General features: G+C 47.4%; 1 protein-coding gene across 4 annotated transcripts; it reads left to right on the forward strand.

The window, feature by feature from the left end:
* Positions 1-15,293: 15,293 nt before the first annotated feature.
* On the forward strand, positions 15,294-103,356 carry TP63 (tumor protein p63). Of its 4 annotated transcripts, none has more exons than XM_063338144.1 (13): positions 15,294-15,390; positions 16,110-16,242; positions 50,236-50,490; positions 80,162-80,348; positions 82,071-82,186; positions 82,515-82,624; positions 82,900-83,036; positions 84,079-84,161; positions 85,103-85,239; positions 96,796-96,953; positions 97,901-98,045; positions 98,938-99,031; positions 100,297-103,356. In XM_063338144.1, exons 1-13 carry the CDS (start codon positions 15,317-15,319, stop codon positions 100,591-100,593), a joined length of 1,926 nt encoding a protein of 641 aa, XP_063194214.1. In that variant the 5' UTR covers positions 15,294-15,316; the 3' UTR covers positions 100,594-103,356. The 4 variants fall into 4 exon arrangements, with proteins under 4 accessions (XP_063194214.1, XP_063194215.1, XP_063194213.1 ...); XM_063338145.1 differs by having other exon boundaries at positions 82,900-83,024; XM_063338143.1 differs by lacking the exon at positions 98,938-99,031 and having other exon boundaries at positions 15,316-15,390; positions 100,297-100,387.
* The last annotated feature ends 14,297 nt before the right edge of the window (positions 103,357-117,653 follow it).

A 117,653-nucleotide genomic window follows, 5' to 3' on the forward strand; every position in this document is an offset into this window, starting at 1 on the left:
GCTGTGCCGTCACCCCTGGTAGAGAGCCCAGGGGCAAGGTCCCTATCTGAGTCTGGTGAGGAGGGGAGGGTATTTATCTCGTCTTTGAGGTCTCTTCTTTGCTTGCTCTCCTGCTTTTATACTGCAGTCCCATCAGAAGATGGGATTAGAAGATAGGATCTTCGCAAAACACCGCTCAGGAGCAGCACATTAAACCCTCTTCTCTTCTTTCTTCCTGGCAGAGCCCCTCCAGTCTGCTCGTCCCAGCTGGATCTCTTTGCTCTTTGGCAGAGAGATGTCCTTGTGCTGAGGATGTCGCAACCCCTTCGGAGTCATTACCAAAGACACCACTTTTCCTCTTTAAAACAGTATAGGCCACTCAAGAGTGTTATAAGAAAATATTTGTCTACTTGGAGGTCCTTTTGGTACTGCTTAAAGGATTAAAAAGGAACCAAATCCACCGTTTTCTCTTTTTTCCCAGATCTCAAAGGACTGTAAGGAGAACGTGTGAAGTCTTTCATGTGGTCCTTTTTCACTATGAGGAGAGAATACCTAATTTGTAGGATTTTGCTCAACTTCCAAAAATACTGAGGAAGTTAAAAAGGCGAGTTTTCAATGGCTCATCATTTCAGAGAAGTTTAGGGTCTTCATGGTACATGTCTTAAGTTATAAACCCCTGCTGATTTGTGTGGTACTTTTTGCTACAGGCGAACTTGCAATGGCTCCTCTCAACAAACATAAGGATGTCTGGCCTGAAACAGAGCAGAAGGGCTCAGCTTCAATTTTGGGAAAAATAAAACCCTCTGATGTCCAACAAGAATCCAGAGGAGTATTGAACCCTTATAAAAAAATGTCCATAAGTGTCACAAGGCATTGCAGAGGAAGGATGAGGAAGAAATCAAGGAAGCTTGGCTCTTAATTTGGTGCCTCCCTTTAAGCTAGTTTTGGACATACATGACAACCTTCAGGGGAACTTGGGCATTGTGGTGGGAGCTGATGGCTACACAGCCCTACAAATTTTGATTTCTGTTTAGTTTAAAATTTTGTAGCCCTTGATCAAAACAAATAATCAGAAGGAAAATGTTTCACTATAGCAGATTTCTGAGGTCTGACTGGCTCTGCTGACAATACATAGATAACCTCCGTCCATCTGCTTAGCTAGCTTCATGAAAACATCTGTATCTGTTCCCAGCGCTTGCTTAGGAGTTTTTGGTGCCTGTTTGTAATCGCTTACTCTTGCGTAGCAGACCATCTCCCCACAGGATTTTGCTGCTGAGTCATCTCCAGTCAGGTGTTTGAACGCCAGAGGCGGCCTGATGGGATAAATACTGATGCATGTAAGCAAGGGGAATTCAGCTAGTGCATGGAGCTATAAAGAGAGCAGCCACCTCCAAGAGTGAGAAGGGGGAAACCCTGCAGTAAGTGGTCGCGGGTTCAGTAGGCTCTTTGCAACATAAAAATAAGTCTGCTTCCCAAACCTTGCCCTGGGAGGGTCAATGCCGCTCTAGTTTGGTAACAATGATATGCACCTAAGTCAGTGCATGCTGAAAAAACGCATGGAAAGAAGCTTGCAGTGTGCTGGTGAGCTGGACGCTGCAAGCGGCAGCTGCTCAGCTGTGTATTGCCAGAACAGTCTGCCTCCAAACTCAGAAGCAGGAGCCAGAAGTGGTGGTCCAAAACGGTGGGATTGCTGGGATTGCTGTCAATGAGGCGGCTGTGACAGCTGTGAAATCGTAGTTCAGCTGGCTCTGAGAGTTAACGTGGGCATTAGGTGGTCAAATATCGCAGGATTAAAAATCTTAAAGTGAAACAGCAGAATTCCTTTACGCTGTCTTCCAAGTTTGTTTGTTCGTTCATACCTATGGATTTTCCTCTTGAAATATACAGGCTAGAAACATCATTCCTGCTTTTGACAGAATGGGAGACACTGATGTATTCATAGCACTCCAGGAGCTGCTGCTTTAAGATAATCACAAGCAAAAATCATAAATCCCATTAGGTGTGGCAATGTATTGATAAAATTATAGGGAGCCAACCCTGTAATTTCTTAACACCAGGCACAGTTGCAAAAGCGAAGATCCTGTGAACGCTCCAGGTAGCATTCCCTTACACACCAGCACCGTTTCTGATAAACAGTTCACTTGTTCCTGTCTTCCAGGACTATAATCTGCTCTTAATTCTTTGTCCTTCATCTGCCCTGTCTTGCAGCTGCTTTGTGACACAGAGAAAGGTTTTTGCAAGTGCTCTTATTTGTGAGAGGAGGATTCTCTGCCCTTGGGCTTAGCATTAGCTGACTTGCCAGAGGGTTGCTACATGCTGGAAAATGCAGCCAGCGTGGTATTTAGCAGTAGATTTTTTTTTCCCATAGGAGTATCACTGGTGGGGAATGGAAGTTATTGTTTATCGTCCAAAACACATTGGATTTAGCAGGTTGGCTGTGAGGGCAAGAAGTGTGAGTCTCAACCGAATTCATATTACAGGACTCTGCACCTAACATCTGCTTTGCTGGCGTTTCTGTTTTGCATTTTAATTATTTACTGAAACACAGGATGCTGCTGTTTACAGTTTCCTGCTTCTAAAGAGTTCTGGGGACTTTCTGCATTATCGTGATGATTTTTGTTACGTTTTTGTAAAATTCAACCGCCTCGAGAGAGTTTGGCAGAGAGACTTTGTAAGTCCACCGAGCAGTTCACAGAGAAAAGGATTTGGAACTAAAGACTGAAGCAGCTTTCGTAAGGGTAGGTGCCTTAGGGAGCCAAGAGTCTTACCTGGCTCAACTCAAAATGTCACGACTCTTTTGCAGTAGACAGTCTGAGACCTTCCTGTCCTAAAAAAGCATCACACATTTCATGTTCTCTGTCTGGGGAAGCTGTCCCTCTCCTCTCTGACTATATTTACATCACCAAATGCCCTGCCATGCATAGTATCGGGGGGCTGAAAATCAGCGTGGGCTGCATGATTTCTCTTGCTTTGCTTCCTTGTGGTGGGGGGCTGCGTTGAGACCCCTGTGGGATATCCCCTCACCAGCCTCTCCCTATTGCCTCCTTGCAGTGGCCAAATCTGGGGAACGCCTGTCCTGTGTGAGCCAGGGCAGAAGGAACTCAATACCTACTGCTTGGCGTGCAGGGGTGCCCAGCGCCTTCCCTGGGGTTGTAGCTGCAGCACCCTGAGCGCTTGGGCAAAGAAACCCCACAAGCTGCTGGGAAGACCCTGGCAGAGAGAGAGGATCCAATTCCTTCACACATGAAAAAGGCTCAAATCTTAGCACGTTTAAAAGAAACGCTGTTTTTGGCAGAGCGCGTATAAGTGTCCTGAGGAATGTGCCTTTAATGCTACTGATAGTGATATGGCACAAGCAGGGAAAAGGCTGCTTGCAAGGAAACCTGTGCCGGGCTTTAAGCAGAGCTCAGGGCGTGCAGCAGGGCTGCAAGCCCAGCATGAGCAATTGGGGATGCAAGCACAGCCAGAAAACCCCATGCTATGTGTGCCTCTGCCGTGCTGCGGAGCCTGGGTCTTCCCATTGGTTTGGTCCAGCAAAAGGCACTCAGTTCGGTGGATGCAGTTGTAGTGGAAATGGGAGGGAGCTGAATCCTGCATCTCTCATTTTGTTTGTCTCTGAAGGGTTTTGGATGGTCTCAGTGCTTGGGAAAGCTTTGAAGGGGATTGAAACTTCCTTACCAGGGAGAAGAGAGGCAGGAGCCCCGTACTTTCTCTCCTGCTGGCTGGAAACACCCCAGAAATGATGTTTGGTGCAGGAGGGTGAGGACAGGTGCTCAGTTTAGCCCATTGTCAAGACCAGATGTGAGAGCACACACGGTCCTAATCCACAACTCTACACCCAGCAACTCCACCCCGGGCACATGGACAGCAGTCAGACACCTGGAGTTTTGAGCTGGGCTTACCTGGTTTTCCCAAGTCCATGGTCACATGCTGCAAAAGTCTCCTCTTTCTCTGCTGAGGCTCCCAGCAGCAGGCTGGATGAGACACGCGAGTTTTGTGGTCAGGAGTGGCCACGTGCTGCACCAAGCTTTCGCAGCTTCTGTAGGGCTGCCTTGCAACGGACTCCACTTAAATGCATCCTATGTAATAGCAGAGTCACTCTGACAGTTCCCATACGCTGCAGTTCTATGTGCATCTGCCACTAAATAGAGAATACTGTGCTTGAAATGACCTATTATCTGCTCAGCTGGGTGCTATCTGTATACCATGGTCTGGAAAGCAGCAGTGTGAGAGTTTCTCAGATGGTGCTTCGTCCCTGTGCTCCCTGGGAGAAGCACTGAGCCTGATTTCATCTCTGCTGGAATGAGCATTGCATGTGAGATGTTGCTGGGTTCTCACTGTGGCTTTTAAAAGAGGTACAAACAAATGTGGTGGGGTTTTTTTCTGATTTGACCCTATTACTCTTTGGGAGAAATACTGCTCTGGCTTTGCTCCTTAGACCGTAACAGTTGCTCTTTGTTGGCATCTCTTGAAAATGACCTCACCCGCTTTCATTTCTGGGGCTGTTGCTTTCTTTTCTTTTAATATACCCTGATACTGCAGGGATGTGGATAACTGGAAAGGATGTAGTTAGATGTTTTTGGCTGTTTTGGGCATTTAACATATTCTCATTTTTATTGTGCTAACAAGCAAGCCAATCAGGAATACAAAGAGGTCTCTGTGGCAGCTACCCAGCACGGTGCACGTCCTTTGGTTTGGGGGACTGGCCGTGCTTGTGGTGAACCCTTCATCTGGGGGGTTCTCTCAGGTTTCCTTGGCAATGTGCTGCTTGTGGCTGGCACTTGCTCTGACGGCACACAGTCCTTAGGAAGAGGTGACCTCAGGACATTTGGTGGTGGACTAGACTGTAGGAAGCTCAGCCTAGACCATACCTAACTTGTCCGTGCTACGTAAAACACGAGGTTTGGCTCAACAGTGCTCACAGTCATTTCCTCTCCAGACAGCTCAGGCCAGGGCCATGTCTGAAAAACCTGCTTGCATGTAGATAAGGGATAATACACAAACCAGACCTTCAACCTGGGCCGGAGCAGTGGTGTGGATGTAGCCGAGGTCATTCCTTGCTGCTATACATTGGCTGCAAGTGGAACTTTTCTGTTGTGTTTGTTGTTTTTTTTCCCCTAGCTCTGGCCTCTTTCAAAGCCTTGTAGTATCTAATGAGAGCCTGACAGCCTAACCGCCTTTCTGAAGCTCTGATGCACTTGGCTGAATTATTTCACCATCTGTAATAAATAAAGTAATTTCTCATTCTGCGTTGTGGTCTCTGTGTTGGTGTGATGGAGGTAGACCAGTGAAACTTGAGAGATGCTGCTTGCACTCAACACTGCAGAATTTCAGCAGACAATAGTTGAAAGAGCCCCATTTCCTGTGGGAAATACTGAAAGCAAGTTCCTTGTAAAAAATAGACAGCGATGAACTGCTGCAGATATTGTTATGGGGTAAATGCTGTGCTCACAGGAAAAATACTGATGAGCAAAGCTCAACAGGGGGAATTTGATTCAGCAAGCCTCAGGAAGGTCAGAGTTCTGGCCATCACCTCTTCAGAACTTCTCAATTTTCCTTATTATGTGCCTGAAATCACTACAGAACAGTAGTGATGAAGGCCTGTAATAGCTGTATTTTGTCATGACTGTCATCTCTTGAAAATGACCTCACCCGCTTTCGTTTCTGGGGCTGTTGCTTTCTTTTCTTCTAATATACCCTGATGCTGCAGGGATGTGGATAACTGGAAAGGATGTGGTTAGATGTTTTGGGCTGTTTTGGGCATTTAACACCTGCCTTTTCCCCCCTCCTCCTTCAGAAAAGATGAGGGGTCTCCCCATTCTGTGCAGCTGAATGCAACAGCAGAGATCTCCGAGTCTCCTCCTTCCCTGGCAACTTGTGGACGTGCCCCAAGGCACTTGCTGCAAACCATTACTGATGGTGGATGAGTGGGTCATGGGGTGATTTGGGGTTAGGCAGTCCCCCCAGAGGCAGAAACGATGATCCCTGTTGTCTTTAATTGTAGCTGCAGCTGGGCAGCCGAGGTTGGCATGTGGCAGCAGAGCTGGAGGCAGCGCCCACCCAGCAGGAGACCTCTCGGCAGAGATCTGCGCTCATCCTCGCCTGCACTGAGGGGAGGTGGCATCACTCCATTTGCCCTGATGTAAAACTATCAGGGATCACTGACTGGCTGCAAAAAGTCTTTTGTAAACTTTGAAAGATAGACCCCAATGCATGTTCTCAGCTGGGTATCTAAAACGGAGCAAATGATGTCCGTTATGTAGACCAAAGAGATTTTATTTATTTTTTAAATGGAACTTGAAAGTGTTCCGTGGCTTCTGACCAGTTTGCCTGTAAAGTTTATCTTACAATACTTATTTTTGGACTTGGCTCAAAAATACCTCAGAATTTTGAGGGCTGAGTCTGGATTTTCCACTCGTGTCGCTTTTGAGAAGACTTTCTCACTCACTGCAGTAAAAGCTCTCACCTCTGCACGGCAGCTCTGACTCCTCCCTCTCCAGATGGGCACTGCTTTTACCCGTTGCTGTAAATAGATTTGGGGAAGGGATTGACTGGAAAAGCGAGTTGCAAAATAATACAATCATAACTGCTTTTTAGTTGTTTTGGGGTTTATCGCTCTTTAAAAATGGATGGAGATTTAAATTTTCTTTTATTACTTAAACTCGGAAAGTCTCAGGACCGTGTTTCCCTGGAGATGTACTGATGGTCAGCAGGTCTCTGTGTGCTTTACAGAGTTGGTGGCACCAATATACCTCAGGAACGGAAGAGCAAAGGTGGACAGGTCACCCAGGGGCCAGGGGTTGAGCTGGGTCTCCTGAGTTCCAGGCTTGCGTTCTAACTCTGGGCTTCCACACGCAGGTTGCTCAGGCTCCTGGGAGGTCTTCTGGAGGTTACGAGAGCTCTGTACCCCAGGTTAGAATGCTTCAATTGCAGTGGGCGGGTGAGAGGAATTGCTGTGGCAGTGCTTTCACCTTCGCCAGAGCTCCATCTCTCTCGGCGCCTGCTGAGAAAGGGAGTGGGTGTGAGCAGAAGGGGAGGGGATGTCCACAGCTGAGTGGGGAGGTAGTTTCCAAGGATGGGTGAGAAGGGGGTCTCCAAGTTTGAGTGGGAGATAAGGGAGGTCTGGCAAAGTTCACAAGATGCTGAAGGAATCCTTGGAGGAAAAAAAAAAATTAGGGGTGACTTTGCTCCAACAATTAGGGGATGGTGCCTCTAGTGCTGGTGGCGTAATTAGCTGCCTGAAGCCCTGAGGACAAAGAAATGCCTCTATTATGTAGAAGTGGTCACTGTTGTAGCAGCTGGTAACGATGACATGTAGATAGCAGATGGCATGAGATGTAGATAGTAGATGCAGTGGGTTCCTGAGATGCAGGGGTTGCTGATAGCAACCCATTCTGCTTCCAGATGCCGTTCCCCAGCGCTGGAGCGGGGTGCTGGCATCGGGCCCAGGGCTGCAGTGATAGAATGTGCTTTGAGGGGCCGCTGCAAATGTTGCATCCACTGTGAGCATAGTCTTACTCAAGATGACTCTAACCGAAAGAAGATTATGAACGGAAAAAATGTGCTTTTCAGCATAGTGAATTAGGAGGATCATTCTGTGCAGCCAGTTTCGGTTTCTTTGGTATAGGTCAGTCTTGCCTGTACACTGAAGGCTCGAGTAAAGAGCAACCAGAAAGCCAAACCCTCCCTTCCTACCCCTTTCCATTCTGCTCACAAACATATGCTTCCAAAAGAGAGAATTTAAATCCCAGGGAGATTGGGAGGCACTGCTACAGTAGACTCTAGCAGAACACAGAGTTTTTATAAGCCATGCAACCAACTTTCCTCTGAGACAGAATTGCTTTAATTCCTCTAAATATCATATATCTCTCAGTTGAAACAGGGTGTGCACAATGCAAGTGTCATTTGCCTGGAGAATAGGAAGAAATTAATGGTCCTCCCTAGGTTGACCTCAATGGATGCTGTAGGACACCGGCAGTGTCTCGGACCCCTTTGCCACTGTCACTCCCAGTTCCTTCTTGTGTTATCTTGGTTTGTGGCTACTTCTGAGATCGGGGTTCACACTTCAGGCAGTCAGCTCCTTTCATTTTCTAATGCATGTCTCTGTGCAACAGGACCACTTTTCTCGTGGCTGCCCCTCCTCGTAACCCATACTGCTGTCCATGTTTTCCAGTGAGATTGTAGCACAGCTCTGCGAAATATCAGAAAAATCCAGGATCTGGGAAAAAAGAATGGACATTTGAACCATGGGTGAAAAGTATATTCTGTCTCAAAAAAAATTCCTGTGTGTCAGTGTTACATTTGCCCTTTCAAACCCATGCATCCATCACTCTTCTTCCGGAGGTGTTTTATAGGACTAACACATAGGAGTAATGTTATATAGGAGGAAAATCTGAAGGATTTAAAGAAGTTACTGGAAGTCTAGATTTTAAAAAGCTAAATCTGAAAGCGGGGCTGAAAATCTAAAGGAGAATAAATCCTTGTGAGTGCAGTTCAGCAGAACCTGCCTCTGCTGGGATGGGAGTCAGTCTTTCTTGGGCTATCGTGACCTTGGAATATGAGTCAGAGAAAGAAGTGGGAAAATGTGTAGTAGAGAGCAGTTCATGCTGGGAAGGGGGGCTGCTTGTTGATAAAGTAAGCACAGAAAGAGGCATGGAGATAGAAGTGCAATACTGATCCCCAAAATTCAACAGCAATCTCCTCTTTGAGGGGGGGGAGAGCCCGCCTGTCTGCCCGTGGGCTTTCATCTTGCCCCCCACCCCCGCCGTTTATGGCAGTGAACCTGTTTGGTCACCAAAGGTCCCTAATGGGTGCTTCCAGGGTGTGCTTTGCCAGCTGAGGGGGGCTGATGCGGCCGTGGGGAACAAGCGTGCTCCACACTTCGGGGAATTCCAGATAACACTGACAGCCAGGGGCACGCTTGTCCCGTGCTGCCAGACCCCGCTTCCTTCTCCTCTTGAACAGCTGTGAGCTTCATTAGGTAGCGATGTCTACAAATCACTGCAGTGTTAAAATGCAGAGCGGGGGGAATTCCAGCAGGACGAGGGCTGCCAAGTTCCTCGAGTTTTAACAGCGCGGTCCGAAAAGGAGCCCCCTCCCCACTCAAGAACTAAAAATACAACTAACACCAAGATTCAGGCAATTAAGCGTAATGCTCATGAACTTTAAATCATTTGTTTACCGTGGCTTTGATGCCCTTCAAGGTGTAACCAGAGAAGGCAGGGACCAGCAGATGGATTGGGATTGCTGGAGCTGAGGCTGCTGACTTCTCTGCTCTGTGACTTCTCTATCTGGTCCACACCCCATGACAGTTGAGGGCTAATGTATTAATCTGTGTGTGAATTAAGGGCTGTTAAGTGGTTAACTGCTGTAAGCACTCAGGAAGAAAGATTAGTTTTTAGTCTGGGCATCTGTGTCTGAATTCTACTTCCACCCTGAACTCTGAGCATGATTTACAGCCGGTCACACCATTTCTGCAGCCTTGATTTTCATTCCTGGGCATCACCATTTTTGTGCCTGAAAATAAATGTTGAGTTTGGGGGTTTCTTGCTCTAGGAAGTGCAGCTCATACTCTACCTGAAGAAAGTAGGGTCGTTTTGAATTTCTCTCTCTAGACACTCAAAATCAGTAGTTCCTTTTTGAGAAGCACCAGACTGGAACTCAGGTGACTAAGGCTGTATTTCTGGCTGCACAACTGTCTTGCTGAGTAACGATGAGTAATCCTATGACCTTCTGGTGCCTCAGTTTTCCCACAGGTAAAATGGGAGTAATTAGACGGTCTTCCTTTGTAAAGCACTTTGAGAGCTATGAATAAAATGAGACATATTAGATATCATTATATAGACGTTATTAATTATTCTTAGGGTTCATTTGTATAATGGGGAAGTGCTTTCTTCATAAGAGTTAGACGTTCTTCTCTTTGCGTCAAGGTTTCCCAAGTACTTCACTAGCAGTTCCTTTAGTGGAATATATCTTGTGAAAAAACAGCAAAATCTGTAGCTTACAAAGTAAGACTTCTCTGTCTCCACCTCCTTGTCCACTGACTGTGGACTACAGACCCAGTGACAGAAAACTGTACACCATTGACAGACATTTAGTGGGGAGAAGCAGAAAGCAACATCTTGTCAGTTAGTAAACGAGCAGAAAAAAAGCTCCAAATAATTTTGCTTGTCCCTCCTGTGAAAGATTTCTACTCACAAGTTTTTACACTGTGGCTTGACATCAATATCAAGCAATGAAGTCCAGCAACTGTAAACCACACTTATTGTTTCTGAGTTTTCACACCATGCAGGACAAACACAAACCACCCCAGAGCTCCAGCTTCTGAGGGAAGCTAAGGAGAACTGGAGGTGCTTGGATCTCTTGAAACCCAACCCAGAAGCTCCTCTGAGATACTTTATTCGTTTCTGGTTTCCCCATAAACTCTACTATTAACCAGGGGGCAGTTCAGAGTGTTGAAGCTCCAATCTTATTTTGGATGAAAAACCAAAGAAAACCATGCTATCTCTCAGTTGCGACAGTCTTTTGTATTCTTGGAAGCAGGTTGCTGGACTCACACATACACCACAAAGCTGCACTGTGGTGTCAGAGGGTAAGATCTGACCCTCTATCAGTGAAAGCAGGTGGCATCTGCCTTTAAGGTTAGGGCTACAGAGGAGGGGCTGTGCACACTTCGTATCAAACCTAGGTCTTGCTTTCCTCAGGAGCTCCTGTCTTTTCCTCAAGGGTAAGTCAGACTTTGTGTTTCGGGTTTAGCCCTTTCTGAGAAAGCTTGTTTGCAGTGAAAGGTTGCTGTTCGGGCCATAAGTGTTGCTGCATTGCAATAGTTGAGTTTAATAGTTTTCTGTCATTGTTTTCTGGTGTGGAAAGTGGTTTGGGGGTTTTGGTTTTGGTTTTTTGTTTTGTTTTTTTTTCTTTGTTGTTTTGTTGCTTTTCTATAATGCCTTTGATGTGAAAGTAGGAAGGGGGAAAATGTAGCTTAGAGTGAGATAGCGGGAGCCAAAATGTCTTGCTTTCTCTCTGGTTTGCTACCACTTTTTGTTGTTCTGGGCCAAGCAGTCAGGTCTTTGTCTCTATCTGTACTGGGACCTTTGGCTCCAGGGAAAGGCAATAGCAGGGCAGATGGGCTAAGGGCTCTTAAAAGCAAATGCTGTGCTTGCTAGGGATTTTTGGTTGTTGGGTTTTGGTGGGGTGGGGTTTGGGTTTTTTTGGGTCGAGTTTAACATTCCCAGCCTTCTGGGAGACTCTGAAATCGAATGCTGCGGGGACACAGCTACAAGGGGCGTGTTGCTCTCACTGCCATAATTTGCAGAGGTCTCCTTCACCAGCATGATGGCAAACGGAATCAGCTGGGAGTCGGTCCCACTCTGGTGGGCTGCAACACAGCACTGCTGGGGAAATGACGAGCAGGCAGCAACACAATCGGCTTGGACGAGGCTTCATCCTGAATCTGGAAAGTGCTTGCACCTGGGTTCTGGGCTGTTCTTGCTTCTGCAAAATAAATAGGATGGAGCTGAGCTAGACCTCAGTGGGAGTGTGTTGCTGGCTGAAGCCTGTCCTGGGGTTCAGTGGTGTAGGAGCAGTGTCCTAGCACTGTGCCAGGAAACCTCGTAGCTCTTGGTGAGGTGCTGCTTCTCAGAGAAGGTTTAACTTGCTATTTCTGTTGATTAATAATCTGCTGGTGGTTTTTAAAGGAGGGGACTTGTAGGTGTAATGTCCTATTAGGCTTATGGTGTGATGGGGGCTATGAATCCTCCTGTAGTTCTAACCTCGTGCATTTGGTGCTCTCTGATGCTTGTGGCAAGCTGCCTGCCAAATATTTCAGCAGTTAATTCAGGGAATTAAGCATATAGCTTGTAGACTTAAGGCAGAGGGCAAGCTAGACAAGAAATACTCTCATGCTTTGTCCTATCACAGTCAGTGGTTTGGTATAACAGGCTGTGTTTGGTAGTGTTATCCCCTATGATGCACTTTGGGATGAGTGGTTGTGGGTAAATAGATGGCTTTTAAATGTCTGTTAGTTGTTTTTTCTTTTTTTTTTTTTTAAAAAGGCAGCTAGTAGGAGTAATTTGATGCAATTTGATCAACACAAACTCCTGCTATTTTGTGATTAACTTTAGGCACTTGGCCATTATTTTACTGAAGCTAGAGTGTTTGCTGATGTGGGAAAAGACACTTAACTAGAGTAGTGAAATTTATGCGTAGATCTTGCTTAGGCTTTAGCTGTTATTTTCTTGTGGAAGAGCAAATTTGGACACTTAGGTATGCTGTTTAGTACACAGAGGGTGCTCCTCTACGTTGAAGGCTTTTTGTTAATGAAAATGGCACTAGGTTTAGATTTTTATTAAGATCACAGGGAAGGAGATGGTTTAGCTTGCATGTAGCTTTGTGCTGAACTGAACCTGGTTTTCTTGCGGCTTGACAGCTCTTTCCCAGCTGAGAGCAGGATGCACCAAACTGAGTAAAGACCTGTGCTCACTACGTCTGTAATGCTGTAGCCTTCATGCAGCAACCTTGAGAAGGTTGGCCACCTAACCCTGCAGCCTCCTTTGGAAAGAGAGTAGCAAACGTGTTGTAAAGAGTCTTGAAGGAGTCTCTCAAATTTTGCTTCTGTGAAAGTATTAATGAGAGAACATGCCTTTTTGGCCATCAGGTAAAATCTGATAACGCTTTTCTTTGAAACTCTAAGCCAGCAGCTTGAATGAGTACAGGGACAGAGATGACACAGGTGGAAAATGCCTCCCTCTGGGGAAATTTGGACTTGAGTGTTTAGTGCAGCACTGGCTGTGTCCTTACCTGGTGTGACTCTTTCCAACAGCTCTGTTAGCTTTAGAGGCATAGAATAACCAACCTGGCTTTATCAGTCCATGCAGCCAATACCTCCTCCCTCTCCTGCACTGCAGGCTGTAGGCTCTGTGAAGAGCGCTTGGTTGGGATAGGTTCATGAGAAACAGCTTCAGCTTTGCTGCTGAATGGGACCACAAGGGCCAGAGCAGGCAGAGCTGAATGGTTGCTTTGCCTTCTTGAGATCTAGGACTTCATGCAGCTGTGAACCAGAGCTGGGGCATGTCATGGCATGCAGGAACATCATTGCACTGAGACTTTTTTGAAAGGAAGAAGGTTTCTGAGAAAGGTCTGTTTTGTAATAACTCTTTTTGGTGAAGTTGGTTCCTGTGTACATAATAATGAGCTGGTGTGGATGGCTGTCACTAAATTTCCTAAAAAGTGGGTGTTAGTGTTAAAGTCAAGGGGAGTTGTGATAAGTGGCAAATAACTGTTAGAAGCGAGCACTTCAGTGGTTTGAGAGAACCCGTTGTGAGGTTTCTCTGCCCATTCCTGGGAGGTCAGGACTGGGTGCAGGGTATTGAGCTGTGCCTGAGGTCTGTGGGTTTAGTGGCAGAGTGGGCTGGGGAACATGCACTTGCCATTGCCCTCTTCCAAAGCTCGTGGTAGCACTGGTTCCCAGCTTATATAGCAGACTTTAGGCCAGATCTGTTCTGGGTTTTGGTATGGCACTTCTGAAAGCGCCTTACGAGACTGAAAGCTTGAAAGGAGCAATTTCTGGTATTTTGTGGGATAACTGCTGTTCTCGGAGGACTTGTGATTATTTATTCGCATGTAGTGTGGGTATGTGCCCACATCTGTGAGACAGAGCTATTAGCTATGACACTTCTGAATTTTATTTTTGTCTCTGTCTGTTCACGAACTTGAAAGGGTGTTGGGTTTTCTGTGAATCACAAAAAGGATGAGTAGCTGAAGTGATACTTTCACCTATTTTGAGGCATGCTCAGATATGGCTCTGGGGACCAAAATGGCTTTGATTTTTTTTAGCTTAGGAAAATTGTTTGCTCTTTTCAGAGAGTATGCAGTTCTGCGGTCAGCGGAGGCGAGGAAAGCCCTGCTCTTTGCAGACCAGAGTCATCCTCAATATTTAAGAGGCCATACAACTTCAGTAGAGAGAGCTAGATCCCTCTCTGACAGCAGCCAGAAATAGATGCTTCAGGAAAAAGTAGAGGAAAAGAACAACTGTGGTGTGATCCTCTCTCTGAAACGCTCTTTCTCTATTTTGGCAGCTTAATAAATTAGGGTCTTCCATGCAATTTGTTTAGACCATTGTGTTAAAAAGCACCAAAATGTGCCAAACCAAAAGTTAGTACAATTCTCTTTGGAATCCGTTGATAGCCCTGGCTTCTGCCACAGCCATTCCCTTGGCAGGGAGCACGGCTGTTCACTTGCGTTGTGCCGGAACAACTCTTTATATGAAAATTTTGCAGGGTGCCCCTGTCCTTGTAGCAGGAAAGGCGGTCACCTGCCTGATGCTCTACGTTGAACCGAGGGTTTTTGTCAACAGCAAATATACTAGAGACATTCCTCCCACTCCCCCTTGCATCCCTGCAGCCGTTGGGTATTTTGACACGGGCGTAAAAGCTGCTGCATTTGAATTTAGAAATTGGCCAGTGGGATGAGAATGTGCAGCTGTGGAAGGCGCGAGTGCTCCGGCTTCGTCACTGCTCCTCTTGGGCCCACCTATTTCTGTGAGGCTTGTGGGAGCTTAAGGGGATAAAAATGGCCAAGGTAATTAGCAGATCCAGTGGAAGTCAACCGGTTGGGCTCAGAAATAATTGGAGGGGAGAAGGCAGTAGACAAGCAGATACAATCTGATGTGGTGGAATTCATTTCCACAGAAAATCAAGCAAAAATAAGACTTATTATTATTATTAATTTTTAAAAAAAAAAATACTTATTGCAGTCGAAGACCCCGGCTGCAGTGGCTGGGTGTAGGAGAAGTCACCTAAATCATCCAAGGCCATGCAATCTAGAGAGTCAAACAGCCAGGGAGAATGGATCGCACACCGCTTAGTCTTTGCAGCAGGTGAAGCACCTACCTGCTTTATATGGAAAGATGATTATTTGAGGGTAAAATGGAAGGTGGTGGTTTTGGTTTGGTGGTTGGGTTTTTTTTGGCTGTGTTTTTTTGTTTTTCCTCTGGAATTCTTATGACACAGCATCTGAGAAGACTCTGAGGGGTATTTAACTTATCGGGAAGGGTGGCCAAATTCTCTCCTGTCTAAATACAGCATCTGCAGCAGCGTGGAATGTGTGTTGTACAGCTGTGAATGTTCCAGGCATTCAGCGTGTCTCCTTTTTCACACAATAGGTTCTATTTATGGGTTTTCATCGAGTTGGCCTCATGCATTCAACATATCTTTCTCTGTGTGTGTTCTTTCCTTTTTTTTTTTTCCTTCTTTTCTTTTTTTTTTTTTTTTGCTTTTGTTTTTTAAGGTTTGTAGAAACTCCGAGCCACTTCTCCTGGAAGGAGAGTTACTACCGATCGGCCATGTCCCAGAGCTCGCAGCCCAGGGAATTCCTCAGCCCAGAGGTGCTCCAGCATATCTGGGACTTCCTGGAACAGTAAGTAGTCATTACGCGGAGCCTGTGGAAGAAGGTGTTTTGGGACACGATGCCTCTGCAATTAGGTTGCTCAAAGAACTGATGTTGAAGCTTTTGGAGTCTTCCATACCTGTTGATTGGAAGATGTGGGTACAAGTCTGTGATGACTGACAACTCTTGAGCTCTCAGGATGTTCTTCATCCAAGCCACGGGGAACAGATGCAGAGATGACCAGTGACACTGACTCTCTTCAAGACCTCTGGTTGCTGAGCTGACTGCTTTCCAGCACATGGTCTGTTAAGGTGGATGGCTGATGTTTTCCCCTAAGGAAATGGGGTCGTTACTCTATGTTCAGGCTGCATGTTTTCCTCCTTTACTGATGCCAGGGAGGGAGAGGAGGTGTAGATGGTACAGAGTTCACTCTGTCAGGGCTGTTGAAGGAAAAAAAACTGGTTCTGTTCCCATGACTGATGTTGAGATGGTTGCTGCTGTAAATCCTCCATGAGTTCTGTCTCTGTGATTTAACCTTTTTTTTTTTTTTTTTTTTTGTCAGGCAAGTCCTTCCAGGCCCTGTCCTGTTCAGGGGCTGCTGTTAGCATAGCCGGTGATGACGTCATTGTTCATTAGTAATTACTTTGTCCTGAGACTGATTTGTGGTCCTGGGTGACATCCTAGCACGTGGGGTGGGGAGGAAAACATAATTTGGCCAATTCTAATTGCATTGCTTTGTTCTTTTTCAGGCCAATATGCTCAGTTCAGCCGATCGATCTGAACTTCATCGATGGCCCATCTGAAAATGGCTCTACAAACAAAATAGAGATTAGCATGGACTGTGTTCGGGTGCAGGATACAGAGCTGAATGACCCAATGTGGGTGAGTAGTGAGAAGAACTTCCTTAACCTTTGGGGACAGATGAGGAGTTTTTGCAGGAGGTGTCCTTGCTGCGTTGCCCTGGGGCCATCTTCCTCTTCTTGGTGATGTGGCCGATGCCTCTGACCGAGGAAGCCCCTTCTTGCCTTGCCTGTTGTGTCCCACCTCAGAAGCTGGTTGGGAGCATGGCTTTGCCAAGTGACTGTGGTGGTGATAAACACCAGTGTCTGTACTTGTGGCTAAACTGGACGGTGTATGACCTGTGGAAAGGCATCACTCCTCTGTGCCTCCCCGAGGCTACAAGGGCGAGCAGGCTGGGTCCTTACCTCCTCTCTTTCGGCAGCAATGGCAGGAGAGAGGGATGAGGCAGCTGAATAAGCAGAACTGCTGAGGAGTCTCTTGCACTCACCTGGCTGCTCAACCGTCCCTGCTTAGAGCTGGTTTATGTGGCCTCAGGGTTAAAATAACTGGTATTCTGGGCACAGTTGCAACTTTGCTGACCAAGGGCAGGGGTTCTTCGCTGGTTTTTCTTCTCTTGTAGGTCAGATATGGATGAAAACTTGGTTTCAGAAAATGGTTGGGTGTTTTTTCCTCCTGGGTCTCCAGATAGGCAAAGCTAGAGAGTGTTTGTAACAAGTTTTGGCTGCGAGTGTCTCACCAGTATGGCTTCAGACTGGAATGCAGATGAGGCACGCTGGTGGTTGCTGGTTCATTGCCTTTGGCGCAAACTGACTGGCTTTTTCTTAGCAATAGCTCTGGTGAAGAAGCCAGCTGCTGTTCTCACAGGCTGGAGCAGGAGGTATTTCAGGAGTTCAGGCTGTTCATGTCCTGTTTCTCTTCTTCCTGGGGTTTCTATACTTCAGACTAAAAATCACATGTGGCTTGAAATTTGTGTCGGTGTCTGTAAATCTTGTTCCTCTGTGTTTCCATCCTGAGAAATTGTGTCAGTTAACTCCCCGGCTAATCAATGCCCATTTTTAATGTGCCTAACCATGGCGTGCTGGTGGTCTGCACCCTGGCAGTGTTTGTAACCTGGGGGATCATATCGGCAAGGAAAGAACTCCCAGGTCACACTGATTGCAGTCCCTGGTGCCAGAAGGTTTGACCTGTTATTGCCTCTCTGGTCTGACTGCTCTCCTCTCTCTCCTTGTGAGATTACGAAGGGTAAAAAGGCCACTTTGAGGTTGGGTACGGGCTCGGCTGATGTGATGAAGCTCCGAGTGCACAAGAAGAGGTGACTGATGTCATGTCTGCTTCTCTTTTGATTCTGTATTCAGGTTGGGTGCAGGGGGGTGATGTGCAAGCCTTCAATCAGCATCTGGACCTGAAAGGGCATTTCTTAGCTTTTTCCAACACTGTAGCACAGCTCGGTGTCTCTTCAATACCTAGTGCAAAAGATTCTCCGTGTTTAGAGGGGCTCCTACTTTTCAAAATAGGTGGTAATGTTCTGTTTGAACTAACTATGTCCTCTTAAAATACAATCAGCAGCAGTTTAGAGGTCGTCAGCAGAAAATTTATTTCTTCCACACGCAAACTTCGATTTTGCTGCATTGAGTGCTAGCAAAGCCTCCCCATCTTCCAGCTCCTCTGAGCTGTCAGCAGAGCACTGTGGTAGCTGACAGGCTCACTCCAAGCCCTTGTTCACAGTCTCCCTCTCCCGTCTGTGGTGCAGTGAAACATGAATGGAAAATCGCTTCCTCTCGTCCTCCCTGAGCACCACTGAAGCGAGTGCTGGGGACAGGAGAGGAGTGCAGGCACCTTTTGCCATGCATCTACCTCTTGCTTATGATGGGTCTGATCCCAGCCTTTCAGGAGGCATTTCTGGAGAGGCCAAGCTGCACAGCGACTTTTTTAAGAGGTATTTTTTTGCTGACATGACAAGCCAAAGAGGGAGAGGGGAAATTCCATCCCATCCTCACCCTTACTGTAAGGCAGCGACTCAGAGTACGTTAATGCGTGTACATTAATAAACGTTCCAGTCTGTCTTCAGTGGAAGACAGCACCTTTGCTCAGTTGAATGCTGGACAAAAGCCTTTACAAAGCAAAATATGCATTGCAAACCTGTGCAAACAGCCTGTCTTTTAAGATGAGGAAGGCTCTTTTTTACTCCCCTTACCACCACCACCTCCCTATAAATTTGCAAACATCCCTGACAGGTGACAACTCCCCCTTGCAGAGAAGTCCGTGTTTGCTTTGCTGTTTCTGGGGCTCGCAGCCGCTGCAGCTTGCATTGGCAGAGAATGTGTAGCCTGGGGCAAGGTGTTTTCTGTTTGTCGGCTTTAATCTGAAATACCTTACAACCCTCTTCCCCTCCAGCTTCTCTTTTCCTTTGGATAGCTCGGGGGCAAGAGCTCCCCTTGCACCTGTCTCTCCTGTAACCTCAGCCATGTCACTTCTAGACACGAGGTGCCACACGCAGCTGATTGCCGCACAGAGTTGAAGAGGGCAGATAAACACAAAGGAATGCGGCAGAAAGAGAGGGGCCCTGGGAGAAGAACAGTGAGATCAAGGCAGAGTGCTTTTTATTATTAGATTTGTCTTAGGAGAAGAGCAAGGCCAGCTTTTCTCCAAAATGTACCGCCATGTGAGATTTAAATGGGTGCAAAGCAATTAATACTGGTTTATTTGAAGCAATTGTCCTTACGTGGACTTTAAGGCAATCCTAATCAGCCTTTAAAATGAGCTCAGCATCTTCTTGCAACTTATGGCTGAGGAATGAAGCTTTCAGCCTTAAAAGATGTCCGTCCTTGATCCCAGGAGTTGTGTTGGTGAGAGCTATGCCTTTTTTATTAATTAATCTGTTGGCAGTTGCTTGGAACAGTTTGGAACTGTTGAGTTCCAACAGGGGGTTGTTTGGGACAGTTGCTTGCTGACAGTGGGGAAGGAGCTACTGTGTTCAGAGCAGTGCCTGAAGAAGGTGTCCCACTGGTGGGCTGTAAAATGAGCATGAGTCCTGCCCTGCTAAACGCCCATCCGTGGTGTTTGTTGCGTTGAAGATGCAGCTATCTGGGGAGGGAGCTGAAGAAGGTTGGGTGACAAAGAAACCCCTCTAGTCTGAGCTACAGCTCTGTGTCTTGCTGAGCTGAGACCTTGCAGTTCTCACACTCCTGTTTTTAAGGAAGAAATATTCTTCCTGTGTCCCATATAGGAAAGGGGTAAGAGAAACTGGTGCTCAGCAGTACCTTGGGATGAAAAGACCTGGAGGGGACAGGAAGAAGGTTTGTGGGTCTGGTGTAACATTAGACAGTCAGCAGCCTTCCCTGACCATGTGCCTTGTGACCGGCTCTTTCTCAATGTCCTGGGTGACCAGCCTGTGAGGCTGCTGGCTGTGCCTCTTTGTCTCCCATGGCATTAACCACAGACAAGCTGGGAAATCCCAGCAGAGATCTGCCTTTTTGCATAGCCAGAGTGAGGGGCTGGTGGTCCCTGTGGGTGTGGAGAACATTTAGTCTCTGACATGGCCCTGGTGCGGGAAGGAGCTGTGGATGGCCAGGAAGGTAAGTTGAATGTGTGTCTTTTGTGGGCCACCTGCCATTTGTTAGGCTTCACCAAAGAAGGTGGTCCCCAGCTTCTTCCCTTTCCAAGGATGTAGCCCGCAATCGTGGGGTCAGTGGTGGCCACTGCACTCAAGAGGAACCCTGGTCTCAAAGGCTGCATCCTGCAGTGCTAGAAACTAGGTGATATGATATGATTTTTTTTTTTTTTTCTTCTGACTGATTAAATACCCTGGAGCTGTGGGGAGGAGGGATTTGGGGACCTCTCTCTAGGAAGAAGTGTGTGGCAGTGACCCCTCCATTACCCTGGAGCCCTTGCTGCACGCTGTCAGCCTGCCATACCAGGTGCAAAATTTCTCTCCTTCGCCATTCCTCAGAAGTCTTTTAAACTGCTCGCCAATGCTAAGAGATGCTAGTCTGGACCCAAATGAAGCTGTTTTGGTCTAAGGACTTCAGCAGGCAGCGTCCGGATAAAGGTGTTGTTTGGGAGCTTGCAGGGTCAAGAATTCTCCTGCCACCAGCCCAGCAGCGTGTCCGGTGGGAGCAGGAGTGCTGTCCGGAGTGATGGAGCAGCTCATCCCCCTCCCCCTGTACATACCTTCCTTTCATGCCCCTGAGGGAGCCGTCCTCCCGCAGCCCCTTGCCTAACCAGTTCAGTGGAATGCCTTTCCCCAGACAGTCGCTGTGGTCAGAGTTTTCTTAACCTGGATCCATCCCTCCCTACAAAAGGGAGAAAGAATTCCTTGCCTCTTTTTTTTTTTTTTTCTTTCTTTTTCTTATTTGTCCTTTTCCATCTTCTGAAAATCATCGTGGGGATTTGCTGTGTGTGGCTTGGTTAGGCACGACTGGGCTCTCCGTGAGGTGGATTTCTCCCTGGAGACAGTGGTGTGGGTGCTTCAGACAGGGCTGTGCCCATTTGTGTCCTCAGCTTCACAGGCTGTGGGTGTCCCAAGTGTGGTGGCTATAGAGATTTTGGGGGTGCAACATGTGTTTCGTGGTTTTAAGTGACAGCTTCAGCTCTGTAACTTTGCTGTCTACCTTTATACATGGAGTGGAGGTAAAAACGGGCTGTAGGAAAGACTAGATGTGGCAGATGTAGAACGTGGAGGTGTCGAGGCTCTCTGCCTCAGCCGTTGCACCAATGACATGTCTCAGAGTTGGTATTTGATGCTTTCTCGTGGGAACAAGTAACTTTTACCAGGTTTAACCCGGTGTAGGCTCATGCAGGAGCCACCCCAGCCACCTTGCACAGGGTACCTTCCCACGCTGCAGCCCAGCAAGCTGGAGAAGAGTGGGGCTGAGGCCCCTGCAGAGCCACCCTGGCCCAAGGTGGTCAGGGTAGCTGGTAGATCTCTTTTGCATGCTCTCAGTCTTAGCACTATGTAAATCAGTTCAGTAATTCATTTTTGGTGGCCATGCACTGAATTTCTGGGTCTTTAGGAGCCCATTACCTGTACAAGCTGGGGGTTGTGGTCAGGATCAGGTGTGCAAGAATATGATGGATGGATATTTAAAAAAAAAAAAAAATGCTGTCCAGAAGGACACCTGGTGTATCCTATCCAATGCTGTAATATCGAAGAGCAGGCTCTGATTTCAGTTAACTTTAATTGCTTGCTTAAGTGTTTTGCTGGGTCAGGAGAAGAGAATTCCACTTGCTGCGAGGTAATGGCTGAGGAATCAGGTTAAAGCTGGTGATGGGACTGCAGGACAGGGAGGACATCCCTGTGTACCAACAGCAGGGCAGGGAGCTGGCGTGGCGTGCACAGCGTGGCTGAGCGGCGCATGAAGAGTGTCTTGGCGCAGGAGCTGACTAATGTGTGATGTGTGTTTCCCAGGGCTCTGGCAGGTGCTGCAGCCCTGCTTTTTGTTGGGAAATGGGTTTGCACCTGGAGGATAAGGCCGACTTGATAAGTAGATGCAGCAAAGTGGGTTGTGTGGCCGTCTGTTTCCATGCCTAAGTATTCCTAGACTGACCATAGAAAGGAAGGAAGGACTTTGTACAGCACAGGGATATGATCAAAGCTTTTATTACTGTCTGGTTTGTGCTTGAGAGAGTTTGAGGCTTGCCAAGTTTCTCTTCTTTGTGGGTATTTCTTCGTTCCATAGCTGTGCAAAGAAAGTTGAGATTATGCAAAGGCATTTCCATAATGAGCAAATGCATTATTCTGTTGGAAGTTTCCCTCCAGCACCTCTCTTGTTTGCAGCTGAACTCATAAGCTCATTTAGGCTTGGCTTTGTAATCCTGCTGAATGTTTAATCTTCTGCAGTGTAGGTCCCTCCAAATGATTTAATAGCATTTGAGACTGCAGACCCAATCCAGAAATGGTCGATCCTTTCAGATAAAGGATGGACATAGGGAATGCATTTGTACGTTCAGTTTGGCCGAAGCTTGAAGACTTCTCTCACTCTGTCTGTACTATGGCTCTAAAGACATGTTTATGTTTCTTTAAAATATTTTTTCACTAGCTTCCTTTCCTGTGCTGTTTTGTCCTGGTTCTGGCTGCAGACCAGGGCTGGCTGTCTTTCATTTTGTAGGAATGTAGCCAGTTGATGAGTATCGTTACACCAAGTGTTTTATTTTTAGTGCCGCTTCCCTGAACTCTCAATGATATTGAAGAAAAGCAATGGGTGATCTGTCTGCTGTAGATCATTTTGGAAGAGCATTTAAAATTCCTTTAAGTATTTCTGCCCTCTTAGTATTTTGCTTTACGTTCATCTTGAGAGGGAATAAACTGATTTTAAGCTGAAAAGCACAAACCTATCGGGAAAAGAGCCATGTGCGATGGGGTGTTTTGTGTTCGTTCTGGCCTGGCTCTTATGGAGGGCTGGCTTTAAATCCCCAGCTCTTATCGCTACGAGCACTTGAGGTGGAAGTGTGTCACAACTTCGAGTCCTGTCATCTGCCTACATGCAAATACCTCTGAACAAAAGAAGCAGCCGCTTTAGAAAACACCTTTCCCAAGCAGCTAGGCCTGCCTCCAAAGGTTTCCATGGTGCTGCACGTGCTTCTTGCTTAAGTATGGAGCAATAATGCGTTAGTGCTTATTTTACATCTTTGAAAGGTCTGCACAAGCACTTAATTAAAAGGGATCTTGATCTTGGAGCAACAGGCTGCAGGCACTTTTGCCTCCAGAGCAAGTTTAAGGTTTCTTCTGTCTTTCTGGGAACTTCACTGTATGTTTCTATCTAGTCGATAGGATTCTCTTCTTTCCTTAAACTATAAACATACTTCCCATATTATTTGTTGGGAACACTTTGGGCTAAAGCCTGTTAAGTGGTAAACCCCTTGGACAGCTGGCATTTCATCAAGCCATGAAGCACACTTTGAACACCACCAGAGGTGGAACGGCCATTCCCAAAGTTCACATTCTTCTGGACTTTTTTATTTTTTAAACCAAATTGATGGCGGGAGGAAAATGAGGCCTTTCTCTTGTTAGCTGGAAGTAAGGTGATGCATCAAGCTGTCTCTTTCCAGCTGAACTGAAACTTTGCTGAGCTTTGTGGTACCCCTCCCCTTTGTGGGGCGAGATGGATGGAGGATGGAGAGCGCCTCACAACCAGGTTGCGAGCTGCAGTGCTGACAGTGCCTGGGGAGAGGTGGCCAGGCTCACGGGATGCTCCTTTCAGAGAGACAGCCCTGGGAGTGTCCTGCTCCCCTTCCTCGTCCGACACGGCCAAAAAGTCTGTGTTGCAGTGAGCTGTGGGGTGTAGCTTTTGTTTTCAAAAGTCCTCTCTTTCATTAATTGGGATTCTTGCTTTGAAGAAAGCCTTATGCATCCAGAGTCTCACTATATATGTTGCTTTGTGGTTCTGCAGATCCTGCCCGCAGCCCTGTTAATAACTATTGTTTTTTCCCTCCGATATTTCATGAGGAGACTTCTGGACTAGGTAATGGTTTCCTCTGGATCTCTCTACCATCTGCTTTCCACCTCACTGTCGCCGATTCGATAGCATTGAAATTAACGAGGGAGTGAATTGCCAGGCAGCCGCAGAAAATTAAATCAATCTCTGTGAAGCATAGATTAGGGAGTGCTTTGTGGCCTGGGTTCATGTGTTCGCTGCTGAACGAATCCTTTTCTACCCCGCAAATTCACATGCTGATACTAATGAAAGATCAGAGGAGTTTTTGTTACAGTCAGCTCTAAAAGCATGGATTTTTTTTTTTTTATCTCCAGCCTCCTTAAACACAAGGAAAAGGTACCCTGCGGCACCCTTCTTTCTCTTTGAGGACATGGATGGGGATGGTGAACCACATGGTGATGTCCGATTAGACAAATCGGAAACGAAAATGATCAATCTTCTGGGGAGGGTCCCCAGCCAAATAACTGAACTCTGTGGCTGTTCACCCTCTGGCTGTTGCCGTGCTGGTGTTAGACGTGGCAAGTGAGACCAGGCAGAGGACAAGGGGACAAAGACCAGCACTGAGAAATTCAACATTTCTGCATAGGAAACAAGGAATAAACAGGCTCCCTGGCTGCCTCAGGGTGTATGTTGTGGCACAACACACCAGGGCAATATAGGATAACGGCAGTGTGTTCACATGAGAAGCATGAATGGCCATCGGTTGCAGGGAGTCAGGGTTTAACCAGAGGTTTGGCAGACTGTTCTCAAATTATTGCAAGCCGATAACTTTTTAAAATATGGGATTATTGTAGAAGGGCTTGGATGTGAGGGAGCTGGCAGCGTCGCGGAGGCTGGCTGGAAAGAGCTGCTGTGATTGTGCATTTATGAACAGTTGTGTGTTTCCCGAGAGCAATCTGTAGTTTATACAAGATAAGGGAAGAACAACACTTTCCCCTCAGCTGCTTGTGCAAGAACAACCCTGGTCTGTCAACAGTTGCTCCTCTCTTGTAATTAAAAAACAAAGACTCTCTAATCTGTCGCTATCTCCTGCTCTTCCCTTTCTCTGGCCGGAGCACCCTGTCTTGTGCGGGGATGCAGGTTTGTGCCATGCCCATCTCTCACCTCCAGCTGGACGGATGGGGCTGTTCACGCTGCTCAGGAGCAATTCATGTGATTTTTTTTTTTTTTTTTGTGTAATTTTCTTACTCTTGCAAAATATCTTACAAATGTGTTGGGGGCAATATGTGTGTATGCTGTCAAAGGTGCTGTGTTGAGCGTCCAAAGGTCTTCATCGGGCAAAAATGCAGTTTGAACGTTGTTACTCTGACAAAAGTGCTGCTGATGGCTTGAACCCCCAAATTCCCCTGGTCATGTCTCCACGCGTGAGTGTCTGCTGACCTGTGGTTTTTCACTCATCAGTGCAAAAGTGTCAGCTCAAGTGTCTGCTGGCCAGTGGTTTTGCAGGCTGATCAGCTGCCCTGCAAAAAAAATGTGTCCAGATAGTTGGTGTGCTGTTTTTTTTTATCTCTAAGCATTTTTAGTGAAAGCGACTGGTCTTTAAAAAGAGTCACCTAGGGTACAGAAAATGGAAAAAAATAGATGAAAGCAGCACCAGGAATAAACAGACGACACTTTTTTGACAATAAATGACTTGTGTGCTTAGTTGGCATCCTGCATTGTACCCCAACTGTGGGAAGTGATTTCCTGCTGGCGCTTTGGTGAGAATGACCTCCCTTGATGGGGCTGGAGAGGTTTTCGTTGTGCAGACGGTAGGGAAGGTGTGGGGACCTTGCGTCATCATGGCTGGAGAGCTGAATATCTCCAGAGAAGTGTCTTGCTCTCTTATTAAATGGAGCTCGGCAGCCAGAGGGCAGAGTCCCCGGGGGCTGCGTACGCCCTTCCTAAACCAATATTGCACAGCGGTTGTGAAGGGAACTGGTTTTGTTTCACAACTCCTTTCCACCTTCCCTCTCCTTGCTCCCCCCATGTAGCGTTATCTCCTGACATGATGCCATTACCTCTCTAATTAGCCCTAGGGGTGTTCTGGGCGAGATAACAAGGCTATAGGAGCTCAAATAAGCCGCGTGCGCAGATGTTTACCCAGGGTCGGAGGGCAGGGCTGTTGTGACAGGCGATTGCCTTGGGGAGGGCACGCTCCTTGGGGGAAGGAGAAGGCGACCTGCGCTGTGGGCAGAGCCGGGAGCTGGGCTCTCCTCCCGCCCTTGGCGAGTCTGTCTCTTCACCCTGCACTTTTAAAATAGGGGCGGGGGGGGGAAAGGGCAATGTGAAGTCCTTGGAAGAAGGGATTGGTCCTCAGTACTAAGCACTTTCAGCCAGGCTGTGTTTCTAGTTTGAAGGTTCATGTGCTTGAGTGCTTTCTAAAGGAAGTTCTGGGCATCAGACCCATCCCTGGCTCAGTGTTGGGGAAGCCAGGAGGGCAGGGAATTTTTGCTCACGGGTATAGAAGAGTGGTTAACTCTGCAAGAGCCAGGGGTGCCCATCCTTCTCCTGCCTACGGTTGAACTGCATCTCCCATGCAGTGCTCCGGAGCAGCTTCCCGGGATGTGCACGAGGCTGTACGCAGTCAGTAGCAGGCAGGATGCTGCCTTTCAGCATCACCTCTGTTGTGTTTTTTTTTTTTTTCTTTTTGTTTTGTCTTACCATAGATGATTTTTTTTTTCTTTTTCTTTTGAAGGGGAAAGCCCCTGTTTATGTGCTGGGTTCTTTTTCCCCTCTTCCTTGTGGTTTGAGCAATAAAGATGAGCTCTGTGTAAGTTTTTAGGAATCAAGGGTGACTTATATGGGGCTTTTTTGAAAGTATTTTCTCTTTGCCCTTTAACCGGGCTGTCTGCTATTGCAGTCTATCGTGTCCGTCTCTGTAAAGTCTTCACTGGAAAGACTCACAAAGCCAATTGGTAGAGGCTTGGGTTTTTTGAGGATTCAGCAGTTATTCAGATGTAACAAACAAAACAAAACAAAAAAAACAACCCATGTTCTATTTTTTCCCTCCTCCTCCTGTTATCTCAGTCCTAATTTATAAACAGTTCTGAGCTGAGTGAATGTCGCAGTCCGTGGTGACGCGGTTGATCCAGGTGCTATTTTTATAACAGAGCGGAGAGGTCTGAGCAGATTTTTTTAATTTTTTTTTTTCTTTGATCTGCAGGAAATTCTGCATGAACCACCTAATGCGCAGGCAGGTGTGCGCGCACACACACACACCCCCTTCCACAAAAAAATTACACAATCTCCAGTTAACACTACAACTGTGGCAATGACATTTTTAGTTGTCGTGGTATAGCGTGCTTACTTTGTGTCCTGGAAGGGTTACTGGAAAGTTGGAGTGGTACTGGTGAGAGCGGCTAGGGCAAGCTGCGTAACAGCACCGGGAAAACGCAGTCAAACAAAGAACCTGAATCAGCAGTTTGACTCGGCTGATACCTCCTTTTGGAAACTTAAGGGTCTTGTTTACTTGTTAGTTTGTTTTTCAACGTGCCAGCAGGAGCCACAAAGCATTGCCAGAAGCTTTCTAGAATATCTGAGTCAGACCTGGGAGGGTTGCACCTGAAATTTTAAAATCTAACTAGCGTTTATTATTTTTAGTTTCCTACAGCATTGGAGATAGCTCACTTTAAAGAGATTTCCTTTCTAAAGGCTGAGCTGCTTTGCTTTTTTTTTTTTTTTTTTTAAGTTCAATCCAACTGAGTGTTCAAAGTGTGTAGTGCCAGGCTTTGCATAATTCCTGATGGTTTGGGTTGATTTCTTTATTTTCTAGTTTGTTCTTTTCCGGTTTGGAGGGGGAGGAGCTTGTTTGACTAGAAGAATAAAGTTAAATCTTGTTCATCAGGCCTCAAAATGAAGTAATTGGGGTTTTTATATTATTTTTTTTTTTAACATGTGGAAGGAAAGCCCTTACCTGGATGTTTGCTTTTTCTGACTAGGCTAATTGGTATTATCTCTAACAACAAAGATTGGCTTGCCGTAACTTTCGACCGTCACATTTGCAGCAGGACTGATGTTGGGGTTTCCCTTGGAGACCTGTCCAGAAGGCTCAGATAAATGATAGCTATCACTGCCCCATTGCTGAGGGGTGAGTGTGCAGTTTGAGGAGGGGGGGGGTGTCCCTGGGGTGTCCCTTTGGTTTTATGACTCAGCCATTTAAGCATACGCTATTTCAGGGAGTCAAGTTTCCCCTGGGAGTCTCTAAGAGCTGCTGCTTTGCTGCTATTACGTTGTTGGAAACTCATCTATGTGAAACTTTCACATCTACAAATGCGGAGTATCAAAGGAGACTCCAGGAGCTTTTCTTTCTCATGGTAAGGTAGAAGGGTCAGTGATCAAGCCCTCGCTCTTCCCTTGTGCCATCAGTGCCCATATGAATATTCAAGGCACGACACCAGCCCATGGGACAGGGGGAAGTGTCTTGTGAAGGGGGTGCATCCAGGTCTGAAGCCAGTGGAACAAAATTTGGAGCCCTGGGATGATGAGAGGGGTACACGTGTGCTTGGGCTGCAGCAGGGTTGGCGGACACGGTGTCTTCTGTGTGCTCTGTTACCTCCTGCCACCCCTGTCAGGGTGGTGGCGGCCTCCTTTGTGTCACTTGTGGATGACTGATTTGCAAAAAGCCACTTGTCCAGCATCCACTTCAGGGTGACCGCACAGGCGAATGCCTCTGAAACACTGAGCCAGGCTGGGGCTGTGTGTACAGAGGGCAGGGATTTGTGCTGACACGTCAATTTATTCATGCTATATACACTTCTCCTCGTGTTTGACATGCAGATCTCTTTGGATAAACTTCCACACATCTCTGTGTAATGCATCTGGGTGTTGCTTCACCCACAACCACCTCCAGCCACCTGTGGGATGGAAGATAGCAGATACCCAACACAACAGTGCTGCATTAATGACTTGGAAAAGGAGGATCTTATGAGTTTCATAGCACAGCTAGTAAAAGAAGGTTTTGCAATGACTTGGTGAGGTTGGGGGATCTCTCTATCTACCACCTTCTCCTCTTTCTTTACCCTCCATAGCTTTTGAACTCATGGGCCAGGATCAAAAACTTGACAGTATTCAGGGGTCAAAATTTTTCCTCCTTATTAGACAGCAGAAAATCCACGGAAGACTTCTAGCTTGATGTCCAGCTCCATGCAAGCTCTGCAGTGGTGCTGCAAAGGGACCCATTTGGCTAACGGTGCTGTGGCTGCTCCCTGCAGACCTTGCCTGTATCTCCAGATTAGCGCTTGTGTGGCTTTTTGACTCGTGCCCATCTTGGGTGAGATCAGGTGAGCACCAGGCGTAGCCCCTGGTGTTAGGTGGTGCCAGGGAAGATGGAGAGGAGGGGAAGGGGCTGCGGCAGTTGTCTATTGAGTTGTTCCTGTGACATAGGAACCCTGCTGCGTGCTCAGCAGGCTCCTGCTGATAGTTCACGAGTGCTGGGGGTGCGCGTGGCCGCAGCCTGAGGTGGGATGTTGCTGGTGGTGGTAAGTAGGTTGGGGAGGGCTCTGCGCTCCTCCCTGCAGCCCGTTCCTGGAAGCACCTCCTCATGTTGTGCTCAGCAAGGAGGAGTCAGGAGGGTGCACTGGAAATGCTTCCAACCTTCTGCTCTTGTGCCCAGCAGTCCTCCATCGAGCTGCACTCACAGGGTGAGAGCTAAATAAGACACCTACCCTGCTTCTCATGGCAAGGAGTTGTTGCAGGGTAGGGAGGGCCCTGTGATCCTCTGCTCTGTTTGCTCTGGTCTTGGTTCTTGCATAAGGATGTGTTTTGCACCATTTTATTGGTGGCAGTTTTGTGAACGCTCTGCCTGTCTCCAGCCGTGAGAGAGGCTGGTGTGAACTCGCAGTGTCCAGATTGTCCAATTAGCAGGTGGGCAGGAAGTCAGTGGTGGCTCCTTCTGCTGCCGTGTGCTGGAGAAGGCAGCCTAGAGAGCCGTTAGCAGCCTGAGCAGCACAGCCCGCTTACTGTCATCTCCCTGTGAACCTGGAGTCCCCTCCCCGTGTGCTCAGAGAAGTTGGGGTTAAATGATGCCCAAAGGCGAGGGAGTCGCATGGCGGGGAGCAGCAGCAGCAGCAGCTCCTGGGCAGAGGCTGGGCTGCACAGAGGGGCTGGGGCTGTGGGTGGGTTTCAGCCCTGTGGGGGACCCCTCTCCCCCTTGCAAAGTGCCTGTGGGTCGGTCTCTTACCCCCCGCAGAGGGAGGTCCGAGGGCTCACAGTTCATGCAGGTACTCTGCAATTAGGCATCAGTCTGCATCACCGCAGGTCCTCAAATAAAAGTCTGAAGCGCTGTCATTGGGCTGGGAGGGCAGGCGGCCGTCCTGCCATCGGGATGTTTGGTTTCCTCTCTTCCCCCCTCTCCCCACCCCTTTAAAAAGGTGTTTTGTTTCCCTGTGCTCAATGGCGCTCACCCCGCTCTTTGGGAGCAGGAAAAATGAGCCAGCTTTTGTTCTGGCCGCGCATCCCACTCGCTCAGTGAGGCGGCGGCAACGGAGATCCCCTTCCAGCGGGGTGTTCCGGAGCCCGGGGTGACCCAGCTCCGTTCCCGGGGGTTGCTGGTGCCTGGACCTCACACCACCAGAACTCTACGCTCTGGACACCGGGGCAGGACGAGGGATTTTGTCTGCTCATTCAGAGTCAAATTGCAGTGGGGCTGTTGGTGATCCGCCTGTCTGCTCGCTCTGTTCTCCCAGATCGAGTCCGGGTGGGCTGAGGAGTCAGTGCTTTTCCTAGCTGTCTTTTCAAAAATCTTTCATTTGCTATGGGCATGGTGTCCAGGTGGCTTTTACTGAATGGTACCTAACAGCTTCTCCCATATATTAATTTAAAGTCATGAGTCCCTTTGGATGAGTTTGGGGGTTTTTTATTATTTTTGTAACATTTCATGTTTTAAGTGAGATCATGTTAAGGTTTGTTACCGTGGCATGAGTTAGAAGCCATTTCCAAGGAGGGGAACAAAATGTAGCTGGAAAGATGTCCTGCAAACAGAGGACCTGTTGGCTGTGAGCGTGGGGTGAGAGCGCACAGATGACGGGGAAACACAGCAGGATTACAGCGCGTGAAATGGTGATTGCTTCTCAGAAAGCTCCTTGCGGGTTTTGTCCCAAGCCTGCATGCTGCAGCAGCCAGAGGCTCGGCTGCGTTACTGTACCGCGTTGCATCCCAATACCTTCCCAAACTTTCTGGGCTTTGGTAGCAGCAAAGCATCTGCCTGAAAAACAAAAAAACCCAACACCTGGAGTCTTCTCAGAAAATAAATAAATAGGAGAAGTTTCTCAGAGCGGCTCCTTTGGAGTAACTCCGCAGCTGTCTTTTGAGTTCCCAAACTTGTAGAAAAGTGACAGGGGAAAGTTAGCTTCCTTTTTTTTCTCTCTCTTCCCCCCCCCCCGCCCCCCCCTTTTTTTTTTTTGGTCATTTCCCCCCCCCCCCCCTTCCCTTCCCTTCCCTTCCCTTCCCTTCCCTTTGCTTTTTAGAGATTGGTGATAAGGAATTCTAACTACTTAATGAGCTGGGAGAGGCCTCTCTCCATTGGAGTGGAGGACTCCAGGTGGCACTTTGACAGATTGGACAGGTAAGGCAGGAGAGCCCCACCTCCTCCTCCTTGCCTATAGTTAGGTATATAAGGGAAACTTCAATTATGCAGAGAGGCACACTCCGAGTCCTGTTATCTTCCAAGTAGCATCATACATTTTTAGGGTCTTCTAGGGGGTGGGAGGTGTTTGTCAAAATCCTGGAGCCAGAAGAAAGAACAGCAGCATTGATCAATTTGACTGCTAACATGTTGTACCTGGAAAACAATGCCCAGTCCCAGTATAGCGAGGTAAGGATTCTAGGTTTGAGCTATGATATCTTTAATATGTTTTTATTTTTAGTGAACGCGTGCGATTTCTTCATCCCTGCAGTCCTGAAGTTAAGTGTGGAATATACACTAGCTTTTTGAAACTTTTGCACTTTTACAATGGGAAGCGGAGTTTACTGGGCGAAATATCTGAATGGGAGTGAACTTTGAGTCTTGACATTTGGGACAACGAATTTGTTTGGGACCCTTGATCCGCCAAACACAATTTTTGTTTCATTGGAGAAGGAAAGCAAAGCAGTCGCTTACTGTGGGCAATGCATACAGATTGCGTTCCTGTAGCAGTCCGAACACCGTCTGTGTTGACTGCGTTATAACTCATTTACTAGTCTTTTATTGCCAAAATTGCTGCGCGTTGTTAAAAGTGGATGGTGCCTGGGAAAGAACCAAAAATGCATTATAAACCCCTTCTGAGGTTACCTTTTCAAGTAAAATAATATGCAAACAAAGGTTCTCTGCTGTAAACGTTGCGTTAGTGTCCACGCCACTGACTCTTTTACTCAGTGCTGTTAATACCTTGCCTTGTGACTTGCAGCAGCAGCAAGATATTTTATACAGGGTGATTGTCTAAAGATATCATATGCGGATGAATGTGTGTACAATGGATGCATTTTGCTTTCTATAGCCCTCTGCGCCGCATGGGTGCGAGCGGAACGCAAACTTCAGATGCAGCTTTGATTATTAATTTTTTTTTTACTTAATTGCTTTTAACTAGCTGGGTCAATGCTTTGTAAGGTGGTGGCAGAGAGAATTGCTCCACGCTGTGCAAATCTCTGAGGAAGTTACCTGGGGTTGAGGGAGATCTAACGACAATATTGGTTTACATTCCAGCAGAGACAGCAGCTGTGTTGACACTCGTCGGAATGGCAATACAGCAAAAGCTCCTCTGTGTGAGTGTGTGTATGTGCGTATTCCTGGTGAAAATGCTTCAAGTGGAGGGCACGGGGTGTAAGACCCAAAGCAGATAGAAGCTCAGCCACTTGGAAAAGAAAACAAAATAGGAGTTACAAGGCCAAGAGCGCAGCTAGGAGATGCGATAGCTGGCGAGGAAAAGCCTGTTTAAAAAAAATACGCTTGGGGCTTGCACGCCTGGGACGGCGGGTTAGTGACTCGGGGAGAGCGAGGGGTAAGCTGAAACCGGTGTGCTTTCCCCGTCCCCCCCTTCTGCAGGGAGTGCAAACACCCGGCCCGCATGTGGTTCCTCGTGCTGCTGCCGTGCAGAAGACCCCAATTGGTGATTTTTATTTTTTTTTTTTTTAACTAGGTTAATTATAAACTCTTAAATGTGGAGAGAGCACTTCTCGGAGTGTTTGCTTGGCGTTATTTGTCTGCTGCTATCTGATCAACTTTCGCTGAATAGCAGCGGTGGGGCTGTGGAGTCCCTATGGTTGACTTGCTGGGCTCATCTGTCAGAAGCGATGCGCTCAGGAGCGTTCCCGTTCCGCTTAAACGACTCTCATCACTGTTGCTGTCGGGAGGTGGGGGGGGGTTAAAAGGCTTCAGCTCTGATATTATTTATTTTTTTTTCCCTTCTTGGCCTTGAACATGGTGCACTGACTTCATTCATCCAGCGAAGCATTGTACGCTGGGGAAGGAAAACACGATTAGCATTGACTTGGCTTGGTTTCTGAAAAGAGCAGACTTTCTAACGACTTGTCTCAAGAGACGGAGACTTGTTAATGCTCTATTAAAATATATTGGTGATGATCAACCTCGCCTTTCCTAAGCCTGAAAACAAGATGTGGGGTTTGGCATGGTTTACTTAAAAAAAGGAAGGCGTCAAAAAAGAAAAAAAGCTCTCATTGTGGAAATAGAAGTAGCGATCTGTTGCAACTGGTGCTTGCTGCAGGTCAGATTTTAGAACTGTTACTGGGTGCAGCAGAAGGTGGCCTTACCAACTCATGAAAAACTTGGCATAGATTACAGTTTGGGTTTAAAAACAGATAAAAGAGAGGGTGAATTCAATTCAATTACTTATTTATTCCCCGCCCCCCCCGCGGCATTGAAATACAATTTTAAAATGGAGAGCAGGGAGTCCTCTCCCACTCAAAGCCCATTTCTCGGGGTGCTTTTCCCAGCCACCCTAGGATGCTCGCTGCCTGCTTGTGGATGCCGAGCTCTGCCCTCTGCACCCGCCGGCGGTGCGGCGCGTTCCACTCCACAGCCTGGGAACCAGCCCTTGCGCAAGCCCCAGCGCGGGCTGCGTGGTCAAGGCGGTGAGCTCGCACCATCGCCCACGGACCTACGGCACCCATGCCTGCAAGCGTGGTGCCAAGTGCTGTGGTGAGATGAGGAGCTTCTCTCAAACAAGCGAAATCTGGTTGAGGAAAGCTGAGAGAGGGGAGAAGGGTGTTGAAGTGAATCACAGCCCTGAAAGGCTGGAGGTGGAACCTGCCCCAACCACTTTTCCAGCTTAGTCTAACCCAGCATTTGATCTGGGTTGACTATAAGAACGATTAAGCTCTTTGTTGGCAGAGAACTGGACTTGATGACCCTGGAGATCCGTTCCTGTGTGTTTATGAGTAGGAGATGTGAAAAGGAGAGAGACGTTGGGGCGGTTATAATGGAGTGATGAGGTGTTGGTGAACAGGAACCCTTTGGATCTCACTGTGTCTTCCTACCTCACCTCCACATCTGGAATTTTAGGTGTTGTGCCCAAATATTTGCGGGGGAGCATGGACAAAATTGGGTGTGAAGATGATATCTGCAAGTTTGTCCAGTCTTGTCCAAGTTTCCTGGGTGCTGGGAGGGGTGGACGAGAGCCAGAGATATTCCGTCTGAGGACTCTGGATTCTGCAGTTTGGCTGAGACGGTGATGCAGAGTTTGGAGTGTTTGCTAAAATCAAATTAAAGCATTGCCAAAAGAATAAACGCATCTTGTTCAAACACTGATAAGAAATATGTGCCGTGACTTCTGATTATATCCTTCAGCCTTCTCAAAGATCTTCCTGCTCTTTATGGGAGAAAGACAAATTAAAAAATCTCTTTCCGTTAAGATTTTTATCATAGTTATGGGAGGGGAGTGGGGAAAACTACTTTTATACTAAAGCATCTTGTGCTCTCCCTCATGGCTTTTTGGCAGCATTCCTTCACACTGGAAATCAAGAAAAACTGCATGCAGATTGCTGCACGTACCTTTGAGGGTTAGGATAGCCTGTTCAGAAGGGTGCATTTTTGGGTTTGTTTTTCTTTTCCCTCTTAGCTTTTTAAATAATAATTCAGGTGCATGTGTCTGAGCTGTAGTGCCCTGGATGCAAGTCCTTCCTCTTTGCAGGAGCAGACATGTAGGTCTCTGGGGTGGCCTGGAAGGATGTCCTGAGTGATCTGGACCTCCTTGGTGAGAGGAACGTTTCTTTCACCTATCTGGGATGTTGGTTCAGCAAACATTAGTTTAAGGTTAAGGAATCTGGGAATTGAGCTGTAGCTCACTTCTGAGCATCAGCCTCATCAGTGTGCACTAAAAGCGTGACTGGGGTCTGTTATCCTTGCTGTTAGCTTGGATTTGGCTGCGAACCACCAAAAAGCACAAAGCCACAGCCCCTCTGGTGCTGCTTTCCTTGGCTGGTTTTGTCTCATAGCAGTGGTCACCCTGACTGCGTTTGGCAAAGGCTCTTCCCCTTCTCTGTGGCCCTCAGCCATACCCTGGGTGAAGGAAGTAGTCTCTGGGGGATCCTGCATGGTGACTGCCCAGGAGAGCAGCCCACCTCCAGTCTGGAGGTACCAAGGAGAAATCCTCATCTGTGCAGTGCCCTCTGCACCCCATTTCTTATCCTACCCCAAGATAAAAGCACTTGGATAGATGCTATGTGAAGCCTAAAGAATTTCTCAAAGGAAGGTTTTGGCTAAACCCGACCCTCTCTCCTGGTCCTCCTTCCTCCTATTTGTGACGGTGTCTTGGGGTTCTGTTGGCTTCGAGTAAGCAAACAACTCCTGATTCCCGGGGGGAAACCTCTCTGAGCTGTGGAGGGTTTCAGGTACAAGTGCGGTGCCTTTCAGTGGCCTCTCTCTGTTGAAATGGTACCAACACCCTACACTTCTGGGTGCAGTCTCTCATTAGGAGCAAGAAATATGGAGATGCATTGATGGTTGTGTTCCTTGACGGTGTCCAACTGCTATTCCAGCTGCACTTCTTGTGTATCGTGCTTCGTTTGTGCTCTAATTGCACTTAAGCGTCTAAAGTTTTTTGTCACCTGACATCTTCTGTGCAGGCTTGTGAGGCACAGGTCCTTGGGCTTCTAAGGTCCTCTGCAAGGATATATAGGCTCTGTATAACCAAGTATCTTTTCCTGTGGGAAGCTTTAAAACTGCATTCTAACTGCAAAGGTTTAACCTGAGATAGAAAAACCTAAAGTTAGATACGCATGTATCTTTTTTGTTTGGAGAGACTAAGAGGATGCTACTATCCTGTTTGGGTCCACCGATGAAGAGACTGAAGTAGCCTAGAGAGATGGGCAGCGGGAAGCTGAGACCTGCCTCTTGCTGTGTACTCCCTTCTCCCTCCCAGCTGAAGTAAGAGGACCTCTCTGGGGGAGAAACGCAGGGAAGGGGAAGAGTTGAGCGCGTTTCAAACAAGAGTTCAACCACTTGTTATTGGAGTGAGTTTTTCCATGCCATGGGTGGTCTTCTGTTGTTTCATAATAAGGTGCTGAAAAACCTTGATGCCATCAGTCTGATGGTAGAGGTAACGTGACCCCATGTTGAGCAGTGAATTGGAGATGTTACCTGGAGAAATGCTCTCCTTGCTTTAGATGGAAGGACCGGACCTCACCAGTCTAAGGCTGTGGGTGTAGCCCAGAAGTAAGTGATTGTAACCTGCATGTGGGTGGAAAGAATGAATGAGTGTATCCTTTAATAGACAAAAATGAAACCCAATGACATTCTGTTTGTCTGCACAGCTTTAACTTCTCAGTGTGTGGTATGTGACGCTTCTGCAGAAATCAGGATAGTTTGGCTGTGTGTACTGTCCTCAGTAACTCGGATGTCTTGCGGTTTGCACAGTAATGCAAGGACACTGGACATCAGACTGGAAAGTGCATCTCCATTCTCCCATTTTCTGTGCTGAAAACAAGGGTTAATAAGAAGTATGCAATTAGGGACAGGGGATCTTCTCAGTTGCTGGCAAATCGTTAGCTTGCTTCATTTGCCAAGAAACTAATACCGGATGTTTTCTAGAATGAAAAGGTTTTCACCGTGAGAGATAGGGAAGAGCCGCAATTCCAGCGCAGTGAGGGCATTTTACATCTTGAACCAGTGATTATAACTGATGGTCCGTTTTTGTTTGCTGTAAATTGGCTTCAGTTGGGACGGGACAAAATTATCCATATATTTTCAGTTCAGGAATACTCCTTAGGGAATACAAGAACAGCTGTTCTGACTGGTTATTTTTACCAGTATGGTGGCTTGAATCTTCCACAGTGTCACCAACACCTGAATTCTTTGATTTCCTCTGACACAAGCCCCATTGTGTTATTGCCTAGCTCCCTCAGGAGCTATTTTTCTTTTCTTTTTACTTTGTCGTTTTTAATAATGAAGTAACGGGTTTAAGTCAAGTGAAATTGTTTTTCTTCTCTCCCCTGTCCCTTGAGCATCGAGATACAACAAAAGGAAGTTTTGTCTGCTTTGCGTATGTGTTTCAGCCCATCTGGTGGCAACCTTTTGGGTTGCGTCTGCCAAGACATGCCTAGCAGAAGGGTTTATTTCCAATCGCGGCGCTCTTTTCTGTGAGACAGAAGCTTCACTACTTCCATGAGGAAGATGTGGCATCTGCAACAGGAAAGCTGTGGATGTGGGATGTGAGAGGGTGTAAACCGTGTGCTTTGCGCTTGCTTTCCTCTGGAAGACCTTAGCTATAACTAGTGGAGAAACTACTCGTTTCATTATCGTGAAGGGATGAATAAAAGCGGGTGTTGCCTGGCTCAAGGCAAATTTTAAATTCTATTTACAAAATGTTCCCACTGAAAAAAAAAATACAAATCTGGAAACGCTTCAGAAAGGAGCTCTTGCACCGATGGATTTGCGCTAGACACTGTTAAGCCCTGTTATTTTTCTGGCACTGCCTCCAACGCCTCTTGAGAATGTGCAGAGTAGGCAATAAAATGAATGCAACTCTTTTAAAGCAAGGTTGCATAAATCATCAGAAAGGAGAGGAGCTTCTCATATACCAACACTCCTCTCCAGCCTCTCCAGCAGAGAAGTGAGCTCAAGCTTTCTGTTTGTGCCACTTGGCCTGGATTAGTGTCAAGTCACTTTTGGTATCAAGTGGAATTAAGAGGAAAATATTTTCTTTCCGAGGGTGTTGAAGTTCAATTTTTTTTCACTTGAAAGCATTTCCAGATTCTCTGCTGTCTCAGTGCCATGCTCACTCTGCAGTCCTTTGACAACTAACCGAGGCCACGATCTTAGAGTGATACGTGAGCTCAGCCATGGTTAGGCATGTGGGTGGGTCTCTCCAAGTGAATAAACTTGCTGTTCTTCAAAATCTTCCTGTTTTGTTTTGGTTTCTTCAGTTACAGTATTAAATGATTTCTGAGAAATCTTCCGGTCTTTGGTCTTCCAAATGGAGATGGAGATTTTGGTCTCCCAAAAAGATGCTGTAATTGTCAAAAGGTTTAGAGAGCTGTTTTCCAATAGGTGCAAACCATGGGGTAAAACCTTAGTAGAGCAGCCTAGGGCAGAGTTTGCAGGTTGTGATTTGGCTGTGAGCTACTGAGAAGGAAGTGCAGTGAAACACAGGGTGAACCTATTTTTTATGAACCGACCGGCTCCTGGGGGAGAGTCCCAACTCTCTTCTAAAGAAGAGCCCGTGAGAGGCTTTCTAGGTTTAGCTTACCTGCTTGTAGCTCCTTCAGCAATGAGCAAATAAAGTAGGATGAGAATTAAGGCAGTTGGGATTTTATTGCTGAAGGGCTTCTAATGTATGGAGCAAAATCGGTAAGAAATGACTGTTCAGGAAGTCTCAGATAAGACACGTGAAAGCTTTAGTTCCTTGGTGTTGGCAAAATAAACTTGAATCTTCTTTGGGAACTTGAATCTGAACTTGAAGATTTTGATTGAAATTGCTGACCGTTGTTATGAGCTCCATGTACAAGCAAGCAACAAAAACATGGGATATGGGGGGGGGTTGTGTTTTGTTTGGGGGTTTTTTGTGGGGGGTTTTTTTGGTTGTGTTTTGTTTTGTTTTTTTTTTAATTTGTACTAAGTTTGAGTGATTTGGGAGTTGATCCAAGAGCACTCAAATGATATCTTGTATTTCTGCAAATCCCCTGCCGCTGCTGTTTCACCTGGAGTCTTACTGGCACAACTGAAGGAGCAGTGTTTTAACCAGGATGTGTGTTTTAGTATCTAGAATAGATGGCTCGAGGTGTGATGTATTTCTGGGCTTGTGCTCAGTCGTCCGCTCTGTTTGGAAGTGGACCCAAGCGGCAAGGCTGAGCATGCTTGAAAATTAATGCATTGATTGGAGCCCAGCAGCCTCTTGGGATTGATTCCAGGGTTTGGATCCGGATTAAACTTTCCCCCAAGGACTTTGGGAAGTGGTAGACAAGGGGACCTGGTGAAATTTGAGATGAGTCCAACTTCCTCAAGATGGCAAGAAGATGAATGTTTTTACCAAGGGCAAGACAGCGGGAGGAAACGCCCAGTTTAGGGAGGGAAGGGGAAATATTTTATGGTGGGGTAGTGTCTGGGAATGAAAGGGATGGATTGTGTCTCGGCAGATATGAATCTTTCAGTTTTAATCCACATCTAGGAAGTAAATACAAAGAATCTTGCCGACTTCTGGGAACAGGGAGAGGGGAGGAGGTGCAGCGCTGGGCTGTGCTGCTGAGGCAGAAATCCCTGCTCTGCAGAGCCGCAGTCCAGCTGCGTAAGGGATCTGATGCACAGGGCTGGTACGCGATGCCTCAGGAGCAGAGGTGAACAGAACAATAGGAATAGGTGGATGCTTTCAGCCTGTAGCTTTATAGGACTTAAGCATGCTGCCAACAAAAGTGTGGAGTCAGCAAGTGAATCTCTCTGCTGCATGGGAAATGACAAAGTATTTCATCATTTTGCTCGTTTGTTTTTTTGGTTTTTTTTTTTGTTTTAGGTAACATCGTGATGTCTTGGTTGTGCATCACAAAATACCTTTGGGGGGTGTGATTGCTCAAGGGAAAGCATAGAATTCTGACTGCTCTGTAAAACTTGGATCCTGCAAATTTTTAAGTTGTGTGTCCGAGATCCTCAATTGCCTTTGCAAGCCTTTACTGTCATTTCTCCCTGCTGCAGTTTGTTTACTCTGCATTACTTAGCCGAAGAATTAGCTCCCTGAGGAGGGCTGGTGGTGATTGACTGGAGCTAAGTAGATGAGTGAAATTACCTCCACCCTCTTTCACCAGCAGATAAGCGTACAAGACGTTCTTAAAAAGGAAACTAGAACATACACTGGCTAGGTATGCTCAAATATTTTGCACACGGGAAACTACTACTTGAATATTAAGGTGGGAAAATAGTTGAGATGAGCTTTTGTCAGTCCACTGTGCTGCATGTTTGAAAGGAACTGTGAATGTTCAAGTTGGAGGGGTAGGGAGTTAAATATGGTATTCGATGGAAATTAGCAGGTATGCTGTTACTCGAAAAATCTGGAAGAACCCCTTTCTGTATTTGGCTACAGAAAACACATGCAGTCAGCGTAACTTTGGGGGCAAATGACTAGAAATGCCTTGCAGTTACCTTGGCTAACGTGCTTATTGCAAGAAGCAACCACTAAAATTATAAAAGCTCCACTTGAGCAGAAAACGTTCCTGTCTTTCTGTTAATGTGAGCTCTTCCATATTGAAGAATGAATCTATCAACTTTTCAGTTTAGATAGCGAAAGGTCTGTCCAGTGGAGAGCCTCAAGCGTAGATCTCCAAAGCTGCGCCTTGTATTAAATGAAAATGGCACTGTGCGTCTTAACGTTTGCTGAAGTCAGCAGTATTGGGCAGGGAGGGAAGTACTGAAAAGTGGGTTTCGTTGTGGTGTTAGACATTGAAGGGTCCATACCAGAGAGCCCCATGGAAGCCCTTGGTGTGCAGAATATGGGATAATGTGATTTAAATGGTTGGGGGAGAATGTTCTTGATGGTTGTAAGGCTGGTGAAGTCACTTGTGGAAGAAGCGCTGCCATTGCGTGCACGTTGTCTCCGTATATACCCACATGCACACACCCCCTCAAAGGCCAGTTTTGGGGTTTAGAGTGTGCACAGCCTGGTGTCTGTAAAAAGGCATATCAAACTGCTGCCCATCTCCAGAGCGGGTTGCAGCAGTGGTGTGAAGCTGTGCTTTTGCCATGTACAGCAGAGGGAGGGTGGTTAGGGTGGTCTCCCAGCCTTGTGCATGTCACTCTACTGAACCCAAACAGATCCTAGGGTGCAGGCAACACCAGCGTGGTGCAGGCCAGGAGCTGCTTTAATATACAAAATAAAGCGTTGGAGGGCAAAGCCCTGCCTCCTTTTGTTCTCTGCAGTTGGGGAATAATCAGAATTTGGCAGCCAGTCCCCTTGAAGCCCCACTCAATCTTGAAAGCTTCTCAGTCGATGGTGCTGCTTGGGTCTACTCTTTGGTGTCTTGGGCTTTTGAGAACGTCATCCAGGAGTTTTCTCACCTGATTCGGACAGACAAAATGGCCAAATACAATAGAAAATCTAATAGACTTTCTTTTTAATCTGTAGGGACTCTCGTGCTGCAGTGTAACTCTTTTCCTTTGCTTGCTCTAACTTGTTTTAATTTGCCCTTTGCCCTCCTATAACTCTTCTTATGAATTCTTATATTCCGTAGTTGCACCACGCTTCAAAGAGTGGGTGTGGGGGGGTTTATGTGTGTGGCTGCTTTTTTTTTTTTCTCCTTTTTTTTGTGTGTGTTTAACTGCTTGACTTATTTAACTTGCAGATGATCTGAATTTCTTGTTCTGACTAAAATGCTGCCTAACTGGAGTATTTTACCTTGGTGTCTGAAAGCTGCCGTATTCTGATTTTTATTGAGCATAATGGTGAATTTGAGAGCTAACTTCAATTCCTGGTGCTATTCTGACCCTTCTTATTCGTTGTCCTTGTGCCCTATGGCCATATTTTAGTGGTTACGGTGTCTGCAGGCTTTCACTGTGGATGACACACAGATATCCTGTCCAGCCCAATGCTGCCCTCTCAACGCAATAAAATGCTGCACGTCTGAAATGCCTGATAACCATCGGCGGTTGCCGTCCAGTAAAGAGTTCAAGAAACAAGGCAGCTTTAATCAGCTACTGGAGTTTTTCTTCCCCAGTCCCCGCTTCTCCTCCCCGTTTGTATTTTAATTGCTTCCTCTTATATTTAAAGACTTTTAGTTTTTTCAATCCAACTTTTCAACATTGCTGTACAAACCCAGTGTATAGGATTTCTCGATACCCTGCTGAGCTGCGATCCTACAGCTCTTCTTAGCTGCAAAAATGCCTTGCTGAAATCTTGCTGTCTTTTTCTGGTTTTCCCGCTGTAGGTCTTTGTCTTCAGTTACGTTTACCTCTCTTAGGAGTGTGAGGGGGGGTGCCTTTCCAAATCGTCTGTACTTCATGGCTCTTCAAATCTTTGACATTGTGTTGTCCAGCTGGTAATAGGAGAACATAGGAAACTCTTGGCCTCTGTTTTAGTTTTAGGAAGCTGAGTGTTTGGGTTATTAATCAATTTGCTGTAAGATCACTGAGTTCTGATGTCTTGTGATTTCTGGCATCTCATAGAGACGATATTGTATGACTTCCCCCCCCCCCCCCTTTGTTTATATGTTTTCCAATTACATGTCAAAGAAATAGCTGTGCACAAGCTCGGAGTAAAGAAATGACTATCTGTGTGCGGGGGGGTAGATGTTCGACGACTTCCTGTTTTAAACTGTCTGAATTTTCAAAATAACTAAGCATAGCCTAGATACTCTAATGAAGGCCTGTGTAAAATCTTCTGACTTTCAGAAATTAAGGGTTTTTTTCTGCGCAAGGGGAACTTTTTTTTCCAAGGGCCCAATTCAGAATATTTTTTTTTTAACTAAAAGCCTAAAACACAGCTCTAAGGAAGCCAGTAATATTATTTTTATATGCGTTGGGAAATACTTAGAAATACTTACACAATATAGGTTGTCCAGACTTAATATTTGTGTGAAGTGGGATGCACTGTCATTCTGATAATCCTCGAATTAGACAAGCTCTTTTACGTGAACCTGTGGCAGGTGGCAGGAGTCAGGAATTACAGGCATTCCTGCTTTGGGCTGTGCTTGTTTTAAAAGGCACCCTGCTTCTGGCTGAAAAATACTTCTTGCTGAGTTAAAGTAAATGAATTAACCAAGGGGCAAATCTCAAAGTTTAGCTAAAAAGCAAAACAATTACAGCTGGAGGGAACAACTCGACTTGAAAGCTTACAGCCTTTATGGGTAGACAGAAACTTGCCCTCTTGTTACTCTTTATGAATTTGTGTTATTCTCCAAGCCTCCAAATACCTGCATATGTGGACTTTTACTTGGACAAGAAGTTCTGCTGAGTTTAACAGAACTGCGTCTGAGTGGAAATGCATGGGCTGCAGCCTTAAAGGGTATGGCTCTTAAAATTGTGCTGCTTGTGTAAGCCTAAAGGGTGTAGGTGCGGCATGATGTGCAGGCTGGAATAGCTAATCCTGGTGAAAATCACCCAGACTTTCCTCCCCCCCGCCCCAGTATAGAAACCATAGTGTTTTTCAAGTGTGATGGTGTGTGTTTGTAAATTACTGACATGCACTGATTTCTCCTGTTTAGCATAGCTAGTGCGTTGTCTCCGAAGCTGGCCGTGGCCAAAGGGTTGATTGGCAACTGCTGAAGGGAAGGGATGCTGTGTTAAGTAGGCAGAGCAGGCAAATTTGTAAGCTTATATATCTGAACTTTAAACACGGTGGCACGAATTCAGTTGGTCACTTGTGTTTTGTGGGTTTTGAGTGTTTTGGTTTGTCTTGGGTCTGTCTTCCCCCCCGCCCCCTCCAAGCTGAGTAAAACGAAGGATTCTGTTTTCTTTATGTTGTGCTTTATGTGTTTAGGTGGTGATGGAAGGTGTCCAGACAACCGGCTGGGGTTATTCTAATACTTCACATGAAATACCTGTGCAGGACTAGAGAAATATGTATATACTCCGAGACTGTAGTATATATAAACACACTTTTTTTTTTTACAGGAGGCTTGCCCCTTTTGGAAGGGGAATTTATTTTTGTTCTTTACAATTCTTTAGTTCCTTAAAATTGCTGTGATCATGTTTATTGCATAGCCCAATAGACCCCAAATAGATCCTCTTCTAATTAATACAGGAGACGGTATCCAGAAATACTTGTATTCCCTGCTTACAGGTGGGATTGAGCTGAGGGACATTAAATGTTGGGTTACGCTGCAGCGGGTCTAATAGGCAGGACTAGAGTTACTGACTCCAGGGCCTCTTCTAGTCCGATGCACTCCGTCATACTGGGATCCTGTAATGCTACTGGGATGAGAAATAGTCACCTCTTTTCGTGGAAAAAACAATGACCCAACAGTAAGATACCTCAAATCAGACTGATATGTTATAGTGCTAAAAGCCGTGACACGTGGTAATTAGAGCTTAAGGAGCTATAGTGCCTGAGAACCTATCTTGGTAATTGTTGATATCTTTGGTTGAGCCAAAGTTATTTGCTCCCTCGCTCTTCACACTGAGTGCACATTATCGTTTTATCTGTGGGCTTATGAGCGTTTGATATATTTAACTGCACAGTAGCTCTGTCGAAAAACCTCTTCAAAACAGACTTATGGGATTTGTCTCCATTTTAGAAATGGAGTTGGGGGGAGTGTGGAGGCTGTGAGACCTGCCGCCAGCACCCCGGCTCTCCCCGGGGATCTGGGCATGAGCTGGTGTTGAAATGACTGTATGTGTCTTGCCCTCATGGCTTGGAAGGGACCAAAGTGATGTCCAAACTGAGCTTGTTCCTCCTGAAAGGACTTCAGTCCAGATGTATGCGATCTGGGTGGAAAGTCTGACGCATGAAGAATTTTTTCAGTCTCTCTTCTTTTTTTTTTTATTTTTTTTTTTTTTTTATGAGAAAAGAGGCTAGAAATGCAAACCAAATCACATCTTGCATTGCGATGAGTGAGTTAAATATCTCTTTCGGCTTTAGCCCTGATCTTAGCTGAGGGGCATGGGTGGAGCCCTTTATTTCTTGGCACTTCTTTGTAATGGCACAAGCAGTGTGCCTACATCAGGTATTGTATCAGCTGCCGTCTGAGCAACTGGCAAAGCTACGTGGTCTTGCAGTCAGCAATATCTTGATTAATAATTATGATAGAACCACTTCTGTTGAGCTTAAGTACTTTATTTCCACCTACTAAACCCTTTGCTAGGAAGGTTTGAAAAACTAGGTTGAGGTGTTTGAGGTGTCTGTCTTCTGATTTGGATAGGCATTGAGCACTCTGGAAAACATTTATCCTGCTGCTTTTGAGAGCTGTTCTCCAACAGGAATCTGAATCCTTACCTGATCCAGCACTGAAAAGTCTCTGTAAGCTTCTTCCTACTAGTCCTGCAACTGTTAGCCCTGGTACATCAGTCGTGGTGCAGTCAAGGACAAAGCACAGAATTAGCAAAATGCCTTGCAAAATCTCATTGCTAACAGCCATGGTAGTTTATTAGTTTCATCATCTTGTATGTTTGGGGAATAAGCATCGGTGGTGGTGTTTTGCAAGACCTTTTGAGGAGCTGGACAATGCTCTTGAGCTGCATAGATACAGAGGTGAAAACTCAAATTTTTGTCAGTACGTGTGCACGACATAGATGCATTTTCTTTTGGAGATACGAAGAAAGGTTTTGATAGGGGTGGAGGCATCTAGGTGTTCTATACCTGCAGATAGCAACTTTTCTTTTATTTTCTCAAGTGGAGAAACTCTCAAAACTTTCTCTGAAAGGTTGATAATCGGGTAGTTAATAGCTGGAGCTGTGTATTTTAGGGGATTTTTGGTGTGGAAGTCCCCTTGAGAACTCTTCATTTGTGTTACTTCCCTCGTGCCTTTATACTGAGGGTCTCTTTGCAGATCTATCTCATAATCTTATCAATTGACATTATGGACTTAAAAGCAGGCTGTGGCTGAAGAACTGGGGTGGGTTTTTGCTGCAGGGCAGGGTGAGAAGGGCCTCGGTTTGGGTGGGTTGAGGAATCTTCCGTGGCACAACAGCTCTACCGTGCGTGGTGGAGCATTTGCATTGCCCTCTTGTGGCAAGCACCCTGGAGCCGCTGGGGTCAGGAGGCTTCAGCCTTACCTTGTCCATGGCGTTCATTAGGGAGGTCTGTCCTCCCGACAGCAAAACCGTGATTAAACAATTCTGCAGTTTTCAGTCTGGTTTTGAATTCAGCAGCCTCGCCAGTGAAACCATGGTTGTCCTGATCTAGAAGCGTGAGTTAGCGTGGAAACCTGAAAGTGAAGCTGATGGGCTGTAGAAGTGAAACCGATCGTTCAAAATACATTATTGAAATGATATCCCAAAATACATAGTCTTAAGATCTAATGGTAGTGCTCTAATTATTTGCAGTTAAATTCGCCTGAAGGTTTTTTAATGCCTCAGCAATATTAATAGTTTCAGAAACTCGATGGAGGGAACAAAACAGAGAACAAAGGCACTGAAAATTAAATAATCTGTTCTTTCAGCTTTGCACGCGTTTCTCTTCTTTCCACCAAATAGCATTCTCCTGCCAGGAACTGGTGGTGGGACTACATCCTGCAGCTGGTTAAAACAACCCCGCAGCAAAACATGAGCATGTGCTAAATTCTGGGCTACCAACCTGGCAAGAATTAATTTCTGAATTGAATGCTGTTGTGTTTCTCTCTCTGTAAACGGTGAAAGGAGGCTGTGTGTGTGCCAACGCGCGCCCTGCAGATCCCTCCTGGAGGGCAATGCCTTGCAGAGGTGCCCGCAGCCCCTTGCTCTCTTTGTTCTCGCCATCCCCAGCCTGGCTGGGGCGAAGGGGTTTTATTGCATCGGCGGCAAGTGAATTCCTGCTCGAGCGCCTTCCCCGGGCCTGCTGCCCCTCTAATTGTTGTGTTGTCAGAAGGCGTGTGCCTCCAAAGCCTTATCTGATTCCTCCAAAAGCCTTGCAAGCAATTCAGATGTTGACCCCTTGAGCGCAAACAACTCTCCGCCTGCCTTGGGGCATAGCTGCGAGACAAGCTTTAGTGCTCGTGTGTGTACAAACCTGGTGTCTGGCTTTGTCACGGGGGATGGAGCACCTGCCTGGGGAGGGGAGTGAGAGGCCAGGGAAGGTGAAAGGCTGGTGGGACTCGGAGGGGGAGAAGGGGAGTCCAACAGCTGCTTGTGTCAGCGCAGGGATAAGTGCAAGGAGATTAATAGTTATTTAAAGAGCAAATGGGGACATGGCATTCGGCTGTGGCATGTGAGTGTATAAATGCAGTGGAATGGCTGCTCCGCTGGTAACATTTAGACAGATGGTCCCTGGACTGAAAGGAATGAGAAAGATCTTCGATTCTCTTAAGGATATCTTGAATTTTAATGGGGCACTTATTTTATTTTTTTTTTTAGTTGACTTCCAGGCAGCATCTTCAGCGTTTCCAGACTGTGCTGTCTTGTTAACGCCGACTACTCGTTTGGTCATCTTTCTCCAGCATCTTAAATAGCTTGGGATTAGAGGGAATAGTTTTTAAGTGAAAGCTGAAACACTATTGTTTTGCTGTCTCTCTGTCTGAGCTGGTTTAGGAGACTGTTCTCATCACAGCCGTCTTTTCATCATTCTGCTGGTTAGGGAGTGTGTCTGATGCTAATCTCCAGGAGAAATGAAACAACTGAGCGATAGCTCTACATTTTTGAGAAGTCCTCAGGTCTTATTAGGGTATTCTGGGGCAGGAGGGCAGGGAGGTTTGTGGTTTTTATTAAATACAAAGTAGGAAAAAGACTGTTCCTGGTGCAGGACACCAGCATTGTGGCTCTTTCCGTACAGAAGTGGCTTCAAGGGAAAGCATGGACCAAATGTCCGTTAAATAGGTCTTGGTAGGCTGAATAGCCTGCAGGAGATGAGACATAACTGTCATCTGTATTGCCAAAGCTGCGATCTCCTTTGGGAGAGGAAGAACCAGTCTGGATCGCTTTCTCCTGTGTCAGCTATTTGGCATGCTTTGAGTCCAATTGCGGATACTTCTTTGCCCATCTAAGAGGGGTGCTGGGCATCTATAACAACCCTGCTGTTATAGATGGGGAAACTGAGGCAGGGAGGGCAAATGACTAACCTGAGGCAATACAGAGAGTCACTGGTTCGCCCAGGATTAAGACTCAATATGTAATTGCTTTTATTACTCTGCTGCCTGAAGGCCTCAGACAAAACGGAGGCCCATTAAGCAGAGCACTTTTTACATAGCGAGGAGCAATCCTTGCCCTGCAGACCTTGCTGCCTGAAGTAGGCTGAGGGTGGAGGGGGAGGCGAGGTGGCTTGCCCAAGGACACAGTGTGTCGCTGGCAGAGCAAGGGAGGGAACCAGCTCTCCCTTCTCTCTGCAGATCACTCCAGCTCCCAAAATGAAATCCCTTGTGCCATTCCCCACCAGACCTTCTCTTTCGCACCACGGCTCTCATTAGCAAGCTGATCCATCTCTGGAAAGTCCAATGTGCCTTGCTGAAGACCCAAGGCACCAGGCTCAGCTTGGATTTTTAATTAAAACCCCATAAAATATCAGCCTCTTACAGTGAAATGGAGACCAGAAGCCCAAGGAAGAGCTCTATTTGGTGGCTCAGATTTCTCTATTTCCTCCTCTTCTGGAAGGACAGCTGAGAGTGCGAAGTGTTTCGGTGTAGGGAGGGACCAAAATGTTTTCCTCCATGGTTGAAATGACTGGAGAAACTGGGTGTTAAATGGCTTGTCCAAAGTCCCTAGGAAGGTCAGCAGGTAGCTTGTGCCGTTCTCTTTCAGTTTCTTGGAAGAGCGATCATGTGCTTGAAGCTTCATTAGGCTAGTGGGACTCCCGGTATTGGGAAAGCTTCTTGCTGTTCGTGCTCTGACTCAGGGAGCCTTTGACATTTGGCTGATAATACAGAGCTGTCTCTGGAAAAGGAGTAACTGTTGGAAAGAAGAGGGAAGTCTGGAGCAGACTGGCTGAAGTACTGAGAGATGGGATTGAAGTTGTATGATGCAGAGAGGTTGTGAGGTGCTTGGGCCCCTTGAACAAGGGGAAGAGCCTGAGCCCCTTCTGCCACATCAGCTGGTGATTGCAGAACCAGGTGTGTGTATTGCTGTGTGTTCCTGGATGATCCCAGAGCTGGTGGGGATGGGTACCAGAAACGTTTTTTGGATAATGCTCTCCCTAAACTGGGAATAAACAATGCCCTTTGGACACACACACTACGTGTGCCTGGTTGAACCCTGTGTACCAATGACCTGGTTCACACTCTTCGTGGTGAACGCTGGGTCCTTTGGAGGAATAAAAGATTGGGGCAGTTGTGTAACTCTCTCTCCTCAGAGTACTTTCCCAGCTTTCAACTGTTTGTGGTTCAGACTTTTAAAATCAGATACGCTGCCTTCTCCAGCAGAAATTGTCTGATGCCTTTTTGAACATATGTAGGCTTTTAGTATCCGCAGCATTTTGTGGCAGAAAATCCATGTTTAATCTGTGGGCTTTGTGAACTACCACTCTGTGTGCATTTAAACCAAAATCCTGCTCAAGGTGTTTTCATGTAGCCCAACTCCTCTATTAAGATAGCATGAAAATTAATTTCCTGTTTGCTTTTTCCCCCATGTTGTTTAGGAATTTATCCATTTCTGTCATACTGTGTTCCACCTCTCTCATCACTGGCTCTTTTGCAGGCTGAAAAGTTGTCGTCTATTGCTGCATTACAGGGAGGCATTGAAAGAGTTTGCGCATTCTTCTCACCTTTCTCTGAAATTTGTTCCCCTTTCATCTGTTTGAGTTGGGGCACCAGGGTTGCACATGGAGTTTAGGGCATTAGGCATGTGATTTTTCCTGCTCACCTCTCCGTGATCTAACCTTTGCCTTTCTGTACTCCGTTCTCTAGCCTTCATTTTTATTTCTTCAACTGTTTCATATGTCACTTATACCCGGAGGATACTTTTGGGGCACAATCACATCTGCTCATTTAAGTGCTACACACTGTGCAACTGCGGCTGCTGAAGTATGTGGGGAAGCCTTCCGTGCTGTGAGGTACCATGCTGCTTGATGAGAACTTTAATTCCTCTCTACTACTGTCTGTGACAGTCACTGGGAATCATCGAGTGCATGGTGTAACCTGGCTAAGGGCTATGAACCTTTTCTCACACTTCAGTGCAGTTACTACCTGAGCAAGAGATCCTAAACGTCACCATGCATAGCAGGATCAGATCCAAAGGAAGGGGAGCAGTTTTTGTGTAGACTGTGAGGCTGTCGGAGATGATGTGGCCTTGTACAAGCTACGGCCAGTTGCACTGTAATGAAGCTGGTGAATTTTATCAGGTTATAGCAGTCTTTTCAAAAGGGTCTCGGTTCTGGTGTTGTTAGACACAGGGAGCCTGTCTCCTTGTGATGATTGCTGCGCTGTGAATCACCTCCTTGTTAGTGCTAGCTCTTTTCCCAGCTCGGTTGTTGATCTGCTTTATGGCTGTGAGAAGCTTTACTTTTTTCTGTTTCAGTCACCAATGTAAAATGGGGTGTGACAATCCCCATTGCAAATCTCCCTCCTCTCGGTGTGACATGTGTTCGATGGTGCTGAGATCATGCTGTGCATCCTCCGTCGTGAAGACCATGCCGTGGCTAGCCAGCCTGTGCTAACGTTGCTTCTGTAACACTTCTGTGCATCTCTTTGCCTCTAGCCGCAGTACACAAACCTGGGGCTCCTGAACAGCATGGACCAGCAGATCCAGAATGGCTCTTCCTCCACCAGCCCCTACAACACGGAGCACGCGCAGAACAGCGTCACGGCCCCCTCGCCTTACGCCCAGCCCAGCTCGACTTTTGATGCCCTCTCACCCTCCCCAGCCATCCCTTCCAACACAGACTACCCAGGACCTCACAGCTTCGATGTATCATTTCAACAGTCCAGCACAGCAAAGTCAGCAACGTGGACGGTAAGGTCGCAACATCGCTTTGCTCCTTCTCCGGCTGTGGTCCTGATGCCAGTGGTGACATTATTCATATGATACATATCCAGGCTTGTGCAAGAACAGAGTGACCTGTGTCCTCTCCTGTGCATGACATGTCATGCAGAAAGGAGAGATTTATCTTGGGTGCTCCGGGAGGGTGTGGTGGGAATTTAACCCTCAATAATATCACTAAATCCCAGGTGAATAAAATGCCTTGCAAACAGATAGTCGCCTAAAGACCGTACGTGATGAAACAGTGGCTCTCCGTTTGGGTCTGGCAGGTGTGCTGAAGTGAAACACAGGGTGGGCATAAGCACGGCTTCAGCGCTTCCCTTTGCTTTCTTCAGCATCCATGGGTTTGCCTGAGGTTTGGTGCGTGGGGCTGTGCCAGCAGGATGGAAGTGGCGCTAACCCACGGAGCGTGGGGCTTTCTCTTTCTCAATGTGCATCCCCTCTTTCAGCTGGTATGGGAACTCCAGTGCCACCAGCTCAGGCCAGCCCTGTGGTATTTGGGTTGTTTGGTTGTATTGGGTGGGGTTTTTTTGGTTTTGTGGAGGTTTTTTTTGTTTTATTACTTAATGCTCTGCTTTTGCTGTCAGAATTATCCCTTTCTTATAAAAAAAAATAAATGTATGGAGCTTGAAGGCCAGCTCTTGATTCTTGATCGTGGTGTCTTGATTGTTCAAGCTATAGAAACTTCGTAGCCCACGACACAGCACTGCTGGGGCTGTACCTCCTGTTGTGGTTTAGGGCTCTGGAGTAGAGCTGTTTGCAGTGGAGAATATTACTGTCTTAAAGATGTTCAATATTTGCCTTCCTCGCCTTCAGGCACTTGGAGTAGGCACGGTGAATAACGCTCTACCTCACGCTACCTGAATAAAAGCAGGGACTTAGTTTATTTCTTATCTAAATTTTTTTTTTAAGAAAAAAAAGATACACTTTTTATCAAAATCTAAGAGCATTAAAATAGTGTGTATTTTCTCCTGCTTTTTTTTTTTTTTAAATCTGAGGAACTATTATGATCTCAAATTTAAATACAATCAGGCAGGAATTCCAACTAAAAAAAAAAAACCTCCCAGAGAGTGCTGCCGGCAAAGCAGTGGAGCCCATGTGCTCCACTGTGGAAAAAGATACCAGATAACAGTAAATCGCTGTAAGTTTGCACCCTTTGTATTTTAAAAGCCTTGCCCAGCAAAATTTGTTTAAAACTGGTAACAATAACTTTGTCTAGGAAATTGGTTTGTGGGGTTAAAATGCGATAGGTCTGCTCAAGAACAAATTTTTCATTTCTTTATGCATAAAAGGGTGAAGGATTTTTAAGTGAGGTTGAAATTGCACCTTTTCCTTATCTGCATTGGGAGTGATACCCTGCTGCAGTTCATGGTTTCTCTGGTTTCTCCACTTATTCATGTCCAGGTTTCTCCACTTAGACTATACACGCTATTTATTTTCACTTCCCTTTAAGTAAGGGAATCGCCATTCAGTTCTACTTTCCATTTCTGTGAGGAAGAAAATGCTGCCCTTGGTTTTTTGCAGACTGCTCTGGAGAGGGTCCTTTGAAGGAGATACGAAAAATTGTTCTCTTTTGATATGTATGGTACAAAGAATCATCTAACGCAGCTGCAGGGAACCCAAGCGTTTGATGCCGTCCTTTCAACTAGGAAAAGCGGTCTTTTGAAAGGAGGTTTGAACATGTGTAGTAGTCCGTTCCAGCAGAGCTAAAGACAAGCGAGCTACTTGCAAGCTTAAAGTTAAGCAAGCCCTTGAGATGTTCCACTGTAGTGATGGTGGCTTTCTGGGGTAGAAGTGGACGCTGAGTTTTAACGTAGATGTGGGTAGTAGTTAAAGATCAGGTTACATGCTGGCTTTAAAAAAAAAAAAAAGATTGCTCCTCGGTGACTATAATCACCAAACGTGTGCAGCCTGGGGGCAGGCACGTTTGTGTCTCCCCTCCTTTCCTTTTGCCCTGATGTGGGCCATGCAACCAACAGATGCAGCTGTGCTCTCCGTAACTGTTGCAGCCTGTCTAGGGATAAGTCCGTGCATTTTGCTAAAGGACTGGGGTCCCAAACAGCTGTCTGATCAGGGAGCAGCGAGTGCAGTCCAGGTGTCCCTGCGCTGAGCCAAGCGACCTAGATTCATCTGCTCGTGCAGGAGCTGTCAGCGCGCTGTATGTTCGCAGCGGATGATGACAGCCTTGTGGTGGTGGCTGGGGACCTTCAATCAATATGCCTTTCACAGCAGAGCATCTTTCCATCTTCAGAGCTCTGCCCTGCTGCTAATTAATCCACCAACTCATTTCACATGGGCTCTTGAGCGGTTGGTAATATATGTTCGACAGCTTTATCAGTGGGGTGGGTGGGGAAGGACGTGAAGGCTCTCTTTCCCGCTGCCGTCCTGAGAAATGTGGAAACATGCGTGAAATGTTGATGAAAGAAGGAATGATTGCCCCATCCTCTCAGCAAGAGCAAGTTCTCGGAGTTGCTCATCCCCCCCGCCTCCCCCCCCCATGTGACTTCATATGCTTTGATTAATGCCTGTTGTCTTTTTTTTTTTTTTTTAATGATGGATTAGGAACTTACCCAACTGGAAGAGTTTCTTCCACTGCAGTGACCTATTAAAAGCTTAATTACTAGATGGCCCCACCCTTATTAAGAGTCCAAAACTTGAAAGCCTTGTTTCTTAGTTCTTTTTTTCCCCTCTTGCTGTTCCCCAGGGCAACAGTATTAAGCAAGGAAATCCATTGTATCGTACTTTCCCCATTTGGGAGTGGATGAGCCAGGCTGACCCACCTTGCCCTGCTGGGAAGGCTCGGTGGTGACTGGTAGGGGATTCGGTGTCCTGGCTGACAGCACTCTTCACCAGAGCTCCTCCGAGCTTCTTCTGGGCTGACTCATGTCGGATTAGGCCATGGGAGAGAAGGTTGTGGGCTTGGTAAGAGGACTGGGTTATTTCTCTAAAAAGCATGAGCTGCCGTGATGGGAGGATTAGAGACCTGTGAAGATGCTTCAGATTTCTCTTTGTGTGTTTAGCTCCCGATCTGCGCACTTTGCAGGCAGTAATCCAGAATAATGTGCAGGTCCGCAGGTTAGATCTTCTGGAGGTGGGGAAAAGGAGACCTGCAGAGTATCTAAATGCCATGTCTCTGAAAACAGCCCTGAAATCGTATTTTCTCCTAAACCCCATTTTTTCAAGTTTCCCAGACCCCTTCTATGGGGCAGGTTTATTGTCCTAGGACAGTGGGCACCCTTTGCCAAATCAGCAGTCTTTGTATAGGACAGGCTGGGAGGGCGAGGAGGGTAACACCAGGGCTGCTTCTCTGCTCAGGTCTTTGACGAGCTCCTAATTAAAGGAGGGGGAGGGGGGAAGAAGAAGAAAAAAGGAGGGAAAAAAAAAAAAAAGCCAAAATTGCAGAGAGAAACACTAGTTGCTGCTAGGGGAGAGGGTAATCTCATATGTATGAGCAGCTCACTTTGAAAATATTACAGATTTTCTCTCTGAAGTCTTTCATGACCTTAAGTAGGAATTCCAGTAAAACATGCTGTCTAATCAGGTTAGCTCTTCATTTGTATGCAATGTTGAGCTAATTAATGATGACAAATTGAGATTGGATTGCAGAGGACTTTATAAGCATCCTTGATTATTTTTTTTAATTAATGACCTGAGAACACAAGTAAGAATATAAGCAGGTTAATCAGTCTTTTCAGAAGGAAAATCTTTAACAAATGAAACTCCACTGAAGTGCGTAAAAACAAAAGCCTTAATAGTCTGAATTGAGCAAAGTTTCTCACATGCGTACACATGGTACAACAAAACTTTCTTTAAAACCTTGCGGTGAAGGAACAAGCAGTTATCGTTTTGTAATGCTGAGTTAGAGAGCAGGCCTTTGAGGTTGAGCGAGAAGCCGTATCAATTGGGCGAAGTAAGAACTTATCCAGAACTGTGTGTCTTTTATTGTGTGATATTTCCACCCCAAGAATTCCCATACTCCCATGCCTGGCGATACCTCCTCCCATTTCTGCAGCAGAATAAAACACGGCATTTCAAAAGCGTGCCACCTCTGTGTCGATCTTCCCCACCCACTCTGAGTGCAAATAAATAAATAAACGACTGCACTGGCTTTTTCCCCTAAAAAAAAGATTTGGCAATCACCTATCACTAGCAGAACCTGTTACATGGGGAAGAACATGGTTGCAGTAGGAAAGTAAAAATTAAAATTGTACGTCAAGGTAAGTAAAAGTTAACATTACTGCCAAACACGAGCTATCAAAAAAATGAATCAGACCCACCCATCCCCATAAGCAAGATACCACCTTATAAGTCATGAGACACCTTTTAAAGACAAACAGGTTCTTCTTATTCTCCCCCAGGTTTTTGAGCCTCTAGGGTGCATCTACTAAATCTTTTAAAGCTCTTTTTTTTTTTTTGGTAGTCACGAGGGTTAAGGAAAAAGAAAGCAGAAATAACTTTAAGGTGTTTTGTTTTTTTTTTTAAATGAAAACTGAAATTTATTTGCAAATTTTTGATTCTGCTGAAGACACCCAGCCCTGCAAGACTTGCATAATTCAGGTGTTGGCAATACCTGAGTTCAGCACTTTATTCTCATGCCCTGCAGTAGGCTGGAGCTGAGCTGGGTTGGTCCTTGCTGGGCTTTGTTATGAAACGTGGAGCTCTGCAAAGCTGCAATCCACGTTCCAGTCAGGCTCCCTGGGTCTCCCCTTCTCGGTAAACTCAGCTGTACCTACAGCTATAAGAAAATGTTCAGATGTCAGACTTCCTTTGCCAGCGAAGCTCGATAACATAACAGTAAATGGAGTGTGTGTGCTGGCTGGTGTTAGTGGCTTTGGGAAAGCTGTGTTTTAAGGAAGGTGAAAGGAATGCACTTAAATTTGTTCCTTGTGAGCAATAACAGGTTTCCGTGGTTGAGAGTGTAGATTCCTTGGCTGGGTTATCTCCCTCTTTTTATTTCAGATTGGTTAATTCCATTTTGCATTTTAAATATGTTCTGTGTCCTGAACCACCTGGTAAAATTGGGAAATTTTTCCCAATCCCTATAAAATTAATTAGAGGACCGTGCACAAGTGTAGTGAAGCAGTGAGAGGGCAATTAGATGTGCGCATCGCCTTGACTCAGCAGTCCTTAATTATGTGTTCAGTGTTCTCTTAAACAATCTGTTCAAATAGTGCATTGTTTCAATAACACTGTTAATGTCCTGGCTGCTGATTATCTGTCTGCATCATACATGAAACCTTTTTTTTTTAAAGGCTGGTCACTCTCCCAATGAAGATGCATGTGGGGCTGTGCTAGGTGTTCATGCGAAAACTTAGCTTAGTTACTCCTTGGTGGTGTGTTGGTCAGTGCAATTGGAGCGTTCCAATTTTTTACCTTTTGATGTTATTTTTAAAGCTGCCAGGAGAAGGCAAGTGGAAGTGGTCTTGTTACAGGATTTTTTTATTTCCCTGTCCTCAGAGGCTCCTAGTCAGCAGTGATGTAGGCTTTAGCTGTTTGCATGGGCCAGCTGAGAGGAAAGACTCATTTGTGCAGAGGGTCTGCAGACCTTGCTGAACACTGAAATCACCCACTGGCTGGCCACTCGGCTAATCCTCTCATGGCTCTAAACGTAGGCTTGCTCTTCAGCCCAGCTGGTTGCCCGCCAAAGTTCATTTTGCTGGTGATAACCACCCCTTGTTACAGCAGGAGCGAGGAAGGGAAACAATGCCTGTAATCCAAAGGGAGAGAAGCAATCTGGAAGGGAGGAGCAAGCAGAGGAGGAGATGGGGTTGCAGCCTTCAGATGCGCACGCTGTAGGCTGGGGGAGCTGATGCAATGGTGTGAGCTAAGGGCTTGGCTCTTCGCTGAGCTCAGGGAAGCAGGAGCGCTGCCATATTTGGGCATTTGTCTCAGATGAGAAGTGGCAAGAATTGGCTTCCTCGAGCTCCCTGCAGCCGTGCCTGCCTGAAGAGGCTGTTTCCAGTGTGCTCTGCCTCTCGTCAGGGAGACAGGGTGGGTGTTGATGGCCATCATTGCTCTCATGCACCGAGAGGTTGTGATCACGCTTTCCTGCTTGAAGAGCTTGTGAAGTGTGTTTCCCTCTGCGTGACATTACAGGGCATAATGCTAAGGCTGCTGAGGCATATGCAACTTGTCCTAGGTCATCTACCTGGAAAGAGAGAAGCCGGGCTTGTTGTCTTTGAAGGACGTGCCTTTCTCACGGCAGGGAGGTGTTTTCAAGCTAGCGAAGCTGGGAAGAACCAGTTCACCTGTGAGAACCAGCCAGGAGGGGCCTGCTGGCTTCTGTTTGGGTTTTTATGCTTGAGTAAGAGTGCATTAGGTTCCCATTAGAATGTCATTGTGCTTTTCCCCCCTAATCTCTTTGTCATGTATATTTTGTTTTTATTAGCAGTCATCTTCTTCTGTTACTCCTTACAGGCAGCTGTACAGATCTGTGTCAGAGCGTCCAGAAAATGTCTTGTGATATGAACTGTTTTGGGGTTTTCTTGCATCCCTTATTGTTTTGTGAGTCCTGCCAAGGCAAGGTAGCTTCCCTATATGAACTGTTGTTGTTGTAGTGAGAAGTTTTGCTATCCGTTACTAGACCAGCGCACTCTGTGAGGGCAGAGCTGCGCTGCGGTGTAAGAGCACGCCGTAAGGGGCAATCCGTACCCCCCTGCAGCTAACGATGCCTAGGAAGGATGAGGAGCGAAGTAATTTACTGACTATATGAACCGGTATCTGCCAGCACTGGGAACAGAAAATTGGGGTCTCTTGCCTTGCAATGGTGTGTGCTCTGCTCTTCAAACAGCACAGTGGTGTTGGGCACCCAGCACGCCCAACCCGCTGGGACAAAGTGTGAATATGGTGTGAATGCCCTTCTCTTTCAAGTAGGATTTAGATTCCTGGTCAAAATGTTTGCAGCTGATTCCCTCCCAGTATAACAGGAGACCAGTTAAAGCTCGCTACAGGCTTCCCAGGATCTGCGAGTGGAAAAACACGGAGACGTTAGGGTCGGACATAGGAGGATGGAGAAAAAGTGGTCATGGAGACGGGTTGTGTCCTCCACAGGGGCAGCAGATCCCTCTGCTGTTTTGCACAAGCAACTTCTAGTTGTACTGACGGCACACTTCTCTCTCTTTTTTTGTTGTTGTTTGTTTTGGGTTTTTTTAATCTCCTTTCAGAAAAAGTTGTCTTAGGGTTTTAGCTATTTTTGGTGGAAAAAAAATTGGAGGGAGAGAATTAAGTGCAAGAAACTTTTTTGAGTTCTTAATGAGAATCTTTTTGTGTCTCTGTGGAGAGGAAAAAGTGTTAATTAAACATAATTTTCATCAACGCAACTGGCACAAAAAAGCCCCACCTACTTTCATGAGAAAGGAATAAAGAGAATCATAATCCTGGATTAGGTATCTTTCACTACACATATATAAAAACAACACCGTGTGAAAAGGGGGAAAATATATATGTATACACACACACCAAACATACCAATGTGCCTCCAGCAGTATTACCAAAGGAATTAACTTTACAAGAAACAGCCACAGCCTGGAAAGAAGCCATTTTTCAAATAAAAGCTGAATGAGACTTGTGGTTTCTGAGAACTATGAGAAGGAAGGGTTAAAAAAACATTTACAGATAAGAATAGCTGGTGTTGGGAGATGAGTGAACATCTTGAAGTAGGGGAGGGTCACTACTTAAATCACCTCTTCTTTTTTTTCTTCCTCCTCTTAGTTAAAAATTGGCTTCTACTAAGAACAACATGTAGGATTAATGTAGTACTTTAAATCTTCAAAGTGCTGCACAAACATTACTTCCCTAATCAGCAAACACCTTTGCTTGGTAGGCAAATCAGGAGCGTAGTCGCCATTTTAGAGAAGGGAAACCAAGGCGCCACGAGTGCCAAAATTTCCAAACTAGCAGTTTTATGGAGTGGGGATTTTTTTGCCTTTTATTAATGTTTGGGGTTTCTTTTTGTGTGTGTGTGTGTGTGTGTTTTGTTGTTTGGTTTGGTTTGTTGTTGTTTTTTTTTCTTGGTAGCATTCAGCATGGGGACTGCCTCTAGTCTGGCTTGCAAAAGCTGCTGAGCTCTCCTGGATTCCACAAGTGCTAAACATGCAAAGCAGACCAGCAGAGCTCAAAGGAGACATTGGAGTGGCCTCCTAACCTTTCCAGAGGTCATGGCAAGCTGGGCCAGAAAGAAGGCAGCCCGCTCTGGGGCAAGGAGAGGGTTTCCTAAAAAGTTGTCCCCCATACCATTGAGCTGTATAGCTTAAACTGCACCAGCTGAGCGCTATCAGAAGATACTTAAACTCTGCAAAAATTTTAGTGTAAAAATATTTGCATAACTGTTTAAGTTACTTTTTGGGCAAAGGTTTTCAGGTAGGCTGGTGCAAGAGGTATTGCTCACCTCGCAGACAAAGACCGCCCTTGGGCATGATCATTCCTTTCCTTGGGTCAGCTGAAATATCGCAGTTGTCACAGACGTTATTTCCCCACCAACTTGATCCAGAACAAGCAGCAGTTCGGTGGTGTGCTGAAGCAAGGATAATTTGGTGTGTGTTGCCTTGGTGGTGCTCTGTACGCTGAGGATTCAGCTCCAGTGCTTGGCAGACCATATGCTTCAAAGAAATGTCCTACCTTGCTTAACAAAAAAAAAAAAAGTGTCCTGGGTAGGTATGGCTTCTGTATAGAAAGAGCATGAACTTTATTATGCAATGGAAATCTTTTCATGAGGTTTTGCTACGTGCAGGTGTGTCAGATTTGTTATGGTAAACACAATAGAATAACTACACAAATAAGAGCTTAGATCCTCTTGCAAATAGACCTGAGTATTGATACAAACTTTATCATTTCCAGTTGTTAAAGATAACACTTAAACATTGGAGCAAAAGTTGGTGGAGCCACAGGAGGAGAGTGCTATTTCTCCCTCATTTTTTCTCAGCTGTATTCTATAGGAGTGTTTTGCTTGTGTTGTGGTTTTTTTTTGGTTTTTTGGGTTTTTTGTTTGTTTGTTTTTTTTTTTTTTAAGGAGAGCAAAATATTACTTGCCTGATGAAAAAGGAGTGTTTTATGATCTGCTGATACATATTAGCTGCTGAAATTTGTCTAAATTCACCTTTACAGAAAGCTGAAAAACATGCTAGAGGAAAGGCAGGAAAGCAGCACTGGAAGGCTGACCTGTCCCTTCTGAAGGAATGAGATGGGACTTGCATCTAAATTTTCTGGCTCTGTTGGTTTCCCCGTTAGCCGTGATGGCCACGCTGCCTCGCAGCGCTGAAAGAAGCTGGGAGGGGAGCATCCCTGTGGGGGCCGCAGCTCGGGGCTCTCCTCCCCACCGGCTGTGTGCCCCAGGGAGCACCAGGCTTTCCTCCTGGGCAGAGAAGCTGTGCTGCCCGGAGATGCCCTGCTAGGGAACAGTGCGGACGAGCAGCGGATTTGTGTCTGAGGCCAGCCCCAGAGCTGCTCCTTCCCTGTGATTTAGATGTAATCTGGGTTGGGCAAGTCATTCCCTCTGCCTCCGTTCCCCCTCTTCCCCCTTTCCACATGCCCACCCTCAAATTTGGAGCTGTGTCACCATGATCCCGTGCTGTAAAGCACTTAGACCCCTGATGTGAAATGCCTGGGGGGGACAGCTGGGGGCTGCTGTTTGCTGTGCATCCTGTATCACTAGCCTTAGCTTTCAGGCCTCTTATTTTGACTTATTTACAGGACACTAAAGTCTTTTTACAAACTAGCTTTTGAAGGAACCAAAACATATCTCCAGGCTAAAGCTTGGAACTACCCGAGTGCTAGTTGGATTATTGCTTCCCCTGCTTGATATCTCGAGTTTTACCACCATCAGGGCCACTAGGTGTGGAAATTACTGATGCAGAGGCCGTTGCAGGGTTACAGCATGAAGGAAAGCCCTGTGTTGTTACGTAGCCAGAGCACGATGCTGCACCAGGGCGGCTACCTTAGCTGCGGTGCTGAGCCTCAGCAAACTCACCCTGCCACTTGTCGGGGCTTATTAGCTCAACCGCAAGAGCTGTGGCTGGGAGCTGACTTGCTCCTGACCTTGCAACGGGAGCAGAGTGAGCCTGGGTTTGCTATCAAACCTGCACCCAGAGCTCCTTGGACCTCCCCCTTAAAACGTGGGGCTGGAAGAGGTTCCCATGGGGAAGGGATGGGAGAGGTGCTGCCAGGCTTGGTGCCCAGCCTGGAGGGTGTTTGCGGGGCAGGCAGCACCACCTGCTCTGTTGGCATTTGAGCATCAGCATTGCCATGGGTGGGAGAGAACAAGTCTTCCTGCGAGACGTTTGTCGGGTGGCTGAGCGCTGAATGACACCTGTTCATTAATCAGCGAGGTGGTGGCTGGTTTTGTGATGAGTTCCTTGTCTCCCATTTCTTCTGCTACAGACCGCTCGCATCACTCGTTCTTAGTCATTTCTTTTTTTTCTGACCCATCCTTGATGCGTTTGTGTAGGCATATGAGCAAAGGGGACTCCGACACAAAAGAGTCTGTGCCTGGAGAAGTGAAGGCTCCAGGGAGACCATATAGCCCCTTCCAGTACCTAAAAGAAGCCTACAGGAAAGATGGGGAGGGACTCTATCAGGGAGTGTAGCAATAGGACAAGGGGTAATGGTTTTAGACTGAAAGAGGATAGACTTAGATTAGATATTAGGACGAAATTTTTCACTATGAAGGTGGTGAGAGACTGGAACAGGTTGCGTAGAGAAGTTGCGGATGCACCATCCCTGGAAGTGTTCAAGGCCAGGCTGGATGGGGCTTTGAGCAGCCTGGTCTAGTGGGAGGTGTCCCTGCCCATGGCAGTGGGGGTGGAACTAGATGATCTTTAATGTCCCTTCCAACTGTAAACATTCTATGATTTTTAGGTCTCCTACTAAAATCTTTTACAGTACTTGGACCCATAAAAGAAGTGGTGAGGCCCCTAGGAAGAGCTTCAGAAGAGTCATGGTTAGTTCTGTAAGGTTTGACAGAGACCAAGCACGTGGACTGATCACTTCGTGATACAGTTTCTATAAGGAATCAATAAATTTGACCTTTATTTGGCATCCTCTTTATGTGCTGACTTCTCTGAGTCATTTTTGCCAATTTCCTTTGCCATGCCTCTTAAAAGGGCTGTAGAAGTTGGAGTCTGTGTTTCTGGGTTGTTTTTTCTTCAGCAGACCGATCTGTGCAGGATACAAATGGGGAGAACTGGGCTGCTCTGGTCCTGCTGGTGTTCAGAGGGAGCGCTGCAGCATGGTCCCTGCCCGACGGGAGGAGCAGCTCCACGGATGAGCCGGCTTCCAGGTGGAGTTTGCAGGGAAACGAGCTGGAAGAAAACCGTTTCCATGCTGCACGTCTGAGGTTGCGAGCACGAAGCGCTCTGATGCTGTTAGTCACCCTGCTGATCGCAATCTGCTTAATTGGGGTTATTTTGTTTCAATAGACTGATATTCTGGTGCGTGTTTTGCAACTTATTTCAGGGAAGCTTCCTAAACGCAGAACTCCTGGGGTCTTTCTCTTAAGTGGGGTGGCTTGGTTGCGTTTTAAGGGGTTGATAAAGGCTGAGATTGACTCTGTGGGTTAGTGATTGGGAATGACTAACTCGTAACCACTTCCCTCTCTGCCACGCAGGTCTGAGCTGTTGCCAGCCACCCCTCTTCGCCTCTGAAAGTCGAACCCCTGGGGTGCGCCTTTCCCTGGACCCCCTGCATCACGCCGCATCCGCGGTGTGACCCCAGCGTAACCTGCTGGCTGGGGAAGTCAGCGTTTCCCTGCTGCTGGGAGAAGCAGGGCTGAGCATGCCGGCAGGCGCTGGCTGCCAGGGAGTGGTTCAGGATGGCCAGGTATTCCTGCGGGCCGGGGGCTCTCCGGCTTTGTGCAGCGTGCTGCCTTCAGCCTGCCTGGCATGGCTCAGCAGGGGTGTAACAGTTCACTCCGCTGCTGCTTTTTTTTTTTTAATTTTTTTATTTATTTTTCCACTGGCCATACCAATCTGATTACACCTTCGAGGGATCATCTGCCCCTAAAGCTTAATTAAGGAGCTCTTGTCTGACTCGTCACTGACTCACCTGCCACTGTATGAGCTCATGTCTGACTTGTCCTAGGAAGATAGTGAAATATGTCAGGCTTCTCTGAAATATAGCAGGTTTTTGTTTTATTGCACCCCTGACATTGCTGTTGGCTGCTGCAGAGGTGAACAGAAAGATGACTGCCCCAACTTGGTTACATTTATCTAAACTTAGTCGCTCGCCTCTTTGTGCCTTGAAAAACCAGATGGGGTTTTGCTTGCACAGCTGTAGGTATGTTAGAGTTAATAAAAAAAAAAAAAATAAAAATTAAATAACCTTTGAGTTTTGGCTTCAGGCAAAGTAGGTGAAATGATGTGTTTTGGAGATGAATGCTCTTGCAGAAGGCAAGATGTAGCTTGCAGGAGAACATCTGCAACCAATCCATTCTGTATGAGATGGGGCCAAGACTTGTTTGTATCTCAGTACCTGTTCAAACATGTTGTAGCACAGCAAAAAGAGGTTTTGAATGCATTGAGGGTAGGGTGGGTAAGAAGGGAAAGAGACATCAAGCTGAATGTTTGCTTAATAGCTTTGATTTCTTCATTAAACTTTTAAGCACTTTAATAATTTGATTAGCAGCTTTCAGAGCACTGTAGAATCCTTTCTTTCTTTCTTTCTTAAAAGAAAAGAGGAAAAAAACCCCTACTCATCCTGGTGCTGCAAAATGAGCTTGCTTTCTGGCCTGGAGCGAATCTGGTAACCGTTCGCTACCTTTGCGTACCCACCCCGAGGACTGTTGGTGGAAGGATGTTCTGTAACACATTGATCAAAGAGTGCGCAGAGATTCAGTTACCAGGCTGACTGCCTGGACACCAGAATGCAGCTTCCCAGTCAAATCCTGCTTGCCGGCTACTCCCATCCTCTTTGTTCTGTAAGGACTGAACGTAGAAGGAACATCTAGCAACTGCAGTTTGCAGAGCTCGTTTGCCTGCCTTTAATTGTGCACTTGAAATGCCTCTTTCTCAAGGCCTGTGGCAGCGTAGAACAGTTATATGACTCAGGAGCAGCTGAAGTGGTGAGGCTGGTAATAGAGGTTCTCCTATTGAGGTTCTCGTATCATCATACTGATGGTTCTCATCATCATACCGAGCTCTGTGGTTTTGGTTTTTTGGGTTTTTTTTTTGTTGTTGTGTTTTGGGTTTTTTTAAGCCGACCCCCAAGATGCACGTGCAGCCGTATTTCTGGTTTGCACGTATAACTAACGTGAGTTTTGAACGTGCAGACTGAGTGTGACTGGGATCTGTTGTCAGTGGAGTGTAGCAACCGTTGCTCAGATCTTATTCTTTGACTTAGAGGCTGGATTCCTTGCCAGGGAGCTGGGGGGAACTGATTTGGGCAGAGTAAGGTGGAGAATGTGAACATAGTGCCTCTAAAATTCTACTGAGGGAAAGGAGCATGCAATCAAAGTGCTCCCTTCTATGTGGATGGGGCTGTAATACTACCTGGGTAGTATTTTGCTGGTGCTTAAAACCAGCAGGCTAAAATTTTTTACTCCCCCCCCACCTTGCATGAAATCCTGCTGTGACTATGCCAGAAGTGCTAGCTTAAACAAGGCAGTCCTGGTCACGTGCTGATGTTCTTGTCCTGGCCCCAGTGCACAAGTGAATTAAGGAACTGCAAGATGCAGAAATGCCTGTCCTCTGCCTTTGATGCAGTCAGGGCTCTTCCATTGTGCGTTTCCTCATCAGGGTGAGGTTACTCTCACTCCTGCGTTTGCATGCATTTGCCGGGTCCATAGTGACTCTCAGTGCTGTTCACCTGTGTTCCCTGGCCAGTTACCAGGAAGGCCTCCTACGGCTTGTCCACGCTCAGCAGGTGGACACCCATGGTAGGGATAGCCTCGGGCTCCGTGCTCTGCTGCGTGGACTTGCTAGGCTGCACCTAGAAAGAGAACTGCTGTGTCTGTGTGGTGTTGCAGACATGGGTCGGATTCATTAGCATGTGGCAACTTCAGCGTGACAGTCTGGAGGCTGTGCAGAGGTGGCTTGGCCACGTCTGAAGTTCTTTCTCCTGCATGTCCCACATGGGGTTAGCATGTGGCAAGCCAGCAGTCCCTTCAGCTGCACCACGGGCCTGCCTTTAGCAGGCCTTGAGCAAGAGCACTGGTTGCTTTTGCCTTGCCCTGCAAGGAGCATCCTGACCTAGAGATGCTGTCAGTGCTGTCTGTGTTCAGGTGCAGGTTGTACCTCACTCCTTGTCCTTCCTTGGGTTTGCTGTGCTGGAGCGTGTGAAAAGCTTGGTGTGTAATTCAAGTTGCCTGAATGGATCTCTGTCCTGATGCACGGGTGACTCATGCAATCTTCCTTTTCTGCCTTCAGAGCTGTGTTGCTGTGACACTCTTGAGCAATAGCAAGAGCTCATCTCTGGAGAAATTTGCTGTTGGAGACAGCTTCCAAAATGGTTGTCTATCCGGGGGTTTGTTTGCTTGCTTCAGAGCTCCCATCCCCAAATCACTGCGGAAGGTGGACAAAGTTACATGATGGGAATGACACTCTCTTGCTCAAGCATTGGCTTAGCTCTCCGTTTTTATCCCTCTCCTGTGCAAACGTTGCCTTGTCCACAGATTCCTCCAGCCAGCCCCGTACCACACGTCGAAACCTCTGTTCGCTCTTTCTCTGAATTGTGTGATATAATTATGCCTCCCAGCCCACTACTGCAATGTGAAAATGCGTCCCTCTTGTTTTTTTTTTTTGCAACGCCTTTTCAAGGAGCTTGCTCTCTGGAGAGGCGGCACATAGAGGAGCATACATTCCCTATGTGGAAATGGGGGGGGGTGTTTTGTTTTGTTTTTTTCCCCTTGGCTACACGAGCAGCTAAAACCTGTAACCTACAGGAGTTGGAAGCTCCATGCAGAAAATTAGCTTAGGTTGGTGGAAGAGTTGAGATCGCATTTTTCTTGGCTAATTAAAGGATTAAAGGTGCAGAGATTTAGAGTGAACTGTCAGTGTGCTACAGAAGAGAGCCTTTGATGGTTGAATCCAACTTGAGATTAAACAAATTGCATTTAAATAAGAAATATGTGGCAACAGTTACAGTCTAGCTGGGTCTCTATCATTTGCTGTTCTCCAGGGTCAGGTAGCTGGTGTGCTGTGACCAGGGCTTCTCCTCCCTCACCAGCCTTCTTCCCAAGTGTCTCCCTCTAGGTTGGTTCAATCTGCTGCCTCCATGCTTTGTAAAACTGGATTTATTTCTTCTCACCCGGTGCTTTGTGCGGAGAAGCCTTGCTTACACTACCTTACAAGATAATGATCCTGCTGCCCATCATAGCAGTAGCATGGTCGCATCCTCGTAGTGTGTTTTGTCGTATCTCTGATCCTATTTAAGTTTTTTTTTGCATGCTGGCACTTTGCTGTCTGCAACTGGGCAGCTAAATACTTGTTTCCCTGTGGGCTCTTTTTTGTTGTTCAGTTGTGAAGCTGGTGGATGGAAAGAGTCTTTTGGGTTACGCCAATGGTTTAATGATGTCTTACTCTAGCAGTGGTGGCTGATAAAATGCTGGAGGGGTAGTTAGCTTCTGCACGTTCAAAGTCCTTGCTTTCTTTGGTGCCAGTTGATTGTCCTCAATAGGCCACATTAGCAAATGGCTTGCCAGTGTTGATCCAACTGTACTACCGCCTTCCCGTTTGGATAGCATTAAATTCAGAGCTGCTAAGGGGATATTTTTAAGTCTTACCCTTGATAGCATTTGCAGTGGTGCAACCTCATGAGACTTACAGCAGCTATGGCGGGACAAAGCTTGCTTTCTGCAAGGTCAGGAATTCACCTGCACAGCATCATTCGGGGCAACAGCACGTTCTGTCCATGGAGGCTTCGTACCATTCTCTGATGCATCATGTATGAGCCGTAAGGAAAACGGGAGTGCCGGACAGTGTGAGCCAATAACTTCTTGTGATGTTGCAACTCTGTCTTGTTTTGCTCCATTTTGTTTTATTTCTTTTTAGAGAGGAAGGGGCTTGCCTTTAGTTACCTTCATCCCATATAAGACTGTGAGGGGGAGGCTGTTTCCTTTTTTTTGTTGGGAAGATGGAGGAAATCACAAAATTGAAACTAGTGAAAAGTCTGCTGGGATTCCATAATCACTCAAAAACATAACATTACTTACTAATTGGGTGTGGTTAGTTGGGAAATCTGACTTTAAAATTGTGTTTCCCAGGGAACTATTCCTGTTCTCACTGTTATCCTGTAACAAAGACTGCTTTTTGTTTGGGAAAGCAGTCTCGCTTTGAATGGGATAGGTCTTTTCACAAAACATCCATGGCTTGGGGTTCCTCAGAACTTGCAGTTTACAAATGGAGCACTGCAGATGTAGTGAGGTCTGCAGGGACGTAGAGCTGCTTGGCGTTTTTCTTGGAAAGCCATTTTCAGATTGTGGTCGTGAGGATTTGCATCTAAATCCACATTCATTCCTGTTGTGTTTCCAGTTAGGTCATGCAGACGACATGATTATCTTTCAGTTACCAAGTGAAATAAATCAATTGCTAGGTATTGAGAGATTTACTGTAATCTGTTTCCAATAACTTATAGATCTGTAACTATGTCAAGGAGTGTTTGGGCAATTATTCTTGATGAGTTCGCCTAGCAGGCTTGTAGATTTGCCTGTAAAGTGCATCCAGGTCCATGCAAGCTTGCTTTATGCACTTGTGCATTCTTGCTGAAATTATAAAGCAACTGAAGAATTGGTTAAAACCAGCGTGGTGGACTAGGCTGTGTTCAAGCCTTCCATTTCTCATGCGACATGTTACTGCACATCTTCCTTTGGCGTACATGTCAACTAGGATGTGGTTTTCCATTCTTCTCTTGAGGGGTAGAAGATGCAAAATGGAAGACTTTGATTTCTATGAGAGGGATAGAAAGTCCAGCTGCTAACACTTCCCAGACTCACTGCAAACCTTCCTCCCTTTCTAAATGTTGCCCTGCAGAATGGCTGTCTTCCCTTAGCCGCTGCAGTTGCATAGCTTCAGGGCTGCTGGCAAACATGAGAAAAACTGGAGGAATACCCCAAGCCTGGGATGGGCTTGGTGCTCTTCCTTCCAGAGAAGATGCCACAGCATTACCTCACTAGCTGCCCGGGGCTGAGGTGCTGTGCTGTGGAGCCGGGGAACTCTTGATGGCCTGATGGCTGCAGCGGCGACACTGCTACGTTCCTCAGCGTGGTTCTTGACAAGCCTTTTCCCACGGTATGTAGGAAAATCAAGGTCTCAGTTCTGTAAGGCACTCTAGCGAGTGCATAACCTCTAGCACGTGAATATTCCCTGTGAAATCTATTGGGTTCTGTTGGAGTCAGCAAGGCTGCTCCCATCCTTAAAGGTAGGCATCTGCTTAAACACCTTGCTGAATCATGTCTTGACTTTGAAAGCAGGCTCAGGAGAAACCACATGAGTTGACTCAAGGACTGTGCTTAGCTAGGGCTGAGAAAGAGGAAGATCTGGGTGAAATACAGATCCCAGAACATTGCAAATGCTGGTAATAGTTAGTGACTGTGTTCTTGTCTGACTTTCTCACTATTCATCCCCAAAGCTTAATTGTATGAATAAAAGGTTTAAAGGTTTGACTTAGTCACCACTCATCCTAAGTATGCTGGAGCTGCTGTCATGCTTTATTGATCTAGCTTAGATCTGAGTTACTACATCTTTATGTGCTCAGTAGAACTATGACTTGCTCAGTTAGGTGTGATTTTTGTATCTCCTAATCTTTGTTTTCTCTGTGACTCAGAACTAGAGTATGGTCTTGTTGGGTCAGTAAATCCAGAAAACGGGGACATTTGCAGAAATGGTTTGGTTCAGTTTGGATTCTCTGTCTTATAGGAGGAGGAGAGGGCCCTTATCTGATAGTCTTCACACAGAGGAAGAAAATTTGTCCCTGCTTGGTGTCTGCGTGTTAATCTGTTGCCTCGCTCACCATCCTGGCCAGAAAAGCTTTGCTGGCTTTTCAGTTTAATTATCAATGAAATGCTCTGCAAGCAGGAGAACAATATTTGCATAGATGTAATTCTGGAAATTGAGCGTAATGTGATCAGGAAATGGGACAGGCCCTGGCTGTTATCATGGAAGAGACTTGCTGGTACCTGCACTTTGTTTCGAATGTAATAAGATCTGACTCAGGCAAGTTTCCTGGACGCTAATAGAGAAAACTCACTGCCCTTTTGGCAAGGGACTGGCGCTAACCTTTCTGCACCGTAACAAAAGAGAGTTCTTGCAAATTCATAAATCTGTTCTGAAAGGGCTGCTCATAGTACGCTGAAGATTTAGAGGGAAGTGGTCTCCCTGTGAGCAGAAAGGCAGGGGCGTGTGTGTGTGTGTTCAGGACTTTCTTTTTCTGAGATAGAAGCCAAGGAACAAGGCGCTTGTGTGCGCTGCCAGTGAAATCTCAGCGGGAAGACATGATGCTACTTGCAAGGTATGCACAAGACAAGACCAGAGGCGCCGCAGTGCTTGATTACTGTCAAGGGCTCAGTTGGAACTTGCCTTTGCTCTTTGGCCTGCAGCATTTATGTAGAAATTGGGGACGCTGCCGCTTGCTTCCAAAGCTTTGCCTTGATGGGTCCTGCCCACATCTTAGGTGGGGAGGAAAGGGGGGGGGGGGCGGGGGGGAGGCGGCGCTCAGGGCCTATGAAGTAAATAGGAAAATTACTCACCTTAATGATGCATTTCACTGGCACTGCTGCTTTGAGAGCCTGTCAGATTTAATACTTTCTGTCTTTCCTCCCATCACCTCCCATAGGTGTGATTAATACTTTATTAGAAGGATGAAGTGGAGAGGTATCTGTACTTTCCCTCAGGTACAATAAATGGGGGGGGGGAAAGGGAGGTAAAGGAGGAGAGAAAAGGGATCGCCTTTTTCCATCAGAGCCATTCAGTCTTTGTCAAGAGCACAAATACAGCAGAGAGCTCATTGACTGACTTGGCTGGTGGCCCCTTTATTTTATTGGAGCATTCAAGTTCACAGCGGAGACCCTTGGCCTCCCGGTTAGCTGCCAGCCCTGCTCCATGGGGTGCAGTGGCTGGTTTCCCACTTGAGGGACAGCCAGGGAGCAGTCCTGCACTTGGTCATGGCTCGACATTGAGGTAGGCGTGCCCAGCCAAGGAAATACCCACACAGCCATCGACCCGCTCAAACTGCTCAGTCCATTGTCGGGGCAGACAGGATCTTGCTCGGTGCTCAGGAAAGACCTAATGTGTTTGGCTTTGGGTTTTAGCATAGGTTTCACAGGGGCGGTCTTTGATGGTTTTGTGTTTTCCAAGCTGGGCTGGGCTGTGGTGTTCCGGAGCTCTCACTCACTCTGTCTGGCCTATGTCTTTGGATGGAAATTTTGGATGAAGAGAAGAGCTACAGAGGGCTACTGTGGGAGAGCCCTGAGCTGTCATGTGCACAAATTCAGGATCTGAAAGTGTCTGTTCCACCATCTAAGGAGACAGGAGCATTCAGCCATACCTGCCAGCTTTCCCTCTGGATGAACGTTGCTGAAAACTCTCCCCTTTGAAATAAATCTAGCATCCCTTTCTTGCATTAAACTACACTGGAGATGTCCTGCAGTTTGTGTCAGTAATGCACTCGCTGGCAGGAGGGCTGTTGCTGGGCCATCTGGAATGAGTCAGGAAGCTGATAACCTGCATGGGTTATGGGGGAATGAAAGAGCAATCTCTCATAGCCAGGTGTACAAGGCTATAGAAGGTTTAGGAAGGCAAATAATAGCTATGTGAACTTCTTTAGGAGTTATTTGTCCTTTAAGTAGAGTCCACTGAATCTAAACCTTAAGTCAAGAAAGAAGGAACAGGAAAGAAAATGTACCTGGGCAAAGGTGCTATGCATTGAGAAGTCAGAAGACATTAAACATGCTTTTAGCTTTGAATCACTTGAATTTTCTCCCCTGTAGCCACCTGTCAGAATGAGAGTATCCAAAGACAAGCAGCGTGCATCTCTCTGAGCCCATCAGTGACCCAACTAGGAAGATGGACTCGTATTTGACGCATGTACTCTTACCCTTCCAATATGCTGACCCTGTGGCAATTTGCAAGTAGGTCAGCCCTTTGGCATGAGCCAGAATTTGGGTGGAAATCTGTCACCATTTAGCAAAGTGTCCTGCTTTCCAGGGTGTTGAATGGCTGGTGCAGTCTGTGGCAGAGTGCCTCATACCTCCGGGTCTGACTCTGCCCCTAAATTGCAGGCTTGGGAGGGATGTTGCTGATTGAAAAGACTACATTGCCGGAACAACTTGTTGTGTTCTTCTTTTTTTTTTTTTTTTTTTTCTTAAAATGTGTTTTCTCATCCAGCTTGGCTTCCCTCTGCTGTAACAGGTACTGTACTAACAAGTTGTTTACTTTCCTTTGAGATATTAATGAAATCCCCCTATTTGCAGATGAGGGAACTAAAAGGAATTTTGGAGTTAGGTCTTAAATCCATCATTTCCTTGTACCCTGCGTCCTCCCCTTGATCTTCAGCTGATGTGGAGCTACCTGAACCTGTGACTGTATCCCATATTGCTGTGGACTCAAAGCAGATATCTACTCTCTATAGGGCTGCAAGGCTTGATCTGCTTGTCTGGGACTCTTACAGCTGATTCACTTTGAACCAGGCTGGATTTGGTGGCAGCAGGCTTATTTCGGAGAGTTTTAGAATTTTTGCATTCCCATTTGCTTATCTTAATTGAGCACGTACAGAAGCAATCAGTAGGGACAACCGCTATGTACTGCTGGGGTTCTTCCCTCCGTATGGTTGATTTCATCACCCTTTGACTTTCAGCAGGGGACAAAAGTGACTGGGAGACGCACTAAAAGTTGGTGTCTGATTACTTCAGACAATGTTTCTTCTGGCTGGTTAGAGTTTTTGGAGTTTGGCTGGTAGGATGGAGCATGCTGGAACACGTGGACTTGAAACAAGAGAGATCTGGGAGGCTAATAGGAAGCAAACAGCAGCCTTCCTCTTTGGCTGAACCTGAGAGAGATGACTGTAAGAAGGCATAATTCCCCCATGGCAAGCAAGGAGGAGGTTTGAAATGGCTAACCTGGGCTTTTCTTAAAGCAATCCTTGAGCAGAACAGGTTCTGGTGCTCAACATCTGAGGCTGATGTTGTGCGCGTGAGACGGCAGCAGTATGTGATGGGGTGGGTTTGCTGTCAGGAGCCTGGATATATTCTTTCCAGTTAATTTTTGGAGTCCTTTATAAGAAAATTCTGGTTTCCTTTAAAATAAAAATGGAATCAAACCTTTCCTAAGTCTGGATTTGGCTTCACAAATGCCCTTACACAGAGGCACACCGGCTTAAGCAGGCAGGGGTTAGCAGTACTGCCACAAGTTATGTGCATATGCTGATTTTTTTTATTATTTTTTTTTTTTGTGCTAAATCAAGTCTGGGAGGTTTTTAACCTGTGGCTTTGGTGAATATGTTCTGGTGAGATGAGTAGAATTGGCTGAAAGGATTATTGCTGGCTATGTCACTGTCGCAGTCTCTAGCTGGTGTGACGCTTGGTGTCGTACTAATCAACTCAATTTCATGTAAATAAGCACAAGTGGTCATACATGTACCACCCGTGTTACCTGCAAGAGGGTGTGTGTATTTTATATAGGAGGACATGCTTGTACCTTCAGTGTAGCACTTCATTTGCCGTGGGTTCCCCTCCAGCTAGGAGGATGAGGAGCTGTGAAAGGAGGGAACAAATGCAATGAAGCTGCCCATGGAGCTACTTCTGCATTCACTGTAGTAATTAGAAATCTTGCTGTCAAATTTTGACTCGCTAACGTTCAAAACCTGAAGCTGATGTCTTTCAATTCCAATTTTTACTAATATTTTAGTCTAACTCTATCTGCTCCTTGCTCTTCTGCCAAATGTTAATGCCTCATAGCCTTTGGGTGAGTTTGGGTAGGATGAGAGTGGGCTTCCCACAGTGTGCGTTTATAGTGTTGTATCTTTGATAGTCCAACGGGTTGCTTACGTAGTTGCGCGTTTATGATACAGAAGACACTGGAAGACCTAGATATCAACTTGAGAGTCTGAGAGTTGAACAGGATAAAAAAAGCCTGTGTCCAGCCCCCTCCCAGGCCCACCAAAAACCCCAACAAACCAACCCAAACTAAATACTGATGCTTGAAGTATAACAATGCAGCACGAGGCCCCATGCATGGGAGGTTTTATTTGTGAAATGATCCTAAAAGAAGAAGAAAGGAGAAACCACGCTGTGTTTTATTGATGGCCTGTAAATCGACCGTGTTAATGTCGGTTAATCAGCAGAGCCCATGAAAATAACATCACAGGGATGTGCAGAGTCACAAGCTGGAAGACACGGATCCCATGGAAATCAGTGCAGTGTTCAGAGCCTGATATGTTTGCAAAGTGCATGTGTTTTGGCCTGTTACACTGCATCAGAGGGAACCGTGCTATGGTTGGGATAATCCTCGGCTGTTTTGTGTAGCTCAGATTTTGGGTAATAATATAAAATGTATGCTCCCTGTGAAAGTTACTTCGTTCTGTGAAAATTCCCACGTTATTTTGTAAGGTGGGATTCTACCGTCAAAGGGCATTTACTGTGTCCCACAGGGGAAGATGTTGTTTGGCATTTGCTCAGCTTTGGCTTTCAGTGCATTCGCTCTCATTTCATATCTTCACCTCACTTGCAAAGTTTCCCGTGCGAAGTAGCTTATCAGAAATGCAAATTACTAGACATTGTTAGCACCTGAAACTTATTTGGTGCTGCTAAAGTTTCAGTTTAGAAACTGGCAGTGAAGCTGGATACGATAGACAAGCAGAGTGAGAGCTGGGTACGCAAGGTAAAGGTCATTTGACTGCAGGAGTCTTATGATTTTGGTCTTTAAAGAAATTAATTTCAAAAAGATTTAAATAAAATAAAGTAGACTAGCAAAGGAAGACAATTTAAGTAACAGAATCAAATAGTAAAGCCTTCCTTTACAGCCATCACTTTGTATCAAAAAACATGCATAAAGTAATTCCCAGCTTGCCTCTGAAGTTTTCCATCAGGGTTGGTTTGTTGTTTTTTTCCCTCTTGAAACAGGATACTTTTCAGTTAATTCTTTTTGTTGTTGTTGTTCATTTAAAAAAAAAAAAGTATTTTCAAGCCAAACCTCAAGAGGGCTTCATTTGTTGATGAAATAAGCGTGTAGATATGAAACTTCAGATGTGAAGTTTTCAAATTTACAACTGTTTCACAGTGCAAAAGTAGTATGGGGAAAATATCAGTGTTATTTCTGTTATCATTGTGGCTTTGCTGGCCATGTTAGGTAGGAGTATTCCTAAAGCAGATAATACATCCTGATCAGGGTTGTTTTGAATTACAGTCTCTGGGGAGCCTCAAGCGAGATGCTGAAGTATTGTGGCATGAATGAACAATCTCATTTTCCTAAAGATGGGAGAATCTAGTTGGATGCTCCAAATTCAATGTTTTGGGGAATTGCAGGGGATCTCCTACATTATGATCACTTGGGCATGTCCATCGCCATCCTCTGAGATGGTGCGTGTGCCTGGGGAACGGGGATTTGCGAGTTGGTGGTAGGGCACTTGTGGGTGTTCAGCGCAGAGGAAATTGCAGGGGTTTGTACGGGGAGAGGGAACACGGGGCTGGTTTTCTCTGCCAAGGCGAGCTGGGTGGCTGCGCCCGCAGCTCCGCATCTGCCAGAGTTGGGGGCGGGGGGGTGGCGGCGGAAAATCTGCTTTTTCTCTCCCTTCGCATGGCGCAGGAGCCGTGCCAGCTCCACCGAGCTGCCCTTTGCAGCGGCTTGGTGGGCAGCCCCGCTATCCCCCAAATCCCTGCCCGCGGGCGAGCCCCGCGGGTAGCCACAGCCGGTGGGGCGAGGGCGAGCGGCTCCGCTGCGGGCGGGGAGGGGGCGCGGCGCACCAGGCACCCTCCCGCTGAATCCCTGTCCGCCGGCTACGTTTCTCCGTTCTCCTCCCTGCCACCCCTCCCCTCCCCTGTTTACCTAAGCAGGTCAACACACATATTATATAGATATATTATTTTTTTAAAAAAAAAACTTTTTTTTTTTTTGTTTCGCTAAGGTTTCCAAGGTGCCGCACCAGCTGCCGCCGGCGCCCGGTCCGGCGATGGGAGCGCCGCCAGCCGCGGGGCAGCGCGGAGCTGCACCGACACGTTCCTCGACGCTTCTCCCATTTCTCTTGCGGTTTTTGGCGGCGCTGCCCGTCCCCACGCAGCTCGTGGGTCGTGTGTGTCCCAGTCGCCCCCCCCCCCCTTCCCCATCCCTCCCTCCCCATCCCTCCGCCGTCCCCTCCGCGCTGCCGGCCGGGGGGACGCGGGGCCCACCTGCCTGATGTCAACATCTCGGAGGGTGAGGCCGGGGGAGGAATGTGCCGCTCCCAGCCCGGCGCAGGTAATTAATCCCCGCGACTGACAGGTGGCAACAGGCGGCCTTTGGCTGCGGCTCCTGGGGAAAAGCGCTCGGAGGAAGGATTTTAATAGCTCCGTCAGCAGCGTTCGTGCGCGCCCGGCGAGGCGGGGACGGGGAGGGGGCAGCGGGGCTCAAGGGGAAAATGAAGTTTAAGTCTCCGCAAAGGCGGATGCCCTTGGGCGAATCGTTGCCCTTCCCCAAGGAGGAAAAGAGGGTGACATGGCTTTTCCTTTCCTAAATGTCTGCAAAGCGCTTGTGGGGCTGTGTCAGCATCCCCTCCTGCTCCCATCCTCACTGGCCGTCGCACGGTGGTTTCCCCTTCAAGCAGGGGATGCTCACAGATGGTCTCACCTGGTGTGGTGGGCTGTGAGTCTGGGGGTTGGACCTGTAGGTACATCAGGGCTGATGATCTCCGGACCAATCTGTTGTGCCCGTGACTTTAATGTCCGCTACCTGTGCTAGCAGCAATCTGTCTGTGTTTCTCTGGAGCCTGGTGAGGTAGAAGACCTCAACTTGGAGCTGCAACAAGTCAGCTGGTAGGTGGTGGAGTTAAGGTAATACTGAGCCGACAGTTAAATCTGTCAGGAGGTGTCCATGTCCATATCAATCCTGGTAGAGCTCTTGGGCTTATCCGCTGGGTACAAGTCAGTTCCTAAGAGCGTGTGTGCATGTGTACACACTCTTATCTGGTGTCCTCCCCATACCCCCAACATTTTTTTGTGAATGAAAAGTTAAATCACTCTTCATCAAAGGAAAAACACTTAAAGTGCATGCATAAATCTCCATTTTTGGTTCTTAGTAGGGAACTTCCTTTCTTCCCACTGCCTTTTTTTCTCCTAAAGGAATAAGCCCTATGCAGGTGACTTTTCTATTTCTTTGCGACTTTGTTCTCATCTGCAAATTCTTTGGTGCAAGTAAATGCTGCATTCCCACTCTTCGAACCTGTTTTCTTTTTCTCCTTCATGGAATTAGTTTGATAGGGGAGAAAGCACAGCTAACTGACAGCTTTGAAAACGCCAAGTAAAATGAAGCTAGTGTTTAACTGAGTTGAACTAAAACGTGCCTTCTTGAAAGAAGTTTGCAAAAGATTTGAAAGACCTGTTGATCTGAGCAGAAGGCGCTCAAGGAGCTGCCACACCGTAAGCCAGGCTCTGGGATCACCTTCAAGTTGACATCTGTCAGCATTCGCAGAGATGGCTGAACCCTGCTCCTTTTAAAGACTTAGAGGCCGTAATCCCTGGGCTAGATCAAATGGGAAGACCGATATTAGAGGTAGATTCCCAAAGTAGTGCTTGGGGGATTTCGCTGCAGTAGAGTTTTGCAAGGGAATTGAATGCTCAGTGAAAAGCCATTGCAGCCTGTATTGCACCCAGCACTTACTTTCAGGAGACTTCTGTCCTTTCTAGCAAAAATTCTCCCTTTGAGAGGTGAAAAGTGGTGATTTTTCTCCTTTAAACCCTTTGTTGACACACCTTCTGGAGAAGGGGCTTGCTGAGAAATCAGACAGGTGTTGCCTGATGGTAGCTGGCGTGTGTGTATTGTGATACTGAATTACCAGCCAGGGTGCCAAGAGTGGGTAATACAGTATGTCTGCACAGGCAGGTGGGAAGGGCAGGACTGAAGGCACTGGAATGTTTTCTTCTTTCATTTTAAAACATATTATTAAGCAAAAAGCTAAATTCACTGTCGTTCTCAGCAATCTCTTGAAGTCTGCTTATTTGGGCATGACGCGCAGCACTTGAACCCCAAAGAAAAGTCGGAGCCAGAGCTCTTTCCTCTCCCTCTCGAACGGATAACACGTCGCCAGGCTCCTCTATTTTGTTTTAAATAACTTTCTGGTCCATACATCTGGTAGAAGTGGTGCTCACGCTCCTCAGGCTGTTGGCGCAGCGTTTGTTCCTGCTGCTAGATCATGCCTACTGCCATCTCACTAAAGGACAGGTTTGTCGATTGGGTCAAGCTCACTTTTGGTATTTTTGCTCCTAATTTATTTAATTTTCCTACGCTAGCAAGTAAGAGAAGTGCATTGATTAATGGTCACGGTCTGGATTTCTGGGAATTGCTTGTCCCATAGCAAAACAGTGGGCATGGGGACTGTCGCCTTCTGTGAGGTGGGGCGGTTTGGGGACTGTCAGGGAGAAGCACCTGTACTGAGAGGGGCGACCCTTGCTTGCAGGCACTCTCTGGATGCACAGACAACTCCTGCCTCAGGGTTGTTTTTTTTTGTTGTTTTTGTTTTGTTTTGTTTTTTCTGATGCTTGTTTGCTTTGAAATCTAGATACAATATCCTGTCTTGCTCAGTGGATATAGTGATTATCACCGATCCGGTACGAAGTCACCATGACCGAGTTGTTTGCATCTATTTATGCCAATAGATGGCTGGGCATCAGGTTACCCACGGTTGCAGCAAACTTGGCAGGGTGGGAAACTCAAGCCCCTTACTGTCTGACAGCAGGTACCCCGTGGACAGATTTACACCGGTGTTAAATGACCGATTACACACTCGCAGGCGGCTGTGCCTGGGGTAAATGTGAAATCGTGGCAGTTCGCCACGGCCCTGAGCCCTGCGTAGTGCCCATGAGGCTTGAACTCCTCTTGCAATCGGGTGACAAAAAGGCGGCGCAGCCCTCCTGCTGTCCTGTCTGTCTCTGTGCTGGGCGCTGCTGCTTGCGTCCCCATGCCCTGACTGTGTCCCAAAGCAGAGGTGGGATCCTGGTCACCCTCCTTCTCTGACATGCCAAGTTCAAAGTGTTGGCCAGAGCCTCGAGCTCTTGAGTCTGCCCTGTGTTTTGGGGACACGTATATATGTATATATTTCTTTGTTGCACAGGCTTGTTCATTATCACCCATTAGCCCTTGGATGTTTGATTTGTGTGAATTTAAGATCCTGGTCCCATGCCTTCCTTGCTGGTTGTAGTCTGTCAGTTGCAGTGCCAAAGGGTGGGCAAGGATCAGATCCCTTCCCCTGCTGGCAGAGGGGCCACGCTGTTTGGCTGGAGCCTCAGCATTCATGCTTATGTGTTGGGCATGTCTCCTGTCCTTCTGAAAGCAGTGATTTTTTTTTTATTATTACTTTTTTTTCCCTCCCTTCTTGTAACCCCAGCTTTCTGTCTTTGAAGATATCATACATAAAACTACAGCGAACACCAACACTCCTGATCCGTGACCAAGGGGTGTGTATCTCCTTCCATTTGTTCAATTCTCCGAATGCCTGCAGACACCGGACACGTTGGCTCCTGGCGTGTGCTGTGCCCTCCCTGCGCCATCGCACTTCCATATTTATGCTTTCATTTTGGCCCACCGCCTTTGGGTGCCCAATTTCTTTACGCTTCAATTATGCTTAGGCATCTAAGCGATTAGTTGGCTTTTTGAGACTTTTGAGGCTTTCTGTCCTTAAAACCTTCACAATGCTATTAGCAAACTGACGTGTTAAGGGAAACAATGGTTTCTAAATTTTCTTCCTCTTTCAAATAGAAGTGATTCTTTTCCTGCCACTTGAGATGAAAAGACAACATAGTGAGCTCACCCTTACCTTCAGTAAGGAATTGCTTTTTAATTAAAAAACAATAAGGAATTTCAGGTTAAAAAGATGTACGATATAAATCACCACCTAGATCTGTTTCGCAACGTTTTTTTTTGTAATTGTTTGGCATGTTCCCCATTTCCGCGGGCTGGGTAAATCCTTTGTGGGTTTAATCTCTAGCCTGCAGGCACATAAAATACATTGCACAATTTGGCCTTTGCATTTTACAGAATTTTTTTCCTTCGCTTAAATACCTGTAGCATCTTCTTTGCCATATGGCAGGGTGGCGTTGAGTGAGGAGGGAAGGGACCGGCTTGGCTTAATTTTAATCCCCCTCTCCTTCCCGGTGTCTCTCTCCCAACTTTGTTTTTTCCTATGTTAGCAGAGTATATACTTTGAAATGCAAATAATCCCTGAATATTGCTAGCTAATCCTTCTGTTGCCACGTCACCCACCACCCACCCATGCATGCGCCAGCTCTTCCCATCCCAGCAGGGTGGATGTCCAAGTCGTGCGCTCGACCTGTATGAACCTGCCAATGCTGTTTGAACAGTTGGGACTGTGGCTGTGTCGGCCACGGCTGCTGGAGATGTTTTTTGAGACAACAACAACAACCTTGAGGCTTTCACTTTTCTTTCTCTGCAAGGACCGAAGATATGGAAGCGGGGAAATGCCAGCAATTCCTGTGGGTTATGTGGTTAGAGTTACTGGGAGAGCTCCACGTTTGCGAATGTGCGAGCACCAGGAGAAAACTGAATGCCTCTGGAGTGGGGTACTGGTGAAAACTGAGGTATTTTGGGACAACCTTGTGCAGCACAGGAGACTGGAGAGTCTCCTCCACAGGGGACATCCAGAAAAATGGGTTAAGGTTACGTTGTGCTCAACCACATTAGAGTTTCCCTCTAATCTTAACATCTTAAAAGAGGAGGATCTAAATTAGCACAGTGAATAAAAGCATCTTGTTCTGCTCCAGGTGTTCACTGCCCACCCCAGGGCAGTCACAACCTCCCTTTTGGATGCAGCTCCTGGGTTGTGCTCTAAGTCCCATCACGGATATGGTCTTTGGGCTATTCAACTCTTCTGAGCTTTGAGATTTATTTATTTATTGTTATACTCTTCCCCTTTCTTCATGGACACAATACTTTGAGTTTAGAAGTGGGGACGTTGCCATGCAGAGGTATAAGATGCTTTCAAAAGATGACTGAAACATCAGATTTGGCATAACTCTCAAATTGGTCAGGGTCTCACTTTCCGATGTTGTTCAGTTCCGGGGTTCATGGTTTTTATTTCTTCCCTCTGCAAAAGTAGGAAGGCTTCTTACAAAACAGGATGAAACACTGCATGTGTGTGGTTTCCAGCGCTTCCAGGATTAGAGTGTTGTGAAAAGACTAGTGTCCGTTTTGTTAGGTGGGTAATGTGTGTCCCTTGGAAGAGGGGGTGTGTCCCCAAGAGAAGTAAAGACTGTATTTGTTCATGTAAAAGCCATGCTCTTTATGTGAAGGCTTTTGCCTTTGGGAAAACTAAGATGTAGATTTATACTCTGCTGTTCCAAAAGAGGTAAAGGTCTATGAGTTTTGCCGCTTGTCTGGAAGCGTGGCTGTTGTGTGAACAAATGCAATGTACCTGCAGTAGCTGGTGCATCCAGTTACATACGTAAACCCATGTGTATCCTTCGGGTATGCCTCCATGTCTAGCTGAACATCCTGACTCTCTCTTGCTCTTTTTCCCCATGTAGTATTCCACCGAACTGAAAAAGCTGTACTGCCAGATTGCCAAGACATGTCCTATCCAGATCAAAGTGATGACCCCACCGCCACAGGGAGCCGTCATCAGGGCGATGCCAGTCTACAAGAAAGCCGAACATGTCACTGAAGTGGTCAAACGCTGCCCGAACCACGAGCTGAGCCGGGAGTTCAACGAGGGTAAGGAGGGCAGTGCTTTGCTGGCAAGTCCCTCTCCGAAGCTTCTTGGCTGACGAGTGGCCGGTGCGGGGACTTGGCAGCAGCTTCACAGCAAACCCGCTGGAAGCAGACCTCCCCGCAACATCTTGTGCGGCTTTTTATTTCCTGTGCTTAGCAGGAAGCTTCATACTGTGCTTTAGCTGTCCCTCTGCAAGCACGTCCTTGGGAAGAAAGTACGAAAATAAACCTCACGCCTGCTCAGGTTGGATGGATGTCTGTCCCCATGGCAGGCAGTGCCCTTCTGGCAGCATTTCCCTGCTCTGCTTTTGCTCCCGCCATGAGAAGCAGCTGTTTTTGTGCTCAGGAATGAGCTTCCACGTCGCCGGGACGGGGATCTAGTAACAGGATGCAATATCATCTCCAGTCCTTAATCCACGCCTCAAAGACAGAGGGGCTGTTTATCAGGATAAAGCTAAGTGCCAGCATCAACTGTAGGCCACCTTCCTGTACATTTAACGCTATCATTTATGTTCAGTATTAATGTTTTAATCTTTTACTTGCTTCTCCTCATGTTAGTGAAGTAGCAGCTGTTTTAGAAATGACCTGGGGTTTTCTGCAAGCTCATGGGCTGGGCTCCGTTTTCCCTTGGCTGCTTAAGTTCACATAAGTTCAGATGAGCATCTGTTTTATTCTACGTGCATTATTTATCTCCTACTGTAGAAAAAACCCGGTTGGTGTCAGTTAGCGGGATGTCTCAGGAGCCTGGATCCCTTTGCTGGTTACAATGCAGCCAGCTAGACAAGCCCAAAAATAACTAAGGACTTTGGAGTGTAAAATCAGAGCGGAGAGAGACGGTTCCTTGAAATAGTTTTTTGCGTTAGAAAGTGCTTTTCTGACAGAAGCAGAATTTTTGAGGGCTGACACCTGCTTCAGTGATGGAGTTTTAAGAAAGAAAAAACCCTAAAACTACAAATTCTTATTCTGAAATTATTATTTCTCTAGAAACACACTGTATTTTGAGTAAAAAATGAACAGTTCAAACACAAAACAAATTCTTTGCATGAACCTGTAACAGGCTTCTCTCCTCAGAATTTAGTTGTATGTTCTAGAAACACTGAAGAAAATTTGCAGGAAGGAAACTTTTTTAATTATTGGAAAGGGGCCTATAAACAAAAATCATGTTCCCCTCTGCTGCTGCTGTAAGCAAGTGTGATTTTTCGAGTTGATTAATTAAATGCATATTTCTCCCACTGCTTGAGTCTGTTCTAGCTACTTAGAATCAAGACTGATTCATGATTCTGAACTTGCTAGCAAGCGGGTTAGCAGTTGCTGGGGAAGAGAGTAGGGATTGAGACTTGAAGGAATTTGCTTTGTGTGCGTATTAGGGAGAGGAAAAGAAAGGCTTTCAGCTGGTGTGAAAATCCACATGGAGTTATCTGCTTGACGAGTTGCTGTGAGCTGCTATTCAGTTGATATTTGGGCTTGCATAGGCTGGGATCTTGAAGTCCATGTCCAAGTTTGCTCACAAGTGTCCAGCGTGAGCTTGAGAAAAGTCTGTATTGCCTTTCCTGTCTGTCCGTGGGAAGGAGGGATGCTTTAAGGGCTGGGAGACACATGTGTGCTCTGCTAGACCTCTGGGGCCTGTTGCAGGGCTTTCCCTTGGTGGAAGATCTTGCTGCCCTGTGTGTGAGCTTGCTTCACTCAGCAGTGTCTCTTGGGTTTTTTGCCTCTTTGCCCTTGCAGGACAGATTGCGCCTCCCAGCCACCTGATCAGGGTGGAAGGGAACAGCCATGCCCAGTACGTAGAAGACCCCATCACCGGGAGGCAGAGTGTGCTGGTCCCCTACGAGCCACCCCAGGTACGTTGTGAGCTCAGGGTGGTGGCATCCCGACACACAAAGGGGCGGTCGTTGTAACTCTAGTTGAAGGATTTGGGATCTTATGCTTTCCTCATTGTCACCACAATGAATCCCTTCTTCCTCTTTGTCAGAAATGGGGTTTTAAATACCCCTGTGGGAGTTCTTCATTTCTTTTAGGGAAACCTTGTGGTGGGGCCCATTTCATGCTAGTCTGATCATAGTATCACAGTATATCATAGTGTAGCCAAGGGAGTACAAGATGAGAGCCTGGAAAAAGCAGAGCTTTCCGTCCACCACCTCTCCTGCTCATCCCCTTTGTCTCAACCAGGTTGGTACGGAGTTCACGACAGTCTTGTACAACTTCATGTGTAACAGTAGCTGCGTGGGAGGGATGAACCGTCGCCCGATCCTCATCATTGTAACGCTGGAAACCAGAGAGTAAGTAGTGCATCACGAGTCCAACCCTTTGCTCGTGAAGTGACCTTCTGGTTCCTCTTCTCCTCAGGGCAACACTGCACGTCCTTAGGAACAGTTTGACGCAAGGGGCCATAGGATATTTTGAAATCTTTGCAGATCGGAATTGCCCAACACCTGGGTTATCCTGACTGGGAAATGGGGGGTTTGGGTCTGTTTGTGAACAATCTGGTGTGAAGCCAAGGGGTGCTGCTGGCCCACATCTGAGCTGACGTTTCCTCTTTCACCTCTCTTCCCAGTGGGCAAGTCTTGGGCCGCCGGTGTTTCGAAGCCCGCATTTGCGCTTGCCCAGGCAGAGATCGCAAAGCAGACGAGGACAGCATCCGCAAGCAGCAAGTCTCCGACAGCACAAAGAATGGTGATGGTACGAAGCGCCGTAAGTAGCTGGCAGAGCTGGGCAGATCGTGCTGTCACTGGGCGCAGGTGCGACCCTGGCCCCTGTGCCGTGGGGACGGAGCGGTGCTGTGCATGGCCTTGGAGGCAGGAGGGCTTTAGATGTCTGTTATCCCAGGGTGAATCAGCCTGAGAAACGAACTGGTGCTCACAAAACAGCATTTGATAATCTGGGTTTGCGGGCTCCCTTGTGGCACTGCCTGGGTTAGATTAGCCCTGCCAGCAGTGGCTGGAGGGGGTGTTTATTTTCAAGGTATGTGGCTGGGGCTCTGTAACTGCTTTTGGAACTTCTACTGCTTGTTTGGGACTGTGCTGTCGTTCACTGCTCCTTCGAGACAGTGTCTCATGCTGTGGCATGTGTCTTCCAGCCACAAGGAACCCAGACTAAGACTGCACATAAACCCTGCTGTGTATTGGAGGGGCTGCGGCAAGTGGGCTCTCTCTGTGCTCCAAGGAGCGCAACGTACTCATCAGACATGCAAGATGTGGAAACCCAGCTTTGGTTTCCCACATACGCTTAGTGACGGCACTAGGCTGAACAGCAAGGCAGCAGGTTTTAACAGGAGGCAGATTGGAGGCGAGCTTCATTTTTGCCGTGAATTCTGCATGTTCCCTGCCTGTTTTCTCTCCTTTGTGGATCACTGATCCACCAACAATTTACAAGCACTGTAATACCTTGTAATACTCAAAGCTTGCAGTGTTTCTTGCGAAGAGCCAGTGCTCGTTCTAGGTACGGCTTGCTGCTGTTTTGCCATATATCCAGTGCTCCTTGGCTGATGTGTTTCCCCAAGAGATATGGCCACCCAACGTCTGCAAAGTCGTGCCTGCCTTATGGAGCCAGGAGCTGCAAGCACAGTTCTGGAGTGACTCAGGCAGAGACCCTTTCTGGGCACTGTGGACTTGAGCTGGCCATGCTCTTCATGTTTCTCCTCTGTATCTCTCTTTTTTTCTTTTTCTTCCTTTTTTCTTTTTTCTTTTTTTTTTTTTTTTGTTTTAATGGGATGCTTTGGGGGTTTCTCTTCCAGCTTTTCGACAAGGAACTCATGGTATACAGATGACATCTATCAAAAAAAGACGTTCCCCAGATGATGAGCTCTTATACTTACCGGTGAGTTCTCTCTGTCTTTGCATTTGCCCTATGTTTAGTATCTTCCTCAGTGCCTTAAGGCAAGTCAGCAGCTCACTTAAACCTCAGAGAGAACTGAGGATGGGGATGGGGTGTGCAATATATTTTTAAATCCCAAGAGCTATCTATTTTCCCTACATATTGCAAACAGAGAATATGGAAAAATCCTGTTATCTGCTGACTGAGAGTGGCTTGTGCAAGGCATATGAGAATATCCCAAGGGATCTATCTGTCGTGGTGGAAACTGTTTTGGAGACGTAACTGGTTTCCTCCTCTGTCATTTCTGGGTCTGTGGCACTTGAGCTTTCTCTAGAGATAATGGGACTTGTCTTGCTGGCAAAGGTGGATGCTTCTCTGGCTTTTATGTGTATTACCATTGTAATGTAGTGATAGAAGTGAAATACACCGTATTGAGTGTAGGACCAGAAAGGGCAAGAGGTATCTGTAACTGGCCATTTAGCTGCTTCCCCATGAGCCACATCTAGTTGGATAAATCACAAACCATGGCGTGCTTAGAGGAGAAGGGAAATCCAAACCCAACACCCAAATTCAAGTACCCTTTTTTCCCCCAAGGCATGTAAGATTCATCACCAGATCTGCTTACATCTGAGGCAGGTAAAGACATTTTCTGTCTAACAGATTGGATCAGAATGTTGTTTTCGGTTGGCATAGATTAACATCGAGCCAGATGACAATCCCAAAACGTTCATGAGCCGGCAGTGTCAGATTATCGCTCTTCAACATTATCTGCTGTACCTCTAGCACAAGGCTTAACAGTTTTATTGTGTATGCATAGTGTATGAACAGAGAATTTGCTCTGGTTGTTTACTTAACTTTATCGAAAACTCACTAAGGTGGCTGTCACTATAGATGCAGTCCTTTAAGACTTTTCTTCCCCCCACTTTCCTTTTCCCGTGATCCAGGTGAGGGGACGGGAGACATATGAAATGCTACTGAAGATCAAAGAGTCCCTGGAACTAATGCAGTACCTTCCCCAGCACACGATTGAGACCTACCGGCAGCAGCAGCAGCAGCAGCACCAGCACTTGCTCCAGAAGCAGTGAGTATGAGCGTGCTTGCAGTGACCTGGGCAGTGAGGACGGTGGGGAAGGGGGAGAGAGGAGAGAGACACAGAAGAATTCTGCACAGTTGTTGGTAGGGATATGGTACTCAACCGAGGGCCAAGCACTCGTAGAGTACTGCATTGGCAAAACCTTTCCCACTGCGTAGCTGCTTATTAACCCCCTGGGCAGAGCTGGTAGAAATTGATGCCAGGAGTTCAGCCAAAGCCAAGTTTCTGGACCAGAATTTAAGAGATCATGAGTTTGAGATTCAGATTTCATGACCTGTGCGATGGGACAAAGCAGTCTTCCTTCCCCAAGCGTTCATCTTGACTGCTTGTGAAGTCTCTCTCTAGTTTCTTGTCCGACGCAATTCACCTTGTGGCCTTGGAGGGTGAATGAGGACAGACTTAGCGCCTCATTTCTGACTTCCAGCCAGAGCCCAAGCCACAGCAAGACAGGGTTGTGGGAATGGTGTGCATGCACGAGCTGGGGAGCGCAGGGTGGGTGTGATCTTCTCTCATTAGCTCCGTGGGAACAGCAGTGAACGTGGAGCCATCTCCACACCTTCTCCAGGGTGTCCACCTGAGCATCTTGCCAAGAGCATGTGAAGCCGGGACTGTGAGCACCAGCTTGGCCGAGCGCTGGGATCTCACTGCTGTGCATGTCTGGTGCTGTTGGAGGGCTGGTGTCTCAGTGGGCTGTAAATACTGCAGGTTCTTCAGCTATAAAAAGGGAAGCTGAAAGTTCAGGAGCAAGGATGAAACATGTAAGAATATTGCTTTGTGATCAGTAGGCACTTTGAAGAAAGACCCTACATGTGCATTTTTACAGTGGTTTTTAAAAACTGTACTTTGTTACTGACTCTCTACACTGTGCATGAGAAACTTTCCATCTGGGCAGACGTAGTCCCTGTCTGAACTCAGCTGGCAGGGCTGCACCAGGATTACTTTGGATGGTGCAAGTGGTAGGAGGATGGGGACAAGAAGGGCCAAATAAGTGTCTGGTTTCCTTTTTCCCCTCCGTTCCCAAAGCTTTACAGTTACAGAGACTGAGTCTGAGAATGACTTCCCAGACAGACCGTAAGCGGTGTCATTCATGGGCATTGCTTCACCTGCTGTATCGGGTGACAGAAAATAGCCACTTGGGCTGTAGGTAGCCGCCAGCGGTAGTGCTTAGGATCTCATGCGTTCCTGCTGGTAAGCTCACGCGTCAAGAGGCTGTGGGTATAACTCATTGCTCTGCAGAGGTTAGCACAAGGCCAAGGCACCACATAAGTCCCACTTGAGCCTGTAGGGATTTATTTCGGTGCCTTGGCCTTGTCTCAGGACTTCTGCAATACCACGGCTTTCTGCCAGATCTCTGCATGTGTTCAGATTTCGACCTGTGTGTTTTTAGTGTCAGCTGGAGTTTTGTGGAGGTGTGAAAAAAGCTTTGTGCCAAAATGGCTGAAGCATCCAGGGGCTCTGGTCTCTTTTTCGAGGCACTTAAAGTTCTCATTATTATTATTTATTTTTGTCAGTCATCTGCGCTGTTTGTATATACTATACCTTGTATTTACTAGCCCCTAGGCATTGCGGCCTTTGTGCGCTCAGCTGCATGTATTCAAAGCTCCATCTGAACTACAGCCATTTCAGTTGAGAAATGGTTTTGTAAGCAGAAATGGATGGCAGCAGATGACAGCTTTCACTTGGTGCTGACAGTTGCTTCGCCATAATTACTGTTTTCATTCTTCCTATATCAATAGGATGGCTTCCTGGCAACTGAGTTTGCCTTTTTGTTTGCCTGTTTGTGTTACCTTTAAGACCAGCGTGTATGAGTCCAGCCATTTAATGTAATGAGACTTCTTTCAGCATATCTCCTGGCACTTGTCCAGTTATATACTAGTTTTTCTTAGCTGCTGAGTGTGCTCAGATATTGGGGAGAAAGATTAAAAGCTTTTAAGGATGCCAGGAGTGGGGAGAAAAATAACTTTCAGTGTTTGTCCCGAGTTGCTGCAGTTGTCTCCACCGACAGCCTGCCATCAGGCAGGGTCCTCTCTAACCTAACAGCGTTAGCTTGTTAGGTGCAGTTGGGTTCTGATGCTTTTTCCTCAATAATCCAGGGTATGACTTAACTTTGGAAGGAATGTGTTGAGGACAAAGGAGCATTTGGGCTGAAAAGTCTCATAAGTTGCATCCCAAAGAAGAATTGTAAAGGAGCTTCAGGTCTTGTGAAAATGGGGAGAGAAGACACTTTGTAGGAACTGGTTTGGGTAAGAGAGACCTTGTGTGTGAGCAGGTTGCTGGGAGATGTCCTGCCACTGCTTCCCCGTCAGGTTGGCCAAACTCAGCAGCACGGTGACTCCTTTGCGAGTCTATTCTGGCTTTAAAAGAAAATGCCTTTCACTTTATAAGTAGAGAGGTACTTTCAAAACTCAGTCTTGGTTCATTTTCATTCAAAGTGTGTGTTAAAACTGGGAGCTAGGAAAGCACATATGGAGTGACCAGGTTAGAACGTGTAGGAAGCTGTAGGTCCTACCAGGGCTCTGTAGGGCCGGGGTGTTTGTGAGTTACCCTTGGCTTTTTCTTCTCAAAATGGAGCTGCATCCACATGTGCTCCACATTCAAGCCTTGGTGGAAGAATTGCTTGATTTTTCAGTTTACTTTTACGAGCAATGGTTAATGTGAAAAGCCTCTAGGTGTGTGGGAAGAAGTTTCCCTTTCATTCCTATGGCATGGAAAGCTTCATCTTTTTTGAAGAGTAGTAAAAGCAAGGGAGGAGATTATAATGGTGAAAGGTAGTTTTAAAAACATGTATCTGTATTTTGGAAAACAACTGTTTGCTCTTGTGCACATAGAGACCAGCGTTGCGTTTGGCAGGCCAGCAGATGCAACTGTCTTACTGTTCTGGAATAAAAAGGACAAATCTGGTCACAATCAGAAAGCTTTGTGTCCCACAAGATGACCAAAACACTGCAATGGTCCACGTTGTGCCAGACCACAGTCTTTCTCTGTCTCATCTCCTCTCTCTGTTTGCTCCTTTGTGCATGGTTTTCTCTTATTTACTGTTATGCCAAATACCTTCATGATCATAGGTGGGAAGGGGTTTTTGCTGCAGTTTCTATTCTTCTTTTTTCCCTGCCAAATCTTGGGGCCCATATTTGAACAGCAGCATGCACATTTATTTAGAAGACTTCCTTTTTGTGGTCTGCCACCATTTGTGTAAAACACGGATTTGCCAGAAGATACCTGCTGCCAGGTATACCAGAAGTGGCCCGTGCTTTGTTGGGGAAGGAAGGTTTCTTCGATGCTCTGCTGTGAAATACGTTTAGAATTAACACTCCCAGGGAGTAGCTGCGCAGTCTTTAAGTGTTTCACTGGAAAATACTTTTTCATATTCAGGAAAATTGCTTGTGATGAGTTTCACCCTGCTGAGCACTGTTTTCAGAACAGTCTTTATTTCAATTGGCCATAGCACAGAACCATAGAATAACTCAAGTTGCAAGGGACCCATAAGGATCATCAAGTCCAAGTCCCACGATTGAATGATTTTCCCAAGTCTTCCAATGGCTACCAAGAAGAGGGCTCTTATGTCTGAGAGGGATCTTATATCCCGGCAAACATTTCTCTCACATCAGCAGGGCTGCAGCTACCAACCCACTGTCTGCCCTTCAATCTAGTGAGCAGCACAGCTCATTATCCAAATGAGAAGGAATTAACCTTCTAAGTGAGGTATGACAAAGCCAAGCTATCCAGTGCCTGGAGTGCTCCAGTTGAGATGGGAGCCGCAAGGATCCCGACGCTTGCTATCACGGGGAGGGGGCTTGCAGAGAAGGTATTCTTCAGACTTCCACCTGGTTATTCTCATTTTTGGTGTGGATTTTTGCATGGTTTCGTTTGGTTTTGTAGTGCTGTGCTTGCATGCGTTGTGAACTCCAGGCACTTAGAGAGTGTTCTCCCTAGAGAACTGCCAAGATTAAAATAAGCAAGGAAGTGTGGGAGTAGGTATACAAAGACGTTCTGCATTTGCTTTGCTGGCTTTTAAGGTGCAGTGCCTTCTGCATCAGCTGCAGCCCAGGGACCCCTCGGCTTTAGTGCAGAGGGTCCTCTGGCTTTGAAAAGGGGAGTAGTTGAGATGTAATCTATATGGCCCTTTCACAGTAGGCTCTGTCTTCTCTCCCTACCGCCAGCTTCTGGTTTTAAGTAATTGAAGTGGGCTCAACGGAAGCTGCTTTTCTCATTTTCCCCTTTGGCTGAGTGCGTTTTTTTCCTTTTACATTTGTCACTGGGAATAGTATCAGGGCACCATTTGCACCCCTGAGACGGGGACACAGAAATCGGATTTCTCTATCAGCTAGTTGTTTTCTCTTCCTGGCCAAGAACTCGCTTGTACCTGTGGCTTTCTAAATCTCCCTGCCACATGACCTCACTGTAGGTGCTAAGACATCTGCTCTTCCCCTCCTGTGATCATGAAGGTGGAAAGTGACTGTTTCTCTCTCGGTGGCTGGAGAAGGGTTCTCTACATTCATCTCTTTTCTTTTCTCTGGTTCCTTCTCTACAGTCTCCTTTCAGCCTGCTTCAGGAGTGAACTCACGGACTCAAGGAGAGACTCTCCCAAACAGACCGATGCCATCCTAAAACATTCCAGCCCCCCAAACCCATCAGTATATCCATAAACCGAGCTGGTGGGATCACTTTGCCCAGCTGGCAGGACTAGGAACAGTGGGGCAAATATGCAGCCTGCTAGCAACAGAGTGAATAGTGAGAGTAATCTCCTGAAGGGACTCAAACTTTGCAAAAACAACAGACACTTCTACAGACCTCTTAGCTGTAGCCCATAGCATTGAGAGGTCAGGAACCACAATGTTGTCTGTCTTGGTGTAACGTTTTCTTCCTGTTTTTGTAACCTGTTAATACTCTTTCCTGTTAACTTCTGTATTTGTGAAACTTGGCAGGGTTTCTCTGAGCAGGTCTCAATTTTAAAATGCCTCTTGTCTTGTTTAAATTAAAAACTTGTTCATGGGCTGGGGTGGGGGGGATAGAAGGGGGTTGGGTGTGTTTAAACAGTCTGTGAGAGTCAGTTTGGCCTGTTTTAATGCTGGTCATGCAGTAATAGCACAAGTAGCTGAAGTATTTGTACTGCTGGACAGAGAGAGCTAATAATTATATGAATTGGCACTGGTAAGAAATCACTTTTTTCCCTGTAGAAATGCCCACTAATTTGGCATCATTTTTTCCCCCCCCCCCCCCCCCTTATTTCTAATCATAAAGGGTCTGATCTAAGACACATCTAAATTGTAAGGAAGACTGGGTGACTTTGACTTTGCAACAGCACCGCTGGCATTAATCCAGCTTTGCTGAACTTAGAAAGGTCTCTCCTGACTCTGTGGGCTTGATCCAAGTGGTGGGACGAGCTGCACAAGGTGAACGTGAGGTTGGAGTCTTTCTGTGTAACGATGACCATGTGTGACCAGTGTCCCTGTCCCATTGCAGCTGAGCATGGAAAGGGTGGAGTGTCCAAAACTGCTCACTGCCCTACCTGCGTGAAGGGGTTTGTAGCTTGCAGACGTTTAGCAGTTATTAGATGTTGCTTTAGGGTATTCATCTACCCTACTACATTTTACCCCATCACTACAAACCTCACAGTTCAAAGGAAAGTGGTGCCAGCATATGTTGCAGTTGATTCAGCCAAGTGCCCTCAGGACGTGCCCACCTTGTCTATTAATTCTGCAATCAGTGGCCTTTGCTTTTGCTTATGATGTCCATAAAGTGCGTCCTGGCTTAGCAATTCCTACACAGGAGACCGTTTCTCTTCAAGGACTTGTAAATCCTCCCACTGCTTGTATCAAAGTCTACCTCTGCAAGCTGTTTATGTGAGGCTTGACAAGGTGGATTTGAATCCTTTGGAAATGTCATCTTTAAGTGTTGCACCCAGACCAGCACAAAGAAGGAATGATCAATAGGCAAGTAACATGCCATGGAGTTAACCCAGCATTGTGGATGGTGTGGCACTACGTGTGGATACTGGCAATGAGGGAGGAACTGGTTGAGGGTGGGCATGATGCCTGCTGTGGCTCTCCCCACGTAGAGGTCAAACATCATTACATGAAGAACAGCCCCTAATGCTGGTAGAGAAGCATCCTTCAACCCACACTCTCAGGCAGTGACATCTCTCCTGAGGAGCCCTCAAATGTTTATGGCTGCAGGAAAAGGAAATGTGAGGAAGTTACTGAAGATACACCAGGAATGGCGCTCCCTGCGGGCTGGTGTCTGCCCAGGTCAGCAGTGGTTGGGGAGCAGAGCTCAGATGTAAATGCCAGTGATCAGCAACCCCTAGGAAACACAGCCTGGAGGCTGGATCAACACTGATGGGGGGGACCTCTGTGTCTGCAGCATAGTCGATGCTGGACTTATTTGGGTCAGGTGCGTACCCAGCTCTGACACGCTTCTGGTTAGGTGCAGCCTGAAGAGAAGGTGCCTCCCAAATGCAGAGCAGGCCTCCTGGCCACCCACCAAGGAACAAAGCCTGATGCAGTGGGAGAAGACTGTTATCTCTGAACATCACATAATCCGCTTCCAGGCAGCAGAGCTGTGATGTGAGCAGGTGATGACTTGTACTAACATCTCCTTTGAGAGCCATATCCCATCTCTGCATATCTCCTTCATTGTCTTAGTAAGACTTGTTCTACCATAAGAGTGGGGGGGAGGGCTGATGGAGAAGAGCCCCCAAAATTGTGATTAAATATAAATAATAACTAATTAAACACTGGCAGTGACTATTCTGTACACTTGCAGCTCTACCATCATTCCTTGTGTAAAGCTAGCCAAATCAAGTGCTTCTCTACTTTGCCTGGAAGCTCCAGGAAGCACTTCAAGATCACAAAGCAGATAACTTTTGCTCTGTGCCATTTTATTTGGGAGAAGAAAGGGAATAGCATTCCTTTCTCTGTGAGAGGTGGGGATCTGAACTGCCAATGTATCCCAGATGCAGGATTATGCTTCACGCTGTCAGTCTGTCCTTCCAATGAAGGTTTATTCTTGGATCTTGGTCTTGCCTGCTTGTGGATGGCAATACAAAAATACTGAGACAAGGACACACTAATCTGTATCTAGTGATCTGCTTCAGGGCCTGTCCACCAACAAGTTTGAGGAGGCAGCCCAGCAGAAGATACAAGGCATCCACAGCCTGCACTGGGAAATTCCAGCTCACACTCCAGTTCATCATCTGGTCTGACCTCTAGGAAATCTCTCATACCACGATGGGCAATACAGCAACTGGGACTTTCACCAAACAAGAAAGTAAATTATTTGGATCCCACTGTCCTCCAGAAAGGCTTTCCAATTTGTCCTTCTTACATATAAGGATGATGATTGTGAAACTGGTCTTAATGGTAACTTGATTTGCTCTCCAGCTACAAGGTGGTTATCTTAGTGCGTTTTTATTTATTTATTTTTATCAAATAATCTGGAGCTGAAAGCAATTGGAATTTCTTCATAGCCTGTCCTCTGCAGATAAAAGAAGAAAACTTTTTCCCGCCTGTCTTTTGATTCCTGCTTTGTCACCTCTGGGGCTTCAGAAAAGTAAGCCTTCTCCTTTCAAAGAATAACCAAGTGGACTGATTGGGCCTCATCAGTCAGTCAGGTGCTACCGGTCTATGTCAACTAGTTGATGTATATCCACTCCCTGTATTTATAGTTCCGTTCCCTGGAGAGCAGATTGCATCCACTGCCTGCCTTGTGAAATTCCTATACCTGAAGTCTAAGGGCAGTTGTTATCCCCACCCTGTCCCTGTGCTGCAGTTGCTGTTTCCATAGCGACCATCAGAGTTCAGAGTTCTTCCTTTCCATGCCCTCCATTGGTTACCAAAACTACAAACTACTTGAATGGTTGAAAAGATGCACTATTACTTGCTTTAGAATAGCAGCTGTTTGAGATCTGAAGGACAAGTAGGCATCTCTCTGCTTTTTTTTTTTTTTTGTGTCTCACTTCATAGGCCTTCAAAGCGGATGAGTGCAACTGAGCATCATCTGTGTCACTCATGTGCCATTACTAGACTACATCAATGACATCCCAAGGTTATGCAGCCCAGTGGGCAACCTCACTTGAAAAAAAATATTGCCGCTGGGCATGTTGACCACCTGTGAACTTGGGATGTAATCCTTGCTGCACTTGATGTGGCTACTGTAAGGAAAGGCAGATCCAGAACTGGACAGCTTCAATTCCACTTGGGTCTCCTTGCGTCATGACTAGCTCTAGGTCTTCAGGGATAGCAAACTGTAGGCACAGGGGCTTAGGTGAATTCTTAGTCTCTCTGAGCCTGAGCTGCCCTTTTCTTGCACTTACTGAACTTTTGATGTCACTTGCATTAAGGCTGCTTACATGACGGTGTGCTCACCTAATGTGAATGAGGACTCTAGGACTTGTCTACCGAATCAGGTAATTGGTCTATCCAAGCAGTTTCCTACCTCTGGTGAAGGGCTGATAACCCAGTGAGCTGGGAAAGTGCAAAATTATACAAGGTAACCTGTGAACTGAACTGCGCTTCATAAGTGGGAGAAGGAAGTTCCTTCCTGACCTCTTGAGATGATCAGTATATGCCTCGAAGCATGACAGGTGATTGCCCTCATATAAGCTTGCATAACTACAGATGTTATTGGCTAAATAATTACATAGCCTCTTGAAGAGAGAAAAATCAGTTGCAGAATGTGACTCAGTGCCTTTCATATCAGACTGTTCCAAGAAGTATAATAGTCTCTTAATTGAAGTCCTTATACCTTGATATTAAAATGCATTTCATTGGCATTGATATCAAAGAAATGTTAATGCTCTAATTCTAATCTTTCTTGAGACATAGTAAGTATAATTTTAATGAAAATCACTGTGCATGACATTCTTATAATACCTGTTTAAAAAAAAAAATTGAGAAAAAAGCAATATATTTTAAATGAATCCTCAAACACCATGTAGTCTGTGTGTTTAATATCAAAAATATTTTCTTGTATTTCTGAGGCTGTTGCTATATTGATGTGTGACATTAATTTTCAATAAAATTTTGCATCTTGGTTTATCTTGGGACTTTTCTTTGTCTGGATGGCTTTCTCTAGACCTTTTACATGGCTCCTTATGTGGTGGCATAGTTTAGTTGAGACGAGAATGAGTATGAAGAAAAATGCTTTTGTTTCTTTCCTGTTTTATTTACTTGAGCTTGGTTGTATTAAGAGAGCTGATCTTGATTCTTATGAGTAGGAACGAGAGGTGAATGGAGTCCTTAAGCTGTAAGTTAAAATATGCTATAAGTTAAAGTTTTGTATAGTGTAGGGTGCTTTGGGTTGGTTTGCGTTGTTTGCTTCTCCTCCCCCCGCAAAAAAAAAAAAACCAAAAATGTTTTGTAGTCACCTGTCTTCGCTGAGATCTCTGTGGTGCAGAGAGAAAAGTTAGGCCTGTTGCTGACCTCTTCGGAAAATCTTGTTTCATAGCAAGAGGCGTTTTGTTTTGGTTTGTTTTTTTTTTTTTTTTTAAAAAAAGTGTTTCTAATCACAAGCTGTCTGAATAAAATCTTTCCTGAGCTTAAACAATGAAACTAAATCTCGTTTGGGAAGTCTTTATTGATTGGATTTGGAATTTCACTGTGTACATGGTGACCTCCTCACTTGCCTACCATGCAGATTTTGTCCTAAGAGACTACTCAGGTGTGTATTTATTTCAGCTGAACCTGAGTTAAGATAGGTGCCTGAACCTGTAAAGTTCTCATTTTGGTCCTAAATCCAGAAGCCTCTTAGTTTAAGGGTGGTGTCAGCCTGACTTGATTTCATGGCTGGCCTCAACTTTTATAACTGCCGAATTGAAACCTCAGATCTGAATCATTCCCTTCACCCTGAAAAGTTGGGTCTGAACTTCATGGCTCGGTTTCACTTCCCCTTGGGAGCTGCTGCCGTCATTAATATTAATTTGTGAAGCTTCTTGTGCTTTCCACTTCCTTGAGTCTATGAAGTTTGCTGGATCTTGTCCTTCACTGCCAAAGGACAGTTCACACCCTTCTGTACCTCCTGTAATTGTGTAATTAGGTAAGATTTCTTCGGGGCCTTAGATACTCCAGCCTGTTAGCATAGATGTTTTCTCCACCCAATGCTGCACGTCTTAAAAGTGCAGGAAGCTGGAGACAATGTAATTGTATGAAACTTGACCTTGAGTGCTGAAGGTTTTAATAAATTATCTAGGAATAAGCCTTTTCTTTCCTTTACACTTCGCTTATTTGAAGTAATAACTATTCTGTTTGCATAGAAGGAAAGCCAGTTCCCAGGAATTGGTGTAACCAGTTATACCCAGACGAACGAGTTTCCCAATGGGAAATAAGATGGGAATGTGCCCTTGCACATTCACCATGGGGTCACCGTGATGTGGATGAACAAGTATTAGGCTCTACGGCAAGCCGGGTGACCTCCATTCTGCTGGGTGAGCATGATCTGTGAGGGTACATCGTGTTTGGGAAGCGTGCCCGCTTCCCCAGCACCTTTGCCAGTCTTGCAAATACTCCTGGTGTCGGGGAAAGAAAAGCCCGCTCGCTTGTGGCATGGCAACGCTCTGCCAATTGCACTGTTGGGCCTGCTTTAATGATCATTTTCTGCATATCCCAAATAAGACCCTACTCCAGATGGGATGCCGCAGCCGTAACTCGATCCGGGAACTGGGCTGCCGTTCAGAAGCGGTCTGGTCTTCATGCTCCGGATCGTTTACGAGGCGGGATTGCAGCTGGGACCCTCGGGGCTGGGGAAGGGGAGCTCGCCAGCCAGCCTCTCTGGCCTGGTTCGTGGATATGCTGGATGGAGTTTGGGGCTGTCTGGACTTGAGGGAGGTTAGTGCTGTTGAGCGGTAGTAGGAATCTGATACTCTTTGCAAGCAGCCTGCGGGGTTTGGATACCAGGTTCTGCTTAACACCAGTAAAAGCTGCGTGTCGGCGTCCCAGGCAGCTCTGACCATCTCAGTAGTGGTCCCTAAGGTGTATGGAGTCTGTCTTGGGCAAAGAGCCTCTGACTGCTATATATACACCTGATAAAAACCTCATTATATGAATAACTAGGAATTTTGGAGAAACCAATGTGATAAGTATGACCCGATCTGAAAATTGTTTCTGCAGTCAGGTTTTAGGGGTAGTTAGGATGGTTTGAGATGGCTTCCTCAGTTCTTGTTCTTATGAAAAAAAGTGTTTGATCATAAGGAGACCTTAAAAATATTCTTTTTGGGTTTTGGCAGCTGTTTGCTGGCTTTGATATGTTCTTTTGAACTGAAAAACTTACATAGAAACTTTTCCTTAAATAAAAAATTTGAACTGAAACTGAAGCTTCCCTTTGTTGGTTTTTCCCCATTTGTTTTTTAAATGCCCAGAATATCTGGGAAACTTCTTATTTCCTGTTGACTCTCTCTCCAATGATCTTTATCTGCGATGCTCCCATGGTGTCAGTGATTTCATTGGCAGTAACTCACCACTGCCATGAGCAGAAAATGTAGCTCCTTGGATGCGCGCTCTTAACAACCAATTGCTGCGATTCCCGTCCTAACGTCTCCTTGGTTTGCAGGACCTCCATGCAGTCACAGTCATCCTACGGCTCCAACTCTCCACCGCTCAGCAAAATGAACAGCATGAACAAGCTGCCCTCGGTCAGCCAGCTAATTAACCCCCAGCAGCGCAATGCCCTGACCCCAACCACCATCCCTGACGGCATGGGAACCAACAGTAAGAAACTCTCGCTCCTTCTTTTCCTACTCTGTGCGCACACCCCACTAATCTAGGGAAGGAGGCTTGGCATCTCCAAATGGCTAGTGTTAGGCTGGGGATCCTGGAGTTGTTTTGTGGTAGCAGGTCTGGGAACCTGCAGAGCCAAGTATTGCTCATTGCTGTGCCATGGGGCAAGTCACCTGCTTTCTCCAGGTTTCAGCGTCCTGGGATGAACAGAGCTACTTCTTGCTGCAGATCTGGCTGGCTGTACTGTCATCTGTCTTTCAGGACTTATTTCTTCTTCCTTTCCCAGCAGAGGAAATGCAAGCATTGGCGAACTTTTTTTCCCCTCAGTTCAATTAAGACACTTCTTAGCTTCAAAGGAAATATCTGCATCTCGCAGCTCTGTAACCTGCTTCCTCCTGGCTGCTGGAGAGTGCCCAGCAGCCCTGTGAAACCAGGATGACAGACATGGTTCTGGGGGCTGAGTTTTGTGTGGTGTTTTTTGGTTTGGTTTTTTTTTTTTTTTTTTTTTTATTTCAAAAGCGCTGGGCTCTTGCCCACACCTGTTGCTGATTCCCTTCGGGTGCGCTCGGTGCCTCTAAAAACAAAGCTGTTTGGCTTCTGTATTGGGTTACTCTGCTGGCCCTCTCCTGCTCCTCTCCTGCGGCAGGGAAAGAAGAGACGCCCGCAGCTTGCTTAGGTTTCTACCGAGCCTGTTTGTACGGGAAGGTGACAAGGTGGCGGCGACAGTGAGGGAAGAGCTCCTGAAGGGCTGTCTGTCATCTGGTCCCTGTGCAGCCATTGCCTGAAATTCCCTGTGAGCTCGCTCCCTGCAGGGCTTTGGCAGGGGATTTAAGGCTGCTTCGGCTGCGGGTGCTGTCCTTTTGGTGCCATGCTGGGGGCAAAGCGGGGGTCCGGGGACGCCTGGGTAACAATGTGCTCCTCCTTCTTCTCTCCTCCAGTTCCCATGATGGGCACCCACATGGCCATGACCGGTGACATGAATGGCCTCAGCCCCACGCAGGCGCTGCCTCCTCCCCTCTCCATGCCTTCAACATCCCACTGCACCCCCCCTCCTCCGTACCCCACAGACTGCAGCATCGTCAGGTGAGCGGGAGCAGGCTGCCCGGCGCATGTTTCCCACCCGCAGGGAGCAGAGGCCTCGTGTCGGGAGCATGAAGGGTCCTGCTGGGTCCCTCGCCCCGTTCTCCTGGAGCACTGGATCCCAGTGGGTCTTGGCAGGCCCAGGGCTGGCACCCTCTGGGCACCAAGCCTCAAACCCCCACCTCTGAGCAGCTGAGAGAAACAGGGACATTAGGACTGCAAAAATCTAAGGGATGCAGCATCTGTTGGACTGGTGGAGCTGAGAGCACCAGCCAGTCTTGCATACATGTCTTTTGTCTTTTTTCTTTTTTTCTTTTTATCCCACCCAACCACCCCCACCCCCTGCCCTTTGGCCACTTGTCAGGCCATGGCTGGGGTCAGAAGCCCCTCTGCCCTCCATGGGGTCAAACAGGTTGAAAAAATGCTGTCCATAAAGGAGGAATCCTTTACGCTTAGGGAGGAATGTGCTGATTTGAAGTACTTTGTGTGCATGATGTGTCTGAGACCCAGACCCACTGCCTTGCTGAGGCCCTCTATCCGTGCAGCAGGTTGCCATGGGCTCAGCCACCTCCTCAGACGCCAGGGTGAAGTGACCTGGCAGGAGGGTCCACGTTGAGCCTTCCTGCCCCAATATCCAGGCTGTGTAGCACCGGCTCTTGACTAAGGCAAGGTGCTGCCACGAGGGTTGTCTGCTAGGCATCTGGACTCCCTCATGTTTGATGTGGCAGTGATGTGGCTTGCTGGCCTGGGATGTCTTGGAGAAGGTCAAGCCAAGGGTGAAAGCTCTGTTTCCTGTTGCTGCAGGTTGGCTGAGTGTTTGGTTTTTCTGTGGTTTGGGCTGTTGCAGCCAGGGTGATCCTTTTTTCTCTCTCCTTCCTTCCTTCCTCCTCTGCAGCTTCTTAGCGAGGCTGGGCTGCTCATCCTGTGTGGATTATTTCACGACCCAGGGGCTGACCACCATCTATCAGATTGAGCATTACTCCATGGATGTAAGTAACTCCTCACCGTTTCCTTTGTTTGCACTCTTGGCCCTGCTGTAGGAACGGGTCAGAAATGCAGAACCAGCATATTTTATTTTTATACAATTAGTTTGATTTAAGGCTGTTGCATACAGGGAAGACTTACTGTGAGGTGAAGAGAGGCTGGACTCAGGGCCAGCATTTTAAACTGCCTTGCCTGGCACAGAGAAAGAGCATCTCCCCTCCCCACCACTGTCCATTTTAGCCCCCAAAGTGGCCCCAGCCCACGCGCCTGTTAGTTCTGCAGGACTTGGTTTCAGTTTACACTGCTCTGAAACACCTCACTCGCCTGCAGACAAGTTGGCTGTCCAGAAGTGGTCTGCGTTTTTCACTCCCTGCTTCTGTTTTCTGGCCTTACCTTAATAATCTTCCCTTGCCACTGGCATCTCAGCCCAGCTGGTTTTTTTTTCTCTTGCATGGCTTTTGCTGCAGGGTTGCTGCTTCCTCTCCTGTGCCATCGCTCTCCTCAGAGCTGGTTGTCCCAGTTTTTTGCCCCGAGACTTTGCAAGGCTATGGTGCTTTTGTTTCCTAGCGTGGCCTGCCTTCCTTCTGCTCCTGCTTTAATTAGAAAAGCTGACCCAAATTAACCAAAACTGGTTGCTAATTTTTTTTTCAGAAGCTGATATCACATTTCCCAGAGTTTAGGTAATGCTACCCTCAGGTACTGCACCAGAGATGATGGGGCCTCAAAGTCCAAGTTTTCTAAGGTTATGTGTCTGTTCTTAAATTTTGGTTGTGTCCAAGTAATTAAGGCAGTTCCTATTGAGTCAGACCCAGAGCTTTGAATACTGGAGCTCAGACTTGGATATTAAGATCCTTTTGCAGGTTTTGAAATAAGCACGGAAGTTTTCAAAGATGTTCAACGTCTGCAGCCCAGCATCCCCCCCAACAGACAACCAGCAGATACCCCTGAGGTTGTCTTGGAGGCCTTGCAGTCCAGTTCAACATCTATCTTTAGAACACCATATCTTATGCATGAACGCATGTTTTCTGTAACTTCAAAACAGACCTTGTGTCATTAGCCCTTACTGCCTCATGGCTACACATGCTTGTTCAGAAGTGAACCACCACCTTCAGGATTAGTGGTTTGTCTTCTACAGTGCATGATGGCCATCTGGATTTTAGCAGCTTTGTTGGTTAATAGGCATTTGCCGGGTGGCCCAGAGGCTGCTTCTACTCCCAGAGCCCAGCTTGCCCAGTGATTGCCCTGTTAAGCTCTCCACCTTACCTTGCAGGATCTGGTGAGCCTCAAGATCCCAGAGCAGTTCCGCCATGCCATCTGGAAGGGCATCCTGGACCACCGACAGCTCCATGACTTCTCCTCCCCTCCCCACCTCCTGCGCACCCCCAGCGGCGCCTCCACCGTCAGTGTGGGCTCCAGTGAAACCCGGGGAGAGCGGGTCATCGACGCGGTCCGTTTCACGCTCCGGCAGACCATTTCCTTCCCACCCCGTGACGAATGGAATGACTTCAACTTCGACATGGATGCCCGGCGCAACAAACAGCAACGCATCAAGGAGGAAGGGGAGTGAGCCCTGCGGACCCCTCTCCACCCTGCCTCGGCCACAAACTGCTCAGCCCTTCATTTGTCTTCCTTCTGCTTGGTACTGCACCCCTGGACAAAGGGCGGAGGGAACCTTCTTGCTCATTCATGCTAGGTTATGCCCTTGATGCTGTCTAGGTCATACTCCTGGACCGCGACCTCCACCCCAGCTCTTGCAAGGGGAAGAGCTGAGCGAAGGGGGAAGGCGGGTGGTATTTCCTTGAAAGCCGTTGACCTTCTCGAGAAGGTGGTGTTCTTGTTTCATGTTTTCCTTTGGGGAGAGGGCTTCTTTTCTTGACTTTTGAATCCTCGCACACCTTGTGGGCATCCTGACCTGCAAACTTGTCTCTCTCATCCAGCGATCCTGCTTTGAAACGCAGGAAGGTTAAAGTAATTTTTTAAAAAGAAAAAAAAAAAAAAAACAACCAACGCAAAAAACAACCAACCCCCAAAATCCCCAACCTTGAAACAAAATGCAAAAAAACCCAAAGGCACCAAACCCTGAACTGGTAGTTCATCCGAAAAATAAATGGGAATCGGTCTGCTGAACGTTGCACTTAAACAGCCTCTTCCCACGGAGCTGAGTGCTCTGTTCATGTGTAATATTCTCCAGCGGAGACAGCACATGCACTTTGCTGGGCAGGCCAGCGCTTACGGCCACCTGCAACCCACTTTTTCCTTTTCCTTTGCCTTCTCTGGGGGAAAAAAAACAACCTGCTGTCTCTTCTTGTTTTGAATTCACATTCATGTGTATGTCCTGGCTTGCTTTTTCAGGATATAATTGCAAATACAGCCATCTGCCGCTCCTAACTTCTGTTCACCACCCAACCATTAGCCATTCTGTGCAACTACTGACATTTAAGCTAGAGAATTAGGCTTTGCCACATATGTAGCCTGGCTAGTTTAGCATGAGGATTTGCCTGCCTAACCTCCAGTTGAACAGAGGACCAACTGAGAGCTACACACTGATTTTTAGGGCTTCATCTATCCTACACCCGGACAATCTTTTATTTAGACCATGCTAGATTGGTTTCCTGCCAAGTAGAACCGTCTATAGATATATATGTAATAGGCTGGAGCCTGTTGTGGTTAGTTGCCGGTGACTATAAACTAAGTGATGAGCAACCAGAAGTGGAGAGTAAAACAAGAACGAAATTTCCAGCTGCCTTGAAACAAGGACCAGTTCCTGGTAATATGAGTGTTGCCACTGAAAAATAGTCGTGTTTACATGAGAAATTGATTTTTCTCTGGTTTTTTTCTTTATTGGTTCTACAGCAGCTGTGTTCTGAGGCATTTCCTCTGACTGCCAGTGTTCCTGTGGACAAGGAACTGAACAGAGTGCGTGTTTTCACATTCATATAGGCCAAGGTAGTGAGACGCTAACCTACACAAAACAAACCTTACCTGAGGAGCTTGGCTCAACACAGCTTCTTTCAAGTTGGCTTGCTCTTTTTAACAGTAAGCTTGTCTTTTTTTTTTTTTTTTTTTTTTTTTTTTTTTTTGACTGGGGAAAGATGTAAAAACCGGCTTAAATGACTTGTCATCCTACCTGGCTACAACCAAATAGTCTCGTTTCAATGCAGCGGCTGTTTTCTGGGCCCTGCTGTGTGCCACGTATTTCATTACAGTCCGATATTGTTAGCATCCTCCTCCATCTGCCTGTTGTGCCAGGTCAATGTTGCATTCAAAGACTGCCTTTCGGTAACTGTGCAAAAGCCTATTTTGGATAGCTCTAAATGGTAATGCAAGATGGTTACCCTGTAAAGCGTGTATATAAATATTTTTTTGTATGTGTAATTTTTGTTTCCTACAGCATAACATGCCGATTTTTACTTCTTCTTGGGCTACCGGGTATGACAGAACCACAATGAGATGTTGTTTGTTTTCTGTTGTTTTTTTTTTTAATTATTATTTTTATGCCGAACGCTTACAGTATACTGTGTAACAAATTACCACTGAACAGATGTATTTGTATTTTTCATACTGAGATTCCTGTGTTACTTTGCAGCTGAGGGGGGAGGGGGCAGGTACTGAAAGCCTGTTTTATCATTTTATTTTGTAACACTTCAAAGACCAGCGTCCTAGATTTCAAAGTATTTAACATGCTCAGTGTGAAAACTTACTATGTCGTCTTTTTTTTTTTTTTTTTTTTTTTTCTCCTATATGCTACAAAAGAAGCGAGTCCTCCTGCTCTTGACTTGATGCAAGAATTAATCCAGCGGGGCAGTGTTAGTGCGGGGGAAAGAGTTAGTGCAGGTACTCTGCAAATTCCTGGAGGTGAACTAGGTTGTGCCCTTCTCGCCTCCGAGGTTTTGCATCTCCATTGTGTAATCCTTCTGAGCTGCTTCAGTATTGTACAGATATTGATGCAAAAATACCATTGTTTTAGGAACTAGGAAGCTTCTGACTATAAAGGTAAATGCAACTAATGCTGTGCCCAGAGTCTGGGTGCAAGAACTTCAGTATCTGCTTTTCAACTCAGCAGTGAGATGGAGCTTTTCTGCTGCATCACTAATGATCAAAATATATGCTGTGAAAACCTTCTTTCTACTGTATACCACTGTGGAGCCCACCTCTGTATAACTGGAATCTTCAAGTGAGTTTGAACTGCTGTAGCTTTTACCCTCCCCTGTAGAGCTGTGATTTTTTTTTTTGTTTGTTTTTGTTGTTGTTTTGTTTTGATACATCTAAGCGGATGGGTTAATTGAGCTGAGAATCTGCCAATGCTTGTAGCAATGACAGCGTTGACTGCACCAAGACCTGTGTGTGTTTTGGAACACCTTGTTGTTCAAGTCAATGAAAATAAAAGCCAAATTGAAAATGACACCGAGTTCCCACAGAGCTTCTTTTCTTGCCTGTGCACCTTTTTGGAAGTGAGCAGGAGACTTTGCTGCTGCTTTCTCCTCTGAGCACCTGGGGCTTAGTGCACGCTTTGGCCTTGAGTGCAGTTTTCTCATCCCCACACCATCCGTGTCACAAGGATACGTTATAAGGTGCCATCACGCACCCCTCTGCCTTCTTTGTGGCGGATCTGATGGGTCAGCCCCTGGTAAGCCTCTTGCTGAAATCATAGAATCATAGAATGGTTAGGGTTGGAAGGGACCTTAAAGATCATCTAGTTCCAACACCCCTTGCCATGGGCAGGGACACCTCCCACTAGACTAAATGTGAAGTCTTGTGGCTTTTACGTCATTTGCATGGCTCTTTTTTTGTTCTTTCATCAGGTTTCTTTATTCTGTTTCTGAGCAGAACACCGGGAAGTGCCCTGTGTTCAACGTCCCGCTCAAATGCGATGGAGCTGTGACTGCTGTGTGCCCTGGCCGGGGGGAGGGAAGGCGGGCGTTGAGCAGGCAGGGTCAGCGCTGCCCTTTCCTACCTCCACACTTGTGAAATAGCCTTGCACAGCTATCTCCACCACTCCGCTCAGAGCTTGGGGAGGTTTGTCCTCCTTATTTAATGTAAAGTAAGGCTTCGTGCATCACCCTGTGCATCCCCTCTCCTACCAAAGATGTTTCCTTTTCCTTTGCATCTCAGTTCCTCTTCCAAGGATTTGGAAGAAAAGCAGCTTGGAGCCAGTGGGGTGGCTGTCCTGAAAGTGATGGAGTGGCCTCCATCGTGCAGGGGCTTCAGTCTGTCTATGGACCGCCATGTCAACAGCCCCAGCTTCATCTTGATGCTTGATGATCTTAAAGGTCCCTTACAACCTCAGCAATTCTATGAGTCTATCAGTGGTTTTTGTATGGGGCCACACGTCTCTCCCTCTCTTACAGTTTTCTTGGGTTATGGTTGGGGGAGGGGGCTTGGGAATGGGAAGTCAAAAAAAAAAAAAACCCTGCAAAGATCTTGAAAGGGGAAAAAGCTTCCCTTTTCCTCTGGGAAAAGGGGGAATTTTACTACTGGGGGAGGGAACAGCTGCCTGGTTTCTTTGGTTCTGGTCACTGTTTCTTTTCCTTTTTCCAAAGGATTGGAGAAGCAGTTGCCTCTGGATATCAATATCCGGAGGCATCGGTTCCCTGGTTCCACTCTGACAGTCAGGGATTGCTTGAATGTGACATTAAAAAACTGGCATGTTGTCTTCAAAGAGAGAAGTGCTACTATAATGACTGCAAGAACGTGCTGTTTCAGGTGATGGACTCCTTGCATCTAGAAGAGCAAGCTGGGTCAGGTAAAAGAAGATTTCAGTTTCCATTAACCAGGTAGGCTTGAAACACGTTTGCTGATGGTTACAATTCCTGACTGCTGTGATCCACTTTTGCATTGCTTATGTTACAGCAAGGGTTTCAGTACTGAGGAATCCTAAGCTTGTGCTCTCCCTTTTGCCCTCCACCCATACCCGCTGGAATTTTGTCTTTGGATATTGGGATGCTTCGTATGCAGGCATGAAATTTTCAGGGCAGGGATCCATCACAAGCTTCCAACTGTGTTTTGCAAGCCTGGGTGGACCTCTGAAGACATGCATATGCCCTTCTATGTTGTTTTCTAAGTGTGCTGAAGCTAGCAGTCCCCTGGAATGAAACTTATCCGGACACAACAGAACTTGGCAAACATCTGAGTGGAGCCTGTGAAGGGTGTCTCGCTCATCACGTTCTTCCTGTCCTGTGTGGCTTAGCAGAAATCCCTGCCTTCCTGATGGCAAAATGGTCGCCTGCACTGCAGTGGGGGGTTTGCAGGACCTGACCTCCCACTCTGCCTCTTTGCAAGTTGTTTCTCACTGGGAAAACCATTTGGGCACCCCAGCCCTAGCGCCAAGCAGGAGCTTGGGCTCTTTGTCCTTCTGATTTACTGAGCTATAAAATGTGTAGCTTATCCCAAGCGCTGTGTGAAGGTTAGGGAGGAGCTACGTCAGGCTGTGCTTTAGTCCCGCAAAGCTCCCTTGCATGGGCTGCTCTGTGGGGCAGCGGTGCATGGCCACTACCCAGAAGTGGAGCGTGGCCACCTGGGCACGGGCCATGCCTATGCTGAGCCTTCACCAGGCAGGTTTGGCAAACAGCCTTGCCTGGCTGCCAGGCTCGAGCTGGTGGTTTCTGGGTCCTGAGCTGTTTTGACTCTCTGTGACCCATGACAGCAGTGAATCACTTCCTGAGTGTATAGCAAAAGGGGGAGGCTGGAGTTTTGGAGCCAGATACACTGCCCATGAAGGTCAAATGAACTGGAGGGAAGCTAATCTTTATACTCTGTTGGCAAGGACCGGCTGTAGCTTTCTCCCAGCTTGCTTCCATAAGATTAAGGAACCAAAATTTTACTCAGAGGTATATGGCAGCAGCCATTTGTTACAGCTTTGCTCTCCTGATCTGGGCCCCATGGGCTGGTCACTTTTCCTTATATGCCCATCCTCTCCCAGCTGTGTATACTATCCCTTCAGCACAAGGTCTTAACTTCAGCCCTGTGGAACCAGGTGGTTTTGCTTTTGTGTGTATGTGTATTTCAATTAGTAGGTGCCTGTCATTCAGTGAGGACTTGGAGCCCCTCCACCTGCTCGTGGATGTTGCAGGGCTGCCCATCGCAGCCATGCCCTGCTGCAGGGGAAGTGCGGCTGTGTGCTTCCTTGGCTCAAACTGGTCAAAGTCCATTTTGGGGGGAGGTGGGGGGATCAGCTAGTTTTGTTAAAATGCTTTGACTTCCTTGTAAACACTCCTACAGTGTCATGCGTTTTGTTTTGAGGAAACATCAGCTCTGCCTTCATGAAGCGAGCCAGATGCCTGGGACCACTGGTGAGTGGTCCTGGAAGGACCTGGAAGGTCTCACTGGAAAGGCAATGTGAGACTGGGGGGCAGGAGATGCAGGATTTAGGGTGGGACAAGGGGGCTGCAGCTGCAGCCCCAGGGCATGGGCAAGCACTGAGGGGCATCTCTGGGGATGGTGTACAGTGACTGTGTGCCTGAAGCATTAAAGCCAAGGGCTGCAGGGTCCCAGCCGCACACGAGGGCATTGCTTGCGGCCAACATGTTTCTGCCTTGGTGTCTGTGGTCACAGCAGTACCACACTTGGCTCTGCTCCCACAGCAACATCAGACACAGGCCCATGGGCAACTGGGTTTCAACTTGATAGCTCTAAGATTGTTTGGTAAGAGTCTTCATGCAGCATTCAGCTGAGTTTCTCACTGCCGTTGCAGTGCGCTGCCCTTTGCATGCAGTGATAATGTGACCACTGCAGCTGGTGGCTTTTTTGGCTGTGCCGCCTCCCTGGACGATGGGGATACATGCTCCAACAGGAGGTGGGTGCCTCCTGGCATGCTCAGCAATTACTCACAGGCAGCTGGGCTGATACCAACCATTACAGCATGCAAGGGAGATGCTTACATTGTCTCTCCCAACTGCCTAGGGTAGGAGATTAGGCTTCCTGCATCATCAGTGGCAAAAAAGTCCCTGGGGTGCCGTTCAGAGCATATTAGCTTCCCACTCTGAATCATGCCCTGGAAGATGTTGTCTCATTATTGGCATCAAGGCCAAGGGAAGACTAACCTTTAAGCTTGTTTGTTAATATTAAGCAGCACAGCTCAGCCTGTGCACTCAGCTTTGCTGAGCTCCTAAGGCTTGTGGCTGCACCACGAGAGACACTCTCATGGCACAGCCATGTGCAATCCCGTGGCAGGGCTCTGCGTGCGGTAAAGAAACTGGTGCAGGGTCTGAAGAGAAAAAGGGAAAAAACTGAAATAAAATAGATCGGCAGTCCTGGGGAAGAGATGATGCTTTTCCTCTTCTGTTTTAACTGACAGCACTCTCGAAATGAGTGTCTAGCAGCAGACTTAAAAAAAAGAGCGAGAAAGAAAGAGTACAAATCCAATCTGGCATTAAAAACAAACAAAAAGAAAAAACTGAGACAACGGGAGATCTGGCTGCGCTGAAGCCAAGGCGCTTCCGAGTACATAATCTCCCACCCCGTTGGTTCCTCTGTGAAAGGGATTTGTAATGCGGTCTTCATAAAAAAGAAAAAAGTCTAAAAGTGCGGAGGGCAGCGGGGATGCGCAGCCCCGCCGAGCCGAGCGCGGGCGGGCGGAGCCGGGCGGGCGGCGGCCGCGCTGCCCGGGGAGCCACTGCCCTCTAGCGGCGTCCGCTCCGGGCCCGGCCCTGCTCCGAGCACCGGGGGCTGCTCTGCCGCCGGCAGCACGAAGTAGGGGTGCAGGGACTTGCTGCAGCCGCGGGTGGCTGTGGCTGGCCCGATGGGACCGGGGCGGGTGGAGGCTCATGGTGCCTGCCCTCCTCCTGCCGCCCTTGTGGTCCCTTGCTCCCCGCCACAGGCAGGTGCAACCCGAATCATCCCCTCTCAGCTCCCCAAACAGCTCCTACGCCCTCAGCATGGACATGCGTTTTATAACACTGCCTTTTTCAACACCTTTCCCCTCACATCCCGCGTGTAAGAGCTGCAGCGGCAGCACTTGTCTGTTTATTTTGCAGGGGTGGAATAAGCAAGTGACCTATTGGTGTTTTAAATCAACTTTTACTCTTGGGAAAGTTGCTGCTCCCCTGCCCTTTGCTGTGCACCCAGGGCATCCCCGGTGTCGTGCCCATGCCAACCAACACCAGCACAAATAAGAAATTTAGAAGGCGAAGACCAAAAACCACTACCTGCCAAACCGGGAGAGTCAACTGCTCTCACCCCAGGCAGCTCGTGGGTGCAGAAAGCCTGAAGCTGTGCCCTCCATTGGTGAACCCTCTGCCCAGAGATGCCTCCAGAGCCTACCCCCCCAAGAGGCTGGTTGGAGGCAGGCAATCCTGCATGGTTACCCTGTGCTGCAACACCCTGCAGCCACGGCCAGCGTGCAGCAGCACCCTGGGCCCCCAGCACCATGCGTGCCCTGCCCAAGGGCATGAGAGGTGCTCCACCTTCCCTCCACGCACACACACAGAGCTTGGCTGCAAAAGTTCTCCTCACCAGAGCGATACGCATCTCTTCTTCCAGCTGAGAAAATACCACCAGGTATTTTGCAGGGAGCACACGCCGCAGCCAGGAACTCCCACAGCAGCACCTGGCTGGAGCACCGGTGGCTGGCTCCGGGCTCCCACGCCGCCGCGGGAGCCAGCTCAGCCAGTCTGGGTGGGGAGCCCGGCACCCCGCCAGGGACAACCTGCCTGCGGCACCCAGCACCCCACTGTTCACCTGCACGGCTCTGCAGGGTGCTGTGCACCGAGGGGGGCTCTCCCTGGGGGCTCCCCGCGGGCTGTTGGATCGGAGGCCATGAGCTGGCTCCAGCTCAGTTTGCTGGTGTGTACTGTAAAATCTCGCCCTGCTCGTTTGGCCCACGTGTGGGTCTGCCCCAGGCGATGCCAAACGTGAGAGCAGCTCCCAAGCACTGGGCAGGCACCCCATGTTTGCAGCTCCCAAGGAGAAGCTGGGGAGCTGGAGAAGATGGCATCCACCTTGGCAGGCAGGTGGGGAAGGATGAGCTGTACTGGCAGTCATAGGCAGCGTTTGTGCAGGATCTGGGCTCCAGGGCCATGCCCTGCCCACGCAGGCTCCTCTGCTCAGCACTGAGGTGTCCCCAGTGCTCACTCCTGCCCTGGCCTCCATGTCCCAGCCCAGTTTTCCCGGCTGGGGTGGCGGTGGCCTGCTGGGAGCCCAGAGGAAAGAGTGCCCAAACCACTCATTGGCACACAAAGTTGTGAGCTGGGTGCTCGGCTCCCAGGTGTGGACAAGTGTTTGCCAGGCGTTTCTTTCCAGTTATTCATCATTCAGTCCAAGTGTTTCCAGGCTCTCTCCTACTTGGCCATCTCCAGTCTTTACCTGCACTTCCTTTCCCCCATCAGCAGCTGCAATATGAAGCTGGGCAGGAGCAAGTCTGAAAGGGGAGATGGTGCAGTGGTGCCTTGGTCCCTTGGTCCCTTGGAAGGGATTTTTTGGCTCTGTCCTAGAGGACTGAACTCTGGCAAGGTGTTCTCCAGTTTTCTAGGAGAGCCTCTGATTTCCTCCAGTGTTTCCTGAGCTTCCTAAATGGCACCCCAGGGAATCTGCTGACTTTTTCCTATTTTCTTCCTGACGTTGGTTTTGTTAGCTGTTTTTGTGGGGGTTTTTTTTGTTTTGTTTTGTTTTCCCAAATCCTTCTGTGAGCCTCTGATTAATTCAACTTCTGATTCCTTGTAAATTGCCTCTGGAGACAACGCTGAAGATTTCTACACATGTGATCCATCTTCTTCTTGGCTGCATAGTCCTCAGTGCTGGAATTGGGTAAGAAATGTTACAACAGATCCTAGTGCTCTGTAGCAGGGATGTTAGGAAACAAAAATATTGCACAGTGCTGCGTGAAAAACTCTTTGATTAATTAAAGGCGTGGGTGGCTACACAATTGCATCAAATTCCCCTTTCGCCATGGCGAAACGCGAGATAAATGCATTGATTCCTTATTGCGAGGACAGGGTCAAGCAGCCCTTGCTGAACCTGGAGAGAGCTGCCAACCTGAAGGTGAACGTGCGTATTTTCACGGAGGTGTTTGTCAGAGAAACAAGAGGTAACGGGTCACCTCCAGCACAAGATGCCTAGAAGGTGCTGCAAAGCCCATGGGTACGAAGCCTGGCCCCAGAGCAGGGTCCAGCACCCTTCCCCCAGGGCGGTATTTGGCCCTCTGAAGGCTGATGCAGAGCTCCCGTGCGCTGAGCAAATACCCAGCCCTGAGCATCGGCACGTCTGAGCTGGTCCCCTCCCTTCTGGCATTTGGGCTCTGGCCTGAGCCTCAAACCCACTACATCCTTGGAAAGTCCTGAGCAGGGCTTCCCTTTTCTAGAGGAGCAGCCTGTGGTGGTGCCTGCCTGCCGCTGAGGGTGACAGATGGAGGACACAGACCTCACTGTTTGCTTTCCCTAGAGAAAAGTTTTCTTCCAGCTTTAAGAGCTATGGGTAGCAAGACAGTTAGTTCTACTATAGTTTACATTCTAGCCTTTATCGCTGCTTAATTAGAGACTTGAACAGAAGGAAGCTAGTGTTTAGGAGCTATCAGCGGGTGGGATTGTGCTGTGCATTGAGGTTAAGGGCTCCCAGTAAAAACACATGCACCAAACCCACACACAAACTCCATTTGCACAACCCTAACAGCAGCCGCTCGGCTTGCCCCAGAGAAGAGATGGCTGAACGTGTTCCACCTGGCCCCGAACCTTATAATTTCACCCAAGGGGAAAATATTAGCAAGCGCCATTAAGGCAAGTACATTATTGTCAGTCCATGGGCAGCAGCTGTCTCAGATTATTTCAGCCTTGCCTCAGAGGTGAGGAAATTGGACATGACTGAAAGCCCTGCCAGGGATGCCAGCAGCCAGCTGAAGACAGGCAGGTGAGGAGGTGAAGGTGAAGGCCCTCTGCGTCCCATGCAGGCTGCGACTGGTGTGGCTGTCTGGAAGGGTCTCAGGAGCAGAGAGAGAAGACTGAAATCTGATTTTTAATTTTTTTCTGTTGTTTTTGTAGGGCTGTCCCCATGGCCGGCATGCAGCACAGAGTTACTGCGGCATTTCACAGAAGATGAAGTCCAGGCAGAGAGTTGGCTGGGAAGACATGGAGCGCAGACTGCAGCACTTGACTCTTTTTCACATCTTCAGGAGGAACAGAGTAGAGCCTTCCTTCTGCTCCATCTGAAGTAAAGTGATGCTGGGCCCAAGGAGCATGCTGGTTAACCCTTGCATGCCTGGTTGGGCCAGGGCATCTGGAATACCTTTGAGAAGGCACTCAACTGGTTGAGACAGCCAAGTGAACCCAGTGAGGCTGCAGAAAAGGGTGCCCAAGACAGACAGCTATACTAATACAGCCAAATTTCCTAAGCCTGGTTTTCCTCCCATTCATGCTGCTTTAGCTGGTTGGCAGCATCTGCCTTGCAAGTGAGAGAAGAGCAATGCTGGCCGGGTTGGCCAGGCGTGACAGGGAGAATTATAGAACCATAGAATCATAGAATGTGTTGGGTTGGAAGGGACCTTTGAAGGTCATCTAGTCCAACCCCCCTGTAGTAAGCAGGGACATCTTCAACTAGGTCAGAGAAGGTCTGGGTGATGTTCCCAGAGCTGGCCTGTGTTCCCAGGCAGCACCCTGTCCTTTTCCCCCTCCCAGGGCAGAACAGGAGGACCCCTCCGGTGCATTTAGCCCTGTTTATATCGAGTGTGTCTGCAAGGCAGAGCTACCTTCAGACTACCATGGCCCAGCAGCATGGTGACTAATGACTTGCAGAGCTGCTGAGGAAGGGGAAATCAAAGAGCCCTGTTGGGTTTTCCTGAAAACTAGAAGGTATTCAGGAGAAATCAGCAGCAGCTGTGTTAGCCCTTGGGAAGAGTGGAAGTGCTGGCGACGAGATGCAGTTTAGACTTTGAAGGCAGCAGCAGAGCCCAAGGCAGTGCCCGGAGTGTGCCATGCAGCACTTGGGTCTCCCATACATGCTGGTACTACTCGGTCTTCACAGCTGGGGCAAGGAGGTGCTGAGGGACGGTAGCTCTTCTGCATAGCCCGGAGCATGGGCTAACCAGCAGGAGCTTCTGACCTGGAAATTTTCTTTTGCTGCTAGGCCCATCACGAGAGGAGGAGAGATGTTTGTTATCTTTTGTTTAGTGGCGCCAGCGGTTGAGCAAGAGGAGCGGGAGGCCGGCTGCCGGCATCTGTATTCATGCCATCCAGAGCTCCGACCTAATCCTGCTGGGCGGAGGACTCGCAGTCTTGGTAACGTTCCTGGTATGGCGTATCTCACCCTTTGTTTCAGTATAATTAGTCTGAAAAGGGAGAAAGGATGGAGCACCTTCCACCTCAAGGGGAACTGCTAAAGATTTGTTACGCTCCCAGAGCAAACGCAATTTGTAGATTTGGCCTGATTCCCCCCCAAGCGGCGATGCTGGCAGCTCCAACCAGCGCAATCGGTCCCAGCAGCCGAGGCTCGGCAGGCGTGCTGGCTGCTCTTGGCCATGCAGTCCCCGCACTCAGGCTGCTTTCGGGGCACTGGCAGGGCATGGGTCATGGCTGCCGGGTCAGTGCCGCAGCTCCTGGGGCAGATGTTGAAGGAAACGGGAAGGAACATGCGTGGTGCCAGGGTGTGCGCTCATCAGCCAGGCTTTCTCACTCCCTGCAGTGCCTGGGTTTGGTGCGGGTACCTTTACTTTCCCCACAGCCTCTTGGGTGGCTCCAGAGGGGTGGGCAAGCCCAAGCTGCCAGGAAAGCCCGGTGGCAGCATCGTGGGCTTGTGGCTGGCAGGGTGGACCTGGCAATTTGCTGGGCGCGGGAGAGCACGGCACATCGGTTGCTCGTGGCTGAGCTTTTGGGAGACACATGTGAACATCTTTCTCTTCCTAGCCATGAGAGAGATGGGAAAAACCCTTCTGGGCTTCTTTGCGTGCGGAGGTGCCGCAAGGGACGGGTGAGTCACCTGGGGAACCACAGGACACAGCCAGGCGCAGGAGAAAGTCCGTATATAATTCGTCCTATCCCTAAGGGTCACTGTTGGGGCCACGTTTCGATGTGGGGATGGTTATTCTGAAAGTGTTTGCTTAGAGCACCTCAGGGTGTCAACCGCACATGGCTCAGGGCTTTCCCTGGGGACCTTCAGTGACAAACCCCTTCCCTGCAGCTGTGCGAAATGAGACCAAGCTACGAGGCCAGAGTTTTCACCGATCACCCCACTGCTGATGAGGAGCTCACAGCCTGCCCCATCCTCTCCCAGTGCCACGGGCTGCCCATATTAAAGGCTTCATTTTCCTTTGACCAATTGGGCGGAGCAAGGAAGGATGGGCTCACACTAGAGCCTTTTTCAGTGTGCTTGGGGAGGGGGCGGATGGGGGAATAAAAAACTGCTGTGTGAGGTGGCTGAGGGCTTTCCCCACCTGGTCAGTGAGCTTGTCCCCCTGCACCCAGCTCCTCTGCTTGGAGGAGCCGGGCTGTGGCCCCGCCGCTCCAGGCAGGTAACTGTCACAGAAAAGATAGACGTGAAACTACTCAGCTCCTCTGCCTCACCCAGGGCCAGAAGGGTTTTTTGAAAACAAAAATAAAGGGGAAAATTCAGTCTCCACCCATCCACCCAATTTGGCCGGCAAATCAAATAAAACAATCTCGGAGCTGGCACCACAGGAGCAGTGAATGCCAGCTCCCAGTCTCTCACACGAGGTGTTGAAACGAAAGGAGATGAACAAACAATCCTCAGGTGCCCGGGGGTAGCAAACTGGTTTTAAGATGCTGGTGGGTTGTTTTTTTTCCTGTGTGGTGGTGGGAGCAGCCCCCTGCAATCCCCCCTGGTACTGGGCAGCTGCCCCCCAAGGCACTTGGACACCCCTGGTCCATGGACACAAGCTAATGGGGCTCCACGAGAAGGGTTTCATGCAGAAATGCACATCACCACAGATGGTTTTCACGGGCATCCTGGCATGGGGAGGTGCGGCCAGTGACTAACAACGTGGTGAAGGGGACATCGGGCTTAGGCATCACCTCAGCTGTACGCAACTGCTGCAGAGAGCCCTCAGGGATGAGCCTTGTGCCAACGTACCCCACAGCCCTGGATGGGCACACTTGGCCCGTATGTGTCTGGCTACTGCGAATAATATGAAGCTTTTAAAATACAGGGCTTTTGTTTCAGTGATTTTCCAGCCAAAACTCCCCTACTAGAGCTCTGTATGCTCAGAGGTGGCTCTGGGTTTGCCATGAGCAGACCTGGTCACAGGTGAGACAAAGATCTTTGCAAAATTTGCCAGGGGGTCCACATTCTCCTCTCTATGAGGGGGATCATATGAGAGTTTCTTCTCCACCTTTGCTACAGTCCAGTTAAAGTCCCGTGAGCAGCTGGGAGGTGCCTTGCAGGGCGCTCACACTTCTTTCCAGCTTCTGCCTCATTGCAGTCAAATCGACCACTTTCATTTCTTGCATTGGAGCTGCCCATAGCACATTGGTGGCAAGTGGTGGCCTCATTTCTCACCGACAAAGCAGGGACCAGCCTTTAGCCTGGCGCTTTCAGACAACGTTGGGTGCAGCAGCACTGCAAGGAGGGGATGGTGATGCTGGGCTGCACTGGGAGGTCAGCCATGGTCCTGGCACTGCTGGGAACAGCGGGACCAGTCCAATGTAAGGCGTTTTCCCTGACCTTAGGAGCAAAGCCACCCTAAGGCCATTGCAAAAAAGCCATGTGTGATAAAAGGGGTGTTTTTTCCGGTGTTTTTCCCCTTGTGCCGGAGCCGTTGGGCTCGCATGCAAGGCAGCGCGGGAGCTGCTTATCAGCTCACCCCATCGCGGCAGCAGACTGATGGTGCCGCCACCATCTCTGCTGTTAATCTCATTACAAATAAAGGAGGGGTAGAAGCTAAACTGAGCTCATATTAATTCCCCCTGCCCTGCCCTGCTCAACCTCAGGAAATACCTACTAGAACAGCCATTCTCGTTATCCAAACCACCCCTGGAAATGATCATTAGCTGACTTGTTCCTTTGCCAACCGTGTCCACTCGCCAGCCCGGCTCCGTTTGCCCATGGGGGCCCTCCCGTTGCCTGCTCCTGCCACGGCACGCACTGCGGTTGCCTGCACCTGTGCTTTCCTGCCGCGGCCTCGCACGCTGCCCGCTGCTGCCCAGCTGGACCGAAGCTGAATCCCATTCCCCTTCTCCCCCCACGGCTCTGCCGTGCCCCAGGAACAAGGTGAAGGTGGCCAGGCAGCTCTCCCAGCTGCCCAGTGTTTTGCACTCTCAAGTTCCTGCAGTGTGCTGGGATTATTTTTGGCAGGGTTGGATGGTGGCCAGGGGGTTGCGACATGTTGACATTTATGATTTTTTTTTTTTATGTTTTTTTTTTTTTTTTACATAACAAAGTTTTGTTAAATGAGAAGGAAACAAACTCAGTGCCAGTGTTCACCATGTGTTTAAAACAAGATAAAAGTAATGCTGGGCTGGCCATGGCATCCACTAGACTTGTGGAGACAGCAGTTTGCTCGCACAGCGTGTGCTCTGAGGACAGATGAGTGACCCACGCACACTACGCCGTGCTCCGGGAGGGCATGGGGGGGGGCTGTTGTTCTCAGTGGCATCTGTCAAGGTCAAGTGCAAGCTCCTGCACCTCAGTCATGGCAATCCCAGGCACAAATACAGACTGGGCGGAGAATGGCTTGAGAGCAGCCCTGAGGAGAAGGACTTGGGGTAACTGGTGGATGAGAAGCTCAACATGAGCAGGTAATGTGCACTTGCAGCCCAGAATGCCAACCGCATCCTGGGCTGCATCAAAAGAAGCATGGCCAGCAGGTCGAGGGAGGTGATTCTGCCCCTCTACTCAGCGCTGGTGAGACCCCACCTGAAGCACTGCGTCCATCTCTGGAGTCCTCAGCACAAGAAGGACATGGACCTGTTGGGATGGGTCCAGCGGACGGCCACAAAGATGATCAGAGGGCTGGAGCACCTCTGCTATGAGGACAGGCTGAGAGTTGGGGTTGTTCAGTCTGGAGAAGAGAAGGCTCCAGGGAGACCTTATAGCCCCTTCCAGTACCTAAAGGGGGCCTACAGGAAGGATGGCGAAGGACTCTTGATCAGGGAGTGTAATGATAGGACACAGAGTAACAGTTTCAAACTGAAAGAGGGTAGATTTAGATTGGGTATTAGGAAGAAATTCTTTGCTATGTGGGTGGTGAGACACTGGAACAGGTGGCCCAGGGAAGCTGTGACTGCCCCATTCCTGGAAGTGTTCAAGGCCAGGCTGGATGGGGCTTTGAGCAGCCTGGTCTAGTGGGAGGTGTCCCTGCCCAGGGCAGGGGGTTGGAACTAGATGATCTTCAAGGTCCCTTCCAACCCCAACCATCCTACGACTCTATCTATTGCACCTGTCCATATGGGTCCCCGAGGCCCAAAGTGAAGGCAGGGCTGTGCTTGGGGTAAACAACGGTGCAAGCTCTGGCCTCGTGCACGGTTGCCCTCCATTGCTTCTGGTGCTGTCGCTGGCACCAAGGCACCTTATACTCTGTGCCTGGGTGCCTGCTGTGGAGATAGGGTGGCGGGAGGAAAAACCCACATACACATGTGCCCATCCACACCATGGGGAAGAGCCCAACATCGTGGGACCCAGTCAGGGTCATACCCCGATGCACAGACAAGCAGCAACATTTCCCGCAGGAAAAGGTGGCGCTTCTGGTGGGGCGTGGGCGTAGGAGCAGTTGCGGAAACAAAAGACATGCATGCTTCTTTCCTTTTTTAATATAGTTCTTCCCCAAAGCAGGACTAGCCCATTTTTATCTCACTGCCAGCGCTATTAGAGCCAGCTGTCTTGTTTTGGTTTGTGTTGTTTGTTTTTTCTTTTCCCCCCAGGCTGGGCAAGGGTGTGGACAGGAGGAAACAGCTTTTTATTTTAATGACAGTTTTTCATGGGAAGATGTTCAGCTGCCTGAGTGCGCTCAGGTTGGCTCTGCCCAGGTTTAACCAGGAGGGATAAGCAGTGCCCAGTGCAAACTCCATGTCTTTCCTCCGCTCACATGTTTCCCCTGGCCAAGTCACTGCAGATCACAGGAGGCCAGCAGCTGTAATGCAAAGGTGACAAATGCAAGGTCCAGGCTCTGCTCCCACCCACGACTACAGTGCTTCCGAGGTGGGGAGACCCTTGCACAGGAACTGGCCAAGCTTAGGTGCAGCAGCTGGCAGGGATGGTGCCACCCAAATTATCCATCACTAGGCAAGAGACCAAGCAGCAGGGTGGGGAGATGGCAAGAGGGATGTGGCTGCAGGGTGGGATGGAGTGGCAGCAGAAGAGGGTCTTCAGCCAGGCTGGCTACTTGCAGGGTTTGTCACTGGGTCTCCAAGGGTCATCAAGGCTGCTGTATTTTGGGCTGTTGGTCTAGCTCGTGGAAAACAAAGGTGCAAATACACCATATTTTATAAGCTTATCATGCCTCAGCTTGGAATCAAGGGGATTAGTCATCATCCAGTGGAGCTGCTGGAGACTGATTTGTCCACATGACCCTAAGCCTCCACAGCAATATTGGTGAGGTTCAGTTGCTTAAAATTAATACCTGAAAAAGTCTTGCTGGCTAATGCCTATGGACATGCACAGGTTGTATTAGACTCTGTAGCCACTGGACACAAAGAGCTTTAGGGAGTCAGAGATTTGTAAATACCCACAAGACTGATTTTCAGGTGAGGTTTCAGG

The sequence above is a fragment of the Chroicocephalus ridibundus genome, chromosome 6 (assembly GCF_963924245.1).
Source record: "Chroicocephalus ridibundus chromosome 6, bChrRid1.1, whole genome shotgun sequence".
Taxonomy (NCBI): Eukaryota; Metazoa; Chordata; class Aves; order Charadriiformes; family Laridae; genus Chroicocephalus; species Chroicocephalus ridibundus.

Bases quoted from the DNA above. Each gene is read 5' to 3' on its own strand.
- TP63 (XM_063338144.1), top strand. From the start codon at position 15,317: ATGTCCCAGAGCTCGCAGCCCAGGGAATTCCTCAGCCCAGAGGTGCTC. The intron at 15,391-16,109 runs GTAAGTAGTCAT...GTTCTTTTTCAG, and splicing joins ATCTGGGACTTCCTGGAACA to GCCAATATGCTCAGTTCAGC. The intron at 80,349-82,070 runs GTAAGGAGGGCA...TTGCCCTTGCAG, and splicing joins GAGCCGGGAGTTCAACGAGG to GACAGATTGCGCCTCCCAGC.